We start from the raw sequence: 143,511 nt of genomic DNA, 5'->3' as shown, positions 1-143,511 counted from the left end.
CTCTAGATGACATCAACATTCTTTTCTTTTATTGACAGGACACCGATTTGGCGTGTGAAAAGACCCTGAGGCTGTTGCGCATCACTTTTTTTCTGAGGTTGTAAATTGTGTGAAATGGATATAGAGCCCATGTGTGTCAGAGTCAAAGGCTTATGGCCATACTACTCTGAACACGCCCGATCTCGTCTGATCTCGGAAGCTAAGCAGGGTCGGGCCTGGTTAGTACTTGGATGGAAGACCGCCTGGGAATACCAGGTGCTGTAAGCTTTTTTATTTCTTTGTGAGGAAAGGGCAGCTTTGAGTCTTTGGGGACCAGCATGAGCGAGCTTCCCTCACACACCTTTTCTTGAAGTGCCCTCCACAGCTTTGGAATGGAATGTCATGCAGTGTGTAATTTGAAGTAGACACATTGCAGATGCAGTACTTTTCTCTAGATGACATCAACATTTTTTTCTTTGTATTGACAGGACAACTATTTGGTGTGTAAAAAGACCGTGAAGCTGTTGCACATCACATTTTTTTTGAGGTTGTAAAGTGAGTGAAATGGATATAGAGCCCATGTGTGTGAGAGTCAAGGCCTTACGGCCATACCACTCTGAACACGCCCGATCTCGTCTGATCTCGGAAGCTTAGCAGGGTCGGGCCTGGTTAGTACTTGGATGGAAGACCGCCTGGGAATACCAGGTGCTGTAAGCTTTTTTGTTTCATTGTGAGGAAAGGGCCGCTTTGAGTCTTTGGGGACCAGCATGAGCGAGCTTCCCTCACACACCTTTTCTTGAAGCGCCCTCTGCAGCTTTGGAATGGAATTTCATGCAGTGGTTAATTTGAAGAAGACAGATGGCAGATGCAGTACTTTTCTCTCGATGACATCAACATTCTTTTCTTTTATTGACAGGACACCGATTTGGCGTGTGAAAAGACCCTGAGGCTGTTGCGCATCACTTTTTTTCTGAGGTTGTAAATTGTGTGAAATGGATATAGAGCCCATGTGTGTCAGAGTCAAAGGCTTACGGCCATACTACTCTGAACACGCCCGATCTCGTCTGATCTCGGAAGCTAAGCAGGGTCGGGCCTGGTTAGTACTTGGATGGAAGACCGCCTGGGAATACCAGGTGCTGTAAGCTTTTTTATTTCTTTGTGAGGAAAGGGCAGCTTTGAGTCTTTGGGGACCAGCATGAGCGAGCTTCCCTCACACACCTTTTCTTGAAGTGCCCTCCACAGCTTTCGAATTGAATGTCATGCAGTTTGTAATTTGAAGTAGACAGATTGCAGATGCAGTACTTTTCTCTAGATGACATCAACATTTTTTTCTTTGTATTGACAGGACAACTATTTGGTGTGTAAAAAGACCGTGAGGCTGTTGCACATCACATTTTTTTTGAGGTTGTAAAGTGAGTGAAATGGATATACAGCCCATGTGTGTCAGAGTCAAAGGCTTATGGCCATACTACTCTGAACACGCCCGATCTCGTCTGATCTCGGAAGCTAAGCAGGGTCGGGCCTGGTTAGTACTTGGATGGAAGACCGCCTGGGAATACCAGGTGCTGTAAGCTTTTTTATTTCTTTGTGAGGAAAGGGCAGCTTTGAGTCTTTGGGGACCAGCATGAGCGAGCTTCCCTCACACACCTTTTCTTGAAGCGCCCTCCACAGCTTTCGAATGGAATGTCATGCAGTGTGTAATTTGAAGTAGACAGATTGCAGATGCAGTACTTTTCTCGAGATGACATCAACATTCTTTTCTTGATATTGACAGGACAACCATTTGGTTTGTGAAAAGACCCTGAGGCTGTTGCGCATCACTTTTTTTCTGAGGTTGTAAAGTGTGTGAAATGGATATAGAGCCCATGTATGTGAGAGTCAAGAGCTTACGGCCATACCACTCTGAACACGCCCGATCTCGTCTGATCTCGGAAGCTAAGCAGGGTTGGGCCTGGTTAGTACTTGGATGGGAGACCGCCTAGGAATACCAGGTGCTGTAAGCTTTTTTGTTTCATTGTGAGGAAAGGGCAGCTTTGAGTGTTTGGGGACCAGCATGAGCGAGCTTCCCTCACACACCTTTTCTTGAAGCGCCCTCCACAGCTTTGGAATGGAATGTCATGCAGTGGTTAATTTGAAGTAGACAGATGGCAGATGCAGTACTTTTCTCTAGATGACATCAACATTCTTTTCTTTTATTGACAGGACACCGATTTGGCGTGTGAAAAGACCCTGAGGCTGTTGCGCATCACTTTTTTTCTGAGGTTGTAAATTGTGTGAAATGGATATAGAGCCCATGTGTGTCAGAGTCAAAGGCTTATGGCCATACTACTCTGAACACGCCCGATCTCGTCTGATCTCGGAAGCTAAGCAGGGTCGGGCCTGGTTAGTACTTGGATGGAAGACCGCCTGGGAATACCAGGTGCTGTAAGCTTTTTTATTTCTTTGTGAGGAAAGGGCAGCTTTGAGTCTTTGGGGACCAGCATGAGCGAGCTTCCCTCACACACCTTTTCTTGAAGTGCCCTCCACAGCTTTGGAATGGAATGTCATGCAGTGTGTAATTTGAAGTAGACACATTGCAGATGCAGTACTTTTCTCTAGATGACATCAACATTTTTTTCTTTGTATTGACAGGACAACTATTTGGTGTGTAAAAAGACCGTGAAGCTGTTGCACATCACATTTTTTTTGAGGTTGTAAAGTGAGTGAAATGGATATAGAGCCCATGTGTGTGAGAGTCAAGGCCTTACGGCCATACCACTCTGAACACGCCCGATCTCGTCTGATCTCGGAAGCTTAGCAGGGTCGGGCCTGGTTAGTACTTGGATGGAAGACCGCCTGGGAATACCAGGTGCTGTAAGCTTTTTTGTTTCATTGTGAGGAAAGGGCCGCTTTGAGTCTTTGGGGACCAGCATGAGCGAGCTTCCCTCACACACCTTTTCTTGAAGCGCCCTCTGCAGCTTTGGAATGGAATTTCATGCAGTGGTTAATTTGAAGAAGACAGATGGCAGATGCAGTACTTTTCTCTCGATGACATCAACATTCTTTTCTTTTATTGACAGGACACCGATTTGGCGTGTGAAAAGACCCTGAGGCTGTTGCGCATCACTTTTTTTCTGAGGTTGTAAATTGTGTGAAATGGATATAGAGCCCATGTGTGTCAGAGTCAAAGGCTTACGGCCATACTACTCTGAACACGCCCGATCTCGTCTGATCTCGGAAGCTAAGCAGGGTCGGGCCTGGTTAGTACTTGGATGGAAGACCGCCTGGGAATACCAGGTGCTGTAAGCTTTTTTATTTCTTTGTGAGGAAAGGGCAGCTTTGAGTCTTTGGGGACCAGCATGAGCGAGCTTCCCTCACACACCTTTTCTTGAAGTGCCCTCCACAGCTTTCGAATTGAATGTCATGCAGTTTGTAATTTGAAGTAGACAGATTGCAGATGCAGTACTTTTCTCTAGATGACATCAACATTTTTTTCTTTGTATTGACAGGACAACTATTTGGTGTGTAAAAAGACCGTGAGGCTGTTGCACATCACATTTTTTTTGAGGTTGTAAAGTGAGTGAAATGGATATACAGCCCATGTGTGTCAGAGTCAAAGGCTTATGGCCATACTACTCTGAACACGCCCGATCTCGTCTGATCTCGGAAGCTAAGCAGGGTCGGGCCTGGTTAGTACTTGGATGGAAGACCGCCTGGGAATACCAGGTGCTGTAAGCTTTTTTATTTCTTTGTGAGGAAAGGGCAGCTTTGAGTCTTTGGGGACCAGCATGAGCGAGCTTCCCTCACACACCTTTTCTTGAAGTGCCCTCCACAGCTTTGGAATGGAATGTCATGCAGTGTGTAATTTGAAGTAGACACATTGCAGATGCAGTACTTTTCTCTAGATGACATCAACATTTTTTTCTTTGTATTGACAGGACAACTATTTGGTGTGTAAAAAGACCGTGAAGCTGTTGCACATCACATTTTTTTTGAGGTTGTAAAGTGAGTGAAATGGATATAGAGCCCATGTGTGTGAGAGTCAAGGCCTTACGGCCATACCACTCTGAACACGCCCGATCTCGTCTGATCTCGGAAGCTTAGCAGGGTCGGGCCTGGTTAGTACTTGGATGGAAGACCGCCTGGGAATACCAGGTGCTGTAAGCTTTTTTGTTTCATTGTGAGGAAAGGGCCGCTTTGAGTCTTTGGGGACCAGCATGAGCGAGCTTCCCTCACACACCTTTTCTTGAAGCGCCCTCTGCAGCTTTGGAATGGAATTTCATGCAGTGGTTAATTTGAAGAAGACAGATGGCAGATGCAGTACTTTTCTCTCGATGACATCAACATTCTTTTCTTTTATTGACAGGACACCGATTTGGCGTGTGAAAAGACCCTGAGGCTGTTGCGCATCACTTTTTTTCTGAGGTTGTAAATTGTGTGAAATGGATATAGAGCCCATGTGTGTCAGAGTCAAAGGCTTACGGCCATACTACTCTGAACACGCCCGATCTCGTCTGATCTCGGAAGCTAAGCAGGGTCGGGCCTGGTTAGTACTTGGATGGAAGACCGCCTGGGAATACCAGGTGCTGTAAGCTTTTTTATTTCTTTGTGAGGAAAGGGCAGCTTTGAGTCTTTGGGGACCAGCATGAGCGAGCTTCCCTCACACACCTTTTCTTGAAGTGCCCTCCACAGCTTTCGAATTGAATGTCATGCAGTTTGTAATTTGAAGTAGACAGATTGCAGATGCAGTACTTTTCTCTAGATGACATCAACATTTTTTTCTTTGTATTGACAGGACAACTATTTGGTGTGTAAAAAGACCGTGAGGCTGTTGCACATCACATTTTTTTTGAGGTTGTAAAGTGAGTGAAATGGATATACAGCCCATGTGTGTGAGAGTCAAGGGCTTACGGCCATACCACTCTGAACACGCCCGATCTCGTCTGATCTCGGAAGCTTAGCAGGGTCGGGCCTGGTTAGTACTTGGATGGAAGACCGCCTGGGAATACCAGGTGCTGTAAGCTTTTTTGTTTCATTGTGAGGAAAGGGCCGCTTTGAGTCTTTGAGGACCAGCATGAGCGAGCTTCCCTCACACACCTTTTCTTGAAGCGCCCTCTGCAGCTTTGGAATGGAATTTCATGCAGTGGTTAATTTGAAGAAGACAGATGGCAGATGCAGTACTTTTCTCTAGATGACATCAACATTCTTTTCTTTTATTGACAGGACACCTATTTGGCATGTGAAAAGACCCTGAGGCTGTTGCGCTTCACTTTTTTTCTGAGGTTTTAAATTGTGTGAAATGGATATAGAGCCCATGTGTGTCAGAGTCAAGGGCTTACGGCCATACCACTCTGAACACGCCCGATCTCGTCTGATCTCGGAAGCTTAGCAGGGTCGGGCCTGGTTAGTACTTGGATGGAAGACCGCCTGGGAATACCAGGTGCTGTAAGCTTTTTTGTTTCATTGTGAGGAAAGGGCCGCTTTGAGACTTTGGGGACCAGCATGAGCGAGCTTCCCTCACACACCTTTTCTTGAAGCGCCCTACACAGCTTTCGGATGGAATGTCATGCAGTGTGTAATTTGAAGTAGACAGATTGCAGATGCAGTACTTTTCTCTAGATGACATCAACATTCTTTTCTTTGTATTGACAGGACAACTATTTGGTGTGTAAAAAGACTGTGAGGCTGTTGCACATCACATTTTTTTTGAGGTTGTAAAGTGAGTGAAATGGATATAGAGCCCATGTGTGTGAGAGTCAAGGGCTTACGGCCATACCACTCTGAACACGCCCGATCTCGTCTGATCTCGGAAGCTTAGCAGGGTCGGGCCTGGTTAGTACTTGGATGGAAGACCGCCTGGGAATACCAGGTTCTGTAAGCTTTTTTGTTTCATTGTGAGGAAAGGGCCGCTTTGAGTGTTTGGGGACCAGCATGAGCGAGCTTCCCTCACACACCTTTTCTTGAAGCGCCCTCCACAGCTTTGGAATGGAATGTCATGCAGTGGTTAATTTGAAGTAGACAGATGGCAGATGCAGTACTTTTCTCTAGATGACATCAACATTCTTTTCTTTTATTGACAGGACACGTATTTGGCGTGTTAAAAGACCCTGAGGCTGTTGCTCATCACTTTTTTTCTGAGGTTGTAAATTGTGTGAAATGGATATAGAGCCCATGTGTGTCAGAGTCAAGGGCTTACGGCCATACCACTCTGAACACGCCCGATCTCGTCTGATCTCGGAAGCTTAGCAGGGTCGGGCCTGGTTAGTACTTGGATGGAAGACCGCCTGGGAATACCAGGTGCTGTAAGCTTTTTTGTTTCATTGTGAGGAAAGGGCCGCTTTGAGACTTTGGGGACCAGCATGAGCGAGCTTCCCTCACACACCTTCTCTTGAAGGGCCCTCTGCAGCTTTGGAATGGAATTTCATGCAGTGGTTAATTTGAAGAAGACAGATGGCAGATGCAGTACTTTTCTCTCGATGACATCAACATTCTTTTGTTTTATTGACAGGACACGTATTTGGCGTGTGAAAAGACCCTGAGGCTGTTGCGCATCACTTTTTTTCTGAGGTTGTAAAGTGTGTGAAATGGATATAGAGCCCATGTGTGTGAGAGGCAAGAGCTTACGGCCATACCACTCTGAACACGCCCGATCTCGTCTGATCTCGGAAGCTAAGCAGGGTCGGGCCTGGTTAGTACTTGGATGGGAGACCGCCTGGGAATACCAGGTGCTGTAAGCTTTTTTGTTTCATTGTGAGGAAAGGGCAGCTTTGAGTCTTTGGGGACCAGCATGAGCGAGCTTCCCTCACACACCTTTTCTTGAAGCGCCCTCCACAGCTTTGGAATGGAATGTCATGCAGTGGTTAATTTGAAGTAGACAGATGGCAGATGCAGTACTTTTCTCTAGATGACATCAACATTCTTTTCTTTTATTGACAGGACACCTATTTGGCGTGTGAAAAGACCCTGAGGCTTTCGCGCTTCACTTTTTTTCTGAGGTTGTAAAGTGAGTGAAATGGATATAGAGCCCATGTGTGTAAGAGTCAAGGGCTTACGGCCATACCACTCTGAACACGCCTGATCTCGTCTGATCTCGGAAGCTAAGCAGGGTCGGGCCTGGTTAGTACTTGGATGGGAGACCGCCTGGGAATACCAGGTGCTGTAAGCTTTTTTGTTTCATTGTGAGGAAAGGGCAGCTTTGAGTGTTTGGGGACCAGCATGAGCGAACTTCCCTCACACACCTTTTCTTGAAGCGCCCTCTGCAGCTTTGGAATGGAATTTCATGCAGTGGTTAATTTGAAGAAGACAGATGGCAGATGCAGTACTTTTCTCTCGATGACATCAACATTCTTTTCTTTTATTGACAGGACACGTATTTGGCGTGTGAAAAGACCCTGAGGTTGTTGCGCATCACTTTTTTTCTGAGGTTGTAAATTGTGTGAAATGGATATAGAGCCCATGTGTGTCAGAGTCAAGGGCTTACGGCCATACCACTCTGAACACGCCCGATCTCGTCTGATCTCGGAAGCTAAGCAGGGTCGGGCCTGGTTAGTACTTGGATGGAAGACCGCCTGGGAATACCAGGTGCTGTAAGCTTTTTTATTTCTTTGTGAGGAAAGGGCAGCTTTGAGTCTTTGGGGACCAGCATGAGCGAGCTTCCCTCACACACCTTTTCTTGAAGCGCCCTCCACAGCTTTGGAATGGAATGTCTTGCAGTGGTTAATTTGAAGTAGACAGATGGCAGATGCAGTACTTTTCTCTAGATGACATCAACATTCTTTTCTTTGTATTGACAGGACAACTATTTGGTGTGTAAAAAGACCGTGAGGCTGTTGCACATCACATTTTTTTTGAGGTTGTAAAGTGAGTGAAATGGATATAGAGCCCATGTGTGTGAGAGTCAAGGGCTTACGGCCATACCACTCTGAACACGCCCGATCTCGTCTGATCTCGGAAGCTTAGCAGGGTCGGGCCTGGTTAGTACTTGGATGGAAGACCGCCTGGGAATACCAGGTGCTGTAAGCTTTTTTGTTTCATTGTGAGGAAAGGGCCGCTTTGAGTCTTTGGGGACCAGCATGAGCGAGCTTCCCTCACACACCTTTTCTTGAAGCGCCCTCTGCAGCTTTGGAATGGATTTTCATGCAGTGGTTAATTTGAAGTAGACAGATGACAGATGCAGTACTTTTCTCTCGATGACATCAACTTTCTTTTCTTTTATTGACAGGACACCTATTTAATTTGAAGTAGAAAGATGGCAGATGCAGTGTACTGGGCTTCTCTCTACTCCTCTCTCTCCTCCTATATGTGTCATACATTAATTATACTCATAGGTATTACTAACTTGTCTCCTTTTCTGGAGCCTTTTTGGCTCCTCTCATTCCAGATCTGGGTGCTGCTGGAGGAGGCTGCAGAGCTGAAGAGGCTCAAGCTGCCACCCGTAGCTCCACCTACTCACATCACCGTCTTTCCATCAGTCTCTCTCTCTCTTTATCTTTCCCTCTCTTTCCTTCTACATATCAGTCTTCCTCCATTATCTGTTTTGTTCCTGTTCTCTTTCCCCCCAATCGGTCAAAGCAGAAGGCCGTCCCCATTGAGCCTGGATCTGCTCGATGTTCCTGCCTGTTAAAAGGAAGGTTTTTGTCGCCGCTTTTGCAGGATGTGCTTGCTGATGGAGAATTGTTGGGTGTAGATTCATTGAAGCAGTTTGGTACTGGACCTGCTCTACCTGTAAAGTGTCATGAGATAAGTTTTGTTGTGATTTGGTGCAATATAAATAAAATTAACTTGACCAGTGTCATTTGTGGTCTTTCGTTAATTGCATGCCACATGAAATTATTATTAGTCACTTTTATCTCACATTTGACCTGCAGCTACAGTCTCACAGTGGCAAGACGAGAACACTTCTACTTCTGATGATAACAGTTTGTTCAACAATGAACTTCATCCAGTACCATGTTGCTAAACACCAGCATAGCACCTGAACAGGGACTTTAACCCTGGACCCTCAGATTAAAAGTCTGATGCTCTACCGTCTGAGCTACTCAGGCTCTTCCTTCAGCATTTAGACAGGAAAAGAAACACCTGTGAAGGTCAAACTGCTGCTTTCTTGACTTGTTCAATCCTCCATGTTCAAGTCCACCATGCTTTTGATTGGTTCTGATTCTCTGTGGCAAAATCCAACAAGAGGCTCCAAAAATGTCTTGAATGTCATAAGAATGCACAGGACAAGATGTTCGTTTCCTTCATGTCTGCAGTTCCTCCACTGGAAAGTAAAGTCAATGCTGTTCCTCTGCTGAAACCTGGGATGGGACCAGGGACCTTTAGATCTTCAGTCTAACGCTCTCCCAACTGAGCTATTTCAGCTCTGAGGGAGGGCCCTGCTTCTCTCATTTTATAATCTCTTCCACTCTCACTAGAACTTAGAGAGGATTTGAGCTTCTGAAGTCATGACACATTGAACAGTTCGACAGGACCATTTTTGATGAATGTCTGAATCACACAAGCCTCTTTTGTTTGTCTTCTTCCCAGTTGCCTCAACATTGTGTGAGCCAATAATTCCACATCTGTACCAGACACACCTCTGGTTGGTGGGTTTTATGGATCTTTCTGTTCTAACAGTGTCTTTTATCTTAAATATGCCACTTTCACATGAAAACATCAATAACAGGACAATATCAAAACTATTATTGCTGCTGTTGCTGTTGTTGGTTGTGTGTCTGTCTTCCATCCCCCTGTCCCCCTGTCTTTCTCTCTGCTTGTCTTTCACCCTCATCTTGTTCCCATCTTTTTGTCATTCTCTCCCTCATTTCTCTCTGTCTTTTGTCTTTTCTTCTCTATATTTGTCTTCTGCTGCTCCAGGATCAGCTCCTATCACACAGTGGTCCAGAACCATTATGAAGCCTGATCATGAATGTGAGCAAAGCTCTTAGAACAGGCCTGCTGCCACCACAACTAAGATCCTGCAGGTCACTAGAAACTCCAGTGTCCAGCTGACAAGTGGACTTTCCTCTGATCTGTGGTGGTGCTGAGTTTAGCAAACATCTCCAACAAGAAGATGAAGGAGGCCATCAACTCCTCCAAGCTCAACATCTATACTGGCTTTACTGGGAGATCAGGAGGTCAAAGCAGATCTTCACCCTCCACCTCAGATGGTTTCTACTCACAGAGATGAGGGACCAGTTCAAACCAGCTACCTGGAGCTCCCTTAAGCCATTGTCCCCATCAGCTAACATCTGGATCTGGACCTGCACCGGTGCTGATTTGTGTCTTGAGTCCCCAGAGTTTGTTGAACCAGAGAAGCTTCAACTGGTGACGGTCGTACAACCAAGTGTGAAGGTGAGCCTGCATTGTCTGATCTGGAGCTAACAGGGGAATTAGCAAGTGCTCTGACTGTTCTAGAGTTGCTGCTTAGTTGAATTTGAATTTATTTGTTGAAATGTTCCAGTTTCTATGAGGTCAGGGAAGATTGGTGTGGATCTAAAGGTCCCTGGTTGGATCCCAGGACATTGTTTTGGCTCATTTGAACATTTTCAAACCCTCGTTGCTCAGATTTTACATGAATTTGATCATGACTTTTGGACAAATGTCTTGTTTATTAATTAAATAATCACTTCAGTTATGAATTTAGTGAGTCACCCAGACTTGGTCAATAACAAAAATAAGTCTGGTTATTATTCAGTTTCCAGTCAGTAGGGACACACGCACACACACACACACACACACACACACACACACAGCCTGTCTTTGGTATAAAATGGTCTGTCACGTTCACGTTGGAAGATTTCTCTGACTCAATTGTGAATAAAGAGATTCTTCATCTGACACCTGAGTCTTGATCCACTGATTCCTCTGATCCACCTCTTTCTGCTCCAACAAGGCTGACATGGATCAGGTGGGTCCATGTCATCCAATCAGTAGGTTTCTCTTCTCAATTAATTTTCTTCATCCCAGTTTAGATTGATTCTTCTCAGCCTCATGAAGGAGCATCTGATCAGGTGTTTGACTGCTTGTTGGTTGTAATTCCATAGATTTTAATCTCAGATGTTATAGAATTAATAAGAACATCTTAAAGACCTTTGTCCAACACTTGAAACTCACCTGTCTGTGGAGGCCCAACTGGCCTTTGGTCGTGAGGTGGTGGATGCATGTGAATGAAATGAGGCTCGTGTTGCTGTGAGGAGCCACTAGAGGGAGACACCTGTCATTCCTCCCAGCTGACAATGAGGCTTCACAGCTGCATTTGAAGCTGTCCTTTATGAGTCACAACTGTCTTGAGCTCAGGAGCCAAACTCACCGAAAAAATATGCAAGTGGCTTTGGACAAAAGCGTCTGCTCAATGAAATTGTAGGATTGTAGAATTCTATAAATGTAGAATATAATTGTAGAAATGCTCTCTCTCACCACTCCCCAAAGTCTGTGCCAGGGTCTCTGGCCAGTGGTCAATGGCTCCTATCACCTGCCCAGGATGGATCCAGCTTGCTTGTCTTTGTAATTCTGCACTTATTAGAGACCTGGAAACAAAGGAATGCGGAAAAAGAGAAAATAGGACCTCACACAAATGGGCTTGTGACACAATTTTAAAGAGTTGTGTCAATGTGAATCTTTTACAAATGTGTGTGTGAATGTGGTTGTTGTGGCCGAGTGGTGAAGGCGATGGACTAGAAATCCATTGGGGTCTCCCTGCTCAGGTTGGAGTCCTGCCAACAACGTTAAAGTGTTGATGTTCTGGAGGAGACAACATCTGATCTTTTTAGATCCACGAGTCAAAGGTTTTCTTTAAAGTGCTGCAGCAGCTGAGGATGAGGGAGAGACAGAATTTCAAACCATCTTCGTGAGGACATTTTGAAAAATGATGATATTTGCCACAGTTATTATTGACTTGGAACACTGCAAAAATATCCCCTCTCCAAAAACCCTCCTCTTCAACTTTGTACCCAAGTTGTCTCCTCATCAGGCACCACAGTGTCCAGGATGTTCAGTCAAAAAGTCATTAATGATTTTAAAAATGTCCATCAAACACAAAATAAGGCTTCAAATAGGTAAAATCACCATCTGTAGACTGGACCAATATGCTGATGTGATCCTTTGATTAGTTTAGGATCAGTCAGAGATCAAAGACTGAAGCAGGAGATCAATGCTCAGAACCCAGAGATCAAAGACAGAATTCAGACATCAGAGAAAGAATTCAGACATCAAACACATACCTGATGGAGGCTCCACCCCCCCCCCCCAGACAGTTTCCATGTAAGTCGTAAGTTTTATTTTTAAAGCGCCAAATCACAACAAGTGTTATCTTCTTTTTATTCTTTTTATTAAAGATTGAAGCTCCATACAAGACAGTTTGTAGACAAGAACATCACAGCCTGGGAAGCTTTCACTTCTTTTGATGGACAGCTTTGATTTCAGGTTCTACCTCTGTAAAATTGAAAGTAAAGTAAATGAAGCACCTGTGAAGGTAAAACTGATGATGTCATGACTTGTTCAGTCCTCCAACGTTAAAGTCCAACAAGCTTTTGATTGTCTCTGATTCTCTGTGGCAAAATCCAACAAGAGGAAACAGAAAATCTTGAGGTTGTCTCACTTTTTTTTTTTAAAGAAACTCTGCATAGGACAGTGATAGGATGCTTGTTTCCTTGGATGAAAAAGTCTGGTACTCTCATCTTCTTAAACATTTACTTGTTCAATCAGGACAAGAGAATCTGAGCTTGGATGTCATTTTGTAGTAAAAGGTGAATTAAACTTGTAAACAACAGCTGGTGTTCACTCTGATGATGTGTCGATGGTCTGTATTCTGCCTTCTGTAGCACGATGCTGCTGGGAAGAAGCCTGATTATGTCAGAGTTGTGTTCAGTGGCTCCTGCTGGGTCCATTTCTGACAAATAGGCTCCAAAGAGTTCAGGTGTTTAAAAGCTCAGGGTTGCTGTCAGCAGACAAGGTGGCCGAGTGGTTAAGGCGATGGACTGCTAATCCATTGTGCTCTGCACGCGTGGGTTTGAATCCCATCCTCATTGTGAGCGACTCTGGTTTCTACTCCAACATTATGGAATTACTGTGAGGCTTTTAACTGACACAGATACCAGTTGAGTCAACTTCCCTTTCACAACCTGACCAAAACAACTCAGACACCCAGAGCTCACATGTGTCAATCACCTCTGTAGAAGGTCCCGCCCCCACAGAGCTATAAATCCTCCCATCAGTGAAGAAAACTGAAGACGCCTCTTGGATGAGAGCTGAAGCATCTTCAAGAAACCTGAAACAGTCCACTTGGTACATTTAAATAATTCTACAATTTCTTTCAGCTTTCGTCCAAAGCCACGTGCATGTATCACATGTATATAATATATATGTGATACTCTTTCATCTACTCATGAACCAAAAATGCAGTCTAATACCAGTAAATTTGTGCAGAAAAATGTCATTTGTGCTCCTTCTTTTATTTATTTGTTTATTTAGTATTTTTTAATGTATTTTCTTTCAATTCACATTTTGTCCATTAACTTCATAATCACTCTTCACAGTCGCCATCTCATCACATGACTAAAGTTTGGGTTCTGTATTGGTGGTAAAATATCCTTCCATGCCCCTCACTAGTTTGCACACAGAAAAGCATATTTTACTGGTTTCAAATCTCTTAGTGTGTTCTCTCTCTTAAACCAGCTGTGGCAGCTTTCATTGTGTGATTGATTTTAAAATATAAATATGGAACAGAACCATTGGAAGAAGATGTCAGGACATTTGAAGGAATGTAAATCTCCTCTTGAAATGTTGCAGTGTGCAGCTGAGACTCTCTGGCAGTGGCACAAGGAGCCACAATGGCAGAACCTGGACCCTCCTGGAGGAGAACCACAGGTGAGGGCCTTCTTGGCTCCAGATTGATGGAAATCAAGTGTCTGAGGCTGTTAGCAGCCATGAAGTTGATCTGGTTGGGCACTGGTATTTTTTCTTGCTGCAGCTCAGGAGTGATTCAGGAGAAGAGTTTCAGAACAGCCAAGGTTGGGGACTGGAATTTTCAAATTTCCCCTGGAACCAGACAAACTTGGGAGGTAAAACCTCCAATCATAGCCACTCAGATGCAGCAGCAGAAAGAAGCTGTCATCTACCCTGACAGTCAGAGCATCAAGTCAAGAAAACATCAACCATCTTGTAGTTCCAAACCTTCACCTGTCAGATTCAGCTACTTCTTATTGTGGGACTTTAAATTTGAACACAATGGAATTTGGACAAGGAGTTTTCCTTCAAGTCAGAACATCATCGTCCAGCCTCCAACCAGAGGTCCATCAGTTATCATGGGAGCCACATGTGGAGTCTGGATTCTTTTCTAGAATGTGACGGCAATGACAGTCCTGCCAAGTGACATCACTGACATGAATGGATGACTTCAGTCACATGAATGGATGACTTCAGTCACATGAATGGATGGCTTCAGTCACGTGACTGGATGGCTTTAGTCACGTGACTGGATGACTTCAGTCACATGACTGGATGATTTGAAAATTTTGTTGTGGGCCTCTGGACCTTTTTTAAATCAGTAGTTGACCACAGGTAGCTTAGCCAACTGTTAACTAATTAACTTTTAGTCCAGACAAAGAATGTGGGTTGACAGTTATTCATACACAGTCTTTGGTTTCAGATGCAGCCTCAACTGAGACTCCTGGTTCAGAGGATGGGTTTGTTTGCTGTCAGGTTGCCACCTTTTAGAAATGAAAATCAGGGACGCCCACCACGGCTCCTGGGGGCCATGACCACCAGGGGCCTGACTCCCATGAGGTGGGTGCCCACAGCAGTGGTGTGTTTTATTTTGTAGGTGTTTTTAGTCAAGGGGTGATCAAGAAAGCAATTCCTCCTACTTAAAGCTTGAAATGCTTTATCACCAATAAACACATTCTTTATTGTTCAACACTGAACTGCACATTTAAGTTTTAAAATACAAACTCAATAAATGGAGAACTTTATGTGACTTAAGTTCATAACACATCAGCAGGTTTCCCTCCCTTCTTTTTCCAAGTCTCCTTCTTGTTCCTCCTTGCAGCTCTGGGGAACTCTTGGTCTCTCAAAGCCCTGTTGGAAAACTCTGAACAGGACTGCTCAAAGTTGAGAGTGATCACTCCTTTGAGCTCCATGGAGCTCCTGTTCCTGCAGTCACTCCATTTCTGCTTTTCATTTTGTGTTTGTATTAAAGTTCTATTGCTGAAAAAAAAGAGAATTTTTTGCCTTTTTGTTGAAGTAAATATATGAGGGTCGAAACTGACCCATAACACCATGGATGTTACAATAGTTAATAATATTAAAATGAATAATAAATCAAACCAATCCATGTCAGAGATGTGTTCTAACACCCCTCAGTAATGGTCAGGAAACACAACAACCTTTTGTTTATTTCTATGATTTTCTGGAGGTTCATTTGATCATTTTTTTAACTGAAATCGAGGGTTTACTGACTAAAAAAAGGTCCAGAGGCCCACAACAAAATATTCCAATCAATATTTCCATGGATAAGGAAGCCTAACAAGGTAACCGGGAGATGGGAAACAACTTGGATGATAGAAAATTGTTTTTAGTTTATTTTACAGCTGATTGAAGACGAGGGTCAAAACTGACCTGTTAACATCAGAGATGGGAACAGAAAGCTAACACAAGAGGAAGGTTGAAGCTATGAAAAAGGAGTTTGATAAAAATCTTGAACTGACAGTAGAAATATCCTTTTGTGTGTTTACCTTTGTTGACAGAAGTCACTTTAGCTTGGCAGTGAAAAGAATCTCTGCTAGCTTGACAAATAAGTGCACAAACTAGGTTCAAGCCGGACTTTGGACACTGGTATCTGCAACAACTCCCATCAACTCCTAATCTAGCATCTCTGCTGTGCTCAAACTATTTTACAGAACATTTGACAGACCTGTGGAGCAGTGAGGACAGACATGAGTTGATCCACATGATCCACTGAAGCGCCATTTTACCCTGCCACTGAGGTCACCAACATGAGCTGGAGTTGGGACTCTTGAACTGAACCTGGGATCACAGCGACACCTACTGCTGCAAAATGGAACAGCAACATTGAACCCAAGTACAGGATTGGAGGGAGACTGATGGTCGCTGTTTGGGTTTTTGAAGAACAAGGAGGGCGTTGGTTCAAGCTGGATTCTCAGAGACTATTTCCCCAACCTCTACATTGGAATCTACACTGTCATCCAGTCATGTGACTGAAGTCATCCAGTCATGTGACTGAAGTCATCCAGTCATGTGACTGAAGTCATCCATTCATGTCAGTGATGTCACTTGGCAGGACTGTCATTGCCTTCACATTCTAGAAAAGAACCCAGACTCCACATTTCCTCCTATCTATTATTGTGTCCCACCCTCCTGGTCCTTACTCTGAATTCTCAGAGTTTATATCCAGTTCAGTCCTCAAAACAGATGAAGTCATGAGTGTTGATAAATTTCCTTTTCTCCACTGATTATATGTCAAGGTTTGTGTGTGGGGGTGGAGCCTATCCAAGCAGCCTTCGGACAAGAGGCGGGGTTCATCCTGGACATGTCACCAGTCCATCACAGGGCCAACACATACAGGCAGACAACCATTCACACTCACAGCCACACCTACGGTCAATTTAGAGTATCAATCAGCCTCGTCCCCTCTTGATGTCTTTGGACTGTGGGAGGAAGCTGGAGTACCAGAGAGAACCCACACAGACACAGGGAGAACATGCAGACTCACACAGCTGGGGCTCGAATCTGGAACCTTCTTGCTGTGAGGCCACAGTGCTGACCACTGCACCATTGTGTCCCCTGAAAATGCCACCAGATCGTTTGGATTGTCTATAAAATCAAGTACACATGAACATGAAGAGGTTTTCACAGGGCTGGTGGTGCAATGGATAGCATGACTGACTACTGTCAGAAGATTCTAGCTTCAACTCCTGGCTCGCTCACTTAAAATTTTATACTGAGAAGCTTTCACACCTGAAGTGTGAACCACTGCTAAAAGTCCCTGAAATCCTCCAAGGTTTCCTCCTTGTCTGCTGTAAACATGAACACATGCATGGATCCTGCTACCTCTCACATGTTAAGCTGGCACTTGACAGTGACAGCAGGAGAACAAGAAATCCCAGTGTGTCATCAACATTTCCTGGAAACTAAATGACAGAAGCCAGTGGTGGCAGGTGAAAAAAATTCTTGGTGGGGCTGGTGTGCCAAAAACATTTCCGTGCCTAGTCTAGTATAATCATTCAAAAAGAGCAGCCGGATAATTATTAAATGTTTTAAAATAGTATTTACTTTCCTTCTTAAAATCGACAGTTTCAAAGACAAAAAAAACAACAACAATTTACAACTACAGTCAATTTTATGAGATCAAATATTATACAATGATGTTAACTTTACAGAAGGTGATTTGAGCTTAATCTATACGATACAAATCAACAATGTGTGTGTCTCTCTCTCTCTGTCTCTCTCTTTGTTCATCTGTGTCTGTCTCTGTCTCCTTCTCTGTGTCTCCGTCTTTGTGTCCTTTTCTCTGTGTCTCTATCTCTGTTTGTTTGTCTCTTAGTGTGTCTGTCTCTCTCTGTCTCTCTCTCTTTGTGTCCATCTCTCTTTCTCTCTTCGTCTACCTGTCTCTCTCCCTCTGTCTCTCTGTCTATTTGTTTCAGTCTTTCTGGGTGTGTGTTTGAATTCAGCAGTCATTTGTACAGGAACTTTGCTCGTCTCTCTTTCTGGGAGGCAAATTTCTCAATGACCCTGGTGTTGAAACCAGGAATGTTTCGTGTCAGTTTTTTCTCAATGGAGAGCATAGCCAGAGCGTTGAGCCGATCTTGTGCCATGGTATTTGTAAGAAAAGTTTTTATCCTCTTCAAAGTGGAGAAGCACCTCTCAGATTCTGACGTTGTCATTGGTGTGGTGATGAGGATGTTGAGCAGACTTACAGTTTCAGTGAACGTGTCTTGAAGGTTATTTTCCATCAAAACCTGATAGAGAGCCAGTGCACCACTGCAACTCTGAAACTCTTCGTTCCCGTAGATCAGAGACAGCTCTGTTTAAAGTCTGGCCTTGTCCAATGAGGGATAGGCTTCCACTGTGGTTTTCAGTGCTGAATCTGGGAACTTTCGGCTGTGCTGTGGGAACAGGTCTCCTTGCAGGAGTGTGGCGCTGACAAGATGCTTGGTGAAACTAAATCTCTCCTTGGCATGGCTCACAATGGTGTCACATACCTATGCAATGATATAATTATACAAAATAGGAATTATTGCATCTTCACTTGTCTTAATACATTGACCTGATGAGCTAGCCTATATTATGTAATAAACATACTGTAATGATTCATATCATCATAAAACAATATACATTTAAGTCTGGACCACTGTATCATATGGCCAACATCTTATTTTGATTTTATTTAATAATGTGATTCAAATCACACTAAGAAGCAAGTTCTTACCTCCAGTGCCAAATGGTGCAGTGTGTCTTCTCCCAAGGTTCTGCGTCTCTTTGCGGGTGGCTCCTGAGCAGGTCCCCTGAACTCCTCATCCTCAGCCAGAGTAGGCACATCCTCCCTGACCCAACACATAAGTTTCATGAGTAAGTTCTAAAAACTGGTTAGGGATACATTAACAAAACCAAAGGTGGATATCATTACTGTCAATTATATTATACAGATAAATCAATGCTTTAAATAAGATGATATATAAGCATTTAAGTCTACATATACAGAGAAATTTAGGTTAGGCTACAAATTAATTAATTTAGCATACCTGATAGCCTGCATGTGGTCAATGAATGTCTGGGTGACTCCTGCCATGTAGACAGCATCAATGTTTCTCTTCTGCAGCTGGTTGTAAAGGATGTCCACATGTGGCATGATTTTGTGGAACAGGGCCAGTAAAAAACAAAAAGTTTCATCTTCCAGCATTCTCACATAGCCACCAGCTTCTCTCTTTGTCTGGCTATCAAACCCTTCACTGTTCCGGATAGCCTGAAAGCAATTCACCAGATCCTTCTTGTGCTCATAAACTGTGTTAACACGACTGTTGAAGTTCCAACGTGTTGATGATGCACTTGGAAGTCGGTGCGCAAACTTCTCATCAAGCACTGCAGTTCTCTTGCTTGACTTAGAGAAAAGAGAAGCAAATCCCCCCATGTCAGAAAAAAAGTGACTGCTCTGAGGGATGTGGGAGGTTGCTTGCTGCAGTATCAGGTTTAACTGATGGGCATAGCAGTGAACATAGTGAGCGTTTGGATAGATGTCTTGTACCTTTCGCTGCACTCCTCCTTTGGCACCCCTCATCACAGCTGCCCCATCACAGGCCTGGGCAATCAGCTTCTTTTCTTGTCCCTCAGAAAGGATGCTGTGCAGCCTCTCCAATAAGGCACTGGCTATTGCATCCGCACAGGTGTTGGGCAGCTTCAAAAATTCAAAGAACCGCTCTTGAATATTGTGGCGGTCGTCAATGTATCTCAGAACTAAGACTAACTGACACTGTGTTGAAACGTCAGTAGTTTCATCAGCCTGGATCGCTAAAAAGTCTGCCGATTTAACTTCATCCAGGATCTGTTCTCTCAAAACTGCCAGCATACAGTCCAGGAGCTCGTTCCGTACTGTCTTCGAGGTGCCTTTAAAAACGGTTGCATTTTCAAGGTGCTCCCTCAAGTACCGATCAATGGATGCCATCGAGTCAACTGGACCTCTGAATATTCCAGCGTTGTCAGAGGTATCACTTTCGTCATGTCCCCGCAGAGCCAGTTCAAAAGCACCACAGAATTTAACAGTTAATTATCTTAGATAAGATGTTACGGTTCTTATCTACGTCATCATTGTGCTTCCTTGCAGCGATGCGGTGACTGTCATCGAGCTGCGTTGCTATGCTAATCTTCCCAAGAACCGCTAGCTTCACGCAGTTTTCCATGTGAATTTTCGCTCTTTCGTGTTTCTTAATCCGCTCGGAGAGGTGCTTCAGGTCAGTGATTCCTGTCTGTGTCCATGCTGAATCACACCGGTCACTCCTGAAAGGGATGCAGGGGAAGCAAAAAAGTGCGTTGGCTGCTCCACAACCCGTCAGCCACGGCTTGCGCTGAAACCAGCTCCGGCAAAAAGTCCTGTTGTAGGATTTAGCCTTTTCCTTGGACTGCTGCTGGATGTTGATTTCAGGCTTGTCCGGTCCCAGCTCCTTAACGCGGATTTTTTCCGCCATGGTCCTCCTCGCAAAAGGGAAATTTAAAAGGGATCTCACCGAAATCGGTGGAAACTGCTGCTCTTGAACTTCGATCGTTGTTGTCACCATTTTCTCTCTCACTCACTTCTCGCGGTATTTTTTTTTCGTAGGGCATCGGAAATCTGGGAATCTCACTACGCAAAAAGAATATCGCGGGCTCCTCAGCTAGCTTTAGCAATCCAAACCTTCACGCATTTTACGTTGGCGTTGGGGCGACTTTTCCAGCGCCCCTACGCCGTTAAATTTGGCGATGTTGATTGGCCAATTAGTCATTATTTTTCCCTAGCAACCATACAGGATTGGCTAATTAATTGCAGGTCTGGGGCGCTTTGACGAGCGCCCCTAAAGACAAATTATACAGTCTATCAGAGTAAATTCACTATTAATTGAATGAGTCAGTTGGCGTAAATGTTGTTTAAATGACCCATATTGCATGTAGACACACACAATTAAGTAAGGCTGACATTGACGATACAAATTGTAAACATATGCACATATATATGTATCAATACATGTAGAGATTTTCCTCTCCACATCTGGTGGGGCGGCGCCCCAGCGCCCCCTATGAGCCAGCCGCTACTGGTGGATAATAAAAAACTTTCTCATTCAAGTTGAAACCTGCAAGAGGCAGCAGACAAGGTCAAATTAATTTGACACGTCAAACGAAACAACAATAGGGGGCATACTGCCCTCTACTGACTAAAGCTGATAATGCTACCATGAACTATCAGGAAAAGAAAAGCACAAATTCAACAAAATAATACAGGACATTCACCCCCCCCCCCAAAAAAAAGAAAAAATATATTAAAAAAAATGTCCTCAAATAGTGAAGTTTCATCAAACCTTGTGTCTGTATGTTGTGATAGTATTTTATACACAAAATGAGAGTAAACTCACCTCCATGTTTGATGCAGTACAGAAAAAGAACATAGTTCCCTTCATTCTCCTGCCATTAAAGTTCATAAACTAGGAAGAATGTCAGGTAGCATTAGCATTAACTTCAGCTAAAGTCTACCAGCTTCAGGTACCTTTAACAATCGCCTTACTCGCTACTTAAGGCTTTATCGTCCATCGTTGTCTTCCGCTTATTCCTGACTATTAAGGGTCGCGGGGGGGCTGGAGACTATCCCAGCATCAACGGGCGAGAGGCGGGGTTCACCCTGGACAGTTCGACAGTCCATCGCAGGGCCAACATACAGCAATTACTTGCAGTGTACAAGTCCCAAGACTTTCATAAAATTCATCACTGGATTCAGGACGACCCCTGCTGCTCGGCCCCGGTGGGCGGGAGGAGGCTCAGGCCCAAACAACGCTGACTGCAGCTTTAATTTAATCCTAGGTTTATGTAATACTCCGATAAATCAGTGGTATTTATTTCATGATTTTCATAGGAATAAGTTAAGAATAAAATGCCAGTTCATGGTTAAGCTAAAATTTACATAAATTAGTATTTGTTATGAAGAAGATATGAAAATGTATAAAATTTGTTTAAAATTAGTAACTTTCAAAAAAAACATCATTTCATGGGGTGTGAATGTCTTTCAAAAATGTTAAAGTAATTCTATTACGTTAGGTTACGTGCGTGAGTTCATGACCTTTAGTGTTTACACTTCCGGGAGAAACGCGCGCGAGGAATCGTGTGAATTGCGTAACGTTATCGGAGTTTGGAGACTGTGTGTCGTCGGAGAGGAGTTTTTATCGGTGACGGACTGTGAACTGTAATTGACCGACGTGATCGGAGTGCGTGAGTCGGATTCTCCGCCACCGATTGTGTTTTGTTGAGCACCAGGCAAGTCCAGTTACAGAAGCTAGCGGGAGCTAGGCTAACGCTGTCCACGCTGAAGGGAGACGCCGCTGCAAGGACGGGACAGGAGCTTCGGATAGTCGCCTCGGGAGAGAGTCGTTAAGGGAGGACGCGTCACTGCTGCCGACGGAGCCGGAGGATGTGCCGCTGCTGCCGAGTCACGGAGGTCTGTTGCTGCGGGCTGCTGCGAGCGGGACGGTTGCTGCCACAACGAGCGAGGGATTCATCGGCTGCGGTCCGGTATTGTTGACGTCACCGACACACGGGGGGGGGGGATCTGGTAAAGGTTTCCATCATGAGCTCCAACTAAAGCGCGCCAACGAAAGTAAACATGAGTGCACTGGAAATAAAATTAGACAGTTGAAAGAGAGACAAACAATATACCCCGGGGTTCTTTTTATTTTCTATAGTCTTGTTTATTCAAGGTTTGAATGTGTTTTTCTGCAAGCCTTTAATACATTTTCTAAACTGAAATCTTGTGTTGTTTCATTGAATTTGTGTGTTGTTACTGAAGCTTTACAGCAGAGTTTAAAGGTCAAGTGTACTCCCCATAGCCTCCATTTGAATATTTAAGAGTGAGAATCATACATTGCCCTAGATTGATATTAATTATTCCAGATGGGACTTTTACCATACAAGATATTTGAAATGAGTTAAAGTGTTCCCTGTAAGCCTAAGGTGGGTTTTAATATTGGAGCCGGTGGTAAAAGGGTTACATTTAGAAATCTAAACCCCTGCTACCATGAGCACACATGGAAATAAAGACTCAACTGACCGCTCGGTCTACTTCAGCTAGCACACTGAACAATACTGTTGTTTACTTGCTAGCTGATAAGTGAGCAGCTGATGTTTGCAATAACATTGAAATAAACTAAAAATAGAGTCAATAGCTCAAATCCTATCACCACCAAAGGAGCCACGTCTTTAACACTTCAATCTCATAGCGACTCCTCAGGATTTCTTCTTCTCTCCATTGCATTTTGTAGGAGGCTCCTGCCGGTCCACACTGCCTTCCCCCTAACAGATTCAGCTACTGAGACTAAAGTTCGTTAGTGAGCTCAATGCATAAAAGTGACTTAATATTTGTTGAAAACTAAATAGGCGTGAAGCTGTAACCTCACATGAACACTTGAAGTCTAGATTTCAGCTGCATGTGAAGAAATCAGCATAAAATCCTTGTGTTGGTGTTTAAACCTGGACTACCAGAACCAGGCTAAGAGGTGTTTGTCTGTTCGCTGTGAAGCAAACTGAAACATGAAGGCTTTGAGGGTTTGTTCTCAACACAAAGAAAGATTCAATGCTCAAACTGCCAACTCTGTAAAAAAAAAAAAAAACATTTTTACAAATCTCAGTTTATTTCTTCATGAAGATCTTAATGAGGCAATCAGCACCAGAGCACTAAAGTTAAAATTAGTAACACCGTCACGAACGATGGATTTATTTGACCCAATGTAGTTTTCCTGATCAAATATAGTTTTCATCAAAATATATATTTTTTTTATAATTATTTCCCAATATGCAACGTCACATAAATGAAAAAATGGAGGACCCTATAAAATGACCTGACGTCAGTGTTCAAGGGTGAAGTCATTTTTGGAATGAAGAAGAGTTCATCCAGCTTTTTTTGCCTCGTGTCTCTGAACCAGTTCATTTGTTGTGTCCACGCCGTTCCGTGTTTAACATGTTTTATGTAACATGAATAACATATTAATATACAAATATATACATGACATAAATTATATATAGACACAGATAAACATCAATAACCAGTGAGAGAAGTCATGTGGTTCTCCGACCTCTCTAAGCTGCATCGCAGTGCTGGAGGAGTGCTGACATCATCATTTATGGTTCCTTGCTGGATGAAGGCCTAAACTATGGAGTGAAATCTACTGCCTTGAACTCACTCTTCATTTCTGCTCAGGCTTTTCCTGCCAGCAAGGCAGTGGCAAGAAAAGCAGTCAGCTGATGTCCACAGCTCAACATGAGAAGGACACATTTCTTTTGAAGAAAAAAACATTTCAAGGAGTTTTTCCTGCCAATACAGGACAACACCCACTCACAAACCAGTGCTGGACAAGTTCCTTCAAAGCTGTAATGCCTTATTTCTTACTTGTTACTGTCATTTTAAAATAATTGGTTCCATTACGATTGTGTCTGCCAGCACTTGGTGACTGTACAGGAGGTCTGTGGACCGCAGGGCCACAACAAGCCCATTTCCTCAACTCTCCATTGAGTACAGAGGTCCCCAAGTATGGACCAGTGAGGATAAATGTGATCGTGGAGAAGTCCTTTTGTTCTTCAACTTGTCCAACTTGATGGTGAGTCTCCTTTTATCAAGGATTACTGAATGCTTGTGTTATTTATGGCATTGTTAACACTTTATAAACCCTTCATTCAGAGCTGTAAAGAACCTTTAACCTCATATCCCAGACATCAAAGTGGGCCACTAACTGGTGAGATGAAGCTATGCTATGCTGCTACATTCTGAAGAGGTAAAGTAGCAGGTTCTGAGAGTGATGGCTAACCTGGATGTGTTCATCTCCTACTTTAATATCAGCGTCCCAACTTGGAGCTCTGACCACCTCCAGCTTTTTGTTCCTGTTTCTGCTTCAGTCAACAGGGAACTCAAACCTGCAATAGAATCATCAACAACAATGGAATAGAAAACAGAGGAAGACAAAATATCATAAACTTACAAAGCTGAGAAATGTTCATGAAGAATAAATGCACACATTATGATTGAGGCCAGAAAGTAAAACTCCACACCAAATGTATTTTGACATGTAGGGATAATGAACTTGAATGTGTTGAAATAGCAGATAAATGAATCCACTATCACACAACAAGATGATGACCCACTATCACAAGATGGCGTCACAGATCCTGATGCTCTGTGCAGGAAACACCAAGCAAAACATGACTAAAAAGCTCCTGTTGTTCCCTCCATGAAAAACTGTGGCACTGATGAGAAGAAGGATCCCAGCGTCCTCTTAGGATCCATCGCCGTACCATTCGGTAGAAGGATGATAGGGTCGGCACCAGGAGAAACCCTTGTGTCTGCGATGCAGGGAAGATGGAGCACTGAAGAGGACACATTGTGGCGTCCTGAAGAGGACATTTGGTGGAGCCTGAGACAGCAAACATCATGCCGCCCTTCATCAGAAGAACCACAGCACTTCAGTCATGTGACTGAAGTCATCCATTCATGTCAGTGATGTCACTTGGCAGGACTGTCATTGTCGTCTCATTCTAGAAAAGAATCCAGACTCCACATGTGGCTCCCATGATAACTGATGGACCTCTGGTTGGAGGCTGGAAGATGATGTTTGGTCTGGGGGGGTTAAGATTGTGGGGGCTGTCTCAATCGGTCAGCGCGCTCGGCTGTTAACCGAGAGGCTGGTGGTTCGAGCCCACCCAGGGACGATGAACAGGCTCTACTGGTTCTTAGGACTCTGTTGATCAGCTGCTGAGTTGCTACTTGATGTCAACATTGGTCTGTTTCATCCTGAGTAGTTTGATCATAGCAGAGTCGTTGCATCAATGATCTGAATGTGGACGGACAGATTGACCCTCCACAGCAGACGCATGTGACAGATCTCTTGATGAGACACTTTGTGGTAAAGCCAGATTCTGCCAGTCCCACTGACATATTTCAATCACACATGTTCAGAGATGATTTTGTTTTCCTGAATACATTTATTATTTTCTGATCACCTTGTGGATTTTTCATCATTTTCCTCATTACCATACTTTAGGTTGCAGTATGTACACCTGAGTTAGTCTTGGGTTTCAGAAATCATACAGCATACAAATAATAGCAGGTTGAAACATATTTATTTAAAAGAATTTAACATGGTTACACACACACACACACACACACACACACACACACAGCCTGTCTTTGGTATAAAATGGTCTGTCACGTTCTCTCACATTGCAGAACTTCTCAGGAGGAAACTTATCATGGTGGCACAGTGAAGAAAACTGGACCTGAGCTGCCTGCTGAAATCTTGCAGGTGAAGGACAGAGCTCCACGTCTTTGACAGACACCACCACTGTTGGCTCATGTTGTCAAAAAAAAGTGTCAGTTTTTGACACACACGCATCTAAACACACACACATACACATGCATGTTCTTGCACACAGAGACTTTTCCTCTGTTTTTGTTTTTTACTGGTTTTGAACCAGTAGTTGGTTTCTGTTGGTTTAATTTGCTTGACTGGTTGTTGTTTGTTTGACCTTGCAAATCCATATTTTGGGCTCTGGCTTGTTCTGCTTATCATTTTGTGTTTGTATTAAAGTTCTGTTGCTGAAAAAAAGACTTCTTTCCCTTTTTGTTGAAGTAAATATATGAGGGTCGAAACTGACCCATAACACCATGGATGTTACAAAAGTTAATAATATTAAAATGAGGAAGATGAGAGTATGATTGTTTTGTCCGGGGGTGGCGGTCCTGGGCGTGCGTGCCTTCGACTCACCGGCTGGGCCTCTCCGGGGAGTGGGGGGTCCCGGCTGGCTGGCTAGTGGTGCCCTATAGCCTGAAGCCGTCCTGCTCTGGGGGGAGGGGGAGAACAGGGGATGAGTAGAGGGGATGGGGATCGAGGGTTGGGGGGGGGGGGTAACTCTGTTCGGGGGCGGTGGGCCTGGTCGTTGTGGTGGGCTGTGGCTGCCCCGCCTGGGTGTGGGGTGTGGGTGAGTGTCGGCCTCGCCGCTGGCGGACCCCTTGGGGGGCTCTGGTCGGGTCTTGGGCCGGAGGGGCCCTGTGCCCCTGGGCTCTGCTCATGCTGTGGGGGGGGGAGTGCCCGGCAGGACCGGGGTCATCTCTGCCCCGTCTCTCTGTGGGTTGCTTCTGGGTGGGGGTTGCTGCTCCTATGCTTTCCTATGGGTCCTGGCATGGGTTGGGCCTGTGGCTGTTTCCTAGGGGGGGGGGGGGGGGGGGGTGGCCTGGGGCTCCCCGTGTCCTGGGGATTTCTGGGTGCTCTGGTGACCTGGTCCTGACCTACCTGCCATCCTGGACTGGGGGTGCGATGACCTGGCCCCCCACATCAGCTACAGCCAGCTACGCACAGCATCCAAGACAAACCGTAGCACACACACAGACACATACACACGCGTATACACACGCGTATACACACATACACGCATGGAGCGCAAAAGTGACCCATAAACACACACTCAGACATTTATCTTAAAATTATATTAAACCAAATGGTAAGCCTGCACCAGAAATTCTGCAACCATTGTTTTTTTTTTCCTTTTTCTTTTGTTGTTGTTACTTTTTCTTTGTTTGTTTATTTGCTTTTTTGTTTGTTTTTATCTTTGTTTGTTTTTGTGTTTTTGTTGTTGTTGTTGTTGTTTTCTGCTATTGCTGTTGTTTTTTTTGTCTCCCCCCTCCTCCTTGTCTTCACTGTCCTGTCCCTGTTCTCTCTTCCTGTCCACTCCTGAGCCTCAGTCCGGTAGCTTCATCAATGAACCAATACCATTCCTAATAAAATTAAACATAAATGGCGATAGGAGGAGTTTATCAGATTCCTCCTATGCAGAATAAAACTGCTTCAGTACAACAAGGCACCAGGAACACTGATGCTGCTTGCCTCAGCTACTGAACAGGACAGGTAAAAAATAAATAAATAAATAAATAGTATTAAAATGAATAATAAATCAAACCAATCCATGTCAGAGATGTGTTCTAACACCCCTCAGTAATGGTCAGAAAACACAACAACCTTTTGTTTATTTCTATGATTTTCTTGAGGTTCATTTTACCATTTTTTTAATTGAAATCGAGGGTTTACTGATGAAAAAAAGGTCCAGAGGCCCACAACAAAATATTCAAATCAATATTTCCATGGATAAGGAAGCCTAACAAGGAAACCAAGAGATGGGAAACAACTTGGATGATAGAAAATAGTTTTTAGTTTATTTTACAGCTGATTGAAGACGTGGGTCAAAACCGACCCGTTAACATAAGAGATGGGAACAGAAAGCTAACACAAGAGGAAGGTTGAAGCTATGAAAAAGGAGTTTGAGAAAAATCTTGAACTGACAGTAGAAATATCCTTTTGTATGTTTACCTTTGTTGACAGAAGTCACTTTAGCTTGGCAGTGAAAAGAATCTCTGCTAGCTTGACAAATAAGTGCACAAACTGGGTTCAAGCTGGACTTTGGACACTGGTATCTGCAACAACTCCCATCAACTCCTAATCTAGCATCTCTGCTGTGCTCAAACTATTTTACAGAACATTTGACAGACCTGTGGAGCAGTGAGGACAGACATGAGTTGATCCACATGATCCACTGAAGCATCATTTTCCCCTGCCACTGAGGTCACCAACATGAGCTGGAGTTGGGAATCTTGAACTGAACCTGGTATCACAGCGACACCTACTGCTGCAAAATGGAACAGCAACATTGAACCGAAGTACAGGATTGGAGGGAGACTGATGGTCGCTGTTTGGGTTTTTGAAGAACAAGGGGGGCGTTGATTCAGATGTTTGAAAATGCTTGATGATTTGAAGATGAGAAAGGAAGTGAGAGACCGAAGTGAAAGGTAGGAAAGGTTTTTCCAATCTGATGGAGCTTTGAATACAACCGGTCAAAGCAGAAGGCCGTCCCCACTGATCCTGGATCTGCTCGACATTACTGTTTGTTCAAAGGAAGGTTTTCATCGCCACTGTTGCAGGATGTGCTTGCTGATGGAGAATTGTTGGGTGTAGATTCATTGAAGGAGTTTGGTGCTGGACCTGCTCTACTAGTGAAGAGTCATGAGAGAACTTTTGTTGTGATTTGGTTCCATACAAATAAAAATGACTTGACTTGATTTGGTGCCTCATGAGGAGAAAATTTGGGCACAAAAGTTGGACAAGAGTGTTTGTGGAGGGGTGATTTTTTTTTTTTTTGCAGTGTTGTAAGTCACTGTAACTGCAGCTGAATGATTGAACTTTCTCCAAATATCCTCAAGATGGTTTCCAAATGATAAAATTGACTTGAGGAAAATATGAATGTGCAATGACCAGTTTCTTTGCTGATTCTAGGAAGATATAGAAACAAATGATCTCTACACTCTAGGTTGCATTGTGAGCTGAAAGGAATTGAAAGTTGCTTCAAGTATGAAGGGAAATTCAAGTAGACACATTTGAAAATCAATACTGACCAATGGAATTGCCTTTGGGACTCCTACATTAAATAATGATGGGTTCAATCCAAGCACCTGAGCACAAATCTACAAAGACTATTATATCAGACATTGAGAGGACAAAGATTGATGTCTGAATGTGTTAGGACCGGCTCAGAGGTGCAGCAAAACCTGGTAGCAGCAAATCACCATTTATTAAAGTAAATAATCAACCATGTGAGGTGTGGAAGTCAGTGTCAGCAGTGGAGGTGAGTGTGTGATGTGATGTCAGTGTGTGCTGCATGTTGTTGGTGGAAAACAAGGAAAAACAAAAGGACAACAACAGCACGCCGGCTGAGCGCAGAAGGGAGACAAATGTCTGGGAAGGCGGGGTTAAACAGGCCTAACTGGGAACACTGGCCCGGTGCTCCCAGTCAGCCTGATGACCAGGCTGCTCCACACCTGCAAAGACACAAACACACCCACCAACAGGACCCTGCACACACAACGCTGCATAGGACTCCAGGCCTGGGGCCGTCACCAGTGTTCCCATAGAAACCACCAGTGTCGTCCAGTATTGGGAACATGAACTGTGTTATAATACTTTTCCAGACTTCTCATGGAAAAAGTCAACAGAAGGACAAAAGTCATTTTAGCCCACCAGATATTTGCTTGGACACTGAGTTCATGTGAAATTTAAATGACAGCTGAGAATCACGCCAGAGGCCTGGATATTCCAAGTCTTCAACTTTTGCTTTTGTTGTTCCATCAAGAAAGCCAATGAGCAGTTAGTTGACAACCAAGAATCAGGTCAAACGGAAAACAACAAACAATATGAGGTTTTTCTTGTTTCTTGATGGGCAGCCAAAAATATTTTCAGCATTGGATCATTAAAGTCTGTTTCATTTCTGATGTCGTGTTCTAAAATAATTGCTCACCTAAGAGGATTCTAAAAAGTCCGACTTTCTCAGTGATATTCTCTTCTCAGGCTTTCAAATCTTTTACATTTCCATTTTCCACAAGTGAGTAGAAAGTTGTTACTCTCTTTGAATCCAGGATTTAAATCTAGGGTTCATTTCATGAGGCTTGAACCCAGGATTAAAAGCACATCATTAAATGACTTGTAGTGATATTCTCCTGTTAACATTCCAAATTATTCATTGAGATTTGGACTTTATGGAAACATTTTTCCAGATTTTGATGGGCCAGTAGAGCAGGAACTGGGGCTCATTCATGGTGTGGTTTAAATTTGAGCCTGGGTTTCTTCCCCTGCAAGATAAATCTGGAAAGCATTTTGTTCAATTCAGAAACGGTTTTGAAGGCAATTTCTCCAGTTGGTCCTGGAACTAGAAAGAGATTTTGTGGTAGGACATTTATTTTTACTCTATCAATCCTGTGACTCAGACTCAGAAAGGAAATGGAGTTCCATCTTCTTCTATCATCTTCAAGGAGTTCTGGCCCCAATCCAGGTGGAGGTTTTCCTCCATGTGTTCTGGAGGTGAGTGATTAAAGGTCAGAACCTGTGTTTTAGAATGGAGAATTTATATCCAGCAGAGCTTCCAGTGTTTCAAAGAGTTTTATTAATGCAGGTCCTGTGTTAGGGGGCTCACTTCAATATGTTAAAACATCATCAGCGTCTAGCACCACCTTGTGTTCTTCTCCATTTATGTAGACACCCTTCATATTTGTGGTCTCTCTCAACCACTGTACGAGGGGCTCGATATGAAGAGCTGGAAGCAGCAGGAACTGGGGGGTCATGTCTCATGGTCTCTCTTATTTTGATATCCCATTTGTGTCCTTTTCTTCCTGTTTTATTTTGATGTCGAACCTCCCCTCTCATTTTCAGGTTACTTCACTTGCCCTTGTCTTCTGTTTGCCTGAGTCTCTCGGTGCATCCGAATAGACGTCAGGACTCTGAGAGGGAACGACCTCAGCAGAGACTCCTCTATTTAGAGGAAAGGAGAGCTGAGAGAACACTTTTTTGACATCATTCAACATCCTGAGGGACGATCGTTTACAAAGTTCGATTCAATATAGGACACATAAAATCACACCACATGAAGCAGGCTAATGAACAATAAATCAAATATAAAAATGCTTCATTTTAAGATATAAAATATCTTGTGAATATCTGGAGCTTAATTCCAGCAGCAGACCTCCTCAGGTGATGGAATTTATATTTGACATGTTTACCATTAAATGAGACACATTTGCAGTCCATTGAAATCTACTTGTGTTCATGGTGAGTTGATTTCAAAACATGAGCTGACAGAATCTACGTTTAGGGAGGAACCACCATATCCAGGGGTCTGGACCTTTTTGTAGTCAGAGCCATCAAAGTAGCAGACTAAGCTAGCAGACATTAGCATTGAGAAGAAACTGATACCTGGAGCCTACTTTTGGGTCTGGTCAAGTGATAACAAAATAATATGACATCATTGTCAGACTGACGCCTGCTCAACACTGCCATCCCTAGCCAGATTCTTCTCTTCTGTTGTTCCCAAATGGTGGAACGAACTACCGAGCCCTTTCTACTTTTAAGAGACAATTGAAGACTCAATTGTTCAGAGAGCACTGAGGCACTTAACCTGACTCTTCTCCTCTTTGTCCTGTGGGGTAGAATAAGTCAGAGGGTCCAAGACCCAGCACTTAGTGATTATGTAGCACTAACTGTGTTGTGTGATGTTGTATCTGTCAAAAAAAAGAAAAAAAAAAAGGGAGGGGGGGCGACACTTCTTCTGCCACTAGATGGCGGTAGCTGTGACCAAATCACAACTGAAGCACTTTTGTGCTTCCTGTGGACTTTTCCTTAATTAAGTCTAAATTCTTACTTGTGTTGTACGTCACTTTGGACAAAAGCGTCTGCTAAATGAAATTGTAGAATTGTAGAATTGTAGGTTTGGACCATCTGGGCTTCTGTCCACTTTGATGGTTTTTAAAACATTGAAGGAAATTGTAAAAATCAACATTGTGTTTAAATCATGATTTCTAGTTGAGTGTGTTTGCTCATCTGTTCCAGAAGCTTCCTCTAGAGTTGACCCTGAATGAGTGGAGGGACCTTTTTGATCATCAGGACTGCTTTTTGATGCCCTGATGGTGCATCGGGGTCATCATGGTCCTCCACCATCTGCAGGGGTTCCAGGACTGTTGTGGTGTTTGTGGGAACTGCAGGGAGAAGCTGAGACCTGGAGAGGAAGTCCTGGACACCAGCAGACCTCTCAACACCTGCAGCATTTTTTCAGCTCCACCAAACCCAACATTCACTGCCTCCTCATCATCTGGGCATCAAAAGCAGCTCAGACCTGCTGCAGCTCAGCAGACCTCAGCCCTTTTTAGGATGTCTCCATGATTCTCCTTCACATGATTTTCATTCAGAAACAATAGAATTGTCAAATACCACAACAGTTTTCAGCTTGCTGGTCAACAGTATTTCAACGTCCATTCCACTGTGTAATGGCAGTGACTGATGTGTACTATATGCAGTACTAATCAAGTACAGCCCCTACTGATACTTTATCTCCAATGCTAGGAAGGATAAGAATGTTGAAATGGACCAAGCAGGAATAGAATCTCAAGTCATGTCTACTTTACTGAGCAGCACTCAGTTAATTTCAGGAAACACAAGACATTTTGACCACATGTCAATGAAGTAGTCAGCAAAATAAATATGACACTAAACAGTAGTTGAGGGAGAGCAGAGCTGGAAATAAGACATTACTGGGAGGGCAATAAATCTGAAACACGCAGAACCAGAACACAGCCACAGCTTTCTGTCATTTTCTGTCTCAAATACTTGACAAGTTTCAACTTGGTCCAAAACCTGCTCACCTATCTGGGTGTCAAGTGTGTCTGCACCGTCTGACCAAACTTCATCAAATGTGTGAGTCTTATTTCCTGCAGATGAACTCTGGGCAGTGTTGATTGCAAGAACTAAAAAAAGTGGAAAAAATGATGGAGTCTTTGCCAGAAGTTCCTTCTGGCTCAGGCCCTAAAAAGTGCTGTCAAGTCACGTTAGAACCAAGCTCTGGACCAAAGTCTGGTGCTTTTTCAATTTTCAGTCAGTGAGTAATGTTCTATTCATTTATGTAACTCTATCTTACATTGATACAGAGAGTTGTTTTTAATCTTTTAAATCATGTGACCATCATTATAACAGCTGTTGACCTTGTTTGAACTATTTGATGGTGCTTAATATCCAGCTTGCTAACATTTTCGAGCTAACGTTAGCTAGCTAGCTAATATTATTTTCTAACTTCAGGCCTTAAATTTGGGATTGATTGTGGAAATTGTTCACTTCATCTTTGTGAACACAAGGTTTTGTATTGATGATGTCATTGTAACTGCCTTTCTGATTTTTTGCATACATAAAATTAAAATACAAATGTTAGCCTGCTCTTGTTTGTACCCTCAGCTGCAGGTTTGACCACTGGTAGCTCAGCTAACTGTTAACCAATGAATGTTTAATTGTGTGAGTTTTTCCTTTTAGTTTTCCATGATGGAAGACAACTCAACACAGGTGGTTTCATCACTTTCAGTTGTCTGAAGATTGGAGCACCATGAACCCAGAGGCTGATTCCTGAAACCATCAATAAAACTCTGCATTCACTTCTTCTGAATGTTAATTGATGATGTTTTGATTTATTCTTCTAGAATCATCTGAACAAACCCTCCCTCAACACAGTGAAGCAAAACTATTTGGCCTTCATCTGACAGGATGAGTTTCTTTTCCCAGTGATTCCATTGATAAAGTGAAAGCTTTGCAGCTCTCACTGGAAAGTCCTGAGGCTCGTCCCATTCTGAAGCAGGCAGTTGCTCCCTGCCAGCCGATACTTTCCCTCTCTTGTGTAGGAGTGAAGAACAAAATCAAAATAAAGAATCATCACTCTTTCATTGGGGCTCCTTTCTCCTTGTTCTGATACAGAAATTCAACAGCTTCTATCATTTAGTTTCCAGGAAATGTTGATGACACACTGGGATTTTTTGTTCTCCTGCTGTCACTGTCAAGTGCCAGCTTAACATGTGAGAGGTAGCAGGATCCATGCATGTGTTCATGTTTACAGCAGACAAGGAGGAAACCTTGGAGGATTTCAGGGACTTTTAGCAGTGGTTCACACTTCAGGTGTGAAAGCTTCTCAGTATAAAATTTTAAGTGAGCGAGCCAGGAGTTGAACCTAGAATCTTCTGACAGTAGTCAGTCATGCTATCCATTGCACCACCAGCCCTGTGAAAACCTCTTCATGTTCATGTGTACTTGATTTTATAGACAATCCAAACGATCTGGTGGCATTTTCAGGGGACACAATGGTGCAGTGGTCAGCACTGTGGCCTCACAGCAAGAAGGTTCCAGATTCGAGCCCCAGCTGTGTGAGTCTGCATGTTCTCCCTGTGTCTGTGTGGGTTCTCTCTGGTACTCCAGCTTCCTCCCACAGTCCAAAGACATCAAGAGGGGACGAGGCTGATTGATACTCTAAATTGACTCTAGGTGTGGCTGTGAGTGTGAATGGTTGTCTGCCTGTATGTGTTGGCCCTGTGATGGACTGGTGACTCATCCAGGGTGAACCGCGCCTCTTGTCCGAAGGCTGCTTGGATAGGCTCCACCCCCACACACAAACCTTGACATATAATCAGTGGAGAAAAGGAAATTTATCTACACTCATGACTGAATCTGTTTTGAGGACTGAACTGGATATAAACTCTGAGAATTCAGAGTAAGGACCAGGAGGGTGGGACACAATAATAGATAGGAGTCAATGTGGAGTCTGGGTTCTTTTCTAGAATGTGACGGCAACGACAGTCCTGCCAAGTGACATCACTGACATAAATGGATGACTTCAGTCACATGACTGGATGACTTCAGTCACATGACTGGATGACAGTGTAGATGCCAATGTAGAGGTTGGGGAAATAGTCTCTGAGAATCCAGCTTGAACCAAAGCCCTCCTTTTTCTTCAAAAACCCAAACAGCGACCATCAGTCTCCCTCCAATCCTGCACTTGGGTTCAATGTTGCTGTTCCATTTTGCAGCAGTAGGTGTCGCTGTGATACCAGGTTCAGTTCAAGAGTCCCAACTCCAGCTCATGTTGGTGACCTCAGTGGCAGGGGAAAATGGCGCTTCAGTGGATCATGTGCATCAACTCATGTCTGTCCTCACTGCTCCACAGGTCTGTCAAATGTTCTGTAAAATAGTTTGAGCACAGCAGAGATGCTAGATTAGGAGTTGATGGGAGTTGTTGCAGATACCAGTGTCCAAAGTCCAGCTTGAACCCAGTTTGTGCCACTTATTTGTCAAGCTAGCAGAGATTCTTTTCACTGCCAAGCTAAAGTGACTTCTGTCAACAAAGGTAAACATACAAAAGGATATTTCTACTGTCAGTTCAAGATTTTTCTCAAACTCCTTTTTCAAAGCTTGAACCTTCCTCTTGTGTTAGCTTTCTGTTCCCATCTCTGATGTTAACAGGTCTGTTTTGACCCACATCTTCAATCAGCTGTAAAATAAACTAAAAACAATTTTCTATGATCCAAGTTGTTTCCCATCTCTTGGTTTCCTTGTTAGGCTTCCTTATCCATGGAAATATTGATTTGAATATTTTGATGTGGGCCTCTAGACAAACAAACAACAACCAGTCAAGAAAGTCAAACCAACAGAAACCAACTACTGGTTCAAAACCAGTAAAAAACAAAAACAGAGGAAAAGTCTCTGTGTGTAAGAACATGCATGTGTATGTGTGTGTGTTTAGATGCGTGTGTGTCAAAAACTGACAACATGAGCCAACAGTGGTGGTGTCTGTCAAAGAGGTGGAGCTCTGTCCTTCACCTGCAAGATTTCAGCAGGCAGCTCAGGTCCAGTTTTCTTCACTGTACCACCATGATAAGTTTCCTCCTGAGAAGTTCTTGTCCAAGGTCATAGCTGGTAAAAGAACTGTCACAGTGATACTGGGACCCTGCAGTCCAGTCGTCATATCCAGGACCACACTGGACATGGCCGTCTTTGTTTGTTTTGTTGTTGTGCAATGTGAGAGAACGTGACAGACCATTTTATACCAAAGACAGGCTGTGTGTGTGTGTGTGTGTGTGTGTGTGTGTGTGTGCGTAACCATGTTAAATTCTTTTAAATAAATATGCTTCAACCTGCTATTATTTGTATGCTGTATGATTTCTGAAACCCAAGACTAACTAAGGTGTACATACTGCAACCTAAAGTATGGTAATGAGGAGAATGATGAAAAATCCACAAGGTGATCAGAAAATAATAAATGTATTCAGGAAAACAAAATCATCTCTGAACATGTGTGATTGAAATATGTCAGTGGGACTGGCAGAATCTGGCTTGACCACAAAGTGTCTCATCAAGAGATCTGTCACATGCGTCTGCTGTGGAGGGTCAATCTGTCCGTCCACATTCAGATCAATGATGCAACGACTCTGCTATGATCAAACTACTCAGGATGAAACAGACCAATGTTGACATCAAGTAGCAACTCAGCAGCAGATCAACAGAGTCCTAAGAACCAGTAGAGCCTGTTCATCGTCCCTGGGTGGGCTCGAACCACCAGCCTCTCGGTTAATCGCCGAGCGCGCTGACCGATTGAGCCACAGAGATTCTGAGTCTCCTGCTTTTCATGAAGAGTTTTCAGGCTAAATTTCAGTGTGTGAGGTCCACACTGCACATTTGAGGGAACATGAAGGACAGATGAGAGTCTGACTGTCATGGTGAAAGCCGTACTCTGGTGCTGGGATGAGGTCATTGAGATGATCTGGGAGCAGTCCTTGTTGCTGTCTGCTGTTTTGTCACGGCAAAGTAAGGAAACAGCCTGACGGTCCTCAGGAGGAAATTCAACAACCTCCAAATATGGAGGTGAATCTAGACCTGCTCATGTTTGCTGTCCTTGATGAACTTGGGCGGTACTCTGGTGCTGGGATGAGGTCATGGAGACGATCTGGGAGCAGTCCTGATGTCAAATGGACAAAATGTGTCAACATGAAATGAAATTGGAAACCTATTTGAAGCCTTATTTTGTGTTTGATGGACATTTTTTAAATCTCTAATGACTTGTTTTAACTGAACCTACTGGATCCTGTGGTGCCTGATGAGGAGACAACTTGGGTACAAAGTTGAAGAGGAGGGTTTTTGGAGGGGAGGTGATTTTTTTTCCAGTGTTGTAAATCAAAATAACTACAACGACATGATAGAATTTTCTCAAAATGTCCTGACTAAGATGGATTCCAAACCAAATCAGCTGTCACAAGGGAAAGTCTGCATGTAAACACACACACACACACACACACACACACACACACACACACACACACACACACACACACACACACACCAACTGACATTCCCAGGGACTAAACCAAACCAATTCCTACTTCACCCTAAGCTCCACCTCAGTTCCAGATGAAACTGGTTGAACATGGAACCGTCCCACTTGGAACATTTCCATCACCTTCACCACCACTGGAGTATCAACAAAGATTTTGGTCAACACCAGAATGGTTGAGACAAGACATCATGCTACCAATCCTCTCTCTCTCCCTCATCATCAGCTGCTACAGCCCTTGAAAGAAAACCTTTGACACATGGACCTAAAGTAGGAGCAGATGTTGTCTCCTCTGGAACAGCAGTTTAACGTTGTTGGCAGGACTCCAACCTGCGCGGGGAGACCCCAAAGGATTTCTAGTCCGCCACCTTAACCACTCGGCCACAACAACTACACTCCCATGAACATGAGTAGAGGATTGATATTCAACAATTTATCTTCATTGAAGCACAGTAGATTCTTTTAATCTTCTCATAAACACAAACTATTTGTGTGTGTGTGTGTGTGTGTGTGTATGTTGTTTACCAGCAAGCTGAAAACTGTTGTGGTATTTGACAATTCTATTGTTTCTGAATGAAAATCATGTGAAGGAGAATCATTGAGACATCCTAAAAATGGCTGAGGTCTCTGAGCTGCAGCAGGTCTGAGCTGCTTTTGATGCCCAGATGATGAGGAGGCAGTGAATGTTGGGTTTGGTGGAGCTGAAAAAATGCTGCAGGTGTTGAGAGGTCTGCTGGAGTCCAGGACTTCCTCTCCAGGTCTCAGCTTCTCCCTGCAGTTCCCACAAACACCACAACAGTCCTGGAACCCCTGCAGATGGTGGAGGACCATGATGACCCCGATGCACCATCAGGGCATCAAAAAGCAGTCCTGATGATCAAAAAGGTCCCTCCACTCATTCAGGGTCAACTCTAGAAGAAGCTTCTGTAACAGATGAGCAAACACTCTCAACTAGAAATCATGATTAAAACGCAATGTTGATTTTTACAATTTCCTTCAATGTTTTAAAAACCATTAAAGTGGACAGAAGCCCAGATGGTCCAAACCTGTTTCCTGTCTCCTGCCATTGTGGAGAGCCTCTGTTCTGTCCTGCTGCTGTCCAGTTGTCTCTACTGAGCTCCTCTGCTGGTTCCACCTTGAAGAGTGTCTGAGCTAAAACTGAACCTTGGGAAACTTCAACCTTTGATCTCAGAGTTTTGTGTTTGATCTTAGAAATCTGTCTTTGATCTCACCTGAGACAAAGACACGGAAGCTCAAACTGCTGTTGAGGAGGCGGTGATCCTATAGTGGTTAGTACTCTGTGTTGTGGCCTCAGCAACCCTGGTTCAAATCCAGGTCACGGCAGCATGAGACAAATTTCTGGTGAGTACTGATGGACACAAACCAAGCTGAAATTTCCCACAATGCAATAGGGTTGTGTTTGGTCAGTTTCTTCTCAATGCTAATGTCTGCTAGCTTAGTCTGCTACTTTGATGGCTCTGACTACAAAAAGGTCCAGACACCTGGATATGGTGGTTCCTCCCTAAACGTAGATTCTGTCAGCTCATGTTTTGAAATCAACTCACCATGAACACAAGTAGATTTCAATGGACTGCAAATGTGTCTCATTTAATGGTAAACATGTCAAATATAAATTCCATCACCTGAGGAGGTCTGCTGCTGGAATTAAGCTCCAGATATTCACAAGATATTCTAGATCTTTAAAATAACCCTTATCCCAGTGGCTTTCACGTGTGAGACAGAAGAACATGGATGGATGGAAATATAATATTTAATATATTGCAGGATATTTTCCAATATATTCCATTATATTTACTATATTTTATGTCTTATTTCAATGTTATAACATAAAGCTCATCTTAGTAAAACAATGAAGTTACCTGAACTAAATTCTTGAAAAAAAAAACTGTCACTGACTGAAATAAATCAAATCTACTTCAAAGTTCCTTCTGTTGTCATAAGTCAGCCATTTTAAGTGTACTTGTAGTTCCAGAGCATTCCAAGTGGAGATGATATGAATCATTTTGTTCGATGAACTCAGTTCCTCTGCTTTGATGTTGGTGGACTGAGTGGAGTTTGCCTGAACCTGCTTGAACCTGTTTGCTCCTGCTCAGTCCCTCACTCAAGCCTCACTCAGCCTCAGCAGCACCGCTCCACTGAGGACTGATTCAGGTTCCTAGCAACCAAATACAGAGGAGAGCCCAGCCTCACGGCAGGTCTTTGCAGAATCAATTTTCACAATCAAAGCTCCCACAGCTGCAAAAAGTGAGAGGACAAGCAGTGATGTTCAAGATGAACGTCCAACGTGGGGCTTGAACCCACAATCCAGGGATTAAGCATCTCATGCTCTACTGACTAAGCTAGTTAGGCTACATCTGAGTAACTTCAATAGCATGAAGTGATCAGAGTGAGAGACGTTACAAGCGCTTCATCTGCAAAAGAAAAGAACAGCGCCATCTGGCATACACGTGACCACAGTCACATGAGCAATCACATGATTAATGAATGACAACAAACACACCTTCATCTTTGACAAAACAGTAAAATAAAAGGTGAATCACAGATGAGACACCAGTGGTAAAAACACTAAAGTGCTGTCAAGGAGAAACAGGATACGACCAAACACACACACAAGTTACAGAGAGAGACCTCTCCCAGAGGGAACCACTCAAAGGAGAACCATAGACATCATCAGGCTGTATGACCTCATCAATATGAGACAGGGGGATAGGAAACAAGCTCAGAGATGTCAGAAACATGAGATCCAAGCAGTGAGAAAGCTTCAACTGGTGAGGTTACAGAAGAAGACTGAGAGATCAAAGACAATTTGTGTCCACAAAGAAATCATTGAGAAATCAAGGTGAGATCAAAGAAGGAATTCTAAGATCAAACACAAAACTCTGAGATCAAAGGTTGAAGTTCCCCAAGGTTCAGTTTTAGCTCAGACCCTCTTTAATATCTCTATACTGCCACTTGTCATCAGGAGACTCAGTAGAAACTTCCACAGTTCTGCTGATGTCACATAGCTGTACATCGCCGTGTCTCCTGATGACTTCCTCCACGTCACCTGTTGATGTGACAGGACTCGACCAAATGTCATGTTTTGAAGAAGAGGGTGTGAGTCTGAGTTGAAGTTGAAGGTTGAAGTTCCCCAAGGTTCAATTTTAGCTCAGACACTCTTCAAGGTGGAACCAGCAGAGGAGCTCAGTTGAGACAACTGGACAGCAGCAGGACAGAACAGAGACTCTCCACAATGACAGGAGACAGGAAACAGGTTTGGACCATCTGGGCTCCACCCACTTGTATTTATTAAAGGAAATTGTAAAAATCAACAAAGTGGAAACATTGGTTTTGCCAGTGGGTTTAAATCATGATTGATATGTTAGTGTTTGTTCATCCATTTATTTGTCCAAGAGAAGAAGAAGTGACTCTGAGTCAAACTGGAGTCCTTTGAGGTCTGGCATCTCAGGAAGGAGGAGCATTCAGGCTGAGGTCATCATAACAGTCAGGATGTGCTGACTCATCATTAGTGGGAATCTCAGTGTCTATGTTGTGTAGTGAGGGACAGCACTGTTGCTGTGGCCTGATATGTAGATGAAGGAGTCAATGAGACACCATGAAGACAGACAGCATTGCTGGACAACACCTTCTTTTATTACTTCAGCATTGGCAAGAACTGGAAGCATCAGCAGAACCACCACAGAAGAAGAACACTTTTTTTTTTTTTTTTTTACAGATTTTTCATGTCACCAAGCACTCTATGAGCTAAACTGCCCCCTTCTGGTGTAACTACGCATGTACAGGTGAAACAATGAAACTCTTACCAAAAATAACAGAAAATCATGGAGCTCATTATGACATCACACTAACTACTTTCACTCCAGAAATCAGGTCATGACATCATAAAGAAGAATAGAAGTCTCTTCCTCACAGGTGTCACAGAACAAAATCTCTCCAACACTAAACAGTAGTGAGAGAGCAAAGCTGGTAAGAAGACAGGACTGTTGGAGTAGGAAACCTCTCAATGTTCCAGAGGTGTTTCAGTGGAAGACATCACATTTGGGAGGGAGGTTCTTGACATTTTCATCCATTTTTATTTTGGTCAGATGAACACATCATGAGCTCTACTTGGACAGAATACGCCTTCAAACAGGCAGGGGTGCTGAGGCTCAGAGACCAACAGTTGAACAACATCAGAGCTCATCAGAACAAAGACCAAGGTGTCTGTTTTCATTTCAAAAGATTTGTTGTCAGTGAGTCTATTATATTTTTCATCAACACCTGAATGAAGGATGGTTTCATGAAAAACTGTCATTTTTTAACGAAAGCTGAGAAAAACAGTTTTGTCAAAGAAGTGGTTTTCCAGCATCAAACTGGACTTCATTTTGTTTCCATCTCTCATTTGGTGACTTCAAATGTTCACTGTAAAAATCCAGCCTACTAATCAGGAGGAGGCCCAGTATTGGACCATGAGCTGATCTCTGCTATGCTGGAAGATGGGAACTTGTTTAAAGTTGATTTTGTGATTATTTTTCATCAAAATGTGCTCAGACGGCTCCTCAACAGTTCTGATGATGAACAGAACCTCTGTCCTCATGGGTCATGTGACAGGATGTGACCTCTACTTGAGCCAGAAGCAGTGAACGCACCCCCGCACAGCAGAACATGTTCACTTGACCTGCTCTGGCTACTTGTGGTTAGCTTGCTGCTAACAAAAGTGGGTACAAAAATGGAATCATGGTCCCTTCAGACTTGCCATCAGTTTTATTCTGTCAGTGGAACGAGTCAGTTTGGGCTGTAGAGACTAAAACAATGAATCCAATGTTTTACAGCCACTTCTTCTTGGATGTTTATGGGAAAAAAGTATTTTGGGGCCACAGTGCATCACGTGGTGGATGGGGGAGGGGCATCCAAATCTGAGGAGAGGTTTCCATTGGATGGAAAATGAGTCGACACCACTGAGGGAAGGATGAGTCCTCAAATGTTTGGATTGTTTTAACAGGAAGAGAAAAAAAGAAAAACCGGGAGTTCGATGTGAAAACACTGGAAAAGTTTTTGGTTTGTCATGTGTGGAGAGATAAATGAGCCATGACCACAGAGATGCAGGATCAGAACTGAGAACATGGAGTTTTCATTTCAGGGACCTTCAATAACCTTTGATCTATCTGATAAAACAGGCCAGAACTGAGACTTGACCTTGAGAACAGAGATGGACGATCATGAAAACATGAGAAAAACCACAAGACTGCAATGAGGAGACGTCCTGTTGCTTTAAACATCACCACGGTGAAAGCAGAAGAAGCCTGGAGCTCAGTTGTGGCGGCGCTGCAGTCACACGTCCGTGGTGTCTTGGTGGTGAACTCCAGCCTCTTCATCAACCAAGCCTTCCTCTGTAGCATCACCAGCGTTGAGTTCAATGTTCTCCTGGTGTCCTGCCTGCCGCTTCATTTTGGCCTGGAAGACATGACAGCTCAGACCTCCAGTTGCTGCTGAAACAACTGCTCATAGCCAAGGACTACGAAGCTACGTCGTGTTACCTTGAAGTAGCGGTAGAAGAAGACAGCACATGACCCCAGGATCAGAAGGTGGATGGACGCTCTGATGATGAAATCACTTAAAGGCACTGAAAAACATTTAGAATCATCACATTTGATCAATGACATCACCACTGACCACCACAGACATGTTGATGGTTGAAGGTTCTTGATGGAAGGCTGCATGTTAAAGGAACACGCTAACTTTTAGGAGAAGTCTCTGATTGTCCATCATCCCCAGAGCCAGACTAGAAGATGGAGACCCTTCTCTAGGAGCTGAGACTCATGCTAGTTAGCTTAGCACAATGAATGGTAGGAGGTGGGAAGTGTTAGCATAAAAGTCCCAAACAGTTGTTGCCTGTGGAAGGAACTGAAAAAAAAGGAAAATAGAAGTTTTAATATAAACAGACAGAAAATGTTGTTTTTTAATGTGTTTTCACATAAAACAGACACCCCCCTATTTTTTGAATTTATTCCACCTGACCAGTAGGTGGAGCTCTGACGCTTACATGGGTTAGGCTGAGAGATTTTTCCCACAGGCCCAACGAAGTGTCAGATATCAAACGGACTTGAGAAGACGTTCATCCATCGTTTCTCTCTTCATTGATCCTCAGTCTTCATCCTGGGTATCACATGTAGCGTCCAGATACCCCTCAGTCTGGAGCCGCTACACCTGCATTCATATATCTGGGCTTGTGGATCACTTTTAACAGACATTCTAATTTTAGAATCAGACACATAGCTGGGACTACTTTCCTGACTGGGAGCAGTGATTTGGCCACCAAAACCAAATGTTTGTTGGAGCAGGAGAGCGACTGCTGCTACTGGTCATGGCCGACTTTGGAAGAGAGGAGGAGGAGGAGGAGGAGGAGGAGGAGGAGGAGGACTGCAGGACAAACCAACATCATGATCCTGAGACAGTTGATGCTAACACTTCCCACTCACTACCATTCATTATGCTAAGCTAACTCATGGTCTGCTGGTCTCTGCTGGTCTCAGCTCCCTCATGGACACACAGAACATGTAATTACAACATTCTTGGTTTGATTTCACCAACGTGTTGAACCTCATGCAGTTTCCTCTCTCTTTGTTTCCTGTTGGTTCAAACTGTCCAGTTCAAGTCTGGGGCCTCTTGCAACGAGATCGTTTCCTGTCAGGTTCGTTCTGACACTGAGTTTGAAGTGGGACCTTCACGTGAGCAAATGATAGGACGAACAAATGTTTCTGGAGAAACTATTAACACTTGCTAACACTTCCCAACCGCTACGATTCAATGTGCTAAGCTAACTAACGAGGGTCTCAGCTCTCTAGAGAAGAGTCTCTGTCTCCTTGTCTGGTTCTGGGGATGATGGACAAGAAGCATATTTCCCAGAAGGTTGGTGGATTCATCTAACACAGACTACTTTTACACGTCCGCCATCGTTCCACTGTTATTCTGAAAATGACAACAGTCCAGATTTAATCAGGATTCTAGAAAGAGTTTATTCTGGGTGGGTTTTCAAAACTGAGCATTTCTCAATGAAAACGTAGGACAGACCAAAATTATTTAGGTTTGAGGCTTTTCTGTCATGAATGAACTTCAGGAGGAATTAAAACTGTAGAGTCTCACAGTGTGAGACACTTTAACTGGACGGGAGACAAACAAATGACAAGTCAAGTCAGTTTTATCTATATTGCACCAAATCACAACAAAAGTTATCTCATGACACTTTACAGGTGTCTGCTTTCTGAATTGTACCAAGGTGCTTGTTTCCTTGGACTTATAGATTTCTTTTTTAACGGGGCATTTGAGTCCAAAGTTGTTCTTAAGGTGCCTGTTGGACTGTCAAGACAATGATCAATTTGACAGTGAACTTTAGCTCCGCCCTTCATCTCTCAGACTAGCCTAGCTAGTTAGAATTAGCTAGCTGGACTATTTTCCATAGTCATGTAAAAAGCTTCATCAGAATGTTGTCATTTTCAGGCTAAAAACAAGAAGCAGGAGAACAGAGGAGTAGAAAGTGCATGTAAATGTAGTCAGGGTCACATTCTCCTGTCTGACTCCAGCTGGTCCTGTTGTCACCTGCTATGATGAGGTGGAGCTCCTGGCTCTCAGAGGAGAAGTGATGGGGGAAAACATGGGACAGGTGATAAAGACATTTGTAGTTCCCTCGGTGGGTGTGGTCTGCTGCTGAGAACAGGAACTGGGCGGAGTGCTTGAGCGCTGGTAGGGTGTAGTTCTGTGCCGTGCTGGAGGTGGAGAAGATGAGCTGGAACAGGCCTCCTGGGTACTGTGGTTCAACAGAGCAACTGATGGTGAAGTTGGAGCCCCGGAGCAGCAGAGTCTCCTGCTGCCTCACCTCAGAGACGCCGTCAGTGAAGGCAGAGAAGGAGATGTTTGGCTGGACCAGCAAATCTGTGGAGGGGGGAGCAGAAGAAAGGCTGAATCAGCCGATGTGCTGGTGTCATCGAGGAAGCAGCAGCTTGTTTGGAATGTCCAGTTTTACCTGAGCACACCACCATCAGACTGGTAGCACTATGAACTCTATCAGTCTCCACTACACACTCCCGCAGTCCAGATGCTGACTGGACACAAGAAGACCTGATCCACCACACAGGCCTGAATAGCGAGTCCCTTCTTTTATTTGTCAAAGCAGCAGAGCCACAATTCATCCGTCTACACACTGCAGAGGCAGACTGGTGGAGCCATTCCGGACCCCCAGGGGCCGCTGGTCTCCACTCTCCCTGGTGTTTGATCTCCAGGGTCCCAGCACAGCGACTGGGCTCTCCCACCATCCTGACTCCATCAGGCTCTGAGCAGACACAGGAATCATGAGTGGTAGAAGCAAAGCAGTGGGATGAAGCAGATCTATGACCTTCACCTGAGCAGACGAGGCCAACGCTGTTCCCAGGTAAGCAGGTCTTCCTCACTGAGCCAGACCTTCCACAGTTTAGCAGAGCAGATTCATCTCCACCACACTGGAACTTTGCTGCCATGACTGGGGTCTCCATGTCTGTATACAGGCCCCCGTGGAGGAGGGACGGAGCCCCACACCCCAACTCTCTACACAGCACCTCTGCATCCTGCAGGCCAAAATCCTCCTCACACACAGAGGACCATGACTGGTTAGACTTCACCTCCAGTCTGCCTGAGCATAGACTGGACCCCCCCACCAGCCTGACAGACTCTGTGGAGACATCAGGAAATCATCATTCTAATATTCACCCATTTTTCTCAGCTACTAATCCTGCTTAAACTCATCGGAAAAAACAAGAACCATGAAACTTCCCTTCCTGACTCACCTTCCTCTTGTTATTGCTTGATGAGGCTGAACCCCCAACACACACAAACACATACACACACACACACGCACATACACACAATCGTATTTGAGACACCTTGGTCTCACTGCTTAAAGTGAAACATCTGGATTCCATATTTCACATCATCAACATGACCCTCATCAAATTCAGGATCTCATCATTGTCAGAATAACAGAGGAATATTTGTGTTCATGAAAACAGCCAAAGTCAACTTGTCCAGGATCTCAGTCACATGACTGTTAGTGTCAATAATGTTACCTGAGCAGGTGATTTCCAGGATGGTGGAACCACGATAGTTCAATGATCTCACACACTCCTTCAGTGTTGATGTAGACTGAACACACTCAGAGTTGATGAACCACATGAGTCGTTCTGAGGACTCGTCTCTCTGCTGTGTTGAGACAGCAGAACCACAGTCCAGCCGTCTACATATCACAGCTGTTTCCTTCAGGGTCCAGGACCGGTCTGTCTCTGCTGCTCTCCACTCTCCCAGGTGTTTCACCTCCAGTCTACCAGCACAGTGGTTTGCTCCTCCCACCAACCTGACATCATCAGCATCTGAGCAGAGACAAGAGCATCATTAATACATGAATATGCAACAGGACGGAGGAGGACCTGAACCAAAGCTCCACCTGAGCAGATGAGTCCAACTGATTTGCCAGGTGAGTCTCTCCAGAATGGAGAGTCTGCTGGTCCAAAAAGTCCCCCCTCCAAGACTAAAGGTGTCCCACATCTCAGCTCTCCACACAGCACCTCTGCATCCTGCATGTCAAAGTCCTCTTCACACACCGAGGACCATAGCTGGTTAGACTTCACCTCCAGTCTGCCAGAGCAAAGGTTCGACCCGTCCACCAGCCTGACAGACTCTGACAAAGACAACAAGAGGAAGATTCATGATGAGAATGAATTCATGTCAACATGAACTCACCTGTTCATGCCTCTGACATGTTAACTAGCAAATCCTGTAAATGAGACAGGAAAACACAGATTTCCAAGGAATTTAACCTGAGAATGAAAAAGAAAATTTAGAATTGCAAGGAATTTATCCTCTTTGAAATAATTCACATGCTCTTATATCATCTAAAATCCCACACGTGTAAATCAGAGAACACAACTGGAATCTCTGGTTTTCATCACCATCTTAACCCTTGTCAAATTTGAGCACTGGTGGCTTAAAGTTAAGAAATATTAACTTGTGATTGGAGGGTTGCTGGTTCAATCCTCAGGATTTGCAGGAAGAAGCATTGTAAATGACTCTCATGTAGGTCTGTTTCTGAGGGAAAATTTCCTGAGGGGTTTTAATTTGTTCAGGTAATTTTCAGGACATGAGAATTTTATTTTGAAGGGAATCCAGTTACGTTCCTGTTTTGCACATCTGGCAGGCAGCAATTTGATGCCTTCACAGAATGAAGTGAGGTTAAACAGGGTTTCCCTGATGTGTGCTGATCCTGTTAAAGACACTGAAGCTCCTGGCTGGAACTGGAACAAGGAATTCTGTGTTTCATTTGTTTGATATCAATTTATGGGAATCAATGAACTTGATTGAGTGTTGAGATGAAGGCTATGCTAACAGGAGCTTCTCTCACAACTGTTTCTCAGTCTTGTTAGCTTCTCTACCTCACCACATGAGCACACGATGGGTGAACATGACTAATTTTTGTGGTTCGTTGTTGTGAAGATTGTTTATGTTGCAGATCTGACGTTTAAAATTGTTGTTTTTCTAAGAGATAAATTTATTTCATTTATCAGTCTTTTAGCTCTTGAGGGTTATTTTCTGAACACGAAAATGAAACATAGAGACAGTAAATTATGTTAAAATACAACTGAAAGCTGAACAGATTAAAAAGCTACTGGAAACATCAGTACACTTCACCTTTGTCTCACCAGGATTGAGCTATAAGCAGCACTGCTGCCTCCCTCACTACCACCACCATGGGGCCCTTGAGCAAGGCCCTCAGTGGCTGAACTGAGCAGCTTGTGTTGTGTTTTTGTGAACATTATCAGAGTGGTGCTGCAAATGAGAGTCACTCAGGGAGTTTCCTCTGGTTAAATAAAGGTTAAAAAATGGAATATCATCATTGTCAGAATCATAGAAGAATATTTGTGTTCATGTAAACAGCCAAAGTCAACTTGTCCTGGATCTCAGTCACATGACTGTTAGTGTCAATAATGTTACCTGAGCAGGTGATTTCCTGGATGGTGGAACCAGTAGAGTTCCATGATCTCACACACTCCTTCAGTGTTGATGGAGACTGAACACACTCAGAGTTGATGAACCACACGAGTCGTTCTGAGGACTCGTCTCTCTCCTGTGTTGAGACAGCAGAACCACAGTCCAGCCATCTACATATCACAGCTGTTTCCTTCAGGGTCCAGGACCCGTCTGTCTCTGCTGCTCTCCACTCTCCCAGGTGTTTCACCTCCAGTCTACCAGCACAGTGGTTTGCTCCTCCCACCAACCTGACATCATCAGCATCTGAGCAGAGACAAGAGCATCATTAATACATGAATATGCAACAGGACGGAGGAGGACCTGAACCAAAGCTCCACCTGAGCAGATGAGTCCAACTGATTTGCCAGGTGAGCAGGTGTTTCCAGACCCTGAGCGTCCACAGTCCAGGAGGGAAGATTCATGGCCCTCACACTGGAACGCCTGAGTCCAGAATGGAGACTCTGCTGGTCCAAAAAGTCCCCCCTCCAGGACTAAAGGTGTCCCACATCTCAGCTCTCCACACAGCACCTCTGCATCCTGCATGTCAAAGTCCTCTTCACACACCGAGGACCACAGCTGGTTAGACTTCACCTCCAGTCTGCCAGAGCAAAGGTTCGACCCGTCCACCAGCCTGACAGACTCTGAAAAAGACAACAAGAGGCAGATTCATGATGAGAATGAATTCATGTTAACATGAACTCACCTGTTCATGCCTCTGACATGTTAACTAGCAAATCCTGTAAATGAGACAGGAAAACATTGGTTTCCAAGGAATTTAACCTGAGAATGAAAAAGAAAATTCAGAATTGCAAGGAATTTATCCTCTTTGAAATAATTCACATGCTCTTATATCATCTAAAATCCCACACGTGTAAATCAGAGAACACAACTGGAATCTCTGGTTTTCATCACCATCTTAACCCTTGTCAAATTTGAGCACTGGTGGCTTAAAGTTAAGAAATATTAACTTGTGATTGGAGGGTTGCTGGTTCAATCCTCAGGATTTGCAGGAAGAAGCAGTGTAAATGACTCTCATGTAGGTCTGTTTCTGAGGGAAAATTTCCTGAGGGGTTTTAATTTGTTCAGGTAATTTTCAGGACATGAGAATTTTATTTTGAAGGGAATCCAGTTACGTTCCTGTTTTGCACATCTGGCAGGCAGCAATTTGATGCCTTCACAGAATGAAGTGAGGTTAAACAGGGTTTCCCTGATGTGTGCTGATCCTGTTAAAGACACTGAAGCTCCTGGCTGGAACTGGAACAAGGAATTCTGTCGTTCATTTGTTTGATATCAATTTATGGGAATCAGTGAACTTGATTGAGTGTTGAGATGAAGGCTATGCTAACAGGAGCTTCTCTCACAACTGTTTCTCAGTCTTGTTAGCTTCTCTACCTCACCACATGAGCACACTATGGGTGAACATGACTAATTTTTGTGGTTGGTTGTTGTGAAGATTGTTTATGTTGCAGATCTGACGTTTAAAATTGTTGTTTTTCTAAGAGATAAATTTATTTCATTTATCAGTCTTTTAGCTCTGAAGGTTTTTTTCTGAAGACAAAAATGAAACAGAGAGACAGTAAATTCTGTTAAAATACAACTGAAAGCTGAACAGATTAAAAAGCTACTGGAAACATCAGTACACTTCACCTTTGTCTCACCAGGATTGAGCTACAAGCAGCACTGCTGCCTCCCTCACTACCACCACCATGGGGCCCTTGAGCAAGGCCCTTAATGGCTGAACTGAGCAGCTTGTTTTGTGTTTTTGTGAACATTATCAGAGTAATGCTGCAAATGTGAGTCACTCAGGGAGTTTCCTTTGGTTAAATAAAGGTTAAAGAATGGAATATCATCATTGTCAGAATAACAAAGGAATATTTGTGTTCATGTAAACAGCCAAAGTCAACTTGTCCTGGATCTCAGTCACATGACTGTTAGTGTCAATAATGTTACCTGAGCAGGTGATTTCCTGGATGGTGGAACCAGGAGAGTTCCATGATCTCACACACTCCTTCAGTGTTGATGTAGACTGAACACACTCAGAGTTGATGAACCACATGAGTCGTTCTGAGGACTCGTCTCTCTCCTGTATTGAGACAGCAGAACCACAGTCCAGCCATCTACATATCACAGCTGTTTCCTTCAGGGTCCAGGACCAGTCTGTCTCTGCTGCTCTCCACTCTCCCAGGTGTTTTACCTCCAGTCTACCAGCACAGTGGTTTGCTCCTCCCACCAACCTGACATCATCAGCATCTGAGCAGAGACAAGAGCATCATTAATACATGAATATGCAACAGGACGGAGGAGGACCTGAACCAAAGCTCCACCTGAGCAGATGAGTCCAACTGATTTGCCAGGTGAGCAGGTGTTTCCAGACCCTGAGCGTCCACAGTCCAGGAGGGAAGATTCATGGCCCTCACACTGGAACGCCTGAGTCCAGAATGGAGACTCTGCTGGTCCAAAAAGTCCCCCCTCCAGGATTGAAGGTGTCCCACATCTCAGCTCTCCACACAGCACCTCTGCATCCTGCATGTCAAAGTCCTCTTCACACACCGAGGACCACAGCTGGTTAGACTTCACCTCCAGTCTGCCAGAGCAAAGGTCCGACCCGTCCACCAGCCTGACAGACTCTGACAAAGACAACAAGAGGCAGATTCATGATGAGAATGAATTCATGTCAACATGAACTCACCTGTTCATGCCTCTGACATGTTAACTAGCAAACCCTGGACATGAGACAGGAAGACACAGATTTCCAAGGAATTTATCCTCTTTGAAATAATTCATGTGATCCAACAGGGCTGGTTCTAGACAGTCACATATAAGGGGGCAGATGGAAATGTGAAGGGGGCAAAGGGTGGCAACAGATGTGGGGAAATGGTGTGGTGGCGGTGTTGGGGGGGGGGGGGTAGGTGGTTCTCTGGATAACTGATATTATCATGTAGTTTGATTGCTCTTTATCAGACCTTTACCCTAAGACCGGTCCCACTTGGTCCAACTTGTCCCACCTGAAGGCTAAGCCTCTCCTGGTGTAACTCTTAAGGCCACTGAGGCCCACAAACCCCCTGACCCTGATGAGGTGGCAATACCTCGGGGCAAAATTTAAAAAAAACAAACTAAAACTAAAAAAAAACCCAAAACAACATTTCTTAGGATGACAACAACTAAATCTTGACATCTACCTTCATTGGATGGCCTGTATCAAATATATTCAAACCCAACAATAACACTTGTCACGATTGCCAATATTAACAAAACAAAAAGGGTAGGCCAGGTTATTAAATAAAAATCCCTTCACCAAGTCTCGAAAAACAAAACCGATCAATAGAAAATAAATAAATAAATAAAATAAAGAATAAAATAAAACATTCATCCAGATCTCGACAACCAACAACATTGAAGGTCTTTGTTGGCTCCATGCAGCAGACCAGCTCACTGTGGTGCTTGTGGGATCCAGAAAGAAACACTTCTCTTACAGAGTCAAACAGTGAGAAGAACAACGGGCTGGTCCTCAGTTGACTCTACAAATACAGATGTGTGTGCAGCTGAGTGACAAGGAGATGAGAGGAAGCTGAGACTGTATCATGCACCTTTTTTTGCATTTTTTTCGCTACTGCAGATAATTTTGTCAACTCATAATATATCAATTTTGTATGTATATCAAAATGTGGTTTTTTTTAAACTTCTAAAATTTTGATTTGAGGGGGCAGGACATTTGTTTGAGACAGATCTTGCTTCCCCATAGAGCCGCCCTGATGATCTTATATCATCTAATATCCCACATGTGTCAATCAGAGAACACAACTGGAATCTCTGGTTTTCATCACCTTCTGGACCCTTGCAAAATTGAGCACTGGTTATGTCACAATCCCTGTCTCGTGCTTCCTGTTTTATTTTGTAGTCATGTCCCGTCTTCCTGATCTCCCTCCTGTGATTCCCTCATGTGTCTCACCTGGTTGATTGCACCACCTGTGTCTTGTTTCCCCTCTCGTATTTAACCCGTGTGTTTTCCCCTGTTAGGTTGTTGGGTCATTGTTGTTGTCGTTGTTGTTATTGATGATGTCGCTGATTGTTCTGTCTTGTATACTGTCAAGTTCATCAGTCACCGGTCAAGCCTCCAGCCTCACGTCTTGTCTCCGCCCTCACGCCACGTCTCCGCCCTCACGCCACGTCTCAAGCCTCCGCCCTCACGCCACGTCCAGCCCCCAGTCACCCAGCTTCAATAAACCTCTTTTGTGCACCTCCCAAAATTGTCTGCATTTGGGTCTCCCACACCATCCTCAACCCCCAACATTGACATGTTACGAAAAGGAAAGAAAATTGCCTTGTGATTGGAAGGTTGCTGGTTCAATCCTCAGGATTTGCAGGAAGAAGCAGTGTAAATGACTCGAATGTTGGTCCATTTCTGAGGGAAAATTTCCCGTGGGCTTTTATTTTGTAAAGGCAATTCTCAGGAGTTGAAGCTTTTATATTGAAGAGCGTCCAGTTAAGTTCCTGCACATCTGGCAGGCAGCATTTTGAAGCTCCTGGCTGGAACTGGAACAAGGAATTCTGTGGTTCATTTGTTTGATGTCAATTTATGGGAATTAGTGAACTTGATTGAGTGTTGAGATGAAGGCTATGCTAACAGGAGCTTCTCTCACAACTGTTTCTCAGTCTTGTTAGCTTCTCTACCTCACCACATGAGCACACTATGGGTGAACATGACTAATTTTTGTGGTTCGTTGTTGTGAAGATTGTTTATGTTGCAGATCTGACGTTTAAAAAAAAGCTAATTTCATTTATCTGTCTTTTAGCACTTGAGGGTTTTTCCTGAAGAAAAGGATGAAACAGACAGTAAATTATGTTAAAATACTGCTGAGTGCTGAACAGATTCAAAAGCTACTGGAAACATCAGTACACTTCACCTTTGTCTGGCCAGGATTGAGCTACAAGCAGCACTGCTGCCTCCCTCATGAAAACCACTGAGGTGCCCTTGAGCAAGGCCCTCAGTGGCTGAACTGAGCAGCTTGTTTTGTGTTTTTGTGAACATTATCAGAGTGGTGCTGCAAATGTGAGTCACTCAGGGAGTTTCTTCTGGTTAAATAAAGGTTAAAAAATGGAATATCATCATTGTCAGAATAATAGAAGAATATTTGTGTTCATGTAAACAGCCAAAGACAACTTGTCCTGGATCTCAGTCACATGACTGTTAGTGTCAATAATGTTACCTGAGCAGGTGATTTCCTGGATGGTGGAACCAGGAGAGTTCCGTGATCTCACACACTCCTTCAGTGTTGATGGAGACTGAACACACTCAGAGTAGATGAACCACACGAGTCGTTCTGAGGACTTGTCTCTCTGCTGTGTTGAGACAGCAGAACCACAGTCCAGCCGTCTACATATCCCAGCTGTTTCCTTCAGGGTCCAGGACCAGTCTGCCTCTGCTTCTCTCCACTCTCCCAGGTGTTTTACCTCCAGTCTACCAGCACAGTGGTTTGCTCCTCCCACCAACCTGACATCATCAGCATCTGAGCAGAGACAAGAGCATCATTAATACATGAATATGCAACAGGACGGAGGAGGACCTGAACCAAAGCTCCACCTGAGCAGATGAGTCCAACTGATTTGCCAGGTGAGCAGGTGTTTCCAGACCCTGAGCGTCCACAGTCCAGGAGGGAAGATTCATGGCCCTCACACTGGAACACTTGAGTCCAGAATGGAGACTCTGCTGGTCCAAAAAGTCCCCCCTCCAGGACTGAAGGTGTCCCACATCTCAGCTCTCCACACAGCACCTCTGCATCCTGCATGTCAAAGTCCTCTTCACACACCGAGGACCACAGCTGGTTAGACTTCACCTCCAGTCTGCCAGAGCAAAGGTTCGACCCGTCCACCAGCCTGACAGACTCTGACAAAGACAACAAGAGGAAGATTCATGATGAGAATGAATTCATGTCAATATGAACTCACCTGTTCATGCCTCTGACATGTTAACTAGCAAATCCTGTAAATGAGACAGGAAAACAGATTCCCAAGGAATTTATCCTCCTTGGAAAAATTCATGTGATTGTTGAAACTGGAAAAAATATTCCTGCTCATTTCTTACTGAACCTAATATCCCTGGATTTAATATCCCATATTTCTAAATCAGAGAACTCAACTGGAATCTCTGGTTTACATCAGCATCCTGACCACATAGAGAAGTGAACTTGTGATGGGAGGGTTGTCAGTTCAATCATCAGGAGAGGCAGGAAGAAAGAGTGTAAATGAATCTGATCGGCTGTTATTGAGGTTAAAGTCTGTGAGCTTTTATTTTCTTAAGGCCTTTTTTAGTAGAGGCTCCTAACATGTAGGAATCATTCAAAACTTTGAAGCCCCAAGTTGGAATGAGAAGAAGGTCTTCTGTCATTGATCTGTTTGATGCCATGTTCTGTGTTTTGGGTGGGGTTTTTGTATCTGTGTGTTGAGGTAAAGGCTATGCTGACATCAGTCAAGTCAAGTCACTTTTATTTGTATTGAGCCAAATCACTACAAAAGTTATCTCATGACACTTTACAAGTACAGCAGGTCCAGCACCAAACTTCTTCAATGAATCTACACCCAACAATTCTCCATCAGCAGGCACAAAAGCAGTGACAAAAGCCTTCCATTTAACAGGCAGGAACGTCGAGCAGATCCAGGCTCAACAGGAACGGCCTTCTGCTTTGAATAGCAGGGGGAAAGAGAGCAGGAGAGCAGGACAAGACAGAAAAGGGAGGAAGACAGATAAACAGAAGGAAAGAGAGGGACAGAGATAAAGACAGAGAGAAAGTGGAAGAGACTGATGGACAGATTGGGACGGGGATTAATAATAATAATAATAATAATAATAATAATAATAATACATTTTATTTATAAGGCGCCTTTCAAGGCACTCAAGGTCGCCGTACAACAGTTTAAAAATAAATAAATAAATACATAAAACATGCACAATTTAAAGATTAAAAAGAGTTCTGTGGAAATACAACTTGATATTCGGCTTCAATTCCATACGACAGGACGAGGTTGAGGGTGTGACTGAGACAGTGAGTGGGCTCACCTGCAGACTGATGGAAACCAATGGAGTCTAAAACCATGAGCTTTGGTCACATCTGTTTCTCAGTCTTGTTAGCTTCTCTACCTCACCACATGAGCACACTATGGGTGAACATGACTAATTTTTGTGGTTCGTTGTTGTGTAGATTGTTCATGTTGCACATCTGACGTTTAAAATTGTTGTTTTTCTAAGAGATACATTTATTTCATTTATCAGTCTTTTAGCTCTGAAGGTTTTTTTCTGAAGACAAAAATGAAACAGAGAGACAGTAAATTCTGTTAAAATACAACTGAAAGCTGAACAGATTAAAAAGCTACTGGAAACATCAGTACACTTCACCTTTGTCTCACCAGGATTGAGCTACAAGCAGCACTGCTGCCTCCCTCACTACCACCACCATGGGGCCCTTGAGCAAGGCCCTCAGTGGCTGAACTGAGCAGCTTGTTTTATGTGATAATGAACATTATCAGAGTGCTGCTGCAAATGTGAGTCACTCAGGGAGTTTCCTTTGGTTAAATAAAGGTTAAAAATGGAATATCATCATTGTCAGAATAACAGAGGAATATTTGTGTTCATGTAAACAGCCAAAGTCAACTTGTCCTGGATCTCAGTCACATGACTGTTAGTGTCAATAATGTTACCTGAGCAGGTGATTTCCTGGATGGTGGAACCAGGAGAGTTCCATGATCTCACACACTCCTTCAGTGTTGATGGAGACTGAACACACTCAGAGTTGATGAACCACACGAGTCTTTCTGAGGACTCGTCTCTCTGCTGTGTTGAGACAGCAGAACCACAGTCCAGCCATCTACATATCACAGCTGTTTCCTTCAGGGTCCAGGACCAGTCTGTCTTTGCTGCTCTCCACTCTCCCAGGTGTTTCACCTCCAGTCTACCAGCACAGTGGTTTGCTCCTCCCACCAACCTGACATCATCAGCATCTGAGCAGAGACAAGAGCATCATTAATACATGAATATGCAACAGGACGGAGGAGGACCTGAACCAAAGCTCCACCTGAGCAGATGAGTCCAACTGATTTGCCAGGTGAGCAGGTGTTTCCAGACCCTGAGCGTCCACAGTCCAGGAGGGAAGATTCATGGCCCTCACACTGGAACGCCTGAGTCCAGAATGGAGACTCTGCTGGTCCAAAAAGTCCCCCCTCCAGGATTGAAGGTGTCCCACATCTCAGCTCTCCACACAGCACCTCTGCATCCTGCATGTCAAAGTCCTCTTCACACACCGAGGACCACAGCTGGTTAGACTTCACCTCCAGTCTGCCAGAGCAAAGGTCCGACCCGTCCACCAGCCTGACAGACTCTGACAAAGACAACAAGAGGCAGATTCATGATGAGAATGAATTCATGTCAACATGAACTCACCTGTTCATGCCTCTGACATGTTAACTAGCAAACCCTGGAAATGAGACAGGAAAACACAGATTTCCAAGGAATTTATCCTGAGAGTGAGAAGGAAAATATAGAATTGGAAGGAATTTATCCTCTTTGAAATAATTCATGTGATTATTGAAGCTGGGAATCATGATTCCTGCTCTTTCCTCCCTAAACCATCTAATATCCCACATGTGGATACCAGAGAACACAACTGGAATCTCTAGTTTACGTTATCATCACCACCATTTTCAGATCCTAGCAGTGGCAGCCTAAAGTAGTGATTCTCAAACTGTGGAAAACCCAAATATCTTTTGGAAAGTTAAACAAGTCAAAATTGTTTTGAAACAATGAATACTATAGAAAAAATAGCAAACAATTTTGAAAAAAAATACATATCTGTATCAATCAAGGATGGTTCCAAGTCTGCTTTCAGACAGGAGGTGGAGCAGCTGGTCCACTGGGGCAGTCTGAACCACCTGGAGCTGAACCTGCTCAAGAATGTGGAGATGACAGTGGACTTCAGGAGAAGCCCACCCACACTCTCCCCCCTCACCATCCTCAACAACACAGTGTCTCCTGAGGACATGTTCAAGTTCCTGGGAACCACAATCTCCAAGAACCTGAAGTCCACCTCTAACATGGACACTGTCCAGAAAAAAAGCTCAGCAGAGGTTGGACTTCCTGTGACAGCTCAGGAAGTTGAACCTGCCACAGGAGCTGCTGATCATCTTCTATACTGCAATCATTCAGTCTGTCCTGTTCACAGCCATCACTCTGGTTTGGATCGGCCACCAAACAAGACAGGATCAGACTGCAACGAACAATCGGGTCAGCAGAGAGAATAATGAGGGCTGACCTGCCTGTCATCCAGGACCTTTATCGGTCCAGGGTCAGGAAACGGACAGGCACCATCTCTGCTGACCCATCACACCCCAGTCACAAACTGTTTGATCCCCTCCCCTCTGGAAGATGCTACAGAGCCCTGGATGCTGAGACCACCAGGCTAAAAACAGTTTCTACCCTCAGGCTTTCAGTCTGATGAACGGGAAATAGTCAGAGTGTCAGGAAATAAAAACAAACATCTGCTACACCAGCAGCTCAATAGCAGGTGATCTGACAGGAGGGAACTGCAAATCATAACAATGGTGATGAAGGAAAAGACGGCCCTGGCGTTGTTCAGAGTGAAAACCCTGGAAGAGATCGTCATGAGGCCACAGCTCCTGGAGGAGCTGAATGATTCCCAACTCCTGTGTTGTCCTGAGGATGAACTCACGTCACTGCTGCTCGCCTCCACAGAAGAACCAGAGCCAGCGTTTCCCTGATTGATGCTAAGATACATTCTGATGTGTGTGATTCTACAACTGTCTGGTGTGCATCTCAGTCAAACAGCAACAGTGTGTTGGCCTACCTGTGCTGGACCCTGAGCAGCACACACTGGGTCTTCTATTGGAACCTGTGCTCAGTGTGTATTGCTATCAAAGGTGATTCCAACAGAGGCTCCAGCTGACTGCTGCATCAGAGCACTGATACCAAAGACACTGCCCAGCTCCTTACTTTCAAATATTCTCAAACACTATTTCTAATATAATTTACTGTATTTCATCAGTGATCAATGCATCATTTATAGCAGTAATTGGCAACAAGTGGATCTTTTCACTGGAACCTCAGAGTTCACCAGATTGACACACACACTTGAAAACAAGTTCAGATTCATAAAATATTCCAGTGTTTCATGTTTCTCTATGGTTGTCTGATGGTTGGCCTCTGACTCACTCTGACTCTGAGAAAACATGCTGTCCACCTCTGATGCAGCTGAACAGAGGCGCTATGACACTGTTCCATGCTCATCATGGAGGTACTTGCTTCAAGAGTTAGACAACCACTGGCCTGAAGGACAGAGAAGTGAACTTGAAACTAAAAGGTTGTTGGTTCAATCCTCAAGACTGGTAGGAAGAAGCAGCCACACTCATTAACACCACCAAGATGCCCTTGAGCAAGGCTCTCAGAGGTGGTACTGAGCAGCTGCTGTTCTATGACTGTGAATGTGATCAGGGTGCTCCTGCAAATGTGAGTCACTCTCAGTGAGTTTCCTTGGACTAAATGAAGGTAAAAAATAAAAACACTGGAGTTTTGTGAATATTTGTGTACATGTAAAAAAAACAAAGTCACTTGTACTGGATCACAGTAACATGACTGCATTACTGTGTACCAAATCACATACTTCCACACTGGATATGTAAAATTTTCAAACTGAGTATTCTAAGCAAAGTATGTACTCAATCGCGCAGTGCGCGTGTTTCGAGGGTGCAGTGCTGTCCCAAACCACATCCTGCCGTGCGGTGCACTCTTCAAAATGATGACGTGATGTCTTCTTCTTCTACACAGATTTGTGACTGGCGAGCACCGCATCAGCATCAGCTAATTACCGCCTCCTTTTGCCTGTGCTTGTTTGTCAATTTCTGAAGCAGTAAAAAAGCAAAATGGAGGGTCATCGCACATTGTTACACCACGATAGGCGCCAACAACACGATGTCCTCCTTCTACTGGCTGAAGAAGCAACTGTCTGTAGAGTTTAATTGTGTGATTTATTTAGCACAACATTTTGGTGACAAGTGATTTTATCTTTTCAAACCCGTGTCCACACAGAATTTCCTACTTGTTCCTGTTATTTCATGTAAAGATGACTCTATACAAGTCAGTGTTGGCCGACTCTCACCACAGCAAGTGTCCACAGTTGCACACTCAAAATCTTAACTGATTGGAGTACGTCATCCGGGAACTTTTGCTTTCTCAATTTTTGAAAACTATCCATACGTTTTTCCATTTTGAGTTGAGTAGACTCAAAATTTTAAGTATGCAGTATAGAAGTAGGCGATTGAGAAAACACGCAGTGAGAGTCTTCTGGCGAGATGAAGGTTAAAAAAATTGTTATGTTATTGTCAGAATCATAGAGGAACATTTATGTTCATGTAAACAGCCAAAGACAACTTGTCCTGGATCTCAGTCACATGACTGTTAGTGTCAATAATGTTACCTGAGCAGGTGATTTCCTGGATGGTGGAACCAGAAGAGTTCCATGATCTCACACACTCCTTCAGTGTTGATGTAGACTGAACACACTCAGAGTAGATGAACCACATGAGTCGTTCTGAGGACTCGTCTCTCTGCTGTGTTGAGACAGCAGAACCACAGTCCAGCCGTCTACATATCACAGCTGTTTCCTTCAGGGTCCAGGACCAGTCTGTCTCTGCTGCTCTCCACTCTCCCAGGTGTTTCACCTCCAGTCTACCAGCACAGTGGTTTGCTCCTCCCACCAACCTGACATCATCAGCATCTGAGCAGAGACAAGAGGATCATTAATACATGAATATGCAACAGGACGGAGGAGGACCTGAACCAAAGCTCCACCTGAGCAGATGAGTCCAACTGATTTGCCAGGTGAGCAGGTGTTTCCAGACCCTGAGCGTCCACAGTCCAGGAGGGAAGATTCATGGCCCTCACACTGGAACACCTGAGCCCAGAATGGAGGCTCTGCTGTTCCAAAAAGTCCAACCTCTAATTGGCCTTCCTGGATGAGTTTTACATTTTACTTTCTACTGCTCACTGCAGGTCCAGTCAAGTGAGAGCACTTTTCCTTCACCTGCCTCAGCATTTTGGGACTCAAAAGTACTGCAATTGGAGAAGGGTGGAGCCGACAGGGAGGGAGAAGAAAATGTGCTTGAGAAGCAGCTAAATACATAAAGACTGATGCTACATTTCCAGGCAGCACCTCTGGTTTGAAGTAAACATACTAGCTTTGTTTATATGTGATCTAACCTCATGAACACAGCAAGTTCATGGTGTGATTCTCATGACACTCCTGCCTAAACTGTATAATACAACATTATTCCACATTTATACTTGGATTCATCTGCACGTTCCAGTTGATTTGCACTTCTGGTTGGATGCTAGCTGCATGTCAGTACTTGTACTCTGAAAAATGACAAATTTGAATCTATAATTGATGTTTAATATACATCATCGAGGCTATTTGTAAGTATTCAGTGGAAAATGTTTTTATTGCACCAGGTGAACAAGTGCACCTCCTAAAATTACGAGTGTATATTAGGCCTGTCACAGTAACACGTTATGTTAGTTGATGTGTCCCATCAATTTCGTACCTCTTATCTTGTTAAGGGTGGCGGGGGGCTGGAGCCTATCACAGCAGCCTTCCTGTGAGAGGCCAGGTTCAACCTGGACAGGTCACCAGTCCATCACAGGGCCAACACATAGAGACAGACAACCATTCACACTCACAGCCACACCTACGGACAATTTAGAGTATCAATCAGCCTCGTCCCCTCTTGATGTCTTTGGACTGTGGGAGGAAGCTGGAGTACCAGAGAGAACCCACGCAGACACAGGGAGAACATGCAGACTCCACACAGAAAGATCCTGTGCTCAAGTTTGGGCTCAAACCTGGAACCTTTTCGCTGTGAGGCAACAGTGCTGACCACTGCACAAACATGACTCCCAGGATATATTATCCAAGAATTATTTTGATTTATGATATGATTATTGACATTTTAACAATTTTACCACTTCAATAATTATGTACCACCTAATAAATCAAGTGCACACTTTATCTTTGTTCCTGTCATGACTTGAGCTTGGACGAGAACCCAAAGCCACGACTCCCAGGCAAGGTGCCAGATGAAGAAAGTTTATAACTAAAGTACAAATCAAAACCACTCTTATGAGGAAAAAAGCCTAAACTACAAAAACTCAAACTCACTCGACTGAGGAGAACCTGACTAGACAAAGTGACAAAGAAACTCAAAGTTAGATCAGGTAAGGAGCATGGCATGGAAAACAAAACCTGACTAGACAAAGATTCAACAAAAACACAAACTTGATGAGGCATTAAATGACGTAGCACGTTTGGAACTGACGGAAAAGACAAACTCGCACCAGACAAAGAGAAATGCAGACGACATAAACTCATGAGGTGACGGAAACAGGAGGACACAGTCGGGGTGGGGAAGACAATCAGACTGGTGGGAAATCCACCACGGGGAAGTGGAAGTTACCAGAAACTGGGAGGATGGTTAAATTTCAAAATAAAACAGGACGTCATGACACAACATAGACACATGGCAAACAAAGAACACCACTACATGCATGGACATGACAGTTACAAGAGTATTTAAGTCTGTTACATCACCAAAGAGGACCAGTATCATGATGGGTTTATAGAGAAAGGACTCCAAAAAGAAACTGAAATTCCAGACTGGAGTATCAAGACTCTGAGAGGGTCATGTTCACTCAGACCTGGATTAACAACTGTGTCATGATGAGTTTCCAGGACCTTTTCAATTACGGTGCTATGAGCCAACTTAAAGTAAATAGAAGGGAGCTGTGCCCCCCCTCCCCCCTCCCTCAGTGGAGGAGGAGAGGAGCAGGAGACCTGTCACAGGAGAGGAGAGGTGCTGGTGACCAGTGAACCTGCCTCAGTGGTCTTTTCTGGTGTCAAATGCTTCCACGTACACATAATTATCACAGTTACTGAGGACAGAAAAATGATGGAGGTCGTACTGGAGAAGAGTTCAAACTGGAGCCAGGAGGCAACGACCATTCCATCATCCATCTTCCAGCATTCCCCTCCAGCACTCACTATCACCCAGAAGTCCATCCTGTTAGACTGGAAACCTCCAAACAACCTCAACATCCTACAGTGGAAGAAGCTGCTGATGAGCAGAAATCCCTGGAAAAATGTCTGCATCCATCAACCATGAAACCACCAACTTCAGTAAAACCTGGTCCACTACCATCAATAAATGAACCTGACCTCCAACCCTCAAAGTGACATTGATCACACAAACACCCAACACATTCAACACATACACACACACACACACACACACACACACACACACCAGCTCCATTCACCCTTTATTCTTTTTAAAATGCCTTTATTTGTTCATACATTTATTGTTTTCATTACAATATCATAATTATATTACATTTGATATTATTGTTGCTGTATTAGAAACATTTCTACTGATCGTGGTGATAACAACAAAAGCATTGAAAAGGATACCATTGATTCTGAATAATACAGAATTACTGCATGATGAAATTATTATTATTGTTATTATTATTAATACTCTCACTCAATCAATATTTTGTTCTATTTTATTATTAATAATGTATCATTTCAGACATTATAACTATGTTCTGGTCTCTTTCTCCTCGTCCACTTGCTTGTTTATAAGTTTTTTGACAGTAGAAATGCTACAAATCCTGTATGAGGAATCACTGCAAGTGGAGGAGGAAAAAAATAGGAACAGCAAACCAGAGATGAACAATTTATCCTCATTCACCATTATTATTACCAAACACAAGGTATTAATGAAATGTGACACTTCTCTGTCATTATTATTATTATTATTATCATTATTATTATTATCACTGTTTTTGTGGCATCACTGTTTTCTGGTTCTCATCACTACTCTTGCTATTATTGTTCTGGCATTAACAACGTTGTTAATGATGACATCACCTTTATATTAATATCACAACTATGGTTAATGTTTTTCTTATTATGGTGATAGTCATTAATTACATATTTCTACTCTTTGTCTCCTATGTGTTTGTTTATTCTTTGCTGTACAAAATTATTGTGGAATTATATTTTATTGATATTTCTGTATGATAGAAACCAGAGGTTCTCAATTACAAATGTTAAAAGGCCTTAAAGTAGGATTTATTTCTCTACCCATTCATTTATTCTATTTCTTTTTACAATGATCTTCTTCAGATGTCATTCATCAGCCTACCATGATAGATATTCATCATTCATTATTAATATGATTGAGATACAAAGATAATGAACACAACACACACACCATCAATTTACACACAACACTGACACAATATTAGTCTCTCATTATTAATGAATTATTGATTTGTTAAAATTATTTTTAGTTTCTTTTTTCCCCCAGATAATTCTTTTAATTTTAGCATTTCAATTCATGAATTAATCTTGTTCATTGTTTCCTCCAATTTCCTGCCTCTCCCTTTCCAGTTTGTCCAGTCCTCTTTAAAGAGAAAACACACAAAATGACTTTCAACTGTCCGATTGCTCAACTACTTGAATAAATGAATAATAAATAAATGAGACAAATATGTCATGAGCAGACGCCCTGACATTGGGTCTGGGGGTTGAACTGGGAGGAGATGGAATAGCGGCTGGTGGCTTCCATCAGCAGCTTCCTCCTTTCGTTTGGTTCCACACCCGACGCTGCTAACTAGTGGCTAGCCAGCCTCAGCTGTGGGCCTCTGCTGCTCATGCTGACTGGACAGGTTCCCCCCTCCTCCTTCTCTCTTTGGGACACTCATACACACACACACACACACTCACACACACACACACACACACATACACACACACACACACACGTTATCACTTTGTATCTTTTGGTTCGATTGAACTGTTATACCAACGTGTTGCTGATTGATTGATGCATTGTGTTTAATAAACATTTTTAATCATAAGAGAGAAGTCGCAGTGTCTTTTGTGTCCAAAACTGTGGTCACGTGTCTCAGTGATAGGCAGCGCTCTGATCTCACTCTTCTAAGATCAGAGTTGTCCCTGTTTAGTTGATATTACAGAATATTGACTGTTTAGTGGATAAACTCTGTTTGAGACTGACAATTTTTCCAAATTTGGTCAACATTTTAGTTTCCCTGAACTCATCAGGGTGGTGCCCCGATTGATTAATATTCAATCTTAATTAGTATTTCATTCAATAATCAAAAATTATATTCATAATTATTGACAATTATAATTTTGACCAAATCGCTCCTCAACGCACAACATTGGCAATAAAGTCTTTTCTGGTTCTAATGCCCCCTCCCCAAACACACACACACACACACACACACACACACACACACACACACACACACACACACACACACACACACACACACACACACACAAACACACACACACACACACAATTTCTGCAAATGCGGCTTCAGTTTCTTTGATTCTAGTTTCTTATTTCATGGTTCAGTTGTTGACACTCAGTCTTTTCTCAGCGTTCCTGTTATCTTGTCTCTCCTGCTTCATGTAAATTAAAAGAATATTTTTCAAGTTGATCTGAAACTAAGCTGAGACTAGTTAGACTGTGGTGGACCGACACTCTCTGGGTTTAGCAGCAGCTCAGCCACCTCATGTGATTGAACTACTGTGTTTGTACCAGCACACTACAACTGGAGAACAGTCCATTTATTTGACTTCTTGACATACGGAACACAGAACATCAGAGCAGTTGAGGGCCGACTGGAGCAAACAGTGAGGGAGTCAATCCAGAAATGCAGCTGCTGCCTCCAGGACATGAGCCAGTTGATTTGAGCCGTTTCAAACACACGTCTATCTGAACCATGCAGATCAACAACACCTCCAACAGGAAGCCTACCTGAGCTCCACAGCACCAGCAGCACCAGCAGCACCAGCAGCACCCTGCCATCCATGTCCAGTGTCAAGCTCCTCCGATCGTCTGCTACTAGTTTCTTCACTCTTATTTCCTCATCAGGACTCTTAAGTGCAGCTTTTCATGCCCGTGTCAACAGCTCCTGATGTGCTGAAGTGATACAAAGATAAAGCTGAGGGTCGGACACGTCATCCACATCAGAGTTGTGACACTCATGATCTTCTGATCAGATGAGCAGTTTCCTCTCCTTCACTGCTGCAGACGCATCAGATTGTCAGCACCACATCTCCTGTTTCCTGATATAAAACGACACCTACTTCATAAAACAAGCCTGACCAACTTAACACATTTCATGTCAACTGCATTTAACAACACAGAGATGTTTTGTTGAATCCTACTAGAGGTGAATCTCATCCATGATTCTCCAGACATTTTTTAGGACCTCTGACAGTTTCAGCATCTGAGGAGGCAGACGACAGCGTGTCTGAAACAGAGGGTTTCAAAGTGAAGTCCTCAGATAAATTAGCTGAGTTTCACTGGACTGCTAACGAAGGTCAGAGGAGAGAGAGAGAGAATAAAGATAGATGGATAGATCGAACAAGCAGTGTACATAAGAATGAAATTTCATTCCAGAGGCAAAAACACAACACTGCACAACAAAACAGTGAACCCTCCTGAGCTCAGGATGAAAGCAAGCTTTTCCCAGGCATTTAATAAAAGTAAAATCTGACAAAATCTCTGATCTGACTTTTAAATCCATTTATCAAAATGACACTTTTACTGACTTCAGGTGATTTCCTTGCTGTCGTTACTTCTCATTTTTAGGGAGTTTCTTGATCGTCACTCAGGACTTCATCCCCCATGTTTGTGAAGGAAACAGGAAAAAAAGACTGAAAACTGACACACATTCCTGGAATATTAATAACAAACCTGCCAGACAAATCATAAATAGAACAGACAGGAAAAAAGTTAATTCACTTTAATGATAGTTTTGAGTGTCAACTCACTGATCCTGGATCAGATTTGAGTTTAAAGGATAAAAGCAACTGGACTTGCTTGAATGTCTTGAAGAGGCTTCATCATCCAGGTACTTCTTATCTTGTAGTAACTGCAGTACTTCAACCTTTAACTTGGTCATGTTCACACATTGTCACCACATATTTCAAAGCAGGGAAACTGAACTGGTGATTTCAGGCCTGTTAAAAGAACCCTGCAAGTGAATGTGTTGGTCAGACCAGCAGATTGAGGGCCAAGTGTTTCCATGTATTTCTGTGTGAGAAGCAGCGTTGCACCACAGGCTTGTATTTTTGTGTCAAATCTACAAATCTTTGTTCAGTCGTAGAAGCAGGAGGAAGGGGAGGACATTGGGTGAGAGTGAGAGTCAGAGGCTGATAGAGAGGAGGGGGGAGGCCGGTGGAGACAAACCACAATCATGAGACGTTTATCAGCACAGACGTGCAGCATTTAGAGAGACGACCTGATAGAAACCTGTTTTTGCTCTTAACTTGCTTTTGCTGGTCTACAATGTTAGAGAGAAGAGAGAGAAATCCACAACACTGGACCGGGCTGATATCAGCGGAACCAGAGCTCCGCTCCTCCAACCTAAAATTAACTTGAGGTAGGTAGGTAAGGTAAGGTAATTTTATTTGTAGAGCCCATTTTCTCAAACAGTTTGTTTCAAAGGGCTTCACATGGCATCATAACAACATCCTCTGCCCTTAGACCCTCACATCGACTGAGGAAAAACTCCATAGAAAACCCTTTTAACAGGGAAAAATCTGAGAAACCTCAGGGTGAGCAACAGAGGAGGGATCCCTCACCCAGGACGGACAGACGTGCAGTAGATGTTGCTACAGACAAGAAAACAGTTTACAATGCAAAATGTGGGAAACACGGAAATGTTAATAACAGCTGAAGAAGGAAGCTTCTGGTAGGGGAGGCAGGGAGAGCAAGCCAGCTTGATGGGGGACTGGATGGCAGACTGGTTCATGGAAGGGGAGCGCAGGCCAGTGTAACAGTAGGGAATAAGAGGGGGGGGGGGGCGATGCAGGCGGCGGTTGGGGCTCTGGTGGATCTGTGGAAACAGAGAGACTGCAAGACACCAAGGCCAAACTACAAAGTGCAACAAGTAATGGTAATGACAGTTCCAAAAATGTGCAGGGAGGAGAGGAGGAGAGAGGGGGAGAGGAGAGGAGAGGAGGGAAGGGCTCCATGTAACCTGATGTGTCCCCCAGCAGTCTAAGCCTGTAGCAGCATAGCTATCAATGGTTCAGAGCTACCTGAACCAGTCCTAACTGAAGGCTCTGTCATAGAGGAAGGTCTTAAGCCTGGACTTAAACGTAGTTAAAGTGTCTGCCTCTCTGACCCATGGAGAGAGCTGGTTCCAAAGTAGAGGAGCCCGGTAACTAAAGGCTCTACCTCCCAGTCTGTTTTTATTGATACTGGGAATCACTAAAAGACCTGCATTCTGGGAGCGGAGTGCTCTGGTCGGACAGTAGGGACTAATGAGCTCTTTCAAATAGGATGGAGCTTTATCATTGAGAGCCTTATAAGTCAGCAGAAGGACTTTGAAGTCGATTCTAGATCCTACAGGAAGCCAGTGGAGAGAAGCTAAAGTGGGAGAGATGTCTTCTCTCTTCTTAACTCCCGTCAAAACCCTCGCTGCAGCGTTCTGGACCAGCTGGAGACTCTTTAGAGGTCACTTGGTGCATTTTGCTGCTTCCTAACTTGATCTTTTGAAACACATCAGCTTCATCAGGAGAGTGAACAAGAAATGAAATGGTCTCCCTACAAGAGTCACCTTCAAGCTGCTGAGGCAACATGGCTGCTGATCTCTGGTCCTTTTGCTTGAAGCACTGTTGCTTCCTTGACCGGCTGTTTTACTGCACTCCTGGACTTTGTCTGCTAGAACAGAAATATTCAGCCCCCTTTTCCATCATGGAAGCGCTCCTGTTAAAGTTCAACAAAACTACAAAGGACAACAGTGAAAAAAAAAACACTGATAGAGAAGAAGGTTTACTATTTTTGAATTTGTGTCCCATCCTATGAATCCAACTCATTGTCAAACTGGCATTTTCACTGACTGATGGTTTTAATTACTGTTATTTTGTATTTTCATATCTGCTTAGATGATCAAGTTGAACATTGTAGCAGACTTAAAAATATGAATCAAGGTACTACAGCATTACATCACATTACATTAGACAGTAACAAAGTTATCAAACCAAATATTACAATATTGACAATTCCAGTTTTTCAGAGGGAACTCTGAAGTATTCAGTCTTGTTAAGTAAAACCCCAAAGTTCTAGAATGTAAAACTGCTGACATCATCATCTCCAGGTTTTTCAATCTACTTGAAGACAAAGTGATGAGGTTTGTGTGAGTGGAGATAGTGTTGAATGATCTAAAGGAGACAAATCTAGAAACAGACATGTTTGTGAAACTCCATTTTTATGGCTGCGTCCATTTTGTTATTTTTCCACAAAGTAGTTCAAATCATTGAGATTTCATTTTCAGTCTTTCAAGTAACCTGTATTTAATAACTGAACATGTTACAGAAATGTGACCCAACTCTGTCACTGCAGTCCAGATTTCATTAACATGTCAAGTTAAGCTGCATCAGAGAAAATGTGTTTCTGACTGTTTGTTAACAGCAAAGCTTCATAATGACTCCTGCCTTCATCACCTACGTCTGGATTGGCCTCCAGGAGTTCAAGGAGGACGTCTTCCTCCACTGCTGCCTCAGTCTCATCAAAAATGTCAAGTTCAGCTGCGCTGGGAATCCACAACTGTTTTTTTAACTACAGGAAGAAAGCATTTAACAAGATAAAGCTGGATTAAGTTTTAAAATGTTTCAAATGAAGAACTGCTTCAGCAGCTTTTAATGTTCACAGTTACATCATGAATTTGTATCTTGTCCATTACCAATATTAGTGGATAATAAAAAACTTTCTCATTCAGGTTGAAACCTGCAAGAGGAAGCAGACAAGGTCAAATTATTTTGACACATCAAACTAAACAACAATAAGGTGCATACTGCCCTCTACTGACTCAAGCTGATAATGCCACTATGAACTCCAAGGAAAAGAAAAGCACAAATTAAACAAAATAATACAGGACATTCACACCCCCCCCCCCCCCCCCCGCCCAAAAAAAAGAAATTCAACAAAAAAAGTCCTCAAACAGTGAAGTTTCATCAAACCTTGTGTCTGTATGTTGTGATAGTATTTTATACACAAAATGAGAGTAAACTCACCTCGATGTTTGATGCAGTACAGAAAAAGAACATAGTTCCCTTCATTCTCCTGCCATTAAAGTTCATAAACTAGCAAGAATGTCAGGTAGCATTAGCATGAACTTCAGCTAAAGTCGACCAGCTTCAGGTGCCTTTAACAATCGCCTTACTCGCTACTTAAGGCTTCATACGCGGCGTATATAAAGTTTTAGAACCTGTAGAAGTTCATATACTTCGTTTTTTTTTCTTTTTAAACCGAATATTCCAGGCACTGCGTTTTCCTCTGGACACCGCGAATCTTAGAGAACAGCGCGTGGAGATGGAGAGTGGAATTCAGCCCAGAGTTCCTGCGCGTGACTGCTGAAATAGCCCCGCCCCCTGAGCTGCACTGAGGCGGGAGAACAACACCCGAATTAACACCATGGAACTACAAACCATTTAAACCTGCTTTGAAGTCATTCAAAAAGACATTTCTGACCCTTGACGTCACGCAGCCCCCCTCCACGTCCAAATCTCATCAAACTAGTCTCAGTCGTTTGGGCTGTCAAAAGAAACGTTGGGGCGACTTTGTTTTTAAAGTTATTCTATATTTGAAAAGATATTGATATTTTTACGAAAGACAGTACTTTAACTTTAACTTACCTTGTTTCATGATATGAACTTCATCGTAAACAGCTGAGTGATGGCTTCATATTTAATAGAAGTAACCAATGTTTAATATCATTTATTGTGAAGCCATGAGTGAAAGTGGAGTGTTGAAATTGTCTGACAGGAATCTTTATGAGATCCTTGTTTCTGTGGGGAACAAGGATCAAGCTTTATTAGCTTTATTACAAGCTTTATTACAATATTTATTTATTACAAGCTTTATTACTCCTGGTGCTCTGCAACAAACCTCATCTGTCAGAGGTGAGACACCAGCACCCAATATTACACATTTCTTTGGTAAAGCACAAGATTGGACATTAAATGCTTAAAATAGAACAATGTCTGAAATTGTCATTCACCTTAAATGTGGGCATCATTATAACCATATACAGGACACAGAGCATGAAAGAAAAGATGAGGACAAGTATCTGCTACAGTCAGTGGGAATTCATCAGGAATAAATTTGTTTTCAGATAAAACAAGGACAACAGCTGTTATAGTGATGGTCACATGATTTAAAAGATTAAAAACAACTCTCTGTATCAATGTGAGATAGAGTAACATAAATGAATAGAACATTACTCACTGACTGAAAATTGAAAAAGCACCAGACTTTGGTCCAGAGCTTGGTTCTAACGTGACTTGACAGAACTTTTTTCTACTTTTTTCTTCTTGCAATCAACACTGCCCAGAGTTGATTTGAGGAAATAAGACTCACACATTTGATGAAGTTTGGTCAGACGGTGCAGACACACTTGACACCCAGAGAGGTGAGCAGGTTTTGGACCAAATTGAAACTTGTAAAGTATTTGAGACAGAAAATGAAAGAAAGCTGTGGCTGTGTTCTGGTTCTGCGTGTGAACACTTCGGCCCCTAAAGGTAGCATCTGCTCCCGCTGACTCAGGGCAACATTGAAGAATGTGGATGCCCCTGATAGAGGAGCAGGTCATGATGATGCCAGATGAACTTGCGGAGCAGAACAGTTGCCAGTCCCACTTGTCTGGCTTGTTGGCAGTGGATTGGTGGAGAGAGCAGCCCTGGTTCTTCAATGAGCAACCATGACCTCATGCACACTGAGCTGATAAGCTGATGGTATCTGGTGATATCTGGTGGTATCTGATGGTATCTGGTGGTATCTGATGGTATCTGGTGGTATCTGGTGGTATCTGATGGTATCTGGTGGTATCTGATGGTATCTGGTGGTATCTGATGGTATCTGATGCTGACTACTTCATTGACATGTGGTCAAAATGTCTTGTGTTTCCTGAAATTAACTGAGTGCTGCTCAGTAAAGTAGACATGACTTGAGATTCTATTCCTGCTTGGTCCATTTCAACATTCTTATCCTTCCTAGCATTGGAGATAAAGTATCAGTCAGGGCTGTACTTGATTAGTACTGCATATAGTACACATCAGTCACTGCCATTACACAGTAGAATGGAAGTTGAAGTACTGTTTACCAGCAAGCTGAAAACTGTTGTGATATTTGACAATTCTATTGTTTCTGAATGAAAATCACGTGAAGGAGAATCATTGAGACATCCTAAAAATGGCTGAGGTCTGCTGAGCTGCAGCAGGTCTGAGCTGCTTTTGATGCTCAATTAGGGGTTCAGTCTATTACTCAAGGACACTTTGACATGGTCACCGGGGGAAATGAGGATCAAACCAGCCACCCTTTGGTTGCCAGACGGCCATGCTACTCCTGAGTCATGTGACCTGGATAAGATGGTGAACAACAGCTGATCGCCATGTTCGCAAACCCCCTTTTGTTTGGTTTGGTTGTTGTTTAGTGACTGTGGATGAACACACAGGAGAAGTTGTGCATAAATTTGTGTTCCCTGTTCACTTGAATATATGCAGGAGTATGAGGTGGAAATAATACTTGTGGGAGAATGAGAGTTAAGTCTCATCGCTATGACCTGTGCTGACACTTCAACATGTCAGCCCACATAACAAAGATGGCAGTCATCTGGGAAAGCAAGTACACCACACATACACATGGTAAAGAGACGCCACACACAGGCAGCCAAGGTCCAAGATAAGTGTAATCGGGGAATGTCCCATTCCTTTCTGGTCCTTGAAGATAGTGTGAAGGCCATCACATCACACAAACACACACACACACACACACACACACACGCACACACACAGCCTGAATACAGTATAAAAAGGTATGTCATATTCTGTATCAGTGGGAGGACATCTTTAACTGCACTGCTCGGAGGGATCGTCGCTAAGAATAAAGAGATCCCCCATCTGGCACCTGAGACTCAGTCCTCTGATTCCTCTCATCCACCATTTTCCACCACGACATGCTGTTTATTTTTGTTATTTTTGCAGAACTGTTTCCACTCCCTTACAGGTAAAGAAAATGGATGGCTGGATGGAAGTCCCCCAACTGTGGCTGTTCTGAAACTCTTCTCCTCAATCACTCCTGAGTTGACACTCTGAGATGGGAAACTCTGAGTATCTGGTTCCAGAACAGCTGATCTGAGTTGCTTCAATCAACTGTGAGTACGTTCACCTTGAGTTGCACACGTGCACAACCACGACAAAACGCCATCATCAATGGAGCCCCGATACCACGAGTCACCATGACAGCCAAGAACAAAATAACAAGTTATTTCATGACAGTGGAGTTGGAGCACCACTGCAGCAGCGAAGGAGAGAGAATCGGCATGAGAGAAAGGAGCTACCTGAGTCAAGGCAGAAGTTTGAATGTACTTTTCCATTGATTTAACATTTAGCTGTCAGAGGTTGTAGCTTACACTTGTAGATATTAATAGGAATAAAATCTGATTTTCATTCTGGTGCCATCCAACAGGGGAGGAGTGGACTGGGGAGACGTTAAAATGAAACATAAAAACACCTTTCAAAAGGTAAGCTGTATTTTGCTGGGCAATGATTGTACCTCACTTTGATTTTATTTTTTTAAAGATACTTAAGCGATGAAGTAAATATTAATTCAGTGGCTACTTCAAGTACTGATTTAAACCCCTAAAAAAATGTTGTTTTAACATCACTTGATACCCACTTAGTAGATTGTACATCATACAATGTTGACACATTTTTATTGACGTCATATAAAAAGTGACGATGTGTAAACGAACAAAACAAAATCAACTAACATAACAAAAGATTAGCATTTGAGGCCTGTGTGAAAGAGATTACACGGTAAAGCGCTTTGAGTGCAGATAAGGCAGAAAAATAAAATTGAGTCCATTTACCATGAAGTTGATCTGGTTGGGCACTGGTATTTTTTCTTACTGCAGCTCAGGAGTGATTCAGGAGAAGAGTTTCAGAACAGCCAAGGTTGGAGACTGGAATTTTAAAATTCACCTGGAACCAGACAACCTTGGGAGGTAAAACCTCAAATCATAGTCATAGACCTCTGGTTGGAGGCTGGACGATGATGTTTGGACTTGAAGGAAAACTCCTTGTCCAAATTCCATTGTGTTCAAATTTAAAGTCCCACAATAAGAAGTAGCTGAATCTGACAGGTGAAGGTTTGGAACTACAAGATGGTTGATGTTTTCTTGACTTGATGCTCTGACTGTCAGGGTAGATGACAGCTTCTTTCTGCTGCTGCATCTGAGTGGCTATGATTGGAGGTTTTACCTCCCAAGGTTGTCTGGTTCCAGGGGAAATTTTAAAATTCCAGTCCCCAACCTTGGCTGTTCTGAAACTCTTCTCCTGAATCACTCCTGAGTTTTTGTTAAGAGCTGAAAATGAGCTGCATCAAGAAAAAATACCTGTGGTTCTCCTCCAGGAGGGTCCAGGTTCTGCCATTGTGGCTCCTTGTGCCACTGCCAGAGAGCCTCAGCTGCACACTGCAACATTTCAACAGGAGATTTACATTCCTTCAAATGTCCTGACATCTTATTCCAATGGTTCTGTTCCATATTTATATTTTAAAATCAATCACACAATGAAAGCTGCCACAGCTGGTTTAAGAGAGAGAACAGGCTAAGAGATTTGAAACCAGTAAAATATGCTTTTCTGTGTGCAAACTAGTGAGGGGCATGGAAGGATATTTTACCACCAATACAGAACCCAAACTTTAGTCATGTGATGAGATGGCGACTCTGATTATGAAGTTTATGGACAAAATGTGAATTAAAGAAAATACATTAAAAAAACAACAATTCTTCAGTAGACTTTGATCTAACATTTGTAGTAAGATTTTGGTGGCTGCTCTCACAGCAAATTCAGGATTCGGGAATAAACTCTCTGTGAGTTAAAATCAACTCAATCTGAGTGTACATGTGAGACCAGCGAATAAACTCTTGGGCTGTGTTAAAGTAACTCTTTTCTGAGAGTTGATCTTTTACGCACGCAGAGGCGTCGAGGATGCAAAAATCTTCATCTTGGACTCGATCCACAAGCACCTGGAGCTTCCTAACTCCTCCGCCAGACTTCTGTTCGCTAATTTCTCATCAGCATTTAACACACTGCAGCCCCACATCCTGGCCACCAAACTCTCCTCCTGCTTCCATCTGGACGACCAGCTTATACTGTGGATTCTGGACTTTCTGACCAACAGGACTCAGAAAGTTCGGGTCAACAACTCCCTTTCGGACCTCTGCTTTACCTCAACTGGCTCCCCCCAAGGCTGTGTGCTCTCCCCCCTGCTCTTCATCCTCTACACAGATGACTGCCGATCCACACAGCCCAACTGCCACCTGGTGAAATATGCTGACGACACAGTTCTCCTGTCACTGCTGTCAGGCCCAGCACAACATCATGGACCCGCTCTTCAGGAGTTTGTAGAGTGGTGTGACAGCTCCAAACTAGAACTGAACGTCAGCAAGACCAAAGAGATGGTGGTGACCTTCTCCAGCAAGCAGAGGGATCTGGCTTCTGCTGTCATCACCACCATCCACGGGAGGCCAGTGGAGGTGGTCGAAGAGTACAAATACCTGGGCACAATCTTTGACAACCTCCTGAACTTTTCTGCCAACACAGAGGAGATTCTCAGGAGGTGTCACCAACGACTGTTCCTCCTCAGGAAACTCAATTCCTTTGGAGTCAGCGCACCCATAATGATGACTTTCTACTACGCCTTTGTGGAAAGCATCATCACATCCTCCATAACCTGCTGGTTCCACTCCCTCAGCCTCCAGAACCGGAACAGACTGCAGCGCACTGCATCAGTGTGCTCCAAAATCATCGGCCTGCCTGTCAGAACTCTTTCACACATTTACAGCCAACAGGTCCTGAGACAGGCAGCCAAGATCATCAAAGACCCCTCACACATACTCCACTCTGCATTTGAATGGCTCCCCTCTGGGCGACGCCTCCGCTGTGTGGCCTGCAGAACTGAGAGGAGGAAAGCCACTTTTATCCCCAAAGCCATTCTTTTCTTTAACTCCAGCCGTTAACACCTTCCCCACACCAACACCCTACACACACACACACCTACATACTCTCCCCAGACTACTCAATATCCTGTCTTCACTGTGACACTGTTTATACTGTTTACATTGTCTGCACTTTATTCACTCACTCCAGTCACCTTACTCTTCATTCTACATTGTGTACATACTGTATGTAGTATATTTATTGTATTTTTATCTTTAATCTCATTTTTATTCTCTTATTTATTCCCACTGTCATGTCCGTTTTTTTTGTTTGTTTTTTTGTTTTGTTTTTTTTCTTTGTTTTGTTTTTTAATGTCATGCTGCTCAGTTGTACCGTATTTTAATTGCCCCTCGGGGATAAATAAAGTCATCTGAATCTGAATCTGAATTCAGGAGAAGAGTTTCAGAACAGCCAAGGTTGGGGACTGGAATTTTAAAAATTCACCTGGAACCAGACAAACTTGGGAGGTAAAACCTCCCATCATAGTCATAGACCTCTGGTTGGAGGCTGGACGATGATGTTTGGACTGGAAGGAAAACTCCTTGTCCAAATTCCATTGTGTTCAAATTTAAAGTCCCACAATAAAAAGTAGCTGAATCTGACAGGTGAAGGTTTGGAACTACAATATGGTTGATGTTTTCTTGACTTGATGCTCTGACTGTCAGGGTAGATGACAGCTTCTTTCTGCTGCTGCATCTGAGTGGCTATGATTGGAGGTTTTACCTCCCAAGGTTGTCTGGTTCCAGGGGAAATTTGAAAATTCCAGTCCCCAACCTTGGCTGTTCTGAAACTCTTCTCCTGAATCACTCCTGAGCTGCAGAAAGAAAAAATACCAGTGCCCAACCAGATCAACTTAATGGCTGCTAACAGCCTCAGACACTTGATTTCCATCAATCTGGAGCCAAGAAGGCCCTCACCTGTGGTTCTCCTCCAGGAGGGTCCAGGTTCTGCCATTGTGGCTCCTTGTGCCACTGCCAGAGAGTCTCAGCTGCACACTGCAACATTTCAACAGGAGATTTACATTCCTTCAAATGTCCTGACATCTTATTCCAATGGTTCTGTTCCATATTTATATTTTAAAATCAATCACACAATGAAAGCTGCCACAGCTGGTTTAAGAGAGAGAACACACTAAGAGATTTGAAACCAGTAAAATATGCTTTTCTGTGTGCAAACTAGTGAGGGGCATGGAAGGATATTTTACCACCAATACAGAACCCAAACCCAAACCCAAAGTCATGTGATGAGATGGTGACTCTGATTATGAAGTTTATGGACAAAATGTGAATTAAAGAAAATACATTAAAAAAACAATTTTTCAGTAGACTTTGATCAACATTTGTAGTTAGATTTTGGTGGCTGCTCTCACAGCAAATTTAGGATTCGGGAATAAACTCTCTGTGAGTTAAAATCAAATCATCATGGGCTGTGTTAAAGTAACTCTTTTCTGAGAGTTGATCTTTTAACTCCTATCAGGAGTTAAAACTGAACATGAACAGGAGTTAAAAAATGACTCCCATTCAGAGTACAATTCACTCTTATATTTAGTTGCATTTATGTTAACTCTTTTTCAGTGTTAACAGTCAACTATTAATATGTGTTGTATTTTACACTCATGGAGTTAATATTTCAAGACACTAAAATGTTTTTTTTAGGTAAAATAAATATGAAATACACCAAATAAATTACTTTAATGCCTCTCTTTATTTAAAACATTGAGACATTAGGTCAGCAACACTTCGCTGCATGAATACATACTTGTGAACCAAGTTATATTTTGGTAAAATCATTTATCTAACAATGAGCTTTGTTCAACAACATCGTTCTTCAAGTAGAAAATAAGGTAAAACCTCAAATCAAAACACACTGTTTTTATGGCAGCTTAACAGTTGCAAAACGGTGTTATAAAATGTAAGTCAAATAAAAACCAAATGTTATACAAAAACATATTTCAATTTTTTCACAAATAATCTCAACTAGATTTCTACAAATTCTTTGGAGAAAATCCATCCAGTGCAAACTTTGTCAAAAACCTTGCCATATTGAACACATTTAACAAATGTGACTTCCTTGTAATGCAGGATTGCAGACATAATGTAAACAGTTCAACTCATCATTAAGCTCAACACGTGTACATACAAGTCAAGATCAATTCCACTCAGTTTCCTTTATCAAACATTTTGACACTTCAAATAATACAACTCTCTGACACAACCTAAAAACATGAATCACACCCACAGGACATTTGGCCATCAAAAGCTTTGAAGTGTCTTCAGGCCCTTCTTTCCAGAACCAGAATCTTATTTGGGTTGATTTCATTTACTTGGAAAGCAAGAAAATGGTCATGGAAACAAGTTTCATGTTCCATCAGAACAAAAAACACTTCACCTTTATGCAAGATAATAGTGGTTATTTTGCTGAACAAAGGCGTGTTTTCATCAGTGCCTATGCAAACAAAAAGGCCAACATGATATTCAACTCCATCACACTTTACCCAGTTTGTCAGGTTGACAATGGACTGTGGGTCAGTGTGAAGGTATGCAGATACATCTTGATGTTTAAAGTAAACACATTTTGATTGGACCAGGCTTGACTGCTTTTAAGGCCAAGCATTCCCAATGATAGGCTACAGCAAACTGATGTTTTCTTGCAAGTGAGACAGTCAAATTCTTGAAGTTCTTATCACAGTCCTTGAAAAATGTATGTTTAGCTTTGAATCTCATTGTCCAGATATGAGTAAGTGGTCCTATTTTTCGGAAGCACCGAGGATAGCGGACCATGAAGTGGTGTTTTGGGATCAAGGTTTTTGATGAGTAAAGTTCTTTGAAGAGTTGGTGATGTTCGATAATAAGATGCTTTAGATACACAGTCATCCCTTCAGTGATCGAGTATGAAAACACAACGTCAATAATGTTCAGCAACAAAAGCATCAAATGCCAGTGCAAATCATCCTCTGGTACCAGGTCACCAAATATTAAGGGTATGTTTGTGATCAAACACAGACTTTGGGATGTGTTTAACCCGAGTCCATGTCCCACACAGTCAAGCTTAACATTGGTTGGCTTGTTTTTCTTTTCCAAATAGCCATACTTGAAAGCATAGATCCTCTTCAACAGGCTTTCTTTAGTGATGAAATGTTTCATCAGGTATTCAAAAAGTAACCTGGCCTCATATTGACCAACCCCCTCCAAAATGTCATGCATGATGTCAACAGCATAATTTTCTGAAATACTGCAAAGTGTTCAGAATGCTGTTCCGCTTAATGCCAAATAAGGAGGTTATTGTTGGATCATTTTCCAAAGCAGTAAAATGTTGGTCATTCAAAACTGCAGATCTTAAAGTCAAACACGGGTCATCTTCTGAGAAAACTGACTTTTGACAAACCCACAGAAATGATTTGCACTAAATGACTCCATGAATCCAAGAATGCTGTGCATACCCACGTTATCACCAGTCATTTGTGCAAGAGTGCCACGAACACAGACTTCAGAAAATGGAACAGCAACTCCAGCTGTTTCTAATATTTTCAGGTCTCTTACTAAGGGTTTCAATATTTCATCAATACCATATTTCTTAGCATCTTGTGCATGGAACAATGATACCAGATGAATGTTCATCAAGGCTGAATTCACCCTGGGTGGAAGATTCCTTAAAATGAAGTAAAGACAGCCAACTTTATGGATACCTTTTTTTGAACCTGGCGGATTTGCGCACTCCAATTCATCAAAGTACAACTGGAGAGCAAACTTTTCACTTGAAAACGGGATGATTTGTGAAGTAGCTTCCATCACACAAGTCCTCATATTTGTCACAGCTAGTAGATTTTTGCATCAATTCACAAATACTTTCATTTGTGAAAATGAACTGCAGTGTTTTAACTATTGAATACAGATCAATTTGTCAATGATTGGAACTTGCTCCTAGTTTCCAGTTTTGGTGTTTCGTCTGGTATCAAATCTTACACCTAGGCGCTTTTCAACTGCTTGCATGATATCCCATTTTTCTGTGAAATATTTTTCCAACTTGCTATTTGAATTTAAATGGCTGAGAGGATTGTCTGTGTGTTTAAACAACTCTTCAGTGGCCGATCTGGCGGGATTGGTGGCTGGTATTAAGTTCAGCACTTGTTCCTGTATATTAGTTTGCAAGTCTCCAACAAGTCTCCAAGTTCTCAATGGTAGAAAGTACGACAGTATTTGGTACACCACTTCCTAAAAGTTTGGCAATAATTGATGCACACATGTCCTTGCTGCTTAGTGGCACTGAAGAGCCTTCTTCAATATTTTGGTGTTGTGATGAAGCAGAGGGGGTTTCATCATTGAAGCACTTCAAATTATCGTGCTCTTCAGTGTCATGGCTGACAGGGGTCTGATCTGTCAGACACGGACTGTCAAATGGTGCATGTATCTTGATGAGGTGCCTTCTAAATCCAGAATAACTTGAGAACTGCAAGCAGCATCCTATTTGACCACATTTTCATCTTAAATTTTTCCCTGGATACATTCCATGAATTAGTTTGAGGTGCCTGAGCAAGAGCAGAGCTGGACCAAAGGATGACGCACAGAGGAAACATCTCAGCATTTTAGCGACTGCTTGTTCAACAACTTTGCTCTTAACTCTTTGACTCTTGGAGTTTCTTCTGTTGTGTCAATGTTGTACAGTGTAGTCTGCAAAAATGTGTACAGGCTGGAGAGAGCATCATCATATTTCAGACTGAAAACAAAATGAGACTTGAACGGCTCATCAAATGCACCCAAAGATGTACTTGACTGACATGGAAGAAGCTTTCCATCCAAGACTATGTAGAAGCTGAAAACCTGTGCTCGTGAGGTTCCTCTGGCCAAAAGATATGGCTGGGGGTTTCGCTCTGTGGTAAGGTGGCCCTCCAAGCTCTGGCACGCCTGAAACACAATGAGAAGCACTGTCACATAAGCAGTTAACTAGAAAAAAATGTTACAAAATACTGGAAAAGATCACGTGGCTTTTACAAACCTTCTGAAATAGAACTAAATGATCTGCAGCCTCTGCAACACTGATCTTTTTTGGCCGCTTACGTCCAGCTGGTTGAGGTGTAAGCAGATGCAGCAAGACAAGAAGGGAGGCCATGTCACTGTCCCACTCTGCAGACAAAAATCAACATATATTTTACCTAAGAATATCTTTCTCTACATTTTAAAAGAAAAACAGGCGGCAGTAATAATCAGATGTACTCCCATTTGCTTAAAAATGTATGCTAACTTATGATATCGCAAACAAACCCTTAACAACATACGACCTGGCTCATCATCAGCAGTGTCAGACTCTTCATTTAGGGCAGAGTTGAGGTGTTTTTTCAGAAGAGGTGTCTGTCTCAGGCTCCTGGCCTCTCGGATGATCTTGTCTTTAAAGCAGGTGGTCCACTTTTCCAGGAACCTGGATGGAATCTCTCATCCAAACATCAGCAAGAAATCCTGCAAAATCTAATGTAAAGCGGAGGGAACAACCATTACAATCATCTCAGTTGAATAAAATTTATTTTAAGAAATATTATTCAAATCGTATTTGTTTCCTACCAGTCCTTTAGTGTCCAAGAAACGAGGGAACATTTGGAGAATGTCTGCTGACTGCTGTGGATCATGGATCATCTGTTGGCGATAGAGGAATGTTTCTCTCATCTTCTGGAAGACTAAGTCACAGTCAGTTGTGTGGTGAAGATGAGACATTGCTTCCGTGCAGCCATCTCCTGATTGCTGGTCATCAATGGGACCAACTGTCCTTGACGATGTGGGACCTCCTTTACGCATCACTTTGTTGTGGGAAGTTGATGCAGTTTTCGACTGACGTTGAACTGTCTTCACCCTCCACTCAAGGAAACCTGTGTTGCTCTGGATGTCATAGAAATGTTCCTGAAATAATAATATCTGTGGTTAGAGTTCTGACATTTTAAAGTTTCAAAGGAAAGCAAATGGTAAAATTCTGAAAAAGATCAGGATTTCACACTGTATTTACAATGCAAACTCACATATCCCTTTTTTGAGTATGGATCCTTCAAAGATGGGAAGAGTGACACAATCCCAAGAGCATGAAACTCCTTGGTTGTTTTGGCTACTGCTCTCCTAAAATACATAAATATTGTTTGTGAAAAGATTCTTTCCTTCACTGAAAAAAAGAACATTTAGGTACCAGCATCACGCTTCTTACCCTTCCTTTTCACGCATGTGAGCCACAATGATGTTCACCATTAATGGGCGAGTTGAATCTTTCAAACTCCCCGTGTCTTCATACTCCTTAATCACGGTCATCCCTGCTGGCTTTGAGCTCGGAATCTGCTCCACCACCTAATTGGAATAGATTTTTAAAAAGATCATAAGAATTAGCGACCAAAAGTACTGATCATTTCTTCAGGAAACATCAATCTGTCACAAAAAAATATCATTTAGGATGAGGCTTTCAAGATCTGTAGCCCCTGAGTTTAATCTGCATCCTAAGTTACGCTAACCAACTAGAAAACTGTCAAGTATGTAAATCACTACACTTACACTTCTTGCACGGGTGCTGTCCATATCAGGGTGAGCAAGTTGATATCCAGCATCACTTGTGTCGCTTCTTGGGCTGCTTAAGCTTGTGATGGACAGTGTATCTGTTAGACTGGAGGAGGAGGATCCTTCACACTCTTATCACTGGTGTTCTCCATTAGCTTAGTCTGCATTTAATCACATTATTTAGCACGACTAGCCGACCGTGTTTTCACCATTTGATTCACAATTACAGTACGTCACGGTCGCGTTGCTTGTCAAAGCTTTTCGTGGTAAATGTGAAGCGTTAATGTTACCTGTCAGGTTCCTCTCGTGAAGGCCCCGGTGTCCTGTCACGCAGCCTTCGAGCCGCAGCGTGTCCAGTCCGATGTTGTGACAGAAGTTCGTCTAAAAACGACACGCGCAGGAAATAAAAAACAAACAACCGAACGTGAAGCGAGCAAAACTACTTTTTAACGACACCAGACGGAATGACAAGAGCCAGTGTTCATTTAATACGTGAAATATGAGCACGACTGGAAGAAGCTCGCTTACGCAGTTGCCTCACTGATGACGTTCTGCAAGAGTTGGAAAATTGAAGTTCTTCCTTCCAAGTCACTTAGTCCTGGCCAGTATTCAGTTTGATAGCACATAAATCGAAACATATCAACATTAAGAACGGTTTAAGAGGTACAATTGCTCACGTACCTGTCTCTGTATAAGTAGGAGCGAGAGAAACGTTGAATGAACTCTGGGGTGGAGGTGATTCACTGCCCTGAACACCCAGTGAATGTACGACTTTTCCCACATTGCTTAAGAGTATCAGTTAACACGAGCTGGAGTCTCAATGTGGGAATAAACTCCAAAATTTTTACTCCTTCACTGCTTTGTGTCAAACTCCAGATTTTTTCACTCAGAAATTTGCTGTGCATGCAGCCCCCTTGAAACATTACTATTTATGTCTTTAATGCACCAAAACCTTTATTTTTCTGGGGTTTTGAGTGGTTCTGGGTCATGAATCAAAATTTAAATTGGACAAAAATGTCATGCAGGGTCACTGGGGCCGCACGTTTCATGTTCTTGTAGGAATTTTTCAACAAGTCATCATCAATCAATCAGAAGGACCCACAGAGTATATGTATTGCGCTGTTCAAAATCCGGAGAGGACACCTTCCAGTTGGTTCAAAAGAATTTATTCAGATTAACAGGAAAGAATACAGAGCTCTGGAGATCGTCTTCCCCTATGCTGGAGTCAGCATACGCAGATGCGTCGTCCCTGGCGTTGGGGCAAGAAGTCCAACGATCTAACTATCTTCTCCAGTTTTTATGTGTTACAGGGAGGTGCTTATGTGATCGCTTCTGCGTGCAAGTGTGTATTTTTGATCTTCATGTGTGTTGCAGGATCTTCTGTCTGACCCCATGCCAGTCCCTTCTGGTCCATCGTGGCCTTGTTGTTGCAGCTGTGAAGATTAAAACCTCTTTCCGATTTACGGCCATGCTCTTATCTTTCACGGCCTCATCCCACCATGGAAATTCTTGTGGACTCTGTTCTGACTTAATTAGCTTGAGGGAGTGATGCTAGCATGAGCTACACTCCCGCTATTCCCTGTTGTGACCTTTTCACCTGTCCACTCTAAACAGTCTGGTCTGTGCTTCACTGCTGATAGGAAGTGTTTTTCTGTTGTCTTATATCTTGGAATGTCGATCTGTGTTGTCTCCAGTATTTATAAGTTCCTTCCTAGAGTCACAATGGCACCAAATAATCCTGGTGCTTTGGAGATTTGTGGGACCCCTCTGTAAAACACCTTTTACTACTTCCAGATGTTCACGAGGTCAAATAAGGTGACTTGTAGCTAAGTCATCGATTCTGCCTGGGATGCATAAGCAGGAGATCCCGGTACCGCTACTAACACTAAAGAAGTACATTGATGAACTAAATACAGTGTTGGAACCTTTCCTACCTCTTTGGGAACTGCCACAGAAACATCTTTATTACAACTGCCTTGTGTGTCCTACACTCTATTTTAAGTGAATGTATGTATAAATTTAACTACAGTTTAAGCAAATATATATAAATTTGTCTACATTCTCAACAGATTAAAAGTGTAGAGTGTGTGACATGTGGTGTGTTTGTCAGGAGCTTTCAAGACCAAAGTTGTTGACACACAAAAGAAAGAAATATGTCAAAGTTTGTTCATTCTTATGAGATAAACTGAAAATTGGTTGCAGAGTGACGACAAAAATGGAGAAATCCTCCTCTTCATTACTCAGTCAAAACCACTGACACACACACACACACACACACACACACACACACACACACACACACACACAAATAGTTTGTGTGTGTGAGAATATAAAAAAAATCTACTGTGCTTCAATGAAGATTAATTGTTGAATATCAATCCTCTACTCATGCTCATGGGAGTGTAGTTGTTGTGGCCGAGTGGTTAAGGCGATGGACTAGAAATCCATTGGGGTCTCCCCGCGCAGGTTCGAGTCCTGCCAACAACGTTACACTGCTGTTCCAGAGGAAACAACATCTGCTCCTACTGTAGGTCCATGTGTCAAAGGTTTTCTTTCAAGGGCTGTCGCAGCTGATGATGAGGGAGAGAGAGAGGATTGGTAGCATGTTGTCTTGTCTCAACCATTCTGGTGTTGACCAAAATCTTTGTTGATACTCCAGTGGTGGTGAAGGTGATGGAAATGTTCCAAGTGGGACGGTTCCATGTTCAACCAGTTTCATCTGGAACTGAGGTGGAGCTTAGGGTTAAGTAGGAATTGGTTTGGTTTAGTCCCTGGGAATGTCAGTGTGTGTGTGTGTGTGTGTGTGTGTGTGTGTGTGTGTGTGTGTGTGTGTGTGTGTGTGTGTGTTTACATGCAGACTTTCCCTTGTGACAGCTGATTTGGTTTGGAATCCATCTTAGTCAGGACATTTTGAGAAATTCTATCATGTCGTTGTAGTTATTTTGATTTACAACACTGGAAAAAAATCATCTCCCCTCCAAAAACCCTCCTCTTCAACTTTGTACCCAAGTTGTCTCCTCATCAGGCACCACAGGATCCAGTAGGTTCAGTTAAAACAAGTCATTAGAGATTTAAAAAACATTTTGTCCATTTGACATCAGGACTGCTCCCAGATCATCTCAATGAGCTCATCCCTGCACCAGAGTACCGCCCAAGTTCATCAAGGACAGTAAACACGTGCAGGTCTAGATTCACCTCCATCTTTGGAGGTTGTTGAATTTCCTCCTGAGGACCGTCAGGCTGTTTCCTTACTTTGCTGTGACACAACAGCAGACAGCAACAAGGACTGCTGCAGTGCACTTGGTAAAATCACCATCTGTAGACTGGACCAATATGCTGATGTGATCCTTTGATTAGTTTAGGATCAGTCAGAGATCAAAGACTGAAGCAGGAGATCAATGCACAGAATTCAGAGATCAATGCACAGAATTCAGAGATCAAAGACAGAATTCAGAGATCAAAGACTCCTGGAGCGTTGCCCTCTCTTGTCTTTGGTCCTGGATGTTACTGAATGTTTTACACATTTCTTTTGAAGAAAAAACTTGCATGACATTTCAAGGAGTTTTTCCTGCCAATACAGGACAACACCCACTCACAAACCAGTGCTGGACAAGTTCCTTCAAAGCTGTAATGCCTTATTTCTTACTTGTTACTGTCATTTTAAAATAATTGGTTCCATCACGATTGTGTCTGCCAGTTCTTGGTGACTGTACAGGAGGTCTGTGGACCGCAGGGCCACAACAAGCCCATTTCCTCAACTCTCCATTTAGTACAGAGGTCCCCAAGTATGGACCAGTGAGGATAAATGTGATAGTGGAGAAGTCCTTTTGTTCTTCAACTTGTCCAACTTGATGGTGAGTCTCCCTTTATCAAGGATTACTGAATGCTTGTGTTATTTATGGCATTGTTAACACTTTATAAACCCTTCATTCAGAGCTGTAAAGAACCTTTAACCTCATATCCCAGACATCAAAGTGGGCCACTAACTGGTGAGATGAAGCTATGCTATGCTGCTACATTCTGAAGAGGTAAAGTAGCAGGTTCTGAGAGTGATGGCTAACCTGGATGTGTTCATCTCCTACTTTAATATCAGCGTCCCAACTTGGAGCTCTGACCACCTCCAGCTTTTTGTTCCTGTTTCTGCTTCAGTCAACAGGGAACTCAAACCTGCAATAGAATCATCAACAATAATGGAATAGAAAACAGAGGAAGAAAAAATATCATAAACTTACAAAGCTGAGAAATGTTAATGAAGAATAAATTCACACATTATGATTGAGGCCAGAAAGTAAAACTCCACACCAAATGTATTTTGACATGTAGGGATAATGAACTTGAATGTGTTGAAATAGCAGATAAATGAATCCACGATCACACAAAAAGATGATGACCCACTACCACAAGATGGCGTCACAGATCCTGATGCTCTGAGCAGGAAACACCGAGCAAAACATGACTAAAAAGCTCCTGCTGTTCCCTCCATGAAAAACTGTGGCACTGATGAGAAGAAGGATCCCAGCGTCCTCTGAGGATCCATCGCCGCACCATTCGGTAGAAGGATGATCGGGTCGGCAACAGGAGAAACCCTTGTGTCTCCGATGCAGGGAAGATGGAGCACTGAAGAGGCCACATTGTGGCGTCCTAAAGAGGACATTTGGTGGAGCCTGAGACAGCAAACATCATGCCGCCCTTCATCAGAAGAACCATAGCACTTCAGTCACGTGACTGAAGTCATCCAGTCACGTGACTGAAGTCATCCATTCATGTCAGTGATGTCACTTGGCAGGACTGTCATTGTCGTCTCATTCTAGAAAAGAATCCAGACTCCACATGTGGCTCCCATGATAACTGATGGACCTCTGGTTGGAGGCTGGACGATGATGTTTGGTCTGGGGTGGTTAAGATGGTGGGGGCTGTTTCAGTTCTAGTGCTGAAGGCTTTCACCATGACAGTCAGACTCTCATCTGTCCTTCATGTTCCCTCATGTGCCGTGTGGACCGCACACTCTGAAATTTAGCCTGAAAACTCTTCATGAAAAGCAGGAGACTCAGAGTCTCTGTGGCGCAATCTGTCAGCGCGCTCGGCTGTTAACCGAGAGGCTGGTGGTTCGAGCCCACCCAGGGACGATGAACAGGCTCTACTGGTTCTTAGGACTCTGTTGATCAGCTGCTGAGTTGCTACTTGATGTCAACATTGGTCTGTTTCATCCTGAGTAGTTTGCTCATAGCAGAGTCGTTGCATCATTGATCTGAATGTGGACGGACAGATTGACCCTCCACAGCAGACGCATGTGACAGATCTCTTGATGAGACACTTTGTGGTTCTGCCAGATTCTGCCATTATACATGTTCAGAGATTTTTTTTTTTTTCCTGAATACATTTATTATTTTCTGATCACCTTGTGGATTTTTCATCATTCTCCTCATTACCATACTTTAGGTTGCAGTATGTCCACCTTAGTTAGTCTTGGGTTGCAGAAATCATACAGCATACAAATAATAGCAGGTTGAAACATATTTATTTAAAAGAATTTAACATGGTTACACACACACACACACACACACACACACACACACACAGAGCCTGTCTTTGGTATAAAATGGTCTGTCACGTTCTCTCACATTGCACAACAACAAAACAAACAAAGACGGCCATGTCCAGTGTGGTCCTGGATATGACGACTGGACTGCAGGGTCCCAGTATCACTGTGACAATTCTTTTACCAGCTATGACCTTGGACAAGAACTTCTCAGGAGGAAACTTATCATGGTGGCACAGTGAAGAAAACTGGACCTGAGCTGCCTGCTGAAATCTTGCAGGTGAAGGACAGAGCTCCACCTCTTTGACAGACACCACCACTGTTGGCTCATGTTGTCAAAAAATGAAGTGTGTCAGTTTTTGACACACACACACATCTAAACACACACACATACACATGCATGTTCTTACACACAGAGACTTTTCCTCTGTTTTTGTTTTTTACTGGTTTTGAACCAGTAGTTGGTTTCTGTTGGTTTGATTTGCTTGACTGGTTGTTGTTTGTTTGACCTTGCAAATCCATATTTTGGGTTCTGGCTTGTTCTGCTTTTCATTTTGTGTTTGTATTAAAGTTCTGTTGCTGAAAAAGAGACTTTTTTTCCTTTTTGTTGAGGTAAATATATGAGGGTCGAAACTGACCCATAACACCATGGATGTTACAATAGTTAATAATATTAAAATGAAGAATAAATCAAACCAATCCATGTCAGAGATGTGTTCTAACACCCCTCAGTAATGGTCAGGAAACACAACAACCTTTTGTTTATTTCTATGATTTTCTTGAGGTTCATTTGAGCATTTTTTAACTGAAATCGAGGGTTTACTGACGAAAAAAAGGTCCAGAGGCCCACAACAAAATATTCAAATCAATATTTCCATGGATAAGGAAGCCTAACAAGGAAACCAAGAGATGGAAACAACTTGGATGATAGAAAATTGTTTCCTGTCTCCTGCCATTGTGGAGAGCCTTTGTTCTGTCCTGCTGCTGTCCAGTTGTCTCTTCTGAGCTCCTGTACTGGTTCCACCCTGAAGAGGGTCTGAGCTAAAATTGAATATTGTGGAACTTCAACCTTTGATCTCAGAGTTTTGTGTTTGATCTTAGAATTCTTTCTTTGATCTCACCTTAGACAAAGACATGGAAGCTCGATCTGCTGTTGAGGAGGCCGTGATCGTTTAGTGGTTAGTACTCTGTGTTGTGGCCGCAGCAACCCCGGTTCGACTCCAGGTCACGGCAGCATGAGACAAATTTCTTGTGTGTATTGATGGACACAAACCAAGCAGAATTTTCCCACAATGCAATAGGGCGGTGTTTGGTCAGTTTCTTCTCAATGCTAATGTCTACTAGCTTAGTCTGCTACTTTGATGGCTCTGACTACTAAAAGGTCCAGACACCTGGATATGGTGGTTCCTCCCTAAACGTAGATTCTGTCAGCTCATGTTTTGAAATCAACTCACCATGAACACAAGTAGATTTCAGTGGACTGCAAATGTGTCTCATTTAATGGTAAACATGTCAAATATAAATTCCATCACCTGAGGAGGTCTGCTGCTGGAATTAAGCTCCAGATATTCTCAAGATATTTTATATCTTAAAATAAAGCATTTTTATATTTGATTTATTATTCATTAGCCTGCTTCATGTAGTGTGATTTTATGTGTCCTATATTAAATCAAACTTTGTAAACGATCGTCCCTGAGGATGTTGAATGATGTCAAAAAAGTGTTCTCTAAGCTCTCCTTTCCTCTAAATAGAGGAGTCTCTGCTGAGGTCGTTCCCTCTCAGAGTCCTGACGTCTATTCGGATGCACCGAGAGACTCAGGCAAACAGAAGACAAGGGCAAGTGAAGTAACCTGAAAATGAGAGGGGAGGTTCGACATCAAACTAAAACAGGAAGAATAGGACACAAATGGGATATCAAAATAAGAGAGACCATGAGACATGCCCCCCCAGTTCCTGCTGCTTCCAGCTCTTTATATCGAGCCCCTCATACAGTGGTTGAGAGAGACCACAAATATTAAAGGTGTCCACATAAATGGAGAAGAACACAAGGTGGTGCTGGACGCTGATGATGTTTTAACATATTGAAGTGAGCCCCCTAACACAGGACCTGCATTAATAAAACTCTTTGAAACACTGGGAAGCTCTGCTGGAAATTCTCCATTCTAAAACACAGGTTCTGACCTTTAATCACTCACCTCCAGAACACATGGAGGAAACCCTCCACCTGGATTGGGGCCAGAACTCCTTGAAGATGATAGAAGAAGATGGAACTCCATTTCCTTTCTGAGTCTGAGTCACAGGATTGATAGAGTAAAAATAAATGTCCTACCACAAGATCTCTTTCTAGTTCCAGGACCAACTGGAGAAACTGCCTTCAAAACCGTTTCTGAATTCAACAAAATGCTTTCCAGTTTTATCTTGCAGGGGAAGAAACCCAGGCTCAAATTTAAACCACTACATGAATGAGCCCCAGTTCCTGCTGTACTGGCCCATCAAAATCTGGAAAAATGTTTCCGTAATGTCCAAATCTCAATGAATAATTTGGAATGTTAACAGGAGAATATCACTACAAGTCATTTAATGATGTGCTTTTAATCCTGGGTTCAAGCCTCATGAAATGAACCACAGATTTAAATCCTGGATTCAAAGAGAGTAACAACTTTCTACTCACTTGTGGAAAATGGAAATTTAAAAGATTTGAAAGCCTGAGAAGAGAATATCACTGAGAAAGTCTGACTTTTTAGAATCCTCTGAGGTGAGCAATTATTTTTGAACACGACATCAGAAATGAAACAGACTTTAATGATCCAATGCTGAAAATATTTTTGGCTGCCCATCAAGAAACAAGAAAAACCTCATATCGTATGTTGTTTTCCGTTTGACCTGATTCTTGGTTGACAACTAACTGGCTCATTGGCTTTCTTGATGGAACAACAAAAGCAAAAGTTGAAGACTTTGAATATCCAGGCCTCTGGCGTGATTCTCAGCTGTCATTTAAATTTCACATGAACTCAGTGTCCAAGCAAATATCTGGTGGGCTAAAATGACTTTTGTCGCTCTGTTGACTTTTTCCACAAGAAGTCTGGAAAAGTATTATAACACAGTTCATGTTCCCAATACTGGACTACGCTGGTGGTTTCTATGGGAACACTGGTGACGGCCCCAGGCCTGGGTCCTATGCAGCGTTGTGTGTGCAGGGTCCTGTTGGTGGGTGTGTTTGTGTCTTTGCAGGTCTGGAGCAGCCTGGTCATCAGGCTGACTGGGAGCACCGGGCCAGTGTTCCCAGTTAGGCCTGTTTAACCCCGCCTTCCCAGACATTTGTCTCCCTTCTGCGCTCAGCCGGCGTGCTGTTGTTGTCCTTTTGTTTTTCCTTGTTTTCCACCAACAACATGCAGCACACACTGACATCACATCACACACTCACCTCCACTGCTGACACTGACTTCCACACCTCACATGGTTGATTATTTACTTTAATAAATGCTGGTTTGCTGCTACCAGGTTTTGCTGCACCTCTGAGCCGGTCCTAACACATTCAGACATCAATCTTTGTCCTCTCAATGTCTGATATAATAGTCTTTGTAGATTTGTGCTCAGGTGTTTGGATTGAACCCATCATTATTTAATGTAGGAGTCCCAAAGGCAACTCCATTGGTCAGTATTAATTTTCAAATGTGTCTACTTGATTTTCCCTTCATACTTGAAACAACTTTCAATTCCTTTCACAATGCTCACAATGCAACCTAGAGTGTAGAGATCATTTGTTTCTATGTCTGCCTAGAATCAGCAAAGAAACTGGTCATCGCACATTCATATTTTCCTCAAGTCAATTTTATCATTTGGAAACCATCCATCCATCATTGTCTTCTGCTTATTCCTTTCTAGTAAGGGTCGCGGAGGGGCTGGAGCCTATCCCAGCATCTACGGGCGAGAGGCGGGGTTCACCCTGGACAGGTCGCCAGTCCATCGCAGGGACTGCGTACAGAGTCGAACAACCATTCACACTCACATTCATACCTACGGTCAATTTAGAGTGTCCAATCAGCCTAGTCCCCAAATTGCATGTCTTTGGACTGTGGGAGGAAAGCGGGGTACCCGGAGAGAACCCACGCAGGCACGGGGAGAACATGCAAACTCCACACAGAAAGATCCCGCGCCCGAGCCGGGACTCGAACCCGGAACCTTCTTGCTGTGAGGCCACAGTGCTGACCACTGCACCACCGTGCAGCCCCATTTGGAAACCATCTTGAGGATATTTGGAGAAAGTTCAATCATTCAGCTGCAGTGACAGTGACTTACAACACTGCAAAAAAAAAAACAAAACACCCCTCCACAAACACTCTTGTCCAACTTTTGTGCCCAAATTTTCTCCTCATGAGGCACCAAATCAAGTCAAGTCATTTTTATTTGTATGGAACCAAATCACAACAAAAGTTATCTCATGACTCTTTACTAGTAGAGCAGGTCCAGCACCAAACTCCTTCAATGAATCTACACCCAACAATTCTCCATCAGCAAGCACATCCTGCAACAGCGGTGATGAAAACCTTCCTTTTAACAGACAGGAATGTCGAGCAGATCCAGGATCAGTGGGGACGGCCTTCTGCTTTGTCTGGTTGTATTTAAAGCTCCATCAGATTGGAACAACCTTTCCTCCTCACTTCGGTCTCTCACTTCCTTTCTCATCTTCAAATCATCAAGCATTTTCAAACATCTGCTCTTGTTTCTGATGCACCTCACCTTTTCTCTCCAGGATTCACTCTGTACTTGTTCTTGTTTGTTCTCTGTACTGTACATATGTGGATATTTGGGTATGAATATGCATTGTGTACTTGGTGCATGGAAGCAGAATTTATTTAGATGGGTGTTTAAATGTATGAGTATGTGAAGACTTTACTTTGCAATGGGATCTCTGATCATACTTTGTATAATGCTGGATGGTGGCTTTGGGGAACATTGTTGACAGCATTCACCACTGGAGCCTACTTTGATTGCCAGTCAGGACAGGACAAAAAGAGTCTACACATTCAGATGTATGACAGAAAATGTAAATGATATGGCGCCATTTTCGGTTTTTGTGCTGTCTGATTTTCTAAACATAACATTTATAAATATTTGTAAGACGAAAATAAGAAAGACAACCTGCATCACCACAGTCATGAAGACCTCAACACGGTTAAAGAGAAAGTCTTGGGGTGGATTCTTGTGTTTTGCAGCATCCTTAATGTGTCTGCATAGAAACATTGGTGTTGTGGACCCACATCCACCAAGAGTGGAACCAAGAAAAGCAAGTGGAGAATGTTTCTGGAGGAGCTGGAAATTCCCTGGTCAAGCCACACATTGAGAGAAGGGAACGGATGCCCCGAGACCCAGACACTTCAGCCTTGCTCAGACAGCTGCAGAGCTCACCCAGCACTCCATCCATGCCATCAGCAACACAGAGAGCATCCACGCCAGCATCCTCCTCAGCAGCCCTGCCTCAACACCAACCAGAACAGCCACAACCCACCAGATTCCAGAAGAAAGTAGGAGTCAGGTCTGCCCAAGCAGTCAGGACAGCAGGACAAACGGATTGTGGTTCAACTGCAAACGCACACGTTTTTGCACCAAGAGACTTTTCCTCAGTTTGTTTTTTACTGGTTTTGAACCAGTAGTTGGTTTGATTTGCTTGACTGGTTGTTTGACCTTGCAAATCCATATTTTGGGTTCTGGCTTGTTCTGCTTTTCATGTTGTGTTTGTATTAACGTTCTGTTGCTGAGAAAAAATATTTGTCTTTTTCTTGAAGTAAATATATGAGGGTGGAAACTGACTGTCACACCCCGGACACGGGTATGGGTAGTGTGAGACCCAGACATTAAACCATTGATGGCAAAACACGACAGAGTTGCATAAGTTGTAACAATATTTCCCCAGTTGTGATACACAAATATAATAAAGCAGCTATATACAGAAGGGACCAGAGGTCTGTAATAAAAATCATCAAAACTAAATAACGAGCTCAAAACAAAAGCATAACTCAGATACAAAGTAATTTAGCAAAATGCAAATCAAAATATTTAACGTTGATCAAACGCGTACATTCTATGTTTTAGCAGTATACTTTCAACAAGAATAAATCAAATATGCATATTCTATGTTTTAGCAGTCACAATACTTTCAACAAGAATAAGTCAATGCACATATCAACCATGGTTTACTCTTAACTTAATCAATAGAAAGAACATCATAACTTGGAAACAATAGAACTTTTGAGAAACAATATTCACCTCTGGACCTCAGCAATGAGGTCCCTAACCTAGCAGAGTTAACAGCAGACTGCCTTGTAAGCCCACTCTCACCCTTTATATACTCTCATGGCCCCTCCCACCAGACAGACCAAAGACCAGTTAAGGGGAGTTGTATTGTTTTCCCAAATTGTTCTGTGTACCTTAACATACAGCAAAGAAACACCATGTCCTTCAATGACCATATATATCTGCTACTTAGCAATAAACAAATGTCCAGTGTCCTTCATTGACCAAACCCATTCACATGTCCATGTACTGTTCGAGTTCCCCTGTCTCCGGACAGGGAATGGTTCGCCCCAATTTGGGCGTAGCCTTCGACGCCTACTTAAAGGCTCCAGCCCCACCCTGACTCTTTTAGGATCCAGTTCAGAGCCCTGGTGAGGGAGAAGGCCGTAACCTGTTTGATGCATGGCTTTGCCGAACAAATGTCCTTCAACGTTGCTGGCCGTCTCCGGGTTTGTCCATGCCATCCCACCAAACAACTGTGCACTCATTGAGGTGGGCCAGGGACAAAAAGTGACAGTGGGGTCTAGACTGTCACACTGACCCAAAACACCATGGATGTTACAATAGTTAATAATATTAAAATGAAACAATAAATCAAACCAATCCATGTCAGAGATGTGTTCTAACACCCCTCAGTAATGGTCAGGAAACACAACAACCTTTTGTTTATTTCTATTATTTTCTTGAGGTTCATTTGATCATTTTTTAAACTGAAATCGAGGGTTTACTGACTAAAAAAAGGTCCAGAGGCCCACAACAAAATATTCCAATCAATATTTCCATGATAAGGAAGCCTAACAAGGAAACCAAGAGATGGGAAACAACTTGGATGATAGAAAATTGTTTTTAGTTTATTTTACAGCTGATTGAAGACGTGGGTCAAAACTGACCTGTTAACATCAGAGATGGGAACAGAAAGCTAACACAAGAGGAAGGTTGAAGCTATGAAAAAGGAGTTTGATAAAAATCTTGAACTGACAGTAGAAATATCCTTTTGTATGTTTACCTTTGTTGACAGAAGTCACTTTAGCTTGGCAGTGAAAAGAATCACTGCTAGCTTGACAAATAAGTGGCACAAACTGGGTTCAAGCTGGACTTTGGACACTGGTATCTGCAACAGTTCCCATCAACTCCTAATTTGTGTGTACAAAAAAATCATTGAGAAATCAAGGTGAGATCAAAGAAAGAATTCTAAGATCACCCAGGGATGATGAACAGGTTCTACTGGTGCTTAGGACTCTGTTGATCAGCTGCTGAGTTGCTACTTGATGTCAACATTGGTCTGTTTCATCCTGAGTAGTTTGATCATAGCAGAGTCGTTGCATCAATGATCTGAATGTGGACGGACAGATTGACCCTCCACAGCAGACGCATGTGACAGATCTCTTGATGAGACTCCTCAGTCTTCAATTTAGTCGTCGTGTGTCATGCAGTGTTGAGGAGGCCGGCTGGCTGTGGGTAAAGTGGGGCTCAGAGTTTGTGGAGTCGGCTCTGGACTGAAGGGGGTCACTGATTTGTTCTCAGATGCTACAGCTCAGGTTAGTGAGGTGGTGGAGAAATGAGTGAGAACTCTGCCAGCTGGAGCCTCTTGGGTCCCGGGGGGCTTCACTCCTGGAGGTGGAAATGATGAGGAGTTTTAAAATCTGCTCCTCTTTCACGCTGACTTGTTTTCTTGGGTTCCCTCTTTCCTCCTTGTCTGCTGTAAACATGAACACATGCAAGGATCCTGCTACCTCTCACGTTAAGCTGGCACTTGACAGTGACAGCAGGAGAACAAAAAATCCCAGAGTGTCATCAACATTTCCTGTAAACTAAATGATAGAAGCTGTTGAATTTCTGTGTCAGAACAAGGAGAAAGGAGCCCCAATGAAAGAGTGGTGTGTGTGTGAATGAGAGGACATTGTTCAGTCCACAGACCTGAGCATCGCTGCTCTGACTACCACGTTACCTCCTGGTTATCAGTGTGAAGTCAATGGTGAGGTAGTCAGTTGTTCCTTGTGTTTTATTCCAGAGGCCTGGTAGTTAAACGCTGAATTAAATAATTTTAATTCTTTACTTGAATTTTCATGCTGTTTTGCTGGAAATGTTTGACAACTTCTTGCATGTTGGTGCCCCATCACACAAAAAAGGTGCAGTTGTACTCTTTTCACCTCTGACCCACAAACATTCCACCAGTGAACGTCCAGAAATTGAAGCATAAACAGTTCAGCAACAACAAATTCTTCAAATCATCCTCTGAACCGAGAGCCACAGGCTCCTCCCAACATATGCAACACTGCCATTGAACTCTGTTTCAGTGTAACGGTGGTCGAAGGGTCAACATTGAACCTGTTGTATGACTTGAAAATTGTATCAGAGATCTGTGAGCAGGGCTAAATATATGAAAGTGTTGTCATTAACAGGTTGTGAATTTCTGTAGGTCCAAACATATCCTGGAGTCCACCAATGCCAGTTGTGACCTTGTGGGCTCCGGCTCCAGCGCTGTCAGTGAAAAATGACTGACAATCCATTGTCTCCTGGTGAGTCCTGCTGTGTTGGTAGGATGCATCAAATCACTGTGGGAACAAGAGACACAGTGACTGAACTGTAGCCCATCCATCCATCCATCCATCCATCCATCCATTCATTCATTTTCTTCCACTTATCCTGTTAAGGGTTGTGGGGTGGGGGGACCTGTCTCCCCAGCTTTCAGCGTGAAGTGGGTTCACCCTGGAGGGGTCGCCAGTCCATTGCAGGGCCAACACATAAAGACAGACAACCATTCACACTCACAGTCACACCTAGAGTCAGTTTAGAGTATCAATCAGCCTCGTCCTCATTCTCATGTCTTTCCCACTGAAAAACTTTCACACCTGAAGTGTGAAGCATCGATAAAAGTTAATTTGACAGCACAACAGAAAATCCTAGTATATCACTGACATATTCTGTAAAAGTAATGATAGAAGCTGTTGAATTTTTAGAATGAGAAAAAATGTCCCCCAATGAAAGAGTGATGATTCTTTATTTTGATTTTGTTCTTCACTCCTACACAAGAGAGGGAAAGTGTCGGCTGGCTAGGAGCAACTGCCTGCTTCAGAATGGGAGGAGCCTCAGGACTTTCCAGTGAGAGCTGCAAACTTCCACCAGCGCCCACTGCCAGCACGTCTTCATGATGGAGCTGAGAAGAACACAACAACACAAGAGCACTGGAGAGGAGCACAACACTTCTTTGCTTCCTTGTCACTCTCATATCTGTCTGTACCATCTGGAGCTGGGGGGAGGAGCTTCACATGTTTTTTTTCTTGTTTTTTTTTCCAAAAGGGAATGACATGACTTACTCTGTATATTAGTATATGAACTACTGAGAATGTTCATCCCCAGTTTTAAGTTAGAATTAAATGTTAAGTAGAAAAATCTTCCCTCTTCAATCCTGTCACTCAGTGTTGTAAACTGTTTCAAACAAATTCTACTGTTCAACAGTTCAAGTGTTTCTAATGAAGCTGAATGTGCTCTCTTATACTTTCCTCAATTGTGTTTCTTTCATGTCCTCCTGAGATCAAAGACAGAATTCTAGGTACTGTCAAAGCCCTGATGACATCATCAGGAATTCTGACTTTGATCTGGAAACTCTTGCTTTAATCTGAATTTGATCTGACTGAAGTTTTAGTTTAGGTTGCATGAGACTGATGCCCCCCCCCCCCCCCCGTGACCCTTAAAGGATAAGAATAGAAAGTGGATGGAGGGATGGACTTAACACTGAAATCAGCTGATCTGATCCACATTCTAATTTTTCCTTTCCCTCTTTAGGAGTCATGGAGAATAGTAGTGTATATAATAATGTATATACAACCTTGTAGTATCTTTCCAAAGCTTTGAGTATTTCATCTTGTTTCTACTTGTAGTTTTAGTGTCTGGATCTTTTCTTTTTATATCCTGCTGTCTGCTCTTTGCTTTTGGAGCTTCCTTCAACAACTACCAAGCCTCCTGGGTACTGTAGGAAACATGGTCAAGTTCTTCTTACTTTTGCAGTCACGTCCTGCTCACATTGGTCTGTCTTCATTTTGACTCCTCCCACTGCCACAATGACCAGCCTTTATACACTTGGTGACTGGGGCCCTGGTTGCTGCAGGCCTCAACACCAGCCTGTGGTTGTGAGCAGGGCAGAACAGAACTGACAGTATCTCACATGCAGGACCTGTCAGCTGGGGCACCGCTTTAACCTGGACCCCCTGGAAGATCTTCTTAAGGAACTCGCCTTTTTGGTTCCATCAAGGACTGTGAGGATGGTGAAGAGTGATCCACCACCAGGCACCACAGTCAGCAGCAGCCATTTTGTTCCACTAGACTCAAATATGATAGTGAAAGAATGGTGAGTTCTTGCTAACTAACACTTCCTGTTTTTATTGCTATTCTTCCATGAATGTGCTCATGTTGGTTTGTCCCCAACCTCAGTTTCAAAGCCATGATGACATCTTTCATTAACAATCAGACTTATTTTTTTCTATTTGGACAAATAAGGTTTCAACTGACACGGCTGGCCAACGTCCTGGAGTTAATTCAGCCTGTAGAACCAGGTGCTGGATCCTTCTTTTACCAGGCAGGAACAGGCAGAAGATCCAAGATCAGTAGGTGAAGATGTCTGCTTTGACTGGTAGGAGGAAAGAGAGCAGGAGAGCTGGTCAGAGACAAAGACAGACAATGAAGAAGGAGTGCTGTATTCTGCTAGCACATGCTAGTCACAGTCAGAGATAATGAGTCTCAGCAGGGAAAGATTCATCATTGATTTCAGAAGATAATTGGACGTTCACTGGAAGACTATGAATGTTTGTGGGTCAGAGGTGAAAAGAGTGCAAGTGCACCTGTTGTGTGTGATGGGGCACCAACATGCAAGAAGTTGTCAAACATTTCCAGCAAAACAGCAAGAAACTTCAAGTAAAGAATTAAAATTATTTAATTCAGCGTTTAACTACCAGGCCTCTGGAATAAAACACCAGGAACAACTGACTACCTCACCATTGACTTCACACTTATAACCAGGAGGTAATGTGGTAGTCAGAGCAGCGATGCTCAGGTCTGTGGACTCAGAGGAGGATTCTTCTTCTGGTCCTGGGTTTGAAGACATCAGCAGCCTTGTTTGAGTCAACTGGGATGTTCCTCTCAATAGACAGCAGCATTAAATCAGAGAGCCTGTGTTCTCCATGTCTCCTCCTGAGCTGGTCCTGGATCAGCTTCAGTTTGGAGAGTCACCGTTACACTGAAGCAGATGTCACTGGCGGTGTTGCATATATTGGGAGGAGCCTGTGGCTCTGGATACACTGTGCCCATGTTGTTGGCTTGAAGGCAACTCAGCGTTACTGCACATTGTTGTTTTGGAGAGTTCAAGATGAGGAGAACACCTCAAGTTCAGGATATTTTATTCTCACAAATGATAAAAGCAGCCAACCCCTCCAGCACAGAGAGGCCATGACAGACCTGCCACACCTCTCCAGTGACCTGGGATACGATGGCAGTGGTGGGATTTGAACCCACGCCTCCTCAGAGACTGGAGCCTTAATCCAGCGCCTTAGACCGCTCGGCCACACTACCACACTGTGCTATTCAGGGACTTGGTCTGCTAAAGGCATGTTGAAGAGGAAGTAATATCATGACATAAAACGTATTCTGAAGGGAGACCCCTTTACCTCCCACGGTCACAGGAAGTGACAACAGCGCCGCCAGAAGCAGCTGGGAAAGAAATGGTAAAAGGACTCAATTTGTACAGCTCCCTTCTACATATGTTTACCTTTTGTAGACAGAAGTCACTTTAGCTTGGCAGTGAAAAGAATCTCTGCTAGCTTGACAAATAAGTGGCACAAACTAGGTTCAAGCTGGACTTTGGACACTGGTATCTGCAACAACTCCCATCAACTCCTAATCTAGCATCTCTGCTGTGGCTCAAACTATTCTTGAACTGAACCTGGTATCACAGCGACACCTACTGCTGCAAAATGGAACAGCAACATTGAACCCAAGTACAGGATTGGAGGGAGACTGATGGTCGCTGTTTGGGTTTTTGAAAAACAAGGAGGGCGTTGGTTCAAGCTGGATTCTCAGAGACTATTTCCCAAACCTCTACATTGGCATCTACACTGTCATCCAGTCATGTGACTGAAGTCATCCAGTCATGTGACTAAAGTCATCCATTCATGTCAGTGATGTCACTTGGCAGGACTGTCATTGCCGTCACATTCTAGAAAAGAATCCAGACTCCACATGTGGCTCCCATGATAACTGATGGACCTCTGGTTGGAGGCTGGACGATGATGTTTGGACTTGAAGGAAAACTGCTTGTCCAAATTCCATTGTGTTCAAATTTAAAGTCCCACAATAAGAAGTAGCTGAATCTGACAGGTGAAGGTTTGGAACTACAAGATGGTTGATGTTTTCTTGACTTGATGCTCTGACTGTCAGGGTAGATGACAGCTTCTTTCTGCTGCTGCATCTGAGTGGCTATGATGTGAGGTTTTCCCTCCCAAGGTTGTCTGGTTCCAGGGGAAATTTGAAAATTCCAGTCCCCAACCTTGGCTGTTCTGAAACTCTTCTCCTGAATCACTCCTGAGCTGCAGCAAGAAAAAATACCAGTGCCCAACCAGATCAACTTAATGGCTGCTCACAGCCTCAGACACTTGATTTCCATCAATCTGGAGCCAAGAAGGCCCTCACCTGTGGTTCTCCTCCAGGAGGGTCCAGGTTCTGCCATTGTGGCTCCTTGTGCCACTGCCAGAGAGCCTCAGCTGCACACTGCAACATTTCAACAGGAGATTTACATTCCTTCAAATGTCCTGACATCTTCTTCCAATGGTTCTGTTCTATCTTTATATTTTAAAATCAATCACACAATGAAAGCTGCCACAGCTGGTTTAAGTGAGAGAACACACTAAGAGGTTTGAAACCAGTAAAATATGCTTTTCTGTGTGCAAACTAGTGAGGGGCATGGAAGGATATTTTACCACCAATACAGAACACAAACTTTAGTCATGTGATGAGATGGCGACTGTGAAGAGTGATTATGAAGTTAATGGACAAAATGTGAATTGAAAGAAATTTGACTCTTTTGATTTTGCGCTTTAACAATAAAACTTACAACTTACATGGAAACTTTCTGGGGGGGGTGGAGCCTCCATCAGGTATGTGTTTGATGTCTGAATTCTGTCTCTGATGTCTGAATTCTGTCTTTGATCTCTGGGTTCTGAGCATTGATCTCCTCCTTCAGTCTTTGATCTCTGACTGATCCGAAACTAATCAAAGGATCACATCAGCATATTGGTCCAGTCTACAGATGGTGATTTTACCAAGTGCACTACAGCAGTCCTTGTTGCTGTCTGCTGTTGTGTCACAGCAAAGAGAGGAAACAGCCTGACGGTCCTTAGGAGGAAATCCAACAACCTCCAAAGATGGAGGTGAATCTAGACCTGCTCATGTTTGCTGTCCTTGATGAAAGAAAAGGGAAAGGATGAGACAGGGAGCTGAAAACGCAAGGCTGTGAGTTCAAATCCAGGCTGGGACATACTGACCAAACTGGTTCTACTTGTGTTTGGGTTGAAATAAACAGGTCATTAAGGACAAACCAATGTTGGCCAGATCAGGAAGAAGTTCAATAAGTTCATGAAGCTCTCTGAAATATGTCAATACATTTAATCTGCTACACAATGATATAGTAGATGTGGGTGCTGCTTCATCTCTCTCTTCACACACAAATGTGATGCATGTTAGAGTGGAATAAAAGCTTATTGTTGTCATTCCATCACATTTTAAATTCACCACAAAGAGGTGTCACATGATTCCAGCTTTCTCCCACAGTCCAAAGACATCAAGAGGGGACGAGGCTGATTGATACTCTAAATTGACTGTAGGTGTGGCTGTGAGAGTGAATGGTTGTCTGTCTCTGTGATGGACTGGTGACCTGTCCAGGGTGAACCCTGCCCTCGCCTGTAGATGATGATGATGATGATGATGATGATGATTGTTTTTCCCCACACAAAGTTGTTGTTGTTTTCTTTTTGTTTTTTCAAAAGTAAAATACAACACACAAGAAAAACAGTGTCACCCCCAGGATGTAACAACACAGGATCAGTATCACCCATGGGTGATAAGGGATGGAACTGTTTACTCACTCACCTCTAAAATAAAATACTGAACTAAAGAGCACTCTTCACTCTGCAATTGTGAGCCCAGATGCTGGACAGTACCATTTACCTCTCACCTGGGTGTGGCCAGTCCTTTGATTCTTCCACTGACACACGTTTTGCACAGGCTGGCTACTTTACAAAAGGACCCTTTTCTTGAGTGAGTAGTTACCATGTAGTTATCAGGATACTTTCCAACTGGAACATTCCATTTTACTCACCCTGTGATATCCACAAGTGCACTTGATTGGTTCTCCAAAGATGTCTGTATCGTGGACAGGAATGTTCTTCAATTAGCTTCAATGCTGCCTTCCATTTTTTGTTTCTTGGACGCTGTCCCGTGGAAAACTTAAGAGCCCTGACAGCGTACCGCTCCAAGATTCCTCTCCACTCCTCATCCGTATGTCCCAGCTTAGGCACTACAGATGAAAGGGTGAAATGTCAAAGTAAAAGGATAAAAGGGGGGATGGGGCAGCCTGGAGTCAGGCCTTCTGCAGAAATTAAGTTACAAAGGAGACTGAAGTGGCTATCCATACATTAGCCATCCATACTGGGATACTAAGATTTATGAATATGCAGGCTCTCAACATGTTTGATTGACTGTTTTACTGACTGTTCATTGGAGTGAAAATGAAGTGCCCTCCTACTTCCTGCTCTCACTTAATCTGAAGCCACACATCAACACCACTACCTTGTTAACCAAATGTTACATGTCAACTTGATGCTAATAGCACTGATGCATGTTCACCTGCTTATCAAGGGGCAGAAGCCTGCATCGTAAATGTCCCCCAATGGTGAATAGGATCTGTTACCATCAGGAGAAAACACCAACGTTCTCTCAACCTGGAGGTGTTTTCAGTGTCTGGTCTCTGTTTCTGATGCTGCCATGTGAATGTTGTGATCCTGCCACATGGAGCTGTGTTCCTCTCTTCTCTCCAACTTTTATATGTAGAGCTACATGTAGTGTCTTGGTCGGCCTACCGACTACAGTACGCAGTGATTTGTTTGTTGTGAACTTTATTCAAATAAGCAGAGGAGAGAGAGGTAGAGAGAGAGAGAGAGAGAGAGAGAGAGAGAGAGAGAGAGAGAGCATTTCTGACGCTAACAGTGACCAACAGATTCATGTTAGAGTTTATATTATCGCTGTTGGACGTCAGCTGTCAACACATGCAGATCTAAAAATGGAGCTCTTATGTGCTACAAATCAGCACGTTTTCTTTTGAAACGAAGCACGCACATTTTTTCATGTTGTTATTTTTTCCCTCAAGACAACGGCAATAGAAACGAAGGATTCTTACTCTTTTGCAGGATGGTTCGCTCCCGACGATAAAATCCCCCGAGGGTGGACGATGCACGACACTGGTAAAGTATTTTTTTAATTTCAGTTCTCTCAGTAGGGCCAACGCCACTGAACACAGCCCCTCCCCCTCCTCCGCACAGCCAATCAGCCTCCTGGAGCTGATTGGCTGTCTTCCCCCGGCCCAAGAGAGCCTACCTGTTAGCATTGACAGGTAGGAGTTGTTAAGACTGTGAGGATGTGTTAGGACTTTGGATAGGAGTTGTTAGGACCTGTTAGGAATCAGTTTGCAGACCAATTGCTGGCAGGTGCGGCCACAACAACCACATTCACACACACATTTGTAAAAGATTCACATTTGCAAAATTCTTTAAAATTGTGTCACAAGCCCATTTGTGTGAGGTCCTATTTTCTCTTTTTCAGCATTCCTTTGTTTCCAGGTCTCTAATAAGTGCAGAATTACAAAGACAAGCAAGCTGGATCCATCCTGGGCAGGTGATAGGAGCCATTGACCACTGGCCAGAGACCCTGGCACAGACGTTGGGGGTGGTGATAGAGAGCATTTCTACAATTATATTCTACATTTATAGAATTCTACAATCCTACAATTTCATTGAGCAGACGCTTTTGTCCAAAGCCACTTGCATATGTTTTTGGTGAGTTTGGCTCCTGAGCTCGAGACAGTTGTGACTAATAAAGGACAGCTTCAAATGCAGCTGTGAAGCCTCATTGTCAGCTGGGAGGAACGACAGGTGTCTCCCTCTAGTGGCTCCTCACAGCAACATAAGCCTCATTTCATTCACATGCATCCACCACCTCACTACCAAAGGCCAGTTGGGCCTCGACAGACAGGTGAGTTTCAAGTGTTGGACAAAGGTCTTTAAGATGTTCTTATTAATTCTATAACATTTGAGATTAAAATCTATGGAATTACAACCAACAAGCAGTCAAACACCTGATCAGATGCTCCTTCATGAGGCTGAGAAGAATCAATCTAAACTGGGATGAAGAAAATTAATTGAGAAGAGAAACCTACTGATTGGATGACATGGACCCACCTGATCCATGTCAGCCTTGTTGGAGCAGAAAGAGGTGGATCAGAGGAATCAGTGGATCAAGACTCAGGTGTCAGATGAAGAATCTCTTTATTCACAATGGAGTCAGAGAAATCTTCCAACGTGAACGTGACAGACCATTTTATACCAAAGACAGGCTGTGTGTGTGTGTGTGTGTGTGTGTGTGCATGTGTGTGTGCATGTGCGTGTGTGTGTGTGCGTGTGTGTGTGTGTGTGTGTGTGTTCCGACGAACTGGAAACTGGATAATAACCAGACTAACTTTTATTATTGACCAAGTCTGGTTGACTCACTAAATTCATAACTGAAGTGATTATTTAATTAATAAACAAAACATTTGTCCAAAAGTCATGTTCAAATTCATGTAAAATCTGAGCAACGAGGGTTTGAAAATGTTCAAATGAGCCAAAACAATGTCCTGGGATCCAACCAGGGACCTTTAGATCCACACCAATCTTCCCTGACCTCATAGAAACTGGAACATTTCAACAAATAAATTCAAATTCAACTCAGCAGCAACTCTAGAACAGTCAGAGCACTTGCTAATTCCCCTGTTAGCTCCAGATCAGACAATGCAGGCTCACCTTCACGCTTGGTTGGACAACCGTCACCAGTTGAAGCTTCTCTGGTTCAAATAAATTCTGGGGACTCAAGACACAAGTCAGCACCGGTGCAGGTCCAGATCCAGATGTTAGATGATGGGGGCAATGGTTTAAGGGAGCTCCAGGTAGCTGGTTTGAACTGGTCCTTCATCTCTGTGAGTACAAACCATCTGAGGTGGAGGGTGAAGATCTGCTTTGTCCTCCTGATCTCCCAGTAAAGCCAGTATAGATGTTGAGCTTGGAGGAGTTGATGGCCTCCTTCATCTTCTTGTTGGAGATTTTTGCTAAACTCAGCACCACCACAGATCAGAGGAAAGTCCACTTGTCAGCTGGACATTGGAGTTTCTAGTGACCTGCAGGATCTTAGTTGTGGTGGCAGCAGGCCTGTTCCAAGAGCTTTGCTCACATTCATGATCAGGCTTCAAAATGGTTCTGGACCACTGAGTGATAGAAGCTGATCCTGGAGCAGCAGAAGACAAATATAGAGAAGAAAAGACAAAAGACAGAGAGAAAGGAGGGAGAGAATGACAAAAAGATGGGGAACAAGATGAGGGTGAAAGACAAGCAGTGAGAAAGACAGAGGGACAGGGGGATGGAAGACAGACACACAACCAACAACAGCAACAGCAGCAATAATAGTATTAATATTGTCCTGTTATTGATGTTTTCATGTGAAAGTGGCATATTTAAGATAAAAGACACTGTTAGAACAGAAAGATCCAGAAAACCCACCAACAAGAGGTGTGTCTGGTACAGATGTGGAATTATTGGCTCACACAATGTTGAGGCATCTGGGAAGAAGACAAACAAAAAAGGCTTGTGTGATTCAGACATTCATCAAAAATGGTCCTGTAGAACTGTTCAATTTGTCATGACTTCAGAGGCTCAAATCCTCTCTAAGTTCTAGTGAGAGTGGAAGAGATTATAAAATGAGAGAAGCAGGGCCCTCCCTCAGAGCTGAAATAGCTCAGTTGGGAGAGCGTTAGACTGAAGATCTAAAGGTCCCTGGTCCGATCCCAGGTTTCAGCAGAGGAACAGCATTGACTTTACTTTCCAGTGGAGGAACTGCAGACATGAAGGAAACTAACATCTTGTCCTGTGTATTCTTATGACATTCAAGACATTTTTGGAGCCTCTTGTTGGATTTTGCCACAGAGAATCAGAACCAATCAAAAGCATGGTGGACTTGAACATGGAGTATTGAACAAGTCAAGAAAGCAGCAGTTTGACCTTCACAGGTGTTTCTTTTCCTGTCTAAATGCTCTAGAAAGAGCCTGAGTAGCTCAGACGGTAGAGCGTCAGACTTTTAATCTGAGGGTCCAGGGTTCAAGTCCCTGTTCAGGTGATGTGGATGTTCCAGTGTTTAACAACATGGTACTGGATGAAGTTAAGTGTTGAACGAACTGTCATCAGAAGTAGAAGTGTTCTTGTCTTGCCACTGTGAGACTGTTGCGAGAAAAGTGACCAATAATAATTTCATGTGGCATGCAATTAACAAAAGACCACAAATAACACTGGTCAAGTTAATTTTATTTATATTGCACCAAATCACAACAAAAGTTATCTCATGACTCTTTAAAGGTAGAGCAGGTCCAGTACCAAACTCCTTCAATGAATCTACACCCAACAATTCTCCATCAGCAAGCACATCCTGCAACAGTGGTGACAAAACCTTTAAACAGGCAGGAACATCGAGGATCAAGGTGATACCTTCCAGGGTACCGATCTCAGTAGATAAACTTGTAAAGTGTCATGAGATAACTTCTGTTGTGATTTGGCATTTATAAATAAAATTGACTTGACTTGACTTGGAAGTTAGAATTAAATTTAAAGTAGAACAATCTTCCCTCTTCAATCCTGTCACTAAGTGTAGGAAACTGTTTCAAACAAATTCTACTGTTCAACAGTTCAAGTGTTTCTAATGAAGCTGAATGTGCTCTGTTCTACTTTCCTCAATTGTGTTTCTTTCATGTCTTGAGATCAAAGACAGAATTCTAGTTAATGTCAAAGCCCTGATGACATCATCAGGAATTCTCACTTTGATCTGGAGAATCATGCTTTAATCTGAATTTGATCTGACTCATGTTTTAGTTTAGGCCACCTCATTTCTCCTGATGGACTGGTGACCTGTCCAGGGTGAACCCTGCCTCTTGTCCAGTGTCACCTGGGATTGCCCCCCCCCCCCCCGTGACCCTTAAAGGATAAGAATAGAAAGAGGATGGAGGGATGGACTTAACACTGAAATCAGCTGATCTGATCCACATTCTAATTCTTCCTTTCCCTCTTTAGGAGTCAATGAGAATAGTAGTGTATATAATAATGTATATACAACCTTGGAGTATCTTTCCAAAGCTTTCAGTATTTCATCTTGTTTCTACTTGTAGTTTTATTGTCTGGATCTTTTCTTTTTATATCCTGCTGTCTGCTCTTTGCTTTTGGAGCTTCCTTCAACAACTACCAAGCCTCCTGGGTACTGTAGGAAACATGGTCAAGTTCTTCTTACTTTTGCAGTCACGTCCTGCTCACATTGGTCTGTCTTCATTTTGACTCCTCCCACTGCCACAATGACCAGCCTTTATACACTTGGTGACTGGGGCCCTGGTTGCTGCAGGCCTCAACACCAGCCTGTGGTTGTGAGCAGGACAGAACAGAACTGACAGTATCTCACATGCAGGACCTGGGTCAGCGCCTGGTGCCAGCTGGGGCACCGCTTTAACCTGGACCCCCTAGAAGATCTTCTCCAGGAACTCGCCTTTTTGGTTCCATCAAGGCCTGTGAGGATGTTGAAGAGCGATCCAGATCAACTTAATGGCTGCTAACAGCCTCAGACACTTGATTTCCATCAATCTGGAGCCAAGAAGGCCCTCACCTGTGGTTCTCCTCCAGGAGGGTCCAGGTTCTGCCATTGTGGCTCCTTGTGCCACTGCCAGAGAGCCTCAGCTGCACACTGCAACATTTCAACAGGAGATTTACATTCCTTCAAATGTCCTGACATCTTTTTCCAATGGTTCTGTTCTATCTTTATATTTTAAAATCAATCACACAATGAAAGCTGCCACAGCTGGTTTAAGTGAGAGAACACACTAAGAGATTTGAAACCAGTAAAATATGCTTTTCTGTGTGCAAACTAGTGAGGGGCATGGAAGGATATTTTACCACCAATACAGAACCCAAACTTTAGTCATGTGATGAGATGGCGACTCTGATTATGAAGTTTATGGACAAAATGTGAATTAAAGAAAATACATTAAAAAAACAACAATTCTTCAGTAGACTTTGATCTAACATTTGTAGTTAGATTTTGGTGGCTGCTCTCACAGCAAATTAAGGATTCGGGAATAAACTCTCTGTGAGTTAAAATCAACTCAATCTGAGTGTACATGTGAGACCAGCGAATAAACTCTTGGGCTGTGTTAAAGTAACTCTTTTCTGAGAGTTGATCTTTTAACTCCTATCAGGAGTTAAAACTGAACATGTACAGGAGTTAAAAAATGACTCCCATTCAGAGTACAATTAACTCTTATATTTAGTTACATTTATGTTAACTCTTTTTTAGTGTTAACAGTCAACTATTAATATGTGTTGTATTTTACACTCATGGAGTTAATATTTCAAGACACTAAAATGTTTTTTTTAGGTAAAATAAATATGAAATACACCAAATAAATTACTTTAATGCCTCTCTTTATTTAAAACATTGAGACATTAGGTCAGCAACACTTCGCTGCATGAATACATACTTGTGAACCAAGTTATATTTTGGTAAAATCATTTATCTAACAATGAGCTTTGTTCAACAACATCGTTCTTCAAGTAGAAAATAAGGTAAAACCTCAAATCAAAAGACACTGTTATTATGGCAGCTTAACAGTTGCAAAACGGTGTTATAAAATGTAAGTCAAATAAAAAACAAAATGTTATACAAAAACATATTGCAATTTTTCAACAAATAATCTCAACTAGATTTCTACAAATTCTTTGGAGAAAATCCATCCAGTGCAAACTTTGTCAAAAACCTTGACATATTGAACACATTTAACAAATGTGACTTCCTTGTAATGCAGGATTGCAGACATAATGTAAACAGTTCAACTCATCATTAAGCTCAACACGTGTACATACAAGTCAAGATCAATTCCACTCAGTTTCCTTTATCAAACATTTTGACACTTCAAATAATACAACTCTCTGACACAACATAAAAACATGAATCACACCCACAGGACATTTGGCCATCAAAAGCTTTGAAGTGTCTTCAGGCCCTTCTTTCCAGAACCAGAATCTTATTTGGGTTGATTTCATTTACTTGGAAAGCAAGAAAATGGTCATGGAAACAAGTTTCATGTTCCATCAGAACAAAAAACACTTCACCTTTATGCAAGATAATAGTGGTTATTTTGCTGAACAAAGGCGTGTTTTCATCAGTGCCTATGCAAACAAAAAGGCCAACATGATATTCAACTCCATCACACTTTACCCAGTTTGTCAGGTTGACAATGGACTGTGGGTCAGTGTGAAGGTATGCAGATACATCTTGATGTTTCAAGTAAACACATTTTGATTGGACCAGACTTGACTGCTTTTAAGGCCAAGCATTCCCAATGATAGGCTACAGCAAACTGATGTTTTCTTGCAAGTGAGACAGTCAAATTCTTGAAGTTCTTATCACAGTCCTTGAAAAATGTATGTTTAGCTTTGAATCTCATTGTCCAGATATGAGTAAGTGGTCCTATTTTTCAGAAGCACCGAGGACAGCGGACCATGAAATGGTGTTTTGGGATCAAGGTTTTTGATGAGTAAAGTTCTTTGAAGAGTTGGTGATGTTCGATAATAAGATGCTTTAGATACACAGTCATCCCTTCAGTGATCGAGTATGAAAACACAACGTCAATAATGTTCAGCAACAAAAGCATCAAATGCCAGTGCAAATCATCCTCTGGTACCAGGTCACCAAATATTAAGGGTATGTTTGTGATCAAACACAGACTTTGGGATGTGTTTAACCCGAGTCCATGTCCCACACAGTCAAGCTTAACATTGGTTGGCTTGTTTTTCTTTTCCAAATAGCCATACTTGAAAGCATAGATCCTCTTCAACAGGCTTTCTTTAGTGATGAAATGTTTCATCAGGTATTCAAAAAGTAACCTGGCCTCATATTGACCAACCCCCTCCAAAATGTCATGCATGATGTCAACAGCATAATTTTCTGAAATACTGCAAAGTGTTCAGAATGCTGTTCCGCTTAATGCCAAATAAGGAGGTTATTGTTGGATCATTTTCCAAAGCAGTAAAATGTTGGTCATTCAAAACTGCAGATCTTAAAGTCAAACACGGGTCATCTTCTGAGAAAACTGACTTTTGACAAATCCACAGAAATGATTTGCACTAAATGACTCCATGAATCCAAGAATGCTGTGCATACCCACGTTATCACCAGTCATTTGTGCAAGAGTGCCACGAACACAGACTTCAGAAAATGGAACAGCAACTCCAGCTGTTTCTAATATTTTCAGGTCTCTTACTAAGGGTTTCAATATTTCATCAATACCATATTTCTTAGCATCTTGTGCATGGAACAATGATACCAGATGAATGTTCATCAAGGCTGAATTCACCCTGGGTGGAAGATTCCTTAAAATGAAGTAAAGACAGACAACTTTATGGATACCTTTTTTTGAACCTGGCGGATTTGCGCGCTCCAATTCAACAAAGTACAACTGGAGAGCAAACTTTTCACTTGAAAACAGGGGATGATTTGTGAAGTAGCTTCCATCACACAAGTCCTCATATTTGTCACAGCTAGTAGATTTTTGCATCAATTCACAAATACTTTCATTTGTGAAAATGAACTGCAGTGTTTTAACTATTGAATACAGATCAATTTGTCAATGATTGGAACTTGCTCCTAGTTTCCAGTTTTGGTGTTTCGTCTGGTATCAAATCTTACACCTAGGCGCTTTTCAACTGCTTGCATGATATCCCATTTTTCTGTGAAATATTTTTCCAACTTGCTATTTGAATTTAAATGGCTGAAAGGATTGTCTGTGTGTTTAAACAACTCTTCAATGGCCGATCTGGCGGGATTGGTGGCTGGTATTAAGTTCAGCACTTGTTCCTGTATATTAGTTTGCAAGTCTCCAACAAGTCTCCAAGTTCTCAATGGTAGAAAGTACGACAGTATTTGGTACACCACTTCCTAAAAGTTCGGCAATAATTGATGCACACATGTCCTTGCTGCTTAGTGGCACTGAAGAGCCTTCTTCAATATTTTGGTGTTGTGATGAAGCAGAGGGGGTTTCATCATTGAAGCACTTCAAATTATCGTGCTCTTCAGTGTCATGGCTGACAGGGGTCTGATCTGTCAGACATGGACTGTCAAATGGTGCATGTATCTTAATGAGGTGCCTTCTAAATCCAGAATAACTTGAGAACTGCAAGCAGCATCCTATTTGACCACATTTTCATCTTAAATTTTTCCCTGGATACATTCCATGAATTAGTTTGAGGTGCCTGAACAAGAGCAGAGCTGGACCAAAGGATGACGCACAGAGGAAACATCTCAGCATTTTAGCGACTGCTTGTTCAACAACTTTGCTCTTAACTCTTTGACTCTTGGAGTTTCTTCTGTTGTGTCAATGTCAATGTTGTACAGTGTAGTCTGCAAAAATGTGTACAGGCTGGAGAGAGCATCATCATATTTCAGACTGAAAACAAAATGAGACTTGAACGGCTCATCAAATGCACCCAAAGATGTACTTGACTGACATGGAAGAAGCTTTCCATCCAAGACTATGTAGAAGCTGAGAACCTGTGCTCGTGAGGTTCCTCTGGCCAAAAGATATGGCTGGGGGTTTCGCTCTGTGGTAAGGTGGCCCTCCAAGCTCTGGCACGCCTGAAACACAATGAGAAGCACTGTCACATAAGCAGTTAACTAGAAAAAAATGTTACAAAATACTGGAAAAGATCACGTGGCTTTTACAAACCTTCTGAAATAGAACTAAATGATCTGCAGCCTCTGCAACACTGATCTTTTTTGGCCGCTTACGTCCAGCTGGTTGAGGTGTAAGCAGATGCAGCAAGACAAGAAGGGAGGCCATGTCACTGTCCCACTCTGCAGACAAAAATCAACATATATTTTACCTAAGAATATCTTTCTCTACATTTTAAAAGAAAAACAGGCGACAGTAATAATCAGATATACTCCCATTTGCTTAAAAATGTATGCTAACTTATGATATCGCAAACAAACCCTTAACAACATACGACCTGGCTCATCATCAGCAGTGTCAGACTCTTCATTTAGGGCAGAGTTGAGGTGTTTTTTCAGAAGAGGTGTCTGTCTCAGGCTCCTGGCCTCTCGGATGATCTTGTCTTTAAAGCAGGTGGTCCACTTTTCCAGGAAACTGGATGAAATCTCTCATCCAAACATCAGCAAGAAATCCTGCAAAATCTAATGTAAAGTGGAGGGAACTACCATTACAATCATATCAATTGAATAAAATTTATTTTAAGAAATATTATTCAAATCGTATTTGTTTCCTACCAGTCCTTTAGTGTCCAAGAAACGAGGGAACATTTGGAGAATGTCTGCTGACTGCTGTGGATCATGGATCATCTGTTGGCGATAGAGGAATGTTTCTCTCATCTTCTGGAAGACTAAGTCACAGTCAGTTGTGTGGTGAAGATGAGACATTGCTTCCGTGCAGCCATCTCCTGATTGCTGGTCATCAATGGGACCAACTGTCCTTGACGATGTGGGACCTCCTTTACGCATCACTTTGTTGTGGGAAGTTGATGCAGTTTTCGACTGACGTTGAACTGTCTTCACCCTCCACTCAAGAAAACCTGTGTTGCTCTGGATGTCATAGAAATGTTCCTGAAATAATAATATCTGTGGTTAGAGTTCTGACATTTTAAAGTTTCAAAGGAAAGCAAATGGTAAAATTCTGAAAAAGATCAGGATTTCACACTGTATTTACAATGCAAACTCACATATCCCTTTTTTGAGTATGGATCCTTCAAAGATGGGAAGAGTGACACAATCCCAAGAGCATGAAACTCCTTGGTTGTTTTGGCTACTGCTCTCCTAAAATACATAAATATTGTTTGTGAAAAGATTCTTTCCTTCACTGAAAAAAAGAACATTTAGGTACCAGCATCACGCTTCTTACCCTTCCTTTTCACGCATGTGAGCCACAATGATGTTCACCATTAATGGGCGAGTTGAATCTTTCAAACTCCCCGTGTCTTCATACTCCTTAATCACGGTCATCCCTGCTGGCTTTGAGCTCGGAATCTGCTCCACCACCTAATTGGAATAGATTTTTAAAAAGATCATAAGAATTAGCGACCAAAAGTACTGATCATTTCTTCAGGAAACATCAATCTGTCACAAAAAAATATCATTTAGGATGAGGCTTTCAAGATCTGTAGCCCCTGAGTTTAATCTGCATCCTAAGTTACGCTAACCAACTAGCAAACTGTCAAGTATGTAAATCACTACACTTACACTTCTTGCACGGGTGCTGTCCATATCAGGGTGAGCAAGTTGATATCCAGCATCACTTGTGTCGCTTCTTGGGCTGCTTAAGCTTGTGATGGACAGTGTATCTGTTAGACTGGAGGAGGAGGATCCTTCACCTGGCTGCAGAAGTGCCAAATCTGAGGATAAAAACCCATCAGTGTATAAGGCATAAACCTGATCACCAAAATCAACATTACTACTTGCTATCAACAGAGAATAGTTACTTAGTATTTCATTCTGTACGTGATAACATTCCCTACCACATGGTTTGAGTGTTATATACTCGGCCAGGTCTGCACTGTCAGTGTTGTCCTTGAAAAGGTCTGGTGGTTGGAGGTCTGAAAAGCAGACATTTGGTTGTGCTTTTTTTAAATATCCAATTATTTTGATTAAAAAAATTAAACACTGACACATTTCTTTCAAAGGGAACATTTTTCTCAAGAATATCATCACTTCATAATGATAAAACAGAAACTGACACCACTTTACCATCATCAGTGCAGATGACGAAGCAGACATCTTTAACAGTCGCAAGCTCCAGAGAGACGTCCTCATCCACCTCTATTCCCTGGTCATCTGTGGTTTTCAGCATTGTCTCTTCTGGTATGAGAAATTTCTGATGAACTGAAGCATGACAAGCAACACTCCATTAACACATTGTCATTAAAGCCCCATGAATTACTCAATTCAAAATGAACCTAACTTACCCAAACTGATGAAATCAGAGAAGCTGATTTCATCCAGTTTAACACATTTCCTTGTCCCTTTGTATTTCACCTTTATCAACATCTTGAGCACTTAAGGGGAAAAGGAGTTTTAATATAGACATTAATAGCAAAGAAAGGATTGTAACTGTAACAGTCTGTCTGTGTTGGGGCTGTTACGGTATATAATGCATTATTTTAATCATTTTTAAAGTAAAGGAGGCCCAGTGTGGTGTAGGCAAAAATTATATTTTGAGAGGGCCAATAAAAAATTGGGTGGGCTATCTTTTCCCATTTAAAAACATTTGCCAGTAGAAAAAAAGACACTGGCAGACTGAAGAACAGCAACATTTTGTGTAAAAAATCTGCTTTTGCTCAGCATAGCCAATTTCCAGAGCTAGTAATCCAATGTCTGCACACAACAGCACTCTAAACCATGAACTCTTATCACTGGTGTTCTCCATTAGCTTAGTCTGCATTTAATCACATTATTTAGCACGACTAGCCGACCGTGTTTTCACCATTTGATTCACAATTACAGTACGTCACGGTCGCGTTGCTTGTCAAAGCTTTTCGTGGTAAATGTGAAGCGTTAATGTTACCTGTCAGGTTCCTCTCGTGAAGGCCCCGGTGTCCTGTCACGCAGCCTTCGAGCCGCGGCGTGTCCAGTCCGATGTTGTGACAGAAGTTCGTCTAAAAACGACACGCGCAGGAAATAAAAAATAAACAACCGAACTTGAAGCTAGCAAAACTACTTTTTAACGACACCAGACGGAATGACAAGAGCCAGTGTTCATTTAATACATGAAATATGAGCACGACTGGAAGAAGCTCGCTTACCCAGTTGCCTCACTGATGACGTTCTGCAAGAGTTGGAAAATTGAAGTTCTTCCTTACAAGTCACTTAGTCCTGGCCAGTATTCAGTTTGATATTACATAAATCGAAACATATCAACATTAAGAACGGTTTAAGAGGTACAATTGCTCACGTACCTGTCTCTGTATAAGTAGGAGCGAGAGAAACGTTGAATGAACTCTGGGGTGGAGGTGATTCACTGCCCTGAACACCCAGTGAATGTACGACTTTTCCCACACTGCTTAAGAGTATCAGTTAACACGAGCTGGAGTCTCAATGTGGGAATAAACTCCAAAATTTTTACTCCTTCACTGCTTTGTGTCAAACTCCAGATTTTTTCACTCAGAAATTTGCTGTGCATGCAGCCCCCTTGAAACATTACTATTTATGTCTTTAATGCACCAAAACCTTTATTTTTCTGGGGTTTTGAGTGGTTCTGGGTCATGAATCAAAATTTAAATTGGACAAAAATGTCATGCAGGGTCACTGGGGCCACACGTTTCATGTTCTCAACAGATTAAAACTATAGAGTGTGTGACATGTGGTGTGTTTGTCAGGAGCTTTCAAGACCAAAGTTGTTGACACACAAAAGAAAGAAATATGTCAAAGTTTGTTCATTTTTATGAGATAAACTGAAAATTAGTTTCACTAATGTCACTCTCTACTAATGTGCATGGGAGTGTAGTTGTTGTGGCCGAGTGGTTAAGGCGATGGACTAGAAATCCATTGGGGTCTCCCCGCGCAGGTTCGAGTCCTGCCAACAACGTTGAACTGCTGTTCCAGAGGAGACAACATCTGCTCCTACTGTAGGTCCATGTGTCAAAGGTTTTCTTTCAAGGGCTGTAGCAGCTGATGATGAGGGAGAGAGAGAGGATTGGTAGCATGTTGTCTTGTCTCAACCATTCTGGTGTTGACCAAAATCTTTGTTGATACTCCAGTGGTGGTGAAGGTGATGGAAATGTTCCAAGTGGGACGGTTCCATGTTCAACCAGTTTCATCTGGAACTGAGGTGGAGCTTAGGGTTACGTAGGAATTGGTTTGGTTTAGTCCCTGGGAATGTCAGTTGGTGTGTGTGTGTGTGTGTGTGTGTGTTTACATGCTGACTTTCCCTTGTGACAGCTGATTTGGTTTGGAATCCATCTTAGGACATTTTGAGAAATTCTATCATGTCGTTGTAGTTATTTTGATTTACAACACTGGAAAAAAAATCACCTCCCCTCCAAAAACCCTCGTCTTCAACTTTGTACCCAAGTTGTCTCCTCATCAGGCACCACAGGATCCAGTAGGTTCAGTTAAAACAAGTCATTAGAGATTTAAAAAATGTCCATCAAACACAAAATAAGGCTTCAAATAGGTTTCCAATTTCATTTCATGTTGACACATTTTGTCCATTTAACATCAGGACTGCTCCCAGATCATCTCAATGACCTCATCCCAGCACCAGAGTACCGCCCAAGTTCATCAAGGACAGCAAACATGAGCAGGTCTAGATTCACCTCCATCTTTGGAGGTTGTTGAATTTCCTCCTGAGGACCGTCAGGCTGTTTCCTTACTTTGCTGTGACAAAACAGCAGACAGCAACAAGGACTGCTGCAGTGCACTTGGTAATTGGATGCACTGAAGTCATCCATTCATGTCAGTGATGTCACTTGGCAGGACTGTCATTGCCGTCACTTTCTAGAAAAGAATCCAAACTCCACATGTGGCTCCCATGATAACTGATGGACCTCTGGTTGGAGGCTGGACGATGATGTTTGGTCTGGTGGGGTTAAGATGGTGGGGGCTGTTTCAGTTCTAGTGCTGAAGGCTTTCACCATGACAGTCAGACTCTCATCTGTCATTCATGTTCCCTCAAATGTGCAGTGTGGACCTCACACTCTGAAATTTAGCCTGAAAACTCTTCATGAGGAGACTCAGAGTCTCTGTGGCTCAATCGGTCAGTGCGCTCGGCTGTTAACCGAGAGGCTGGTGGTTCGAGCCCACCCAGGGATGATGAACAGGTTCTACTGGTGCTTAGGACTCTGTTGATCAGCTGCTGAGTTGCTACTTGATGTCAACATTGGTCTGTTTCATCCTGAGTAGTTTGATCATACCAGAGACGTTGCATCATTGATCTGAATGTGGACGGACAGATTGACCCTCCACAGCAGACGCATGTGACAGATCTCTTGATGAGACACTTTGTGGTAAAGCCAGATTCTGCCAGTCCCACTGACATATTTCAATCACACATGTTATTTGTTTGTTTTTCCTGAATACATTTATTATTTTCTGATCATCTTGTGGATTTTTCATCATTCTCCTCATTACCGTACTTTAGGTTGCAGTATGTACACCTGCGATAGTTTTTGGTTGCAGAAATCATACAGCATACAAATAATAGCAGGTTGAAACATATTTATTTAAAAGAATTTAACATGGTTATGTGGCAGCAGGAATAGCACCCAAGGTTCTTTGAACACACCTTGATGGCCTGTCGGCCTATCAGAGAACAGGTGCCCACATTTATGACGGCCCCTCCCTCGCCCTTCCTGCTTCGTAACTCTTCCATGTGGAAGTGGCTTTGTTCCACCTCCGGCGTGTGTGCGGCTGTGGGTACGCACGCTGCTCTGTGCTGCTGTGCTGCTCTCTGCACTCCGTTTGTGAGTGGAAATGCTGACATCCGGCTCCCTCCCTCTTGCCTTCCCTCTGGGATGAGCGTGTGCGTGCGTCCTGATACACTTCAGCTAAGGTAGGTGCCTGTCGGCCCGCAGCTGTCATTTTCCGCCAAAAACTGTGCTAATGATCTATTTAATCAGGGACAATCAACCAACCGGACGCTGGTGCTTTGTCTATGCTGACCCAGCTTGTCCATCAGGGTAATCTGCGTGGCCGTGGGTTGTTGAAACGCAGCCTTGCTGCTTCGGGTGGCCCTTTGAGGCTGTTTCCTGCAGTTACCCACTCTGCGCGTCCACGAGGTGACACACACCTGAACGGAGCTGAATCCGATGGATTCTTTTTATTGTATGAGTGATGTTTGGGTGTGGAATTAATTTTGGTTTAATTATTTAGTTTTCTTATTCATTTCTATTTCTTGTTTTGGGTTTCTTGAGTTAGTTTGTTTCAGTTGGATTTATAGGATTAATTGATATTTGCTTTTTGTTTGTTGTTTTTTTTGATCAGGGTGAACTTTCTTTCATTTGTGTTTGCCTTTTTGGTTAAATCGTGTTTTGAATTATTAGTTTTCTTTGAATTAGGTATTTTGCTTTGATTTTATTTTGGGCTGTATTTGAATGATTAAAATTTTATTCTTTCTGTAGGTTAAGATTTAACTCCTTCCACCAATTGAATTATTTTTGCATTTGGTTTGAGTGCAACTCTTAAATTGTGTTTTTTTTTTTTTTTTTTTTTTTTTTTCCTTCTTTCAGTGTCAGAGGCCGGTGACTGGTGGTGGTGTCTCCTCTTTGTGTGTTTCCCAGGTGACAGTCACTTCCTGGTGTGGGTGACTTATTTTTGATTTCTTTAATTTGGGTAAACTCCCCCCAGAAACAATCGCTCACCCCCCCTTCGAAGTCTCTGCCCTGATCAATTTCCCTTTTTTTTTCCTTTGTTTGGTGTGTATGTGAATGTCCGATTGCGGATTGATTTTAACTTGAGTTCTAAATAAAATATATACTTTTTTTTTTTTTATACCACAAACCACGTCTCCAGCCGATGAATGGAACTTACCTGTGTGTCTTGTCCCCTAGTAAGAAAAATAAAACTCTGGGTGAAATTCCCAGGGTGGCGTTGTTGGGCAACTGAAGAATCCTCTCAAAATTATTGCGCAGTATTAGTGGAATTAGCGTCCCTTTCCCTGGCCACAGTTACACACACACACACACACAGCCTGTCTTTGGTATAAAATGGTCTGTCACGTTCTCACATTGCACAACAAAACAAACAAAGACGGCCATGTCCAGTGTGGTCCTGGATATGACGACTGGACTGCAGGGTCCCAGTATCACTATGACAATTCTTTTACCAGCTATGACCTTGGACAAGAACTTCTCAGGAGGAAACTTATCATGGTGGCACAGTGAAGAAAACTGGACCTGAGCTGCCTGCTGAAATCTTGCAGGTGAGGGACAGAGCTCCACCTCTTTGACAGACACCACCACTGTTGGCTCGTGTGTCAGTTTTTGACACACACGCATCTAAACACACACGCATCTAAACACACACATACACTTTTGAGACTTTTCCTCTGTTTTTGTTTTTTCCTGGTTGTGAACCAGTAGTTGGTTTCTGTTGGTTTGATTTGCTTGACTGGTTGTTGTTTGTTTGACCTTGCAAATCCATATTTTGGGTTCTGGCTTGTTCTGCTTTTCATTTTGTGTTTGTATTAAAGTTCTGTTGCTGAAAAAGAGACTTTTTTTCCTTTTTCTTGAAGTAAATATATGAGGGTAGAAACTGACCCATAACACCATGGATGTTACAATAGTTAATAATATTAAAATGAAGAATAAATAAAACCAATCCATGTCAGAGATGTGTTCTAACACCCCTCAGTAATGGTCAGGAAACACAACAACATTTTGTTTATTTCTATGATTTTCTTGAGGTTCATTTGATCATTTTTTAACTGAAATCGAGGGTTTACTGACAAAAAAAAGGTCCAGAGGCCCACAACAAAATATTCAAATCAATATTTCCATGGATAAGGAAGCCTAACAAGGAAACCAAGAGATGGGAAACAACTTGGATGATAGAAAATTGTTTCCTGTCTCCTGCCATTGTGGAGAGCCTCTGTTCTGTCCTGCTGCTGTCCAGTTGTCTCTACTGAGCTCCTCTGCTGGTTCCACCTTGAAGAGGGTCTGAGCTAAAATTGAATATTGGGGAACTTCAACCTTTGATCTCAGAGTTTTGTGTTTGATCTTAGAATTCTTTCTTTGATCTCACCTTAGACAAAGACATGGAAGCTCGATCTGCTGTTGAGGAGGCCGTGATCGTATAGTGGTTAATACTCTGTGTTGTGGCCTCAGCAACCCTGGTTCGACTCCAGGTCATGGCAGCATGAGACAAATTTCTTGTGTGTATTGATGGACACAAACCAAGCAGAATTTTCCCACAATGCAATAGGGCGGTGTTTGCTCAGTTTCTTCTCAATGCTAATGTCTGCTCACTTAGTCTGCTACTTTGATGGCTCTGACTACAAAAAGGTCATAGTATGGTGGTTCCTCCCTAAACGTAGATTCTGTCAGCTCATGTTTTGAAATCAACTCACCATGAACACAAGTAGATTTCAATGGACTGCAAATGTGTCTCATTTAATGGTAAACATGTCAAATATAAATTCCATCACCTGAGGAGGTCTGCTGCTGGAATTAAGCTCCAGATATTCACAAGATATTTTATATCTTAAAATAAAGCATTTTTATATTTGATTTATTATTCATTAGCCTGCTTCATGTAGTGTGATTTTATGTGTCCTATATTGAATCGAACTTTGTAAACGATCGTCCCTGAGGATGTTGAATGATGTCAAAAAAGTGTTCTCTGAGCTCTCCTTTCCTCGAAATAGAGGAGTCTCTGCTGAGGTCGTTCCCTGTCAGAGTCCTGACGTCTATTCAGATGCACCGAGAGACTCAGGCAAACAGAAGACAAGGGCAAGTGAAGTAACCTGAAAATGAGAGGGGAGGTTCGACATCAAAATAAAACAGGAAGAACAGGACACAAGTGGGATATCAAAATAAGAGAGACCATGAGACATGACCCCCCAGTTCCTGCTGCTTCCAGCTCTTTATATCGAGCCCCTCGTACAGTGGTTGAGAGAGACCACAAATATTAAGGGTGTCCACATAAATGGAGAAGAACACAAGGTGGTGCTAGACGCTGATGATGTCTTAACATATTGAAGTGAGCCCCCGAACACAGGACCTGCATTAATAAAACTCTTTGAAACACTGGAAGCTCTGCTGGATATAAATTCTCCATTCTAAAACACCGGTTCTGACCTTTAATCACTCACCTCCAGAACACATGGAGGAAAACCTCCACCTGGATTGGGCCAGAACTCCTTGAAGATGATAGAAGAAGATGGAACTCCATTTCCTTTCTGAGTCTGAGTCACAGGATTGATAGAGTAAAAATAAATGTCCTACCACAAGATCTCTTTCTATTTCCAGGACCAACTGGAGAAATTGCCTTCAAAACCGTTTCTGAATTGAACAAAATGCTTTCCAGATTTATCTTGCAGGGGAAGAAACCCAGGCTCAAATTTAAACCACTACATGAATGAGCCCCAGTTCCTGCTGTACTGGCCCATCAAAATCTGGAAAAATGTTTCCGTAATGTCCAAATCTCAATGAATAATTTGGAATGTTAACAGGAGAATATCACTACAAGTCATTTAATGATGTGCTTTTAATCCTGGGTTCAAGCCTCATGAAATGAACCCTAGATTTAAATCCTGGATTCAAAGAGAGTAACAACTTTCTACTCACTTGTGGAAAATGGAAATGTAAAAGATTTGAAAGCCTGAGAAGAGAATATCACTGAGAAAGTCTGACTTTTTAGAATCTTCTTAGGTGAGCAATTATTTTTGAACACGACATCAGAAATGAAACAGACTTTAATGATCCAATGCTGAAAATATTTTTGGCTGCCCGTCAAGAAACAAGAAAAACCTCATATTGTATGTTGTTTTCCGTTTGACCTGATTCTTGGTTGTCAACTAACTGGCTCATTGGCTTTCTTGATGGAACAACAAAAGCAAAAGTTGAAGACTTTGAATATCCAGGCCTCTGGCGTGATTCTCAGCTGTCATTTAAATTTCACATGAACTCAGTGTCCAAGCAAATATCTGGTGGGCTAAAATGATTTTTTTCCTTCTGTTGACTTTTTCCATAAGAAGTCTGGAAAAGTATTATAACACAGTTCATGTTCCCAATACTGGACTACGGTGGTGGTTTCTATGGGAACACTGGTGACGGCCCCAGGCCTGGGTCCTATGCAGCGTTGTGTGTGCAGGGTCCTGTTGGTGGGTGTGTTTGTGTCTTTGCAGGTCTGACGTCCTCAACAGTCAGGTTCCTTCATACCTGACAGAGCTCACAGGTGAACCCCGCCTCTGGCCCGTAGATGCTGGGATAGGCTCCAGCCCCCCTGCAACCATTAATGTGGGTGTTTTGTTAATTGCATGCCACATGAAATTATTTTTGGTCACTTTTCTAGCAACAGTCTCACAGTGGTAAGACAAGAACACTTCTGCTTTTGATGATGATTGTTTGTTCAACACTAAACTTCATCCAGTACCATGTTGTCAAACACTGGAACATCCACAGCACCTGAACAGGGACCTGAACCCTGGACCCTCAGATTAAAAGTCTGATGCTCTACCGTCTGAGCTACTCAGGTTCTTTCTACAGCATTTAGACAGGAAAAGAAATGCCTGTGAAGGTCAAACTGCTGCTTTCTTGACTTGTTCAATCCTCCATGTTAAAGTCCACCATGCTTTTGATTGGCTCTGATTCTCTGTGGCAAAATCCAACAAGAGGCTCCAAAAATGTCTTGAATGTCATAAGAATGCACAGGACAAGATGTTAGTTTCCTTCATGTCTGCAGTTCCTCCACTGGAAAGTAAAGTCAATGCTGTTCCTCTGCTGAAACCTGGGATCGGACCAGGGACCTTTAGATCTTCAGTCTAACGCTCTCCCAACTGAGCTGTTTCAGCTCTGAGGGAGGGCCCTGCTTCTCTCATTTTATAATCTCTTCCACTCTCACTAGAACTTAGAGAGGATTTGAGCCTCTGAAGTCATGACACATTGAACAGTTCCACAGGACCATTTTTGATGAATGTCTGAATCACACAAGCCTTTTTTGTTTGTCTTCTTCCCAGTTGCCTCAACATTGTGTGAGCCAATAATTCCACATCTGTACCAGACAAACCTCTTGTTGGTGGGTTTTCTGGATCTTTCTGTTCTAACAGTGTCTTTTGTCTTAATTATGCCACTTTCACATGATACAAACACAAAATGAAAAGCAGAACAAGCCAGAACCCAAAATATGGATTTGCAAGTTCAAACAAACAACAACCAGTCAAGCAAATCAAACCAACAGAAACCAACTACTGGTTCAAAACCAGTAAAAAACAAAAACAGAGGAAAAGTCTCTGTGTGCAAGAACATGCATGTGTGTGTGTATGTGTGTGTGTGTGTGTGTGTTTAGATGCGTGTGTGTGTGTGTGTTTAGATGCGTGTGTGTCAAAAACTGACAACATGAGCCAACAGTGGTGGTGTCTGTCAAAGAGGTGGAGCTCTGTCCTTCACCTGCAAGATTTCAGCAGGCAGCTCAGGTCTAGTTTTCTTCACTGTGCCACCATGATAAGTTTCCTCCTGAGAAGTTCTTGTCCAAGGTCATAGCTGGTAAAAGAATTGTCACAGTGATACTGGGACCCTGCAGTCCAGTCGTCATATCCAGGACCACACTGGACATGGCCGTCTTTGTTTGTTTTGTTGTTGTGCAACGTGAGAGAACGTGACAGACCATTTTATACCAAAGACAGGCTCTGTGTGTGTGTGTGTGTGTGTGTGTGTGTGACCATGTTAAATTCTTTTAAATAAATGTGTTTCAACCTGCTATTATTTGTATGCTGTATGATTTCTGAAAACCAAGACTAACTAAGTGCGCTGACCGATTGAGCCACAGAGACTCTGAGTCTCCTGCTTTTCATGAAGAGTTTTCAGGCTAATTTCAGAGTGTGAGGTCCACACTGCACATTTGAGGGAACATGAGGGACAGCTGAGAGTCTGACTGTCATGGCGAAAGCCTTCAGCACTAGAACTGAAACAGCCCCCACCATCTTAACCCCCCCAGACCAAACATCATCCAACCAACCAGAGGTCCATCAGTTATCATGGGAGCCACGTGTGGAGTCTGGATTCTTTTCTAGAATGAGACGGCAATGACAGTCCTGCCAAGTGACATCACTGACATGAATGGATGACTTCAGTGCATCCAATTACCAAGTGCACTGCAGCAGTCCTTGTTGCTGTCTGCTGTTGTGTCACAGCAAAGTCTTTGGTGCTGGGATGAGGTCATGGAGACGATCTGGGAGCAGTCCTGATGTTAAATGGACAAAATGTGTCAACATGAAATAAAATTGGAAACCTATTTGAAGCCTTATTTTGTGTTTGATGGACATTTTTTTAAATCTCTAATGACTTGTTTTAACTGAACCTACTGGATCCTGTGGTGCCTGATGAGGAGACAACTTGCAACTCTCTTCTGGCAGGCCTCCCTGCATGCTCATTCAAGCCTCTGCAGATGATCCAGAATGCAGCAGCACGCCTGGTGCTTCCAGCCCAGCGCTGCTCCAAATCTCTAGCCAGACTCTTCTCTTCTGTTGTTCCCAAATGGTGGAACAAACTACCCAACTCTGTGCGTTCTGCTGAGTCCCTTTCTACTTTTAAGAGACAATTGAAGACTCAATTGTTCAGAGAGCACCGAGGCACTTGACCTGACTCTTCTCCTCTTTGTGCTGTGGGGTAGAATAAGTCAGAGGGTCCAAGACCCAGCACTTAGTGATTATGTAGCACTAACTGTGTTGTGTGATGTTGTATGTCTGTCAAAAAAAAGAAAAAAAAAAAAGGGAGGGGGGGCGACACTTCTTCTGCCACTAGATGGCGGTACCTGTGACCAAATCACAACTGAAGCACTTTTGCGCTTCCTATGGACTTTTCCTTAATTAAGTCTAAATTCTTGCTTGTGTTGTACGTCACTTTGGACAAAAGCGTCTGCTAAATGAAATTGTAGAATTGTAGAATTGTAGAACTTGGGTACAAAGTTGAAGAGGAGGGTTTTTGGAGGGGAGGGGATTTTTTTTCCAGTGTTGTAAATCAAAGTAACTCCAACTACATGATAGAATTTCTCAAAATGTCCTGACTAAGATGGATTCCAAACCAAATCAGCTGTCACAAGGGAAAGTCTGCAAGTAAACACACACACACACACACACACACACACACACCAACTGACATTCCCAGGGACTAAACCAAACCAATTCCTACGTAACCCTAAGCTCCACCTCAGTTCCAGATGAAACTGGTTGAACATGGAACCGTCCCACTTGGAACATTTCCATCACCTTCACCACCACTGGAGTATCAACAAAGATTTTGGTCAACACCAGAATGGTTGAGACAAGACAACAAGCTACCAATCCTCTCTCTCTCCCTCATCATCAGCTGCTACAGCCCTTGAAAGAAAACCTTTGACACATGGACCTACAGTAGGAGCAGATGTTGTCTCCTCTGGAACAGCAGTTTAACGTTGTTGGCAGGACTCGAACCTGCGCGGGGAGACCCCAATGGATTTCTAGTCCATCGCCTTAACCACTCGGCCACAACAACTACACTCCCACACACATGAGTAGAGGATTGATATTCAACAATTAATCTTCATCAAAGCACAGTAGATTTTTTTTTATCTTCTCACAAACACAAACTATTTGTGTGTGTGTGTGTGTGTGTGTGTGTGTGTGTGTGTGTGTGTGTGTGTGTGTGTTGTTTACCAGCAAGCTGAAAACTGTTGTGGTTTTTGACAGTTCTATTGTTTCTGAATGAAAATCATGTGAAGGGACTTCCGGTGACGCCATGATGTAGAAGACACGAGGGAGAATTGCTCCGAGAGAAAACTTATGTAAAAATAGCTCTTTAACGTGATATTAGCAGCAGAAAGGGGTCGAGGACGCGGATAATCAGAGACTAAAGATAAGAGAAATAAAATGGACAAAAAAGGGAAGTCAGCTAAGAAAGAAAATGCGAATGATACAGGCGCCGGCGGAGCGCGGAGCGCCGCACCGGGGATGACCATGTCCGGAGACGAGGTATCGATGATATTAGCGGAGCTCCGTAAACTACGCCAAGAACATGCAGACGCGGTGACGGAAAACAAAGGAGCCTTAGCAAGACTAGAAGCTAAAATAGCTGAAATGGGGGAGAAAATGGCTCAGTTGGAGCAGCGGTCAGATGAGATGGAAGAGAGGATTAACGACACGGAAGGCCAGACGGCGAGGCTGGAAAGAATGGTCACTTTTCTACTTCAACACGAGGCAAGGCTGTCCGCGAAATGCGAGGACTTGGAATCAAGATCAAGAAGAAACAACATAAGAATACACGGAATCCCAGAGGGTGCTGAGAAAAACGACACCATAGGATTTGTGACTCATTTTATTCAGTCCTCAATGAACTTCCCTGATAAAATGGCGGTTCATTTCGAGAGAGCGCACCGATCACTGACTACGAAGCCGAGAGAAAACACGGCCCCCCCGCGAGCAATAATTGTTCGCTTCCTCAACTACAGGGTGAAAGAACGGCTGATTCAAGAAGCATGGAAGAAAAAGCTCACGTATGAGGGACGTAACGTCCACTTTAACCAGGATTACACAAATGAAGTACAAAAAAAGAGGAAACAAGTAAGGGAAGTTATAAAGAAACTGAAGGAGAAGAACGTGAAGGCACAATCTCCATATCCTGCACAGCTGAAAGTCTTTCTGGAAGACGGGACAAAGACGTTTGCCACATTAATGGATGCTGCACCCATGCTGAGGAATATGGGGATTCAGGTGGAGGAGGAGGACGAGACCGAGAGACTACAGAGAGTGATGGCGCAAGGCAGCTGGACCATCATGACGGGACAGAGGGGGAGAAGACAGCAGCCAAACATCACAGAGACGGATCTACGGGCCCTTATCAAGTGAAGTATTTCATACGAAGAGGATGCCCTGAAATATACATGATCAATAAAAGTGTCTGTTAAAAAGGACATACACGAAGACAAATGGAGCTGGTTAAGAGGTAATTTACTACTTATAAAAAACAAAAAAAAACAACAGACAAAATATTGTTTTGGTTCTATTTTGGAGCAAAATCACTGCTTTTGTGGAGCAAATGGCAACTTTACACAACATCCGAGAAGTTGCAAGTGCACATAGTGCGAACCACCAGAGGGCCTTCGTCACAACTCTCTGGTCAGGGGACAGTTGGGAGTCTTGTTTTTCTTGTTTTTCTTGTTATTGTGTATTAGTTCTTGAGGAGATGCAGACTTGTCTTTTTCGCTGTGCTACTTTTTGCACAGTTATATTAGTTAATAAGAGATGTAAAGTTACTGGGTTTCCACTTAAACAAATATGAGTAGGCTAAACCTTGTGTCATATAATGTCCATGGGTTGAATCACCCCATAAAGAGAAAGAAAATACTGAGTCAATTGAAAAAAATGCAATGTTCAATAGCTTTGATACAAGAAACACATCTGGATGACAACGAATGTAACAAACTGAAAAGGGAATGGGTAAACCAAGTATTTCATGCTTCTTTTGGAAAAAGAAGGGGAGTAGCCATATTAATAAATAAATCCCTGCAATTTCATACAGAGAAAGTGATAAAAGATCATCTGGGAAGATATATAATGATGGTTGGTTCCATAAGCGATATGACAATATCCATACTAAATGTTTATGCCCCAAATGAGGAAAATGCGGCATTCTTTAAAAATATAGCCAACGTAATTGCCAACAATGGGAAAGGGATGATAGTGATTGGGGGTGATTTTAACACAGTGCAGAATGGTAAGCTGGATAGATTGCCTCCAGAACAGGGACCAAGTGCAAAAAAAATCGAAGGTACTAAATAATGTCATAAGAGAGCGAGGTCTTACTGATCCATGGAGAAGAAATAACCCTAGAGGGAAGGATTTGACTTTTTACTCAAACCCACATGGGAGTTATTCAAGGATAGATTTTTTCTGCGTTTCACAACAACATATGCATAAAGTGCTGGACTGTGGCACAGACACCATCACTATAAGTGATCATGCTCCTATTACGCTAACGGTAGATATGGGTAATGAATCTTTTTTCAAATACTGGAGACTTCATGTATCTCTGTTATCAGATGAGAGTGTGGTAAAGGAACTAAAACAAAATTTAAAGGAATACTTTCAAACTAATGACAATGGGGAAGTTTCACCTTCAATTTTATGGGACGGGGGGAAGGCAGTTATTAGAGGGAAAATAATAGAGATATCTTCCAGAATGAGAAAGGCCCGATTAAAGCAACAAAATATGTTAGAGAATAAAATTAGAGAGTTGGAATTGGAACACAAAAGAACATCAAGTAACTCAACACTTATCGAACTGAAAAAAATCAAACAACGGCTCGATGAACTATTAACTTACAAAGCAGAGGGGGCTTTAAGGTTTACGAATCAGAGATATTATGAGATGGGGAATAGAGCCAGCAGATTATTAGCATTTCAACTTAGAAAAGCCCAGGCAAATAGGACGATAAATAAAATAAGACATCCTATCTCTAAAAAATATATGATAAAGCCAACGGAGATAGCAGCAGCGTTTGCAGAATATTATAAAAATCTATATGATGACCCTGACTCGCAATCACTAGAAAATAAAACACTGGCATTCCTCAAAAGATTGCACTTACCGTCATTATTAACAGAGGAGGCATCTGAAATGGTTAGGCCAATCTCAGTACAGGAAATAGCTAATACAATTAAGGTACTTAAAAATAATAAATCCCCTGGCACGGATGGGCTCTCGGGAGAATTTTATAAGTGTTTTGCGAAGGAGATTACACCAGCCCTTTTCAAAGGATTTAATTATGCCCTGACATCAGGTGACCCAGCAACATCTTGGTCAGAAGCCATTATCTCAGTCATACATAAAGAAGGAAAGGACCCAACCACATGTGAAGGATACAGGCCTGTCAGCTTGTTATGTAGTGATCTGAAGATATTGACTCATATTTTAGCACATAGGATACAGATATATATAACAAAATTAATCAAACCAGATCAGACAGGGTTCATCCCTGGTAGACAAGGAGCTAACAATATTAGGAGAACATTAAATCTTATATCATGTACTAAAAACAACAGACAGCCCGCTTTGATGCTCAGTTTAGATGCACAAAAGGCATTTGACCGGGTAAAATGGAGCTTCCTATATCGGACATTAGAAGTTTTTGGGTTTCATTCAACATTTATAGATTGGGTAAAATTGGTTTATAAAAACCCCAAATCACGGATTAGAGTTAACGGATGCTGTTCAGATTTCTTTCCCCTCAAAAGAGGGGTCAGACAAGGGGATTGTCTGAGTCCATTGCTGTTGGCATTAAGTACTGAACCATTAGCCGAATCAATAAGACAAAATAAGGATATTAAGGGAATAAGAGATGAAGGGGGAGTGGAGCATAAAATATCTTTATTTGCTGACGATATATGAACATATCTAAGTGAACCCTCCTTAACTCTACCAGCTTTATTGAACAATCTGAATGAATATGGAGAATTATCAGGTTATTTAACTAATGAATCTAAGTCAGTAGCAATGATGCTTTCAGGCAAATATCCAACTGAATTAGAGGGAAAGTTCAATTTCAAATGGACCACCACAGGGTTTAGATATCTTGGCATCATTATTACTCCCATTATATCACAGCTATTTAAAGAAAATTATGGAAAACTGATTACAGAAATAAAGAAGGATTTGGCCAGATGGGAGATATTGCCCCTGTCGATGGTGGGAAGAATCGAAACAGTGAGAATGAACATTGTACCCAGATTGTTGTTTCTGTTCGAGTCACTGCCAATTATGGTCTCTAGTTCAACTTTTAAGATGTTAGACAAAATCATATCTAAATTTGTTTGGCAAAATAAAAAAGCTAGAATCAAATACAAAATCCTTCTTTGCCCAAAAGAGAAGGGAGGGTTAAATTTACCTGGTCTAAAAAATTATTATTGGGCAGCACAACTTAGAGCGATTATTACGTGGATCACGAAGGAGACAGACACAATGTGGGTGGGAATGGAACAAAATTCCTGTCAGAAAACACCTTTGGAGGTACTCCCGTTTTTTAAAGAGAAGATGCAGAAAAAAGAGGGGCTGCGTAATGACTGGATTAGGGTAACAATAAAAGTATGGTCAATAGTGCGAAAAAAACTGAAAATATCGAACTCAATAAGTAGAATCACCAAAAAAGCAGGAAATCCAGACTTTTTACCATCTGTTATGGATGCAGGGTACAACAAATGGAGAAGTAAGGGGTTAATTTATATTGCACAAGTTTTCAATGGACAGTATATGAAGTTGTTTGAGCAACTTAAAAAAGAGTTTAACTTACCGAACCATGACTTCTACAAATTTCTACAATGAAGACACTACCTTCAGAAGCACAGAGAGTGGGAAAATATTTGTAGAACACCATCTAAGCTGGAGGAATTGCTGTTGTCGTATTTGGAGGGGGAGACTAAAAAGGGGTTAATATCAAAAATCTATAGAGTACTACAACATGAATGTAAGGACAACAATTTGGATGTTAAGGAAAAATGGGAATTAGAAACAAATACGATTATACCAGATGAAAATTGGGAGGAAACATTCAGAGCAGGACACAAATTAACAAGCAGCCCAATGTGGAGGGAGTTTGACTGGAAGGTGAAGATGAGATATTTCAACACTCCATCTAAGACTTCAAAATATAGCAACACATCTGAACTGTGTTGGAGAGGATGTCAGTTAATAGGAGATTTTACGCACATATTCTGGGATTGCCCACAGCTGTTGAACTTCTGGGAGAATGGTCGGAAGGAGATTGGGCAAATTTTGGACATTAATTTTGCTTTGGACGCAGCAATGTTTATCCTTGGCATACCACCTGAGAATCTGACAGACAGAAACCTGATTGCTTTGTGGAGGATTTTGATTCTGATCGCTAAAAAGACAATAACAGCCTGCTTGCTAAAGCCAGAACCTCCAAACATATCACAATGGAGGAATAGAGTAAAAAATGTATACATCATGGAAAAAATCACAGCAAGGTTACAGCTGAAAACAGGACAGTTTGCTGAAAGATGGGCACCAGTGAAAACAGTATTGGAATTATAAACATCAACATTTTTTAAAATTTTTTTATTTTTTTATTTTTTTTCATGTGTATCTTGGAATAAGTATCTGAACACTTGTCTGGAATATTTGTCTGCGCATCTCTGTCATGTTCTATCTGTGCTGTATGTATGTTAAATAAAAAATAAGTTCCAAAAAAAAAAAAAGCCTCACAGTAATTCAATAATCTAGAAGTAGAAACCAGAGTCACTTGGGACAAGGATGGGATTCAAACCCATGCTTGCAGAGCACAATGGATTAGCAGTCCATCGCCTTAACCACTCGGCCACCTCGTCTGCTGACAGCAACCCTCACCTTTTTAACAGCTGAACTCTTTGGAGCCTATTTGTCAGAAATGGACCCAGCAGGAGCCACTGAACACAACTCTGACATAATCAGGCTTCTTCCCAGCAGCATCGTGCTACAGAAGGCAGAATACAGACCATCGACACATCATCAGAGTGAACACCAGCTGATGTTTACAAGTTTAATTCACCTTTTACTACAAAATGACATCCAAGCTCAGATTCTCTTGTCCTGATTGAACAAGTAAATGTTTAAGAAGATGAGAGTACCAGACTTTTTCATCCAAGGAAACAAGCATCCTATCACTGTCCTATGCAGAGTTTCTTTAAAAAAAAAAAGTGAGACAACCTCAAGATTTTCTGTTTCCTCTTGTTGGATTTTGCCACAGAGAATCAGAGCCAATCAAAAGCTTGTTGGACTTTAACGTTGGAGGACTGAACAAGTCATGACATCATCAGTTTTACCTTCACAGGTGCTTCATTTACTTTACTTTCAATTTTACAGAGGTAGAACCTGAAATCAAAGCTGTCTGTCAAAAGAAGTGAAAGCTTCCCAGGCTGTGATGTTCTTGTCTACAAACTGTCTTGTATGGAGCTTCAATCTTTAATAAAAAGAATAAAAAGAGGATAACATTTGTTGTGATTTGGCGCTTTAAAAATAAAACTTACGACTTACATGGAAACTGTGGGGGGGGGGGTGGAGCCTCCATCAGGTATGTGTTTGATGTCTGAATTCTGTCTCTGATGTCTGAATTCTGTCTTTGATCTCTGGGTTCTGAGCATTGGTCTCCTGCTTCAGTCTTTGATCTCTGACTGATCCTAAACTAATCAAAGGATCACATCAGCATATTGGTCCAGTCTACAGATGGTGATTTTACCTATTTGAAGCCTTATTTTGTGTTTGATGGACATTTTTAAAATCACTAATGATTTTTTGACTGAACATCCTGGACACTGTGGTGCCTGATGAGGAGACAACTTGGGTACAAAGTTGAACAGGAGGGTTTTTGGAGAAGGGATATTTTTGCAGTGTTCCAAGTCAATAATAACTGTGGCAAAATGTCATCATTTTTCAAAATGTCCTCACGAAGATGGTTTGAAATTCTGTCTCTCCCTCATCCTCAGCTTCTACAGCCCTTTAAAGAAAACCTTTGACTCGTGGATCTAAAAAGATCAGATGTTGTCTCCTCCAGAACATCAACACTTTAACGTTGTTGGCAGGACTCCAACCTGAGCAGGGAGACCCCAATGGATTTCTAGTCCATCGCCTTCACCACTCGGCCACAACAACCACATTCACACACAAATTTGTAAAAGATTCACATTGACACAATTCTTTAAAATTATGTTACAAGCCCATTTGTGTGAGGTCCTATTTTCTCTTTTTCAGCATTCCTTTGTTTCCAGGTCTCTAATAAGTGCAGAATTACAAAGACAAGCAAGCTTGATCCATCCTGGGCAGGTGATAGGAGCCCATTGACCACTGGCCAGAGACCCTGGCACAGACGTTGGGGGTGGTGATAGAGAGCATTTCTACAATTATATTATACATTTATAGAAGTCTACAATCCTACAATTTCATTGAGCAGACGCTTTTGTCCAAAGCCACTTGCATATGTTTTTGGTGAGTTTGGCTCCTGAGCTCAAGACAGTTGTGACTAATAAAGGACAGCTTCAAACGCAGCTGTGAAGCCTCATTGTCAGCTGGGAGGAACGACAGGTGTCTCCCTCTAGTGGCTCCTCACAGCAACACAAGCCTCATTTCATTCACATGCATCCACCACCTCACTACCAAAGGCCAGTTGGGCCTCCACAGACAGGTGAGTTTCAAGTGTTGGACAAAGGTCTTTAAGATGTTCTTATTAATTCTATAACATCTGAGATTAAAATCTATGGAATTACAACTAACAAGCAGTCAAACACCTGATCAGATGCTCCTTCATGAGGCTGAGAAGAATCAATCTAAACTGGGATGAAGAAAATGAATTGAGAAGAGAAACCTACTGATTGGATGACATGGACCCACCTGATCCATGTTAGCCTTGTTGGAGCAGAAAGAGGTGGATCAGAGGAATCAGTGGATCAAGACTCAGGTGTCAGATGCAGAATGTCTTTATTGACAATGGAGTCAGAGAAATCTTCCAATGTGAGAGAACGTGACAGACCATTTTATACCACAGACAGGCTGTGTGTGTGTGTGTGTGTGTGTGTGTGTGTGTGTGTGTGTCCTAACTGACTGGAAACTGGATAATAACCAGACTAACTTTTATTATTGACCAAGTCTGGGTGACTCACTTAATTCATAACTGAAGTGATTATTTAATTAATAAACAGAACATTTGTCCAAAAGTCATGATCAAATTCATGTAAAATCTGAGCAACGAGGGTTTGAAAATGTTCAAATGAGCCAAAACAATGTCCTGGGATCCAACCAGGGACCTTTAGATCCACACCAATCTTCCCTGACCTCATAGAAACTGGAACATTTCAACAAATAAATTCAAATTCAACTAAGCAGCAACTCTAGAACAGTCAGAGCACTTGCTAATTCCCCTGTTAGCTCCAGATCAGACAATGCAGGCTCACCTTCACGCTTGGTTGTACGACCGTCACCAGTTGAATCTTCTCTGGTTCAACAAACTCTGGGGACTCAAGACACAAATCAGCACCGGTGCAGGTCCAGATCCAGATGTTAGCTGATGGGGACAATGGCTTAAGGGAGCTCCAGGTAGCTGGTTTGAACTGGTCCCTCATCTCTGTGAGGAGAAACCATCTGAGGTGGAGGGTGAAGATCTGCTTTGTCCTCCTGATCTCCCAGTAAAGCCAGTATCAGTAGCGGCTGGCTCATAGGGGGCGCTGGGGCGCCGCCCCACCAGCTGTGGAGAGGAAAATCTCTACATGTATTGACACATATATATGTGCATATGTTTACAATTTGTATCGTCAGTGTCAGCCTTACTTAATTGTGTGTGTCTACATGCAATATGGGTCATTTAAACAACATTTACGCCAACTGACTCATTCAATTAATAGTGAATTTACTCTGATAGACTGTATAATTTGTCTTTAGGGGCGCTCGTCAAAGCGCCCCAGACCTGCAATTAATTAGCCAATCCTGTATGGTTGCTAGGGAAAAATAATGAATAATTGGCCAATCAACATCGCCAAATTTAACGGCGTAGGGGCCCTGGAAAAGTCGCCCCTACGCCAACGTAAAATGCGTGAAGGTTTGGATTGCTAAAGCTAGCTGAGGAGCCCGCGATATTCTTTTTGCGTAGTGAGATTCCCAGATTTCCGAATCCCTACGAAAAAAATACCGCGAGAAGTGAGTGAGAGAGAAAATGGCGACAACAACGATCGAAGTTCAAGAGCAGCAGTTTCCACCAAATTCGGTGAGATCCCTTTTAAATGTCCCTTTTGCGAGGAGGACCATGGCGGAAAAAAACCGCGTTAAGGAGCTGGGACCGGACAAGCCTGAAATCAACATCCAGCAGCAGTCCAAGGAAAAGGCTAAATCCTACAACAGGACTTTTTGCCGGAGCTGGTTTCAGCGCAAGCCGTGGCTGACGGGTTGTGGAGCAGCCAACGCACTTTTTTGCTTCCCCTACATCCCTTTCAGGAGTGACCGGTGTGATTCAGCATGGACACAGACAGGAATCACTGACCTGAAGCACCTCTCCGAGCGGATTAAGAAACACGAAAGAGCGAAAATTCACATGGAAAACTGCGTGAAGCTAGCGGTTCTTGGGAAGATTAGCATAGCAACGCAGCTCGATGACAGTCACCGCATCGCTGTAAGGAAGCACAATGATGACGTAGATAAGAACCGTAACATCTTATCTAAGATAATTAACTGTTAAATTCCGTGGTGCTTTTGAACTGGCTCTGCGGGGACATGACGAAAGTGATTCCTCTGACAACGCTGGAATATTCAGAGGTCCAGTTGACTTGATGGCATCCATTGATCGGGACTTGAGGGAGCACCTTGAAAATGCAACCGTTTTTAAAGGCACCTCGAAGACAGTACAGAACGAGCTCCTGGACTGTATGCTGGCAGTTTTGAGAGAACAGATCCTGGATGAAGTTAAATCGGCAGACTTTTTAGCGATCCAGGCTGATGAAACTACTGACGTTTCAACACAGTGTCAGTTAGTCTTAGTTCTGAGATACATTGACGACCGCCACAATATTCAAGAGCGGTTCTTTGAATTTTTGAAACTGCCCAACACCTGTGCGGATGCAATAGCCAGTGCCTTATTGGAGAGGCTGCACAGCATCCTTTCTGAGGGACAAGAAAAGAAGCTGATTGCCCAGGCCTGTGATGGGGCAGCTGTGATGAGGGGTGCCAAAGGAGGAGTGCAGCGAAAGGTACAAGACATCTATCCAAACGCTCACTATGTTCACTGCTATGCCCATCAGTTAAACCTGATACTGCAGCAAGCAACCTCCCACATCCCTCAGATCAGTCACTTTTTTTCTGACATGGGGGGATTTGCTTCTTTTTTCTCTAAGTCAAGCAAGAGAACTGCAGTGCTTGATGAGAAGTTTGCGCACCGACTTCCAAGTGCATCATCAACACGTTGGAACTTCAACAGTGGTGTTAACACAGTTTATGAGCACAAGAAGGATCTGGTGAATTGCTTTCAGGCTATCCGGAACAGTGAAGGGTTTGATAGCCAGACAAAGAGAGAAGCTGGTGGCTATGTGAGAATGCTGGAAGATGAAACTTTTTGTTTTTTACTGGCCCTGTTCCACAAAATCATGCCACATGTGGACATCCTTTACAACCAGCTGCAGAAGAGAAACATTGATGCTGTCTACATGGCAGGAGTCACCCAGACATTCATTGACCACATGCAGGCTATCAGGTATGCTAAATTAATTAATTTGTAGCCTAACCTCAATTTCTCTGTATATGTAGACTTAAATGCTTATATATCATCTTATTTAAAGCATTGATTTATCTGTATAATATAATTGAAAGTAATGATATCCACCTTTGGTTTTGTTAATGTATCCCTAACCAGTTTTTAGAACTTACTCATGAAACTTATGTGTTGGGTCAGGGAGGACGTGCCTACTCTGGCTGAGGATGAGGAGTTCAGGGGACCTGCTCAGGAGCCACCCGCAAAGAGACGCAGAACCTTGGGAGAAGACACACTGCACCATTTGGCACTGGAGGTAAGAACTTGCTTCTTAGTGTGATTTGAATCACATTATTAAATAAAATCAAAATAAGATGTTGGCCATATGATACAGTGGTCCAGACTTAAATGTATATTGTTTTATGATGATGTGAATCATTACAGTATGTTTATTACATAATGTAGGCTAGCTCATCAGGTCAATGTATTAAGACAAGTGAAGATGCAATAATTCCTATTTTGTATAATTATATCATTGCATAGGTATGTGACACCATTGTGAGCCATGCCAAGGAGAGATTTAGTTTCACCAAGCATCTTGTCAGCGCCACACTCCTGCAAGGAGACCTGTTCCCACAGCACAGCCGAAAGTTCCCAGATTCAGCACTGAAAACCACAGTGGAAGCCTATCCCTCATTGGACAAGGCCAGACTTTAAACAGAGCTGTCTCTGATCTACGGGAACGAAGAGTTTCAGAGTTGCAGTGGTGCACTGGCTCTCTATCAGGTTTTGATGGAAAATAACCTTCAAGACACGTTCACTGAAACTGTAAGTCTGCTCAACATCCTCATCACCACACCAATGACAACGTCAGAATCTGAGAGGTGCTTCTCCACTTTGAAGAGGATAAAAACTTTTCTTACAAATACCATGGCACAAGATCGGCTCAACGCTCTGGCTATGCTCTCCACTGAGAAAAAACTGACACGAAACATTCCTGGTTTCAACACCAGGGTCATTGAGAAATTTGCCTCCCAGAAAGAGAAACGAGCAAAGTTCCTGTACAAATAACTGCTGAATTCAAACACACACCCAGAAAGACTGAAACAAATAGACAGAGGGAGAGAGACAGGTAGACGAAGAGAGAAAGAGAGACGGACACAAAGAGAGAGAGACAGAGAGAGACACACACACTAAGAGACAGACAAACAGAGATAGAGACACAGAGAAAAGGACACAAAGACGGAGACACAGAGAAGGAGACAGAGACAGACACAGATGAACAAAGAGAGAGAGAGACACACACACACACACACACATTGTTGATTTGTATCGTATAGATTAAGCTCAAATCACCTTCTGTAAAGTTAACATCATTGTATAATATTTGATCGCATAAAATTTACTGTAGTTGTAAATTGTTGTTGGTTTTTTTTGTCTTTGAAACTGTCGATTTTAAGAAGGAAAGTAAATACTATTTTAAAACATTTAATAATTGTCCGGCTGCTCTTTTTGAATGATTATACTAGACTAGGCACGGAAATGTTTTTGGCACACCAGCCCCACCAAGAATTTTTTTCACCAGCCGCCACTGGCTTCTGTCATTTAGTTTCCAGGAAATGTTGATGACACACTGGGATTTCTTGTTCTCCTGCTGTCACTGTCAAGTGCCAGCTTAACATGTGAGAGGTAGCAGGATCCATGCATGTGTTCATGTTTACAGCAGACAAGGAGGAAACCTTGGAGGATTTCAGGGACTTTTAGCAGTGGTTCACACTTCAGGTGTGAAAGCTTCTGAGTATAAAATTTTAAGTGAGCGAGCCAGGAGTTGAAGCTAGAATCTTCTGACAGTAGTCAGTCATGCTATCCATTGCACCACCAGCCCTGTGAAAACCTCTTCATGTTCATGTGTACTTCATTTTAAAGGAAATCCAAACGATCTGGTGGCATTTTCAGGGGACACAATGGTGCAGTGGTCAGCACTGTGGCCTCACAGCAAGAAGGTTCCAGATCTGAGCCCCAATTGTGTGAGTCTGCATGTTCTCCCTGTTCCTGTGTGGGTTCTCTCTGGTACTCCAGCTTCCTCCCACAGTCCAAAGACATCAAGAGGGGACGAGGCTGATTGATACTCTAAATTGACTGTAGGTGTGGCTGTGAGTGTGAATGGTTGTCTGTCTCTGTGTGTTGGCCCTGTGATGGACTGGTGACCTGTCCAGGATGAACCCCGCCTCTTGTCCGAAGGCTGCTGGGATAGGCTCCACCCCCACACACAAACCTTGACATATAATCAGTGGAGAAAAGGAAATTAATCTACACTCATGACTGAATCTGTTTTGAGAACTGAACTGGATATAAACTCTGAGAATTCAGAGTAAGGACCAGGAGGGTGGGACACAATAATAGATAGGAGGAAATGTGGAGTCTGGGTTCTTTTCTAGAATGTGAAGGCAATGACAGTCCTGCCAAGTGACATCACTGACATAAATGGATGACTTCAGTCACATGAATGGATGACTTCAGTCACATGACTGGATGACTTCAGTCACATGACTGGATGACTTCAGTCACATGACTGGATGACTTCAGTCACATGACTGGATGACAGTGTAGATGCCAATGTAGAGGTTGGTGAAACAGTCTCTGAGAATCCAGCTTGAACCAACGCCCTCCTTGTTCTTCAAAAACCCAAACAGCGACCATCAGTCTCCCTCCAATCCTGTACTTGGGTTCAATGTTGCTGTTCCATTTAGCAGCAGTAGGTGTCACTGTGATACCAGGTTCAGTTCAAGAGTCCCAACTCCAGCTCATGTTGGTGACCTCAGTGGCAGGGTAAAATGGCGCTTCAGTGGATCATGTGGATCAACTCATGTCTGTCCTCACTGCTCCACAGGTCTGTCAAATGTTCTGTAAAATAGTTTGACCCAGCAGAGATGCTAGATTAGGAGTTGATGGGAGTTGTTGCAGATACCAGTGTCCAAAGTCCAGCTTGAACCTAGTTTGTGCACTTATTTGTCAAGCTAGCAGAGATTCTTTTCACTGCCAAGCTAAAGTGACTTCTGTCAACAAAGGTAAACATACAAAAGGATATTTCTACTGTCAGTTCAAGATTTTTCTAACTCCTTTTTCATAGCTTCAACCTTCCTCTTGTGTTCGCTTTCTGTTCCCATCTCTGATGTTAACAGGTCAGTTTTGACCCACGTCTTCAATCAGCTGTAAAATAAACTAAAAACAATTTTCTATCATCCAAGTTGTTTCCCATCTCTTGGTTTCCTTGTTAGGCTTCCTTATCCATGGAAATATTGATGGGAATATTTTGTTGTGGGCCTCTGGACCTTTTTTTAGTCAGTAAACCCTCGATTTCAGTTAAAAAATGATCAAATGAACCTCAAGAAAATCATAGAAATAAACAAAAGTTGTTGTGTTTCCTGACCATTACTGAGGGGTGTTAGAACACATCTCTGACATGGATTGGTTTGATTTATTATTCATTTTAATATTATTAACTATTGTAACATCCATGGTGTTATGGGTCAGTTTCGACCCTCATATATTTACTTCAAGAAAAAGGCAAAAAAGTCTCTTTTTTTCAGCAATAGAACTTTAATACAAACACAAAATAAAAAGCAGAAATGGAGTGACTGCAGGAACAGGAGCTCCATGGATCTCAAAGGAGTGATCACTCTCAACTTTGAGCAGTCCTGTTCAGAGTTTTCCAACAGGGCTTTGAGAGACCAAGAGTTCCCCAGAGCTGCAAGGAGGAACAAGAAGGAGACTTGGAAAAAGAAGGGAGGGAAACCTGTTGATGTGTTATGAACTTAAGTCACATAAAGTTCTCCATTTATTGAGTTTGTATTTTAAAACTTAATTGTGCAGTTCAGTGTTGAACAATAAAGAATGTGTTTATTGGTGATAAAGCATTTCAAGCTTTAAGTAGGAGGAATTGCTTTCTTGATCACCCCTTGACTAAAAACACCTACAAAATAAAACACACCACTGCTGTGGGCACCCACCTCATGGGAGTCAGGCCCCTGGTGGTCATGGCCCCCAGGAGCCGTGGTGGGCGTCCCTGATTTTCATTTCTGAAAGGTGGCAACCTGACAGCAAACAAACCCATCCTCTGAACCAGGAGTCTCAGCTGAGGCTGCATCTGAAACCAAAGACTTTGTATGAATAACTGTCAACCCACATTCTTTGTCTGGACTAAAAGTTAATTAGTTAACAGTTGGCTAAGCTACCTGTGGTCAACTACTGATTTAAAAAAGGTCCAGAGGCCAACAACAAAATATTCAAATCATCCAGTCATGTGACTGAAGTCATCCAGTCACGTGACTAAAGTCATCCAGTCATGTGACTGAAGTCATCCAGTCATGTGACTGAAGTCATCCATTCATGTCAGTGATGTCACTTGGCAGGACTGTCATTGCCGTCACATTCTAGAAAAGAACCCAGACTCCATATGTGGCTCCCATGATAACTGATGGACCTCTGGTTGGAGGCTGGACGATGATGTTTGGACTTGAAGGAAAACTCCTTGTCCAAATTCCATTGTGTTCAAATTTAAAGTCCCACAATAAGAAGTAGCTGAATCTGACAGGTGAAGGTTTGGAACTACAAGATGGTTGATGTTTTCTTGACTTGATGCTCTGACTGTCAGGGTAGATGACAGCTTCTTTCTGCTGCTGCATCTGAGTGGCTATGATTGGAGGTTTTACCTCCCAAGGTTGTCTGGTTCCAGGGGAAATTTGAAAATTCCAGTCCCCAACCTTGGCTGTTCTGAAACTCTTCTCCTGAATCACTCCTGAGCTGCAGAAAGAAAAAATACCAGTGCCCAACCAGATCAACTTCATGGCTGCTAACAGCCTCAGACACTTGATTTCCATCAATCTGGAGCCAAGAAGGCCCTCACCTGTGGTTCTCCTCCAGGAGGGTCCAGGTTCTGCCATTGTGGCTCCTTGTGCCACTGCCAGAGAGTCTCAGCTGCACACTGCAACATTTCAACAGGAGATTTACATTCCTTCAAATGTCCCGACATCTTATTCCAATGGTTCTGTTCTATCTTTATATTTTAAAATCAATCACACAATGAAAGCTGCCACAGCTGGTTTAAGTGAGAGAACACACTAAGAGATTTGAAACCAGTAAAATATGCTTTTCTGTGTGCAAACTACTGAGGGGCATGGAAGGATATTTTACCACCAATACAGAACCCAAACTTTAGTCATGTGATGAGATGGCGACTGTGAAGAGTGATTATGAAGTTAATGGACAAAATGTGAATTGAAAGAAAATACATTAAAAAATACTAAATAAACAAATAAATAAAAGAAGGAGCACAAATGACATTTTTCTGCACAAATTTACTGGTATTAGACTGCATTTTTGGTTCATGAGTAGATGAAAGAGTATCACATATATATTATATACATGTGATACATGCACGTGGCTTTGGACGAAAGCTCAATGAAATTGTAGAATTATTTAAACATACCAAGTGGACTGTTTCAGGTTTCTTGAAGATGCTTCAGCTCTCATCCAAGAGGTGTCTTCAGTTTTCTTCACTGTTGGGAGGATTTATAGCTCTGTGGGGGCGGGACCTTCTACAGAGGTGATTGACACATGTGAGCTCTGGGTGTCTGAGTTGTTTTGGTCAGGTTGTGAAAGGGAAGTTGACTCAACTGGTATCTGTGTCAGTTAAAAGCCTCACAGTAATTCCATAATGTTGGAGTAGAAACCAGAGTCGCTCACGACGAGGATGGGATTCAAACCCACGCGTGCAGAGCACAATGGATTAGCAGTCCATCGCCTTAACCACTCGGCCACCTCGTCTGCTGACAGCAACCCTGAGCTTTTAAACACCTGAACTCTTTGGAGCCTATTTGTCAGAAATGGACCCAGCAGGAGCCACTGAACACAACTCTGACATAATCAGGCTTCTTCCCAGCAGCATCGTGCTACAGAAGGCAGAATACAGACCATCGATACATCATCAGAGTGAACACCAGCTGATGTTTACAAGTTTAATTCACCTTTTACTACAAAATGACATCCAAGCTCAGATTCTCTTGTCCTGATTGAACAAGTAAATGTTTAAGAAGATGAGAGTACCAGACTTTTTCATCCAAGGAAACAAGCATCCTATCACTGTCCTATGCAGAGTTTCTTTAAAAAAAAAAAGTGAGACAACCTCAAGATTTTCTGTTTCCTCTTGTTGGATTTTGCCACAGAGAATCAGAGACAATCAAAAGCTTGTTGGACTTTAACGTTGGAGGACTGAACAAGTCATGACATCATCAGTTTTACCTTCACAGGTGCTTCATTTACTTTACTTTCAATTTTACAGAGGTAGAACCTGAAATCAAAGCTGTCCATCAAAAGAAGTGAAAGCTTCCCAGGCTGTGATGTTCTTGTCTACAAACTGTCTTGTATGGAGCTTCAATCTTTAATAAAAAGAATAAAAAGAAGATAACACTTGTTGTGATTTGGCGCTTTAAAAATAAAACTTACGACTTACATGGAAACTGTCTGGGGGGGGTGGAGCCTCCATCAGGTATGTGTTTGATGTCTGAATTCTTTCTCTGATGTCTGAATTCTGTCTTTGATCTCTGGGTTCTGAGCATTGATCTCCTGCTTCAGTCTTTGATCTCTGACTGATCCTAAACTAATCAAAGGATCACATCAGCATATTGGTCCAGTCTACAGATGGTGATTTTACCTATTTGAAGCCTTATTTTGTGTTTGATGGACATTTTTAAAATCATTAATGACTTTTTGACTGAACATCCTGGACACTGTGGTGCCTGATGAGGAGACAACTTGGGTACAAAGTTGAAGAGGAGGGTTTTTGGAGAAGGGATATTTTTGCAGTGTTCCAAGTCAATAATAACTGTGGCAAATATCATCATTTTTCAAAATGTCCTCACGAAGATGGTTTGAAATTCTGTCTCTCCCTCATCCTCAGCTGCTGCAGCACTTTAAAGAAAACCTTTGACTCGTGGATCTAAAAAGATCAGATGTTGTCTCCTCCAGAACATCAACACTTTAACGTTGTTGGCAGGACTCCAACCTGAGCAGGGAGACCCCAATGGATTTCTAGTCCATCGCCTTCACCACTCGGCCACAACAACCACATTCACACACACATTTGTAAAAGATTCACATTGACACAACTCTTTAAAATTGTGTCACAAGCCCATTTGTGTGAGGTCCTATTTTCTCTTTTTCCGCATTCCTTTGTTTCCAGGTCTCTAATAAGTGCAGAATT

General features: G+C 42.7%; 2 long non-coding RNA genes and 28 other non-coding genes across 30 annotated transcripts; 23 read left to right on the top strand and 7 right to left on the bottom strand.

Moving 5' to 3' along the window:
- The first annotated feature begins 148 nt into the window (after positions 1-148).
- On the top strand, positions 149-267 carry LOC147266498 (5S ribosomal RNA). The gene has a single exon (XR_015113446.1). It is a non-coding gene; the product is annotated as a 5S ribosomal RNA (ribosomal RNA).
- Positions 268-577: 310 nt separating this feature from the next.
- On the top strand, positions 578-696 carry LOC147266497 (5S ribosomal RNA). The gene has a single exon (XR_015114996.1). It is a non-coding gene; the product is annotated as a 5S ribosomal RNA (ribosomal RNA).
- A 309-nt stretch (positions 697-1,005) lies between these two features.
- Positions 1,006-1,124, top strand: LOC147266496 (5S ribosomal RNA). The gene has a single exon (XR_015113191.1). It is a non-coding gene; the product is annotated as a 5S ribosomal RNA (ribosomal RNA).
- Positions 1,125-1,434: 310 nt separating this feature from the next.
- Positions 1,435-1,553, top strand: LOC147266495 (5S ribosomal RNA). The gene has a single exon (XR_015113445.1). It is a non-coding gene; the product is annotated as a 5S ribosomal RNA (ribosomal RNA).
- A 310-nt stretch (positions 1,554-1,863) lies between these two features.
- LOC147266494 (5S ribosomal RNA) lies at positions 1,864-1,982 on the top strand. The gene has a single exon (XR_015115581.1). It is a non-coding gene; the product is annotated as a 5S ribosomal RNA (ribosomal RNA).
- A 309-nt stretch (positions 1,983-2,291) lies between these two features.
- Positions 2,292-2,410, top strand: LOC147266493 (5S ribosomal RNA). Its single transcript, XR_015113444.1, has one exon. It is a non-coding gene; the product is annotated as a 5S ribosomal RNA (ribosomal RNA).
- Positions 2,411-2,720: 310 nt separating this feature from the next.
- On the top strand, positions 2,721-2,839 carry LOC147266492 (5S ribosomal RNA). The gene has a single exon (XR_015114994.1). It is a non-coding gene; the product is annotated as a 5S ribosomal RNA (ribosomal RNA).
- A 309-nt stretch (positions 2,840-3,148) lies between these two features.
- Positions 3,149-3,267, top strand: LOC147266491 (5S ribosomal RNA). Its single transcript, XR_015113190.1, has one exon. It is a non-coding gene; the product is annotated as a 5S ribosomal RNA (ribosomal RNA).
- A 310-nt stretch (positions 3,268-3,577) lies between these two features.
- Positions 3,578-3,696, top strand: LOC147266490 (5S ribosomal RNA). The gene has a single exon (XR_015113443.1). It is a non-coding gene; the product is annotated as a 5S ribosomal RNA (ribosomal RNA).
- Positions 3,697-4,006: 310 nt separating this feature from the next.
- LOC147266489 (5S ribosomal RNA) lies at positions 4,007-4,125 on the top strand. The gene has a single exon (XR_015114993.1). It is a non-coding gene; the product is annotated as a 5S ribosomal RNA (ribosomal RNA).
- Positions 4,126-4,434: 309 nt separating this feature from the next.
- Positions 4,435-4,553, top strand: LOC147266488 (5S ribosomal RNA). The gene has a single exon (XR_015113189.1). It is a non-coding gene; the product is annotated as a 5S ribosomal RNA (ribosomal RNA).
- Positions 4,554-4,863: 310 nt separating this feature from the next.
- On the top strand, positions 4,864-4,982 carry LOC147266487 (5S ribosomal RNA). Its single transcript, XR_015114061.1, has one exon. It is a non-coding gene; the product is annotated as a 5S ribosomal RNA (ribosomal RNA).
- A 309-nt stretch (positions 4,983-5,291) lies between these two features.
- LOC147266486 (5S ribosomal RNA) lies at positions 5,292-5,410 on the top strand. The gene has a single exon (XR_015114060.1). It is a non-coding gene; the product is annotated as a 5S ribosomal RNA (ribosomal RNA).
- A 310-nt stretch (positions 5,411-5,720) lies between these two features.
- LOC147266485 (5S ribosomal RNA) lies at positions 5,721-5,839 on the top strand. Its single transcript, XR_015115189.1, has one exon. It is a non-coding gene; the product is annotated as a 5S ribosomal RNA (ribosomal RNA).
- Positions 5,840-6,148: 309 nt separating this feature from the next.
- Positions 6,149-6,267, top strand: LOC147266484 (5S ribosomal RNA). The gene has a single exon (XR_015114059.1). It is a non-coding gene; the product is annotated as a 5S ribosomal RNA (ribosomal RNA).
- Positions 6,268-6,576: 309 nt separating this feature from the next.
- On the top strand, positions 6,577-6,695 carry LOC147266483 (5S ribosomal RNA). Its single transcript, XR_015114336.1, has one exon. It is a non-coding gene; the product is annotated as a 5S ribosomal RNA (ribosomal RNA).
- A 309-nt stretch (positions 6,696-7,004) lies between these two features.
- On the top strand, positions 7,005-7,123 carry LOC147266482 (5S ribosomal RNA). Its single transcript, XR_015115603.1, has one exon. It is a non-coding gene; the product is annotated as a 5S ribosomal RNA (ribosomal RNA).
- A 309-nt stretch (positions 7,124-7,432) lies between these two features.
- LOC147266481 (5S ribosomal RNA) lies at positions 7,433-7,551 on the top strand. Its single transcript, XR_015112713.1, has one exon. It is a non-coding gene; the product is annotated as a 5S ribosomal RNA (ribosomal RNA).
- Positions 7,552-7,861: 310 nt separating this feature from the next.
- On the top strand, positions 7,862-7,980 carry LOC147266480 (5S ribosomal RNA). The gene has a single exon (XR_015114057.1). It is a non-coding gene; the product is annotated as a 5S ribosomal RNA (ribosomal RNA).
- A 1,265-nt stretch (positions 7,981-9,245) lies between these two features.
- Positions 9,246-9,318, bottom strand: trnaf-gaa (transfer RNA phenylalanine (anticodon GAA)). Its single transcript has one exon. It is a non-coding gene; the product is annotated as a tRNA-Phe (tRNA).
- Positions 9,319-36,597: 27,279 nt separating this feature from the next.
- trnan-auu (transfer RNA asparagine (anticodon AUU)) lies at positions 36,598-36,671 on the bottom strand. Its single transcript has one exon. It is a non-coding gene; the product is annotated as a tRNA-Asn (tRNA).
- A 10,021-nt stretch (positions 36,672-46,692) lies between these two features.
- LOC147266477 (uncharacterized) lies at positions 46,693-48,475 on the bottom strand. The gene is made up of 3 exons (XR_015112661.1): positions 48,406-48,475; positions 46,862-47,095; positions 46,693-46,787 (listed from the first exon to the last, which is right to left on the bottom strand). It is a non-coding gene; the product is annotated as an uncharacterized LOC147266477 (long non-coding RNA).
- A 20,496-nt stretch (positions 48,476-68,971) lies between these two features.
- Positions 68,972-69,878, bottom strand: LOC147266476 (uncharacterized). Its single transcript, XR_015112660.1, has 3 exons — positions 69,621-69,878; positions 69,290-69,333; positions 68,972-69,165 (listed from the first exon to the last, which is right to left on the bottom strand). It is a non-coding gene; the product is annotated as an uncharacterized LOC147266476 (long non-coding RNA).
- Positions 69,879-84,534: 14,656 nt separating this feature from the next.
- trnas-aga (transfer RNA serine (anticodon AGA)) lies at positions 84,535-84,616 on the top strand. The gene has a single exon. It is a non-coding gene; the product is annotated as a tRNA-Ser (tRNA).
- A 14,829-nt stretch (positions 84,617-99,445) lies between these two features.
- trnal-aag (transfer RNA leucine (anticodon AAG)) lies at positions 99,446-99,527 on the bottom strand. The gene has a single exon. It is a non-coding gene; the product is annotated as a tRNA-Leu (tRNA).
- A 6,508-nt stretch (positions 99,528-106,035) lies between these two features.
- On the top strand, positions 106,036-106,108 carry trnaf-gaa (transfer RNA phenylalanine (anticodon GAA)). Its single transcript has one exon. It is a non-coding gene; the product is annotated as a tRNA-Phe (tRNA).
- A 243-nt stretch (positions 106,109-106,351) lies between these two features.
- On the top strand, positions 106,352-106,424 carry trnak-uuu (transfer RNA lysine (anticodon UUU)). The gene has a single exon. It is a non-coding gene; the product is annotated as a tRNA-Lys (tRNA).
- Positions 106,425-115,847: 9,423 nt separating this feature from the next.
- On the top strand, positions 115,848-115,929 carry trnas-aga (transfer RNA serine (anticodon AGA)). Its single transcript has one exon. It is a non-coding gene; the product is annotated as a tRNA-Ser (tRNA).
- Positions 115,930-125,448: 9,519 nt separating this feature from the next.
- On the bottom strand, positions 125,449-125,530 carry trnas-aga (transfer RNA serine (anticodon AGA)). The gene has a single exon. It is a non-coding gene; the product is annotated as a tRNA-Ser (tRNA).
- Positions 125,531-141,994: 16,464 nt separating this feature from the next.
- Positions 141,995-142,076, bottom strand: trnas-gcu (transfer RNA serine (anticodon GCU)). Its single transcript has one exon. It is a non-coding gene; the product is annotated as a tRNA-Ser (tRNA).
- Between the last annotated feature and the right edge of the window lie 1,435 nt (positions 142,077-143,511).

Source organism: Aulostomus chinensis, chromosome 4, assembly GCF_037954235.1.
Source record: "Aulostomus chinensis isolate RoL2024-O1b breed Wild chromosome 4, RoL_Achi_v1.0, whole genome shotgun sequence".
NCBI classification, from domain to species: Eukaryota; Metazoa; Chordata; class Actinopteri; order Syngnathiformes; family Aulostomidae; genus Aulostomus; species Aulostomus chinensis.
The sequence above is the reverse complement of the archived record's forward strand: the minus strand, read 5'-3'. Positions and strand labels throughout refer to the sequence as shown.